The sequence below is a fragment of the Myotis yumanensis genome, unplaced genomic scaffold, assembly GCF_028538775.1.
Source record: "Myotis yumanensis isolate MYYU_CA2020_CCGP unplaced genomic scaffold, mMyoYum1.0.hap1 SCAF_5, whole genome shotgun sequence".
NCBI classification, from domain to species: Eukaryota; Metazoa; Chordata; class Mammalia; order Chiroptera; family Vespertilionidae; genus Myotis; species Myotis yumanensis.
The window spans coordinates 23066990-23211168 of NW_027223756.1; the positions used below are offsets into that span (position 1 = coordinate 23066990).

At 37.1% G+C, this 144179-nt stretch overlaps 1 protein-coding gene across 2 annotated transcripts; it reads right to left on the bottom strand.

The window, feature by feature from the left end:
- Positions 1–10076: 10076 nt before the first annotated feature.
- On the bottom strand, positions 10077–80030 carry SPINK5 (serine peptidase inhibitor Kazal type 5). Of its 2 annotated transcripts, XM_070414654.1 has the most exons (34): positions 79918–80029; positions 78682–78707; positions 73982–74109; positions 71369–71441; positions 58279–58406; positions 56476–56539; positions 55390–55517; positions 53869–53935; positions 50869–50996; positions 49370–49457; positions 48012–48139; positions 46694–46769; positions 44637–44764; positions 43303–43381; positions 42841–42968; positions 40280–40328; positions 37690–37817; positions 35751–35838; positions 33241–33368; positions 32537–32600; positions 30155–30282; positions 28638–28737; positions 26905–27032; positions 25940–26012; positions 25113–25240; positions 24603–24681; positions 20838–20965; positions 19967–20039; positions 19191–19271; positions 18959–19086; positions 18054–18153; positions 16069–16199; positions 13544–13631; positions 10077–10377 (listed from the first exon to the last, which is right to left on the bottom strand). In XM_070414654.1, the coding sequence occupies exons 1-34, from the start codon at positions 79970–79972 to the stop codon at positions 10369–10371; spliced, it is 3255 nt and encodes a 1084-aa protein (XP_070270755.1). In that variant the 5' UTR covers positions 79973–80029; the 3' UTR covers positions 10077–10368. The 2 variants fall into 2 exon arrangements, with proteins under 2 accessions (XP_070270755.1, XP_070270756.1); XM_070414655.1 differs by lacking the exon at positions 19191–19271 and having other exon boundaries at positions 79918–80030.
- Between the last annotated feature and the right edge of the window lie 64149 nt (positions 80031–144179).

Genomic DNA, 144179 nt, shown 5'->3' on the forward strand with positions numbered 1-144179 from the left:
AGTTGTACAAAATTATCTAGTCCTTCTCTGCCTCTATATAAAATTACATTCAATTCTGAGCCCTCCACTCTGCCTGGATATGAGGAGGTTTGGTCCCATTCACTATTAGAGTTTATGAGGATTTAACATGGTAAATAAGTGATCAAAAAATGAGAGCAGGCCCTCTGATCTGGACAGTCCTAGTTGTATCCTGCATTCTGGTGGTCTAAACCAGCCATAAATGGTTCCCTTCTCTGAGGTTGCTCCTTGATTCTGTGTCACACATGGGGCAGGGTGACTTTTGAGATTGAGAACTCCTGAATCTAGGGTTTGTGAAACATGTTTTTAGTCACACACTCAGTAGTCTTTTGCCTTTTCAGGATGTGATCAAGCAACAGTCTTGGTCAGTATTAGAACTCAGCCCCTTTCATTTTTCTTGAAAATTTTATACCTTCTGTTTTGTTTACTTTTGAAAGTAGTCAAGTTACAAAGTGTAATTCTTTCCTATAATTTATGCTTTTGTTCAGTTTAACTCAAATATCCTTTAAGTCAATTACATACTTTTTTCTGCTAGTTTTGCAATGCAGAGGAGAGATACAAGAAAGACTAATTAATAGCTTTTAAATACTGCTTGCATTGTTGATGTTATTACTTCTTGTTTGAAATATTGACATTAAAATTACTATCACAGTTTCATTCTTCCTTAGAATCTTATTTTGTGCTTTTAGGTCAGTGCTGATCTGGGGTTAAGCAGCTCCACCAGAAATCCTTTAGTGGGCACTTAAAACTGGACTCATCGCCCTAACCGGTTTGGCTCAGTGGATAGAGCGTCGGCCTGTGGACTGAAAGGTCTCAGGTTCGATTCCGGTCAAGGGCATGTACCTAGGTTGCATGCACATCCCCAGTAGGTGGTGTGCAGGAGGCAGCTGGTTGATGTTTCTCTCTCATCCATGTTTCTAACTCTCTATCCCTCTCCCTTCCTCTCTGTAAAAAAAAAAAAAAAATCAATAAAATATATTAAAAAAAAACTGGACTCATCCAACGGCCTACAGCTCTTCTGAGTGCATAGGAACAGCCTCTGGATGGGGAAGGGTGGGTATTTCCTGCTTGATTCATCAATGTCTGTCCTGTGACCCAAGACCTGGATTTAAGCAAATATCCTTTGTGGACACAACTTGTCAATCATTCATTTTTAGAGACCTTGGCAATAGTTCTGGCAACTTTCTCACTTAACATTTGAAGAGCAAAGTAGATCCAGAGATAAGAACATAATAAACTGTTGACTGTTCATTTCAGCACTGCTCCCAGGACTCCTTTCATATAAGTCAAGGCATTGGAAGTCACTTTTCACTGTTAATCTCACTACTATATGCTAAAATCTCAGCAGTTAAACTATTATCCTGCCACATGTTCCATAGATTTGGAATTGAAATATCCCACAAACAGAAGTGACCATTTCTGTAGATAATGAACAATTTTCTAGGATCATTGACTAAAAAATCCATTTCTTTTGTCCCAAACCATAATCAGTTAGATAATATTATTTGCATGAAGAGCATAGAACTGGGGCCCATAAGGCCAGAGGGACTGATGTAAGGAACATGAGCTTAAAAAAACATATACTTGAATTTGTATTTCTGATTTATACCCACTTTAGGTAAGCTCAGAAAATTACTTTTCCTCTCCTGGCTTCAGTATTCCCCCATATTAAATATGCGTATAAATCATCTCTAATTTTCTTCTAGCTCTGTCAGTCTAGGATTTTATCATCCTAAAAGGTTTTATCAAACTTTTCCTGATTGAGATTGTCTTTATCACTACATACCATATTTTAGCTGATAAAAAAGAAATTAATTAGTAGAAAGCACAATGCTAATTACAACAATATATTTCACAGTATATTTTTATGGTCTCATGCTGCATTTGCATTCCTTTTTAGCTTTAGCATTTGTTCATATTTCTGAAAAATACCTCATGAGCCTAGCCTTCCTGGGGGTGGGAGGGTACATTTTATAAGTTCTATGTTCATGTATCTAGCTTGTTTCCAACTATTGGTGTCAGCAATTTTTATTGATTTTTTAGAGAGAGGAAAGAGAAAGAGAGAGAGAGAGAGAGAGATATGCAAGAGCCAAACATCAATCAGCTGCCTCCTATACACCCTCTACTTGTGATTGAGCTGCAACCTGGACATGTGGCCTGACTGGGAATCGACCCAGCAACTTTTTGGTGCAAGGGACAATACTCAACTATATGAGCCACACAGGCCAGGGCACCAGCAATTTTTAATTTGTACCAGGGAGGGAAGGCAAAAATTCTCTAAATTCTTAGAGAAATAATGGTTCTCCCCTATTCTTGTAGGTTTTATGTCAATAGGCCAGAACTGGGAATATCTGTCCTAAATTTCCTTTTAAAATTAAAAAAATATATATATTTTTTATTGATTTTAGAGAGGAAGGGAAAGGGAGAGATAGCAACATCAATAATAAGAGAGAATCACTGATCAACTGCCTCCTGCATGCCCCACCCTGGGGATCGAGCCTGCGACCCAAGGCATATGCCTCGATGGGGAATCGAACTGTGACCTCCTGGTTCATAGGTTGACAGTCAACCACTGAGCCATGCCCTGACCAGCCTCCTTTTACAATTATTATCTTAGGTTCACTGAAAAACTTTTAATACCATGTTGCTCCATGCCAGGTATTGTACTATGCACCAGGGATATAAACAAGAATATCAAACTGTCTCTTTGCATAAAGGAGTCATAGGTCAGTGAAAGGATCGACTTGTAAATAAGCAATTAAAAAACAGTGACACCTGGTAATATAGGTGTAAGGACAGCATGTTATAGGACCATATCAAAGGAATAACTAATTCACATTCTGAGAAAAAAAAGGTTATAGAAAGTTTCCAAAGACCACCTGCACCTCGCCTGAGGTGAGAACAAACTAGTCTAGAGTTTGGAGAAATGGACCTTGTGAAATAGAAGAAAAAATGGGAGAAGGATCAGTGATGGATAAAGAGGATATGTTAGGAAGAGGAAACATGTAAGAACAAGTTCAAGATAATTACTCAAGGTATAAGAGATAGAAAGCAATGCAAGAGTTAAAGCTAAAGAGGTGAACAGAAGCCTTGTGTGTCAAGAGTTTGGAGTTCATCTTGGGAGCTAGAGAAGCCACTTAAGGGTTTTAAGTATAATATCATCAAATTTGGATTTCAGGTCATTATTCTGCCTAGAGAGGAGAATGCAATGGAAGGGCCAAGACTGAAGCAGGAAGATCATTTTTAAAGCTGTTGTGGTCAATCATGAAAGGGTGATGTTGACTTGGAGCAAGTTTACCAGATTTGGTGATGAACTCTATGGAAGATAAAAGAGAAGTGGGAAGACAATGACTAGATTTCAGGTTAGTCTCATTTTGCTTTGCTCTACTGCAGTGCAGCTGCCTTGTAGGAATTTTCCAAGAGTCTAAATTGGGGAATGAAAGGATCTGTGTTTTGAAGTGGTCATTTGGAGATGAAACAAACAAAAAGAGTTGTAAAAGATGGAGACATTCAAATCTGTTTGGCCACTGAAGAGAAAAAAGGTCTAAAATTCTAAAAGAAGAAAAACCAGCTAAAATGCAAGGAATCTACAGGCTTGGAACATATTTACAAGCACTGTAACAGCGTGGCTTGATGGAAGGCAGATTATCAGAATAACGCAGAAGGACCTCTTTGGTCAAAGAAATTCCAATGAGGATGACAAATAGTTTGATTTATTTACCTGAAACTGATCTTCAATGGACAAAGCTTTTTCTCTGTTCTCTCTTCATGCTTGAAGAATGATTTACAGTCACATATTATTGAGATAGAACTTTAATTTCAATACCGGAAAAGAAAAGGGATCTACCTGTGTGCCAAGATGGTATTAGGAAAAAAAACAGATGTCTTATTATAATTTTTTCTATTTGGAAAACAGATATCACCTGTCATTAGTAAAGGCCACAGGAAGAGTTATTTGAGGACACATTCACTTCATTTACTATGAGCTATGTGTGTATAGGAGACTGGCCTTGGTCAAAGTCACCCAAGAAGGTCAGAAAGAGTATTGAATTGGGGTACAAATGTGAATCTTGCCAATTGTTTTTCTCAGTTTCAAGCTCAAATTAAGTATTTAGAAATGTCAACATTTATTAGCTCCTATTATCATTATCATGGAATGAGAAGTGTGGCTGGTATTTAATAGTATAGAAAGGAGCAAAAGATGACAATTAAGATACAAAAAAGAAGGAAAGAGAGAGAGTGAGATTCCTACTGCTTACTGGTTTACAGCCCACAGGTCAAACTGGGCCCACCACCAATTTTGTAAATACAGTTTTATTGGAATACACCATGCATATTTATTTACATAATGTAAATTCATTTCCTTTTTTAAAAAATCCTCATTGAGGATATTTTTCCATTGATTTTTAGAGAGAGAAAGAGACAGAAATATCCAAACACATTGATTGGTTGCCTTCTGCAAGCAGGGCCAGGGAGGAGCCTGCAACCGAGGTACACGCCCATTATCCACTGAGTCAAACTTGCTAGGGCTTCATTTATTTTTTAAAAAATATATTTTTTTGATTTTTTACAAGGAAGAAGGGAGAGGGAGAGAGAGTTAGAAACATCAATGAGAGAGAAACATCGATCAGCTGCCTCCACCAAGGTAGTTTTAACATATATATTTTTCAATGATTATTTTTTCAATTATTATTTTCTTCTATTTTTTTGTATTTTGTTTTTTTACTTTTCTTCTTATACACTCATTCTCTTTCTATCCCCTCTAAGCTGAATTGTGGCCATTTCCTCATTCATTAAATTCCTTGACCTTACCTTCTGGATATAAGCTTTGCCTTTTTAGATTCAGCTTCTCTCCTTCTTTTCTGGGTGGTTGTTTATATTTTTTGGATTAGTTGTTGGTTTTTTGGAGTTTTCTCCCCATATACATATATTTCCCCCCTTCTTTATTCTTCTTTTTCTTTTCTCTATTAACTTTTTTCCTTTTCTCAATATCACTTTTGCACTCTTTTCTCACCCCTAATTCTCTTTGCTATGGTGGTCACCTTTATTTGGGGTATTCGTGAATACATTTGCATTTTGTGCCCTGTGCTGTGTCTTGTCGAGTTGTATTTTTGTATCTTTAAGTCAACGTGGTAGAGAGTGAGCCACATAACCAGACATCCTGAGAAGAGTGAAAATGGGGAGAGAAAGAAACAGCCCCCATATTAAAGAAAAGGAGGAAGCACTGGGAAAGGAAGTAAATGAAATGGAGGCAAGCAAGTTGTCAGAAAGAATTCAGAGCAATGGTAATAAGGATGCTGAAAAGGATGGAAGACAAATTCAACTACATGTGTAAGAACCAAGAGGAAATGAAGAAGAACCAAAAAGAAATGAAGAATGAAATAGCTGCAATAGGAACACAATAGAAAGCATCAACAGTAGACTAGAAGAAGTTGAGGAACACATCAGTGAGCTAGAAGACAAGGTAGGAAAAAATACCCAAACAGAGCAACAACTGAAAAAAAAAAAAAAAAACTTAAAAAATCAGGAGGAGAGCCTAAAGGAGCTTTGGAACAACACAAAATGAAACAACATCCACATAATAGGGGTGCCAGAAGGAGAGAAAACTGAGCAAGGAATAGAAAACCTGTTTGAAGAAATAATGACAGAAAACTTCCCTGATATTAGGAAGAAAAAACCCACAAGTCCAAGAAACTCACAGAGGCCCAAACAAGATTAACCCAAAAAGACCAATACCAAGACACACTATAATTAAATTGGCAAACACCAACGACAAAGTAAGAATCTTAAAGGATGACAGAGAGAGACAGAAAGTTAACTATAAGGGACTATCAACTGATTTCTCAATAGAAACATATCAGGCCAGACGGGAATGGAATGAAATATACAAAGTCATGCAAAGCAAGGGTCTGAATCCAAGAATACTATACCCAGCAAAGCTATCATTCAAAATTGAAGGTGAAATCAGGAGCTTCACAGACAAAAAAAAAATCTAAAGGAGTTTATTACCACCAAACCAGCAATATAAGAAATGCTAAAGGGACTTCTGTAAAAAGAAGTAATAGAAAGGGAAGAAGGAACACAGGCATAAAGAATAAAAATGGTGACAAACAAGTAACTATCAATAATAACTTTAAATGTAAATGGATTAAATTCCCCAATCAAAAGACATAGGGTAGCTGAATGGAAGAGAAAACATGACTATTAAACAATGTTTGGGCTACCAAAGAAATCAAGGAAGAAATAAAAAGCATTCTGGTAACAAACAAAAATGAAAACATAACAATCCAAAACCTATGGGACACAGTGAAAGCAGCCTGGTGAGGGAAGTTCATAGCTCTACAGGCCCACCTCAAAAAAAGCAAAAAAAAGTGGTAATAAATTATGTAACCTAATAACTCAAAGAATTAGAAAGACAGCAACAAGAAAAGCCCAGAGTAACCAGAAGAAAGGAAATAATAAAAATCAGAGTAGAAATAAACTACATAGAGACCAAAAAACAAAAACAAAACAATACAAAAGGTCAACAAACCAAGAGCTGGCTCTTTGAAATGATAAACAAGATTGATGAACCTCTAGCCAGGCTCACTAAGAAGCAAAGAGAGAGGACCCAAATAAACAAAATCAGAAATGAAAGAGGTGAAGTAACAACTGATCCCACAGAAACACAAAGGATTATGAAAAAATACTTTGAGCAACTCTATTCCAACAAACTGGACAACCTAGATGAAATGGACATATTCTTAGAAAAATACAAGCTCCTAAAACTCAATCAGAAAGAATACAAAAACCTGAATAGGGCAATAACTACTGAAGAAATTGAAGTAGCAATCAAAAATCTTCCAGCAAACAAAATCCCTGGTACAGACGGCTTTACAGGGGAGTTCTACCAAGTATTCAAGTATAGGAGTATAAAATCTATACTCCTCAGACTATTTAAAAAAATTCAAGAGGAAGGCACACTTCCAAGCTCTTTCTATGAAGCCAGTATTACCCTAATTCTAAAACCAGATAAAGACACCACAAAAAAAGAGAATTAAAGGCCAATATCCTTGATGAACATAGACGCTAAAATCCTCAACAAAATTCTTGCAAATCAGATCCAGCATTACATTAGAAAATTCAGACACCATGACCAAGTGGGATTTATTCCGGGGATGCAAGGATGGTACAATATCTGCAAATCAATAAATGTGATACATCACGTAAACAGACTGAGAGACAAAAATCACATAATATTATCAATCAATGCAGAAAAAGCATTTGACAAAATCCAACACCCTTTCTTGATAAAAACTCTCAGCAAAGTGGGAATAGAGGGATCATACCTCAACATAATAAAAGCCTTGTATGACAAACCTACAACCAACATCATAGTCAATGGGCAAAAACTAAATCCATTTCCCCTAAGAACAGTAATAAGACAGGGATGCCCACTTTCACCACTCCTGTTTAATACAGTACTGGAAGTGCTAGCCATAGTGATCAGACAAAAAGAAGAAATAAAAGGCATCCAAGTTGGAAAAGAAGTAAAACTGTCCTTATTCGCAGATGACATGATACAGTATACAGAAAACCCCAAAGACTCCATCAAAAAACTACTAGACTTAATAAATGAATTTGGCAATGTAGCAGGATACAAAATTAACACCCAGAAATCTATGGCCTTTTTAAATACCAATAATGAACTCATAGAAAGAGAAAAAGAAAAGAAAAGGAAAGAAAAAAAAGAAAAGAAGAGAAAAGAAATCATATTTACCATTACACCAAAAAAAGTAAGATACTGAGGAACAAATTTAACTAAGGAGGTAAAAGACCTGTACTCAGAAAACTACAGGACATTAAAAAAAAGAGATAGAGGAGGATATAATCAAATGGAAGAACCTACAATGTTCATGGATTAGTAGACTCAACATCATTAAAATATTCATACTACCTGAAGCAATCTACAGATTCAATGAAATCCCCATTAAAATACCAACAGCATATTTCAAAGATCTAGAACAAACTCTCCAAAAATTCATCTGGAATAAAAAAAGATCCTGAATGGCCACAGTAAGCCTGAGGAAGAAGAACAAAGTTGAAGGATCACAATACCAGATATCAAGCTATATTACAAAGCCACGGTTCTCAAAACTGCCTGGTACTGGCACAAGAACAGACATATAGACCAATGGAACAGAACAGAGAACCCAGAAATCAACCCAAGCCATTATGCTCAATTAATATTTGACAAAGAGGCAAGAGCATACAATATAGTCAACACAGTCTCTTTAATAAATGGTGCTGGGAAATTTGGTCAGATACATGCAAAAAATTAAAACTAGATCACCAACTTACACCATACACAAAAACAAACTCAAAATGGCTAAAGGACTTAAACCTAACATGGGAAACTATAAAAATCCTACAATACCCCATACGCAGCAAAATATCAGACATATGTAGTATCAATGTCTTTACCAATACAGTTCCTAGGGCAATGGAGACTAAGGAGAAAAATAAATAAATGGAACTACAACAAAATGAAAAGCTTCTGCACAGCAAAAGAAACCATCAACAAAACAACAAGAAAGACCACTGCATGGGAGAACATATTTGCCAATGCTATTTCACATAAGGGTTTAATCTCCAAAATTTACAGAGAACTCATGCAACTTAACAAAAGGAAGGTAAACAATCCAATCAAAAAATGGGCAAAGGACCTAAATAGACACTTTTTGAAAGAGGACATACAGAAGGCCCAGAGACATATGAAAACATGATCAAAGTCACTAATCATCTGAGAAATAAAAATCAAAACAACAATGTGATACTATCTCATACCTGTCAGAATGGCTATCATCATGAAATCAACAAATGACAAGTGCTGGCGAGGATGTGGAGAAAAAGGAACCCTTGTGCACTGCTGGTGAGAATGCAGACTGGTGCAACCACTATGGAAAGCAGTATGGAGTTTCCTCAAAAAATTAAAAATGGAAATCCCATTTGACCCAGTAATCCCAATTCTAGAATATATCCCAAGAAACCAGAAACACCAATCAGAAAGGATATGTGCGCCCTTATGTTCATAGCAGCACAATTCACCATAGCTAAGATCTGGAAACAGCCTAAGTGCCCATCAGTAGATGAATGGATTAGAAAACTGTGGTACATCTACAGGATGGAATACTATGCTGCTATAAAAAAGAAGGAACTTTTACCATTTGCAACAGCATGGATGGACCTGGAGAGCATTATGCTAAGCGAAATAAGCCAGTTGGAGAAAGATAAATATCACATGATCTCACTCACATGTGGAATATAATGATCAACATAAACTGATGAACAAAAATAGATTCAGAGACAAATGGCAGGGGAGGGGGGCTTTGAGATCAACCAAAGGACTTGTATGCACGCATATTAGTATAATCAATGGACACAGACAATGGGGTGGAGGGGGCTTGTCCTCGGGTATGGGATGAAGGGGGTTCAGGGGGGTCTATTGGGGAAAAAGGAGACATATGTAATACTTTAAACAATTAAAAAATATATATATTATTAAAATTAATTTTACCCTTTTGGTTTACAGCTATGAGAAAATTTGAAATGATATATGTGACTCATAATTCTATTGGACAGTGCTACTTTAGAGATATACATACATTGGGAACTCTCATTTCCTATCTTCTCCCAGAATATGCAACCAAGGCCCTGATATAGACATTCATTGTCAAGAGGCAACAAGATTAGATGTGAAAAATTACTGGTTTGTGTCATTGACTGAGGCCTATTCACTGAGAGGTAATTATACTATTCACAGAAATAGAGATGTCAGATAGGGGAGCTGGTAAAGGTGAGGTTGATTCACAGTTGGTTGACTTTATATAGCTGCTGGCTGCCTGGGAGCCCATACCTCCCCACCTCTGTTTCCAACTGTGACAACAACTTGAATCAGAAAAAAAGTGAGCAATTTCTATTCACCAATGGGCTTAGCCAGACAAAAGGGTAGAGTTTATTCAACTTCTGTAAAAAACAATTTCCTATTTGTCAGTGGCAAAGAAATCCCGAAAAGGGTGTTCTGCTGGGTTTACTTTTATTGAACAAGTAATTGGACAGACAGCATTGTGATCAGGGGTCTGCAGAGCACAGACTGGGTGGGGATGTCTCTGTGCCCTCTGATCGCAGAATCTAGGAGGAAAGAGATGGAGAAGACTGGAAGTCAGTGAGTCCATTCCCCCAACAGTCTCTATTGTTTTCTACAGTAAATAAGACGAGCTCTGAAGAATTCTTTGTATATACAGATGGTGAAGGTAGGCAATTCAGAATCAAGATATAAATGGTCCCTCATGGCTTTCACCAATCCTCACATCATTTGACCTAGAAGAGAAGATGGGGAGGTTAAATGGAAGAAATTCAGAGATGTTGTAGAAATGAGGATTGTACATTTATAGCTGTACCATAATCAAAGAAATCCATAGATTCCTGCACTCTCAAGGACTCACAATTTAAAATCACTTTCACATTTTATTCAATTGACTCAATGAGCCTTTATTGAGCACCTAGTACAAACTACCTGTTGAGGTGGATGCAGAAATAGTCTACTCTCTATTACATGTGACCCTCATGCAAAGAGATAGGTGCTATTAACATTTTTCACAGAGGAGGAAACTGAGCTTCAGAGAAGTTTAGTGACTTCCTAAAGTCACACATTTGGTCAGAAGTTAAATCCAATTCCTCTAACACTAATGGTTTACTCACTGTTTGTCTTAGGCCATGAGAATCAATTAACCAGCTAATCTTCCTTGTCTGATGCATCCAATATTCATATGCTCTTTAAATCAACATTTAAAACATTAAATCAACACACATTTTTTAAAAAGGGGTCAAGTGCCTCAGGGAATCTTCCATATAACTATACATTACCACCTAGAGCCCTAGTAGCACTATCATTCCAAACTCAAACCTCCATTTAAACTTTCACATTGAAATTAAAATTGTGAGACTTCCTTTGGTTTGAAAATCTCAAGCTATGGTCTTGCTAAATCCTTGAAAATCTTTGTCATTAAATTGAAACGCATTGCTTATTCACCACAGAAAATAGTATTGGTATTTTCCTTAACATAGTAATTTCCTTCCAAAGTAGCTAATTTTTATTTAATTGAGATAATGCCTTCTCCAGATTCCCAGGTGCTTAGAATCTCCTGAACTTAAAGGATGGTGGCAGAACATAAGAAGTAAAGTTAGAATATCTACATTGGACTCAAGACATAATACTGAATAACCCTGATAAATTGCAGGATTTCATGCATGATGATTTTCTATAAAATGGGAAAGATAATGATCTCTGCCCTAATTACAGGGCCATTGTGAATGTAACTCTAAAGGGTTACATTCATGTTAGCAATTACTGTATAATAGAAAGTCCTTATTAGATAGTAAGCAAAAGTATGGGTTCCAGGAACTTCAATCTATTTTTCCAGAAAAGCCTTTTATTCCATTCTTGGGAGTCCAGGTTCTCTTAGATTATCTTCTACCCAGGAACAATGGTCAGGCAATAGGTTCCAACTTCTTGGATATGAATCCAGAGTAGTTATCAGAGCAATGCTGAGCCATGACCCACCCATACCACCTTGGTGATTCCAAAATCACAGCACTGAATCATAGAGGGAACTGAAATCACACCCAGGACACCTTTTGTTCTAATGACTTGATCCATCAGCTAACATCATAAATAATTCCTGTCATTAATAATGCCTGATATATACCTCTGGTGGAAAGAATACACCCAAAAATGAAAGGAAGGAACTCCCTTACAAACCTTTTGTGCTTAGCCTGGCAAGATTCTTCATTATTTGAACAAATACATCTTATCGTATGCTCCTATGGCAATTTCCCCCTAAAGCAGTTTTTGTCAAGTTGTTTAAATGAGAAGGTGTGCCTAAGGTGTAGCCTATAAAATTTATATAAAGATTATTTCTCCCTTCCTGTTCTAGAATATATGTGACCAGGTGTGTTTGTGAGATTGGGGGACAGTATGTCCGTCAATAAAATGAGGGGCAAGTCACTAAGAGTTTATATGTAACAAGAGAGCCAACACAATATGGGGAGTGGAGCAAAAATTAAAACCCTCTCTTTATAGACATGTAAAGACCCAGAGTAGACAGATGACTTTCTCAAGCCCAAATAAGAAATTAAAATGTCCTGATTTCAGCCCATGCTCCACCTATTCTACCTGCCTTCCAGCTGTTAGTATGAAAGCAGAAACAGCTTATAGCTCCTGTTTTTCCAGTTTCCCATATCAAGCATCACTGAGTAGTTCTTTTGAGTATGGTCTCATGTAGTGTTACTTAAGATTCTCAAATGTGGCAGAACAGTTTCCAACTCCATATTGCCAAAGCTGGCTATGGAAGGAAGTAAAATAACAATGTGGATAAAAATAAATAATTATTTATTCATTAAATATTGTTTATTTTAATTAAATTTTTTGTGAATATCAAATATAAATCTATTAAGAGAGAATTCACTAAAGTGATTAAAAATAAGCACGGCGCCAGGGTATGTTTCTCTAAATTCATACTTTGGTCTCTTAGGAATAATAATAATAGTGATAATAACAATAAATGCCATGAATTTGTAGACACTGTGCCAAATGCTTAAAAGTCAGCACTTCTTGAATACTTTTAGTAACTCAGTAAGATTTTTCGTTTCAATCAGTGATTTTAACCTTTTTCATCTCCTGGCACACATAAACTAATTAGTAAAATTCTGCAGCATACTAAAATATATATCTTCTGCTAATCTGACAAAAATTTAGGTATAATTTTGATTCTTTCACACCGGATGGCCATTGTGGTGTTGGCTGTTGTCATTTTTTGATTTGACAATCTAAAGGAAAAGAGGTCAGTGCCCTTGAATACATAGTCAGGTGTTGCATGTTTTAAAAATTCTTCTGCCACAGTAGTTGAAAATTGCTGGTTTAAATATTTATGTGATTTGCAAGAGGTCTCATATATGAAGACCATCAAAAACTGAAATTTGAGTCCATATTTATCTGGTAACAAAAAAAAATTTATCTTATTTGAATATTCTCAGTTCCCCTTCCCCCAAGTTACATATCATCTTGCTAAAGGAAGAGACTCCTCAAATGAAAGCACCAGGGAGAATGTCAAACTCAATAATGTGTGTCAAAACATCCTTATAAGACTTTAAATGAAAAGGTCAACTTTTCATTAGGGAAGATCATTTAATACAATGTAAAATGCAAGGATAGGGGGGTTACAGAGAAATGGTTTAAATCCAGTTCTGTTGCTATCTGACCTCTTTTGGTCTCTGTCTCATTTTTTATTGTAGACCACATAAAAGAAAACCTACTCTGTGAAACTGTTGTTAGGAACATCACTACTAAAAAAATCTATTAAGGATCCCCAGGAAACATTTTTAAATGTTAACTACTACATTATTATTCCCACATATTTCAGCAATTACTTAATTATCTTCATCAACTGGCTCTAAAAACCGCAATCACGGATGCCAATGTACTTACAGATGCTGGCACGCTGAGAGGTGTTGTTTTTGGGGTGCTATTCTCACACGGCCCTTCGCTGCGTATGCGTGTATTAGTTTGGCGTATTCTAAAACAACAGAGTAATTTTCAGAGATGGGGAAAGGAAAACAACAAGGATTAATGTGGGTGATATTTGAGCATCAAACCCAAACTGAAATCAGGGGCAGGTCCTGGGATCTGCATTCAGCTCTTTTCTAGTAGGCATCATCACGTTTAGTCTCTCTCTTCTCACTTAGCTCCAGCTTTTTTTTCCCAACCCCTGGATCTATTCTGTCACATTTCAATCACAATATACTCAGAGTTGTTGAATTTTAGAAATACACTTAGAGATCATTTAGTCCAAAAGCCATTATTTTACAGATGGGGAAATGGGATCCCAGAGAGAAATTAGACTTTATTGAATACTGATAATGTGACTTGGGGATTATAAAATATATTTCATATAAATGTATTTATATAAACATATAAAATAGATAGAGGATGTAGATATATAAATATATTTTATAAAGTATAACAAGACTTAATCATATAGTCGGTATTTTAGAATTAGAAAGACTTAAAGGATATGACTTTTAAGGCCTCTTAAGAAATATTACATATCAAATATCTACTGGTGATGAGAAATTTACTGTCTAACAAGACAGTTCATTTTGTCTTTGGGCATTCTCAGGTTGAAACTGCTTCCCTCTAGATTACTCTAAGACAACAGAAACCAATACTGTTTTGTTTTGCCTGGGATAGCCTAAATTTTCTCTTCATAATATATACTCCCAGTTTCTATTATCTTTAGCTAAACAATCCTTCCTGAAACATGCTTTTATTAATATTTTTATCATTGGGATTTCTCACTATAAAGTTCCTTGAAATAGAAATCCACTTGTTATGGATTTATATAGTTAATAGAATGTTTGAAGAACATTGGCTACATTTACAGTAAGGAGAAATTGAAGAATTTCTGGGCTAAAGATAAGGCATTATATAGTAACAAATTCCTGAATGGTTGTATTCATCCCTTAAACAGAGATTCCTTAATTCTTAAAACTCTGTAAGACCCATGGATGGACTTCAAGAGATCAACATGTCCATAGATGATATGCATAAAAATGGTTAATGTCACATCATTTTCTTTTCTCTTCTGAAAAGTGCTAACTCTCTTCATATTATCAAAGGAATTTTTGACCTCCAATTTTTAAAGGAAGTACTGCCTGGCATATAACAGCAGTGTAGCAGAAAGAAAACTGTATTATCCCCAAAGCAACAAGGTTAAAATCCTGTCTGATCTGCTTCCTAGCTATGTGACTTTAAACAAATTACCTGTACTCTCTGAGCTTCAGATTCACGCTCTGTACAATGAAGCTATCACCACTCCATGAGAGGTAGTGAGGATTCAGAGAGGGGTGAATGTGAAAGTGCCTAGTCTGCAGATGTGAGATCATATAAAGCTTTTATATTCAGATTTTATTCTAAGTATATGAAGTGTAGAGTAGATTTTTCTTTTATGAGTTATCTGACTTAAAAGAACATAAATGTAATTTCAAATATTTCTCTATAATTGAAAAGCAGGATATCGGGCCCATCCTCCTATTCTGGACCTTGCTTATAGTGTCCTGAGAAGGACAGAATACCCATAGATTGTCATGTAAATCTGGAAAAGTGAGGGGGAAAAGTTAACATTTATCACCAGGCTCTCATTTAAAGCTAGTCAAATGGAGGCTGGGAAAAGGTTAGGAATATGGATAGAGGTGAGGGTCAGATAGCAATTGAGCAGAAAAACAATAACAAAGCTACCTCCGATATATGCAGTCTTAAAACAAATCCTTTGTATTTAATTTAAAATAATAATTCTTTGCAATAGCCCTGTAAAGTCAGTTGACTCAAAGAACTGTTTCCGCTTCTCCAATGAAGCAGCTGAACCTCATAATGATGAGCTAATAGGCCCACAGGTGCACAGATAGTTACAAATCTTGAAAGCCAAAGCCGACAGCAGGTCTGCCATTTGCTCCAGTGAGCTTTCTTTTGCATGATAACACTTCCTGCTCCAAGAAGGAGATTTAGGAAGGATAGGAAATCTGTGAATATCAGGTAGTCATAAGGCCCATTAGTGATTATAGGCTGGGCTAACTCTGCACTTGATCTTAGCCAAAAGGCCGAGAAGCGATAAGGGCTAACTTTGTTTAGCAATAATTTTCAACTTTTTCTCTTAGACAAAGGATGGGTGACTCCTGTAAGTATACACGAGCTTATAGAGATTTTCTCTAATTGTTGTAACCCTACCATTTTTTTCCTTTCTCTTTCACTCAGTAAAATATATAACCAATTTCAATAAAGGGATAATATCAATTCTCCTTTATTTTAGATGATGATCACAAAATGTGATTTGAACTGCAATGATTAGTCATCTGGTTGCAGCACACCTCAAATTGCTATCCATTCACTGCCGTGGGAAACACTATAGACAAGAGCTTCTAGACTAGAAGATATGATGGTGAGACTTGTATACTTACAGGTTTTCATGACAGAGCATGCATGGATTGTTGTATGTCTGGCCATCATCACCACAGACAGGCTGTAAATTCTTTGGGCAAAGGTAACCCATCTTGGGCAATACTCTATAGTGTTTGCACATCTCAGAATCCTGAACAAGCAAAACATAAATCAGATTTGCTTTGCTCCATGGCACGCAAGAGGGATGAGCTTGGGAAAGTCCCCTTGATTTCCTCCATCACATTTGAATACATGACTAGTAAAGAAGCTGTCACATACGTCAAACAACTCACATTATTTATTTCGTACCATTATCACATAAATTTAACCTCCCGGATTTGGCTTCTTTAGACTAGGGAGGATAAGTAGCTAAATCAAGACATAAGGAAGAACAAAGCTACAAGAAAGCCAAAACTCTACATGATATTGGGCACAAATAAATGAGACATATCCATAGTAAGGATTCTCGGATGGTAATCATGCAAAAAATAATATTATTTTATCTTAAATGAAGGCACTGGTTATATACAATCTAGGAAGGAAAATACTGATCAGAGGCAAATACTAGTTAATTGCATGGGCTATTGAGTCCCAGCTCTGCCACTAAACTGGAGGAAAGGTTTACCTCACTTCTCTGAGCCTTCGTTTCTCATCTGAACAGCATGAATAATAATAGCTCTTGTCTCATATTGGTGTTTTAGGGGATCAAATCTGATAATGCATTTAAATGCATGCATAACACAGTGTTTGGCACACAATAAGGGCTCAGTATATGATAATTGTTAGTATATCTCCCAAAGTTAAAGATATATCTTTCATGTAGAAGAGGGAACATATTTGTTCTTTGTAGTCTTTTAGAAGTGTGATTTCAATAATAACTTTATTAATTCAAGAAAATAGGACCAAAAGAAAAATCAAACTTAAAAATAGAATTATAGAAGACTTAAATATGACTGTGTCAGTAATTACATTAAATAATAGTAAGAATAAACACTCCAGTTAAAGATTATCATACTGGGAAAACAAAAAGACTCAACTATATAATATTTATAAGAAGTATAAATATATTATATTAAATAAATATTTCTATTTCAACCAATAGGTAAAATTAAAAGGATGGAAAATATATAAACGCAAACATTCATTATACAAAAGCTAGATAGATATCTATATTAGTGTCACATAAGTAGAATTTAGGATAAAAAGTATTAGCAAAGATAAAGAAGATAATTTCTAATGATAAAATAATAGTGTCATTAATAACAATCCCAAATATGCATGTACCTAAAATATAGTTTCAAAATATATATGGTAAAAATTGTCTAAAAGTAGAAATAGGTAACTTTATAAACATAAAAGGAAATATTAATATACTTCTTTCAGTAATTGATAGCATAGCCAAAAAGAAATAAGATATATAGAATATTTGAAAAACAAAATTACCCAGTTTAACTTAAGTGATATTCATAGATATCTATATCCAACAACTACAGACTACACATTCTTTTCAAGTACATATGAAATTATTATCAAATAAACCTTTTACTGGGCTGTTAAACAAGTGTAAATACATTTCAAAGAAATTAAAGTCATAAAATATAAGTTTATGATCACAGTGGGACAATACTGATAATAAATGTGACAGTGATAAGGTCTCTAGGTAATCAGAAAGTAAATAACACGCTTTTATATAACTTATGACTCAAAGTAATCAGACTATAGAAATGCTGTGAAGTGAATGATAATGAAAGTATAGACTAACAAGTCTTAACAGTTCTTGCATTGAGTTAAGGGAAAGTTATAAGTCCTATTTTTCTTGAATTAATAAAGTCATTATTGAAATCACAAGTGACAAAATGGGCAAAAGGACTGGAGGCTGTACTGAATCAGCCCTTCCCGGCCTTTCTATGGAAATGAGATCTACAGGGGGCCAGTGGCAACACCCCCCCCCCACTAATATGCAAATTAAATTAATAAGTAGCTTTCCTGAAAGAGTCATTCTTACCAGAGAAGATTTGGGGGAATCTGGGCTGTTTTCTTCACAGGAAGATCTAGGTTGGGATGGCCTTTCTTGAAGTCTTGCCCTTTCCAAAGCTTCTTTTTGACTAAAAAAGAAAATAAAAAGTTATTTAAAGATATGTCTACAAAAATTAGCTCCTATAACTTCCAGTGGGAAGTTAAGCAATTCTAATAAAATAGGATGAAACCATAGAATATTCTGTTCAAAGCACAGAACATAGAGAGTGACCAGGGTGACATGTTAAGGAAAGTACAGCAGGGCTCTGGGTTAGAGCTCTTATCACGTAATAGATGTGTGACCTTAGACACGTTGCTTAAATTCCTTGAGCTTAGATTTTCTAGAACATAAAAAAAGGTAGTATTGGTAATTCCTTCCTCAAAAAAAAAATTCTACAAAGAGCTAAATGAATACTGATGATGATGATGGTGATAATTGTAATCATTGTTATCATTATCTATCACACACATTGGTCCCCAAATATGGTTGTCCATCATAACTTAGAAACCCTTTCTCAAAAACAAATTCCGTAGCCTTAGAGATTGACTTTATATATTTGGAGGCATAAATATATATTTATATATATATTTCTCTTTTGAGTCTGATCTAATTTGGAACAAAACTCTGAAATAATTTCTTGTAATTATGATCCTGAGAGATGAAAAAAACTTTGACAGCTAGTAAATATAATGGTTAGATCTTACATCTGGATTTCCTGTCTCCAAATCCAAGCATTCTTCCTCCTATATCAGGTGTTGTCAAATTAAGGATCTTGAATCTAAAAACGTAGTTTAAGGACCTCAAGGTTCATGAGCCCATATTTATTTAAACAGCAGTTTCTACAAATACAGCTCCTCCACATGCTGAAGGGCTCAGAGGGTACCCTTACTCACAAGACAGTTCTGCACATGTAGCACTTGTTCTTATACAACTTTCCATCAGCACCACGCACAGGGTCATTCTCCCGAGTGCAAAGGAGCTCGTCATTCCTTAGGTACCCCCGGAAGTTAGCACACTCGTCCTGGAAAATGAGAAAGAAGTGAACGTGGCTGTTTCCCTTTGGTTTGGTGGTTTTCTCACACCGGGTTTGAGGAGGTCCTCTCTTGGCTCTGGGCTCAGACTCACTGCACTTATCCTGGCAATGGAGGCCAAGGAATGCCCAGACTTTCCATTCTCTGTTCCTTTCTGAACCTCTTTGCACTGGTCCTGCAAATGCAAGGAAACATAAAACAATGCTTGATAGACCTTCTGGTCTCTCATGTCCTCTCCTTCCATCCTTCCTTTCCCCTATTTTCCACATGAGGTGTACCCTTGGCCAAAGGACATTCTCATAGGAATTTAATTCTACAAATGGGATTGGTTATCACTGTTAAAGGGCTGAATGGCGATGTCTTCTTCGGAGTCTTGAAAAGCAAACAAGAAAAGGCAGCATCATGCATGCACGCTATTGATTTGTTGATGCTGAGAAAATCATCTGGAGAAAACAGAAAAAAGAAATCAAGGACAAAGGGGGAGGTTTTGCGATTAGATAGTATTACCTGCGCTGTTAAATCAATGTCAGCAAGCCACCTGAAGCCTCCTTTCACATTTAGTGTCAGAGGTAAGCATGCAGGGAAGGAGGAAAAGGATTTCACCCTTTATTTTTCAACCCACATTTCTCCCAAGAGACAAGACTAAAGTAATGACACACTGTAGGAGAATTCTCTACAAAACTGAGAAAAACATGAAACCTCAGAGCCAGAAAAAAAAAAATCTTATTATGCCCAAAGTGACAATATGGGCAAAATCAACTTTCTTTGAGGTAAAACATTAGCATCTTCATTATCCCAACACCGGAGTAGAATTCAAGATCTGAGGATGAAAAGTAAAATAGTTTTCTTCATATTTTTTAAAGAAATAACCTTTTTATCATTTGTAGTTTTGTTGTGTGATTTTTCTTCATCATTCTTTTTTCTGTCACTGGCTTCTCGGTCACTGCAGAATAAAAAAGGATAGGGTAGTTTTTCAAGGATTATTATTGAATTTTTTGAACCAAGTATTTCTCCAGTTCTAAACATTAACAAACCTAAGAGTTTTCTCATGTTTCAAAAATATCTAAAATAGTTTTGTTTGTTTGTTTGTTTTTTACTAATGAGTTCTGCTTATTGGAATTTTCACAATTTATGGCAATGCTTTCAACTTTCCTCAATCCAATTACTATGCTGTCAGAATCACATGATCCTCTTAGGCCATTACTCTTTTCCCCTAGTAGAATCTATTTATGGGTTTCATATAGAGAGTTGCTTCATTTCTCCTTTTTACTTTTCTAATTAAAGCACAACTAAACTCTCCAGTATTAATTGTTCATTATATAGTTTTAGTGCTTAAAGTTTATAAACATGTTTAATATTATCTCCTCAAATGCCTATAAAAACTGCATTGGGAAATTATTGTTCCCTTCACATACAGGAGGAGCTGAGGCTCTGTAAAGTGAATTGGCCTGTCCCACGTTACTTAGCTGATACGCTTCCTCTTTGAAAGCCAATAATTTGGGCACAATCCACTAGCTCTCCCTCCTATCCCACAGGCTCCAGGTATAATTACGCTGCTCAACATCAAAATGAATGTCTTGTGAAAGTGCTCTGCAAACTTATTGTCTTCTTCTCAAGTGAGGAGCTGTTATATTTGTCACATGTGATTCTAAGTGCCTAAAGTTTTAACTTAGGAACTGGTTGGGTTTCTTTGGCTATCAGGCACAACACATCAAACTGATCAATAAACCTCCTCACGTACAAGATGCTCTGACACATTGCACACTTGTTGACGTGCATCTTCCCATTTGGACCTCGGACGGGGTCGTTTTCTCTGGTGCAGATGAGCTTTCCATCTCTTAACATGCTCCGGAATTCATGGCACTGGTCCTGCCAAAAGGAGCAGAGCAAGATGTTAATAGTCTGGTCTGAAGAACTGAAAACAGAATTGGTTGGTAAGGTCTAAACTCAAAACACTTGAGGGAGGAAAATATCTAGAGAAAATGAAATGTTAGAAATGGAACATGTTTTAAAGGCACTTTCTTCAATATATGCGCAGGAAGTTAGGGTCCTCTCCACAACATCCCTCTCAAATAACTGACTTTCCTCAATGGAATTTGCCTTCTAAAGCAGCCCATACCATTTTTATGCAGTTTTCTATTAGGCTGAGCCCAAAACCTGTCTCTCTACAACTGTACCCGTTACTTCACACAGAAAAAATAACCCCAAAATGAACTAAAAGATGCTCTTTGGGCAAAACATACTAAGATATAAACTTTTAGCTTTGTTCCTCAATAACAAAAAATTTAATCAAATCTGCATTATATTCCAGGTACTTTGTTGGGTGCTCTGATGGATTTCCTTTAGTTGTCATAAAAACCCTACACAATAAACGGCATTATTCCCATTTTACAGATGAGAAAAGTAAGGCTTGGAGAGAAAAAGTAACTAAAGTCAATGCTGGATTTGTGATAAAAAATTTGCTCACAACCACACTGTTTTCCTTTTCTCCACTGCTTTTACCTGGCAGAAAATGAAACTCCTATATGTCTGTGAGAAGATGAAACTATTTTGTTCCTAAAAAGAAACCAATGGAACTGGGTCCACAGGATCTTGCCTCTGTTGAAACATCTATAGAAGTTTTGGACATCAATAGAGGTTTTTCTTGAACTTCTGTTAAGCGCAAAGAGCCAAAGTAGATATATGGAAAGATTACCTTACAAATACTGCTAGTAATTTAGATTACAGTTATCTTTCTTTCTTTAAATTGTGATGTCCATAGACAACTCTAGACCTGCCTTTGCTGAGCATTTAAAATTTTTTCTGGAATTCAATATCTGATTAACATATTAAATGCTTCACAGCTATCATTTTTAAAAGCTACTAGAATGATTTCCCTTTCCAAGTGCCCAGCATACCAATACATACATATTTATGATAGCATTCACCTTCTGTATTGCAACCTTTGCTTTATGGGTGCAATGTCTGGATCTTCCATTTATTATCTGTCTGTAGTTACCGTCTCTGAGTTTTTCTGAACTGTAAAACTGGAAAAATACCAGCCACTACATAGATTTGGGGATGGTTTAAACATGATAATGCAAATGCTTTGTAAAGCTTATTTCACTTTGCTTATTCCACAGCTCCCTTTTTGCCACACACACACACACACACACACACACAATATCTGGACATTTTCTATATATACATACAGAGGAAGAATTTTTTGTTTGCCATTCTTAAAATAGATAATAAATAATTGAAAAAAAATTAACCAGGATTACAAGTAGAATAAATGGCCAGTAGATACCATCGAAGTTGTACAATAAAGCCTTTTCGCAAAACCATTCATTTACCAAAATGCATTGCAGATATCCCCAACATATTTTTAAAATGATAACTACTATTAAGTTTCATTTTGTTTAGTCAGTATAGACAATGAAAAGTTGCCTCATTAATGGGAAAACCTTAATGGGGAAATTTCACTCTTCTAATTGGAGCTCATAAATGGGTTAGCAGAGAGTGAGCTGTGTCATATATTATGTAGGTGTTGTAAAGCATTGACATCTTGTGTTAAAGTACAAAACTGAACACAAGATGGCACTGTAATGCCAAGTCAAGAATTTATCATCATGAGCTCCAATGATACATGCTTTCTTATTTGTAACTTGGGTATCTATTTGCTTGGTTATTTTGTTTTTGTTTTAAATCTTCAGAAAAGAAATTCACTTGAAAGCAACAATAGTTTGACAACTGTCACTGGCCCGACAGATTGCCGTACTTGCATCAGAGGTGCTCTTAGGGCATTGATGAGCATGCTATTTCTTTGCACGGACATGACCATGTCTTTCTTGTTTACCATTATTATAGTTACTAGAGGCCTGGTGCACAAAAATTTGTGCACTCGGGCGGGGAAAGAGGGGTTCCCTCAGCCCGGCCTGTGCCCTCTCGCAGTCTGGGACCCCTCGGGAGATAACGACCTGCTGGCTTAGGCCTGCTCCCGGGTGGCAGAGGGCAGGCCCGATCCTTAGGTGCAGCCCCTGGTCGGGCTCAGGGCAGGGCTGATTGGGGAGTTGGGGCACTGCCCCCTGTCATGCACAGAGCAAGGCGGATCAGGAGGTTGCGATGCCATCCTCAGTCACGCTCAGGGTAGGGCTGATTGGGGGGTTGGGGCACCGCCCCCTATCACACTCAAGGCAGGGTCGATGGGGAGGTTGTGGCGCCACCCCCTGTCACGCACAGAGCAGGGCCCATCAGGGGGATTGGGGCTCCGTACCCTGCAGGGCCAATCAGGGGGTTGGGGCGCTGCCCCCTGTCACACACAGAGTAGGGCCCATTAGGGGGGTTGGGGTTCCGTATCCTGTCACGCACAGAGCAGGGCCCATCAGGGGGTTGGGGAGCTCCCCCCTGTCATACACAGAGCAGGGCTGATCAGAGGGTTGAGGAGCTCCCCCCTGTCACTCACAGAGTAGGGCCAATAGGGGAGTTAGGGCACCGCCCCCTGTCACACACACAGCAGGGTGGATCAGGGGGTTAGGGCGCCGCCCTCTATCACCCACAGAGCAGGGCCGATCAGGGGGTTGTGGCGCCGCCACTCTCACACTCAGGGCAGGGCCGATGGGGAGGTTATGGCTCTACCCTGTCACACACAGAGCAGGGCCTGTGGGGAGGGGTTTGGGGCGCCGCACCCTGTCACACACAGAGCCATAGGGTGATCAGCCGGTTTGGGCGCTGCCCCCTGTCACGCTGATCCGATGCCAGGAGGCCTTGTGGCTCTGCTGATCCAGGTGCTGGGAGGCATATTACCCTTTTACTATATAGGATAGAGGCCTGGGGGCCAGCTGGGGTGCCGGCTGGGGTCCCCACTGTAGTGCCTGGCCAGCCTGGATGAGGTGATGATGGCTGTTTGCAGCTGGTCACACACCCTTCAGGGTGGGGGTCCCTACTGGGGTGCCTGGCCAATCTGGGTGAGGAGCTGAGGGCTGCTTTCAGGTTGGCAGTTGACTGAAGCTCCCAACTGCTCCTTTCTTTCTTTTTTTTTTTAATTCTGGGCCAGCTTTAGCTCTGGCTCTAGCTCTGAGGCTTCCGCTGCTGAAAGCAGGTATCTTGTTTGTTTGCGTTCTATAATTGAAACAATGTATAACTCCAGCTCTGAGATCCCGGCCGGCTGAAAGCTGGTTTCTGGGGTTTTGTTTAGCTTCTATATTTGTTACAATGTTTCTTAGAGTTGCAGCTCAGAGGCCGGCAAGTCAGGCAGGGAACGTTGGAGTCTGCAGTCACTGGAGCAAGCAAGCCTCATGTTCGCTTCCAGCTGCCTGGCTGCCGGCCGCCATCTTGGCTGACAGTTAATTTGCATAAGGATATGCTGATTAGCCAATGGGAAGGGTAGCGATTGTACGCTAATTACCATGTTTCTCTTTTATTAGTGTAGATAATGACTACAACAGAGTAAGACATTTCACAAATATTTGTTGGATAAATTAACCATACAAACAACCATCCAGATTTAAGTATTAACATATATTACCTCTTTTTCATTGCTCCTTTCTGACGTGTTTTGCCTGTCATTGTCTTCTTTCTTTTTTCTTTCAGCTGCTTCCCTTTCCCTAGAAGAAAAGAATGGAAAGAAACATTTCAACCAAAGTGAACAACCACCTCATTAATTACTATATCTGTCTTTAAAAATGTGTCATTTTCTCAAATTGATGAGAAATGATCATTATATTTTAAGACTCACAATTAAAGGCCCATTTTTTAACTTAAATTCTTTATTGTTTTAAGTATTTCATAAGTCTCCTTTTCCCTCATTGACCTCTCCCCAGCCACCCCCATCCCCAGCAAATGCTCTCATCCTCTCTCCTCATCTGTCTGTGTCCATTGGTTGTGCTCATATCCATACAAGTCCTTTGGTTGATCTCTTACCCCCTTCCTTCTCACCTCCCCCACCCCCATCTTCCCTCATAGGTAGAACAGTCTGTTTGATGCTTCCATTACTCTGGTTCTATTTCAAAGGCCCATTTAAAAAAAAAATACTCACAGTTTTTCCTTACACATTGCACACTTATTGCCATGTGTCTTGCCATTTGAATCACGGACAGGATCACTTTCTCGGGTGCAGAGAAGTTGTCCATTTTTCATTTGGCCTCTAAATTCATCACAGGGATCCTGAAAAGAAGGGAAGACTACATTAGGAATGACTGTTTTCATACAGTATTTGATTGGGCTTTGAAATCTGAAGATTTGGGTGGCTCTCTCTATGGAGCATGCCCATGTCTTTCCCTTCCCCTCAGGCATGTTTTCCTTGTTTCTCTCTTTCTCCTAAGTTCCAATGGCCTTTCTTTTGCCTCTGGAACTTTTTCCCTGAGCCCATGCAGCTCTGCTGGCTCACTTCTTCCATGGCTCACTTCTCTTACCTCTATGACTTTCTAAATAAACTCTTGCTTGTATTTGGGAGGAGGAGGGGGAGGAGGAAGGGGAGGAGGAGGAGGAGGAGGAAGAGGAGGAGGAGGAGGAGGAGGAGGAGGAGGAGGAGAAGAAGAAGAAGAAGAAGAAGAAGAAGAAGAAGAAGAAGAAGAAGAAGAAGAAGAACTGAAGATTTTGACTCAAAATTTTACTAGGCTATTGAGAGAATTAAATAAACTACTATGTATAAAAGTGCTTTGTAAAGGATAAGACTGAAAGATTTCCATTTGATGTTAAATTTCCACACTGACCAAGTTGCCAGTGATATTTACATTAATGATGGCTTCTGATCTAAGGGCAAGATCTAGGTTGGCAACAATGACACCTTCTTTCCATATTTTTGATAGTCAAATGTTGACTTACAGAAAGACCATTCTTGCCAAAACCAAGTAAATAACTCACCTTTCCTGATGCTGATTCAGTCCCATTTGCTCTATAGCCAGAATGCGTATTTTTTCCATCTGCTTGTTTTTCCCTAGAAAAGAGTCAAGAGTCATCTTGTTAACATGTACCCAGGTTTCAAAGGCCCCTTAGAGTTTATGTATCCTAGATCTCTTCCTGAACAGAGAATGTCTCTGCATGTCCCCATCATGGACAGCCAGCTGGGTTATTAAGAAGCTTCCTTGTCTGGCTGGTATGGCTCAGTAGTTGAGCGTTGACCCATGAACCAAGAGGTCCCCAGTTCGATTCCCAGTTATGGCACATGCCCAACTTGCAGGCTCCATCCATCCCCAGTAGGGGGTGCGCAGGAGGCAGCTGATTGATGTTTCTCTCTCATCGATGTCTTTATCTCTCTATCCCTCTGCCATCCTCTCTCTGTAACATCAATAAAAACATTTTTAAAAAAGCTTCTTCATCACAGGTAGATATTCTAGGTAGATCAACTCAAGTAATTTTAAAGTCTCCTTTATTTATGTCCAAATATATCTCCCTATAATTTCCATCCTTTAGTCTTATTTCACATTTTCAGGACAACACAGAATAAGCCTGCTGACTCATTACATCTTTCTGATATTAACCCTTCAGATATTTAAAGCAAGTTTCAGGTCTCAAAGGCCAGCTTCCTCAGTTATTTAACCTTTTCATAAGTTGTAATTTTTAATTCCCCATTAACTCATCATTCTGCTATCTTGATTTGTAGGTCAACTTATTATAATGTTATTTTTTAAAAGTATGGAGCCCATGATAGAAGATTGAGAAATACCTTAGCATCATGTGTTTTAACCTCTTATCATTTCTTAGGGGAAGCAGGAGAAATGATATTTTGGAATTAGCAAAAAGAATAGTTTTCATGTAGGGAACTAGGCATTCATCCAGGAGGACTATGTGGTTATCTTTCAGACATGCCTGTTAATGGAAGTACTCACAGTATCTCTTTACACATGGAACACTTATTGTTGTATGTTTTGCCACTAGCATCACGTACGGGATCACTCTCCCGGGTACAGCTGAGTTTTCCATTTTTCATATTATCCTTAAACTCAGCACATTGGTCCTGAAAAGAGAAAAGAGGACAGGTCTTCTGGTTTACATGGTCTGTTGTATTGTTATTAAATTTGTTAAATAATCTGAGTAAGAAATGTTCTTGGCAACCTTTTCTTACATGGAATATAAGATCTAGGCTTGCTATCTACAGGAAAAAGTGGGCTGGGACCACCCATATCCTATGATGGTCAGTTGTCATGCCTAATTTTGCTGCTTTTACTGTTCCACACAGGAAAATACAAAGTTGGTGAAATTTAACAGCTTAGATCAAGGGTCAGCAATTACATAACCTATAGAACTAATCTGTCCTGTTGCCTATACATAATGTTTTATGTATAAAATTTGAAATATCCTCATTCATTCTAGATATTATTTATGGCTGTTCTTCCACAACAATGTCAGAGTTGAACATTGCAACGGCAACCACATAACCCACAATGCCCAAAATATTTACTATCTGGACTTTAAAAAAGTTGCTGACCTCTGTTGTAGGAAGGAAAATGAAATGCTGGGAGAAAGCATAAAGTTATGCAAAATGCCAAGGAAGATATACTTGAGCAAATTATGGAGAAGACAGACAAAGCTTCTTTATATTTCTATTACTTGAGAATGAGAACTCAGCCTTCTAAAGGAGCAAAGACAGAAAAACAAAAATGCCAACATTTGTCAAAGGCAAATATTGGGCCTCTGTCAGATCTAGAAGCAAAGAAATGGTCTTGATATCCCAAGGTTGTAAGGAGAGCAATAGGGTGGCTATAATCTTATGAAATTGTGTTCACACACTCAAGGCGAGGGCTTATAGGCAACGCCGTCATGCTGACATTTAAGAATATCTCAGGAAATATGCTAAACACTTGCCTAAATTATTTCATATTATCACTGTAAGAGTACTGCTAAGTCAGGGACACTAGAGTTCAGTGAGATGAAGTAACTGATCGAATGCTTCACAAGTCTTAAGTGAAAGGGGCAGAGTTGTGCCCCAAATCAGTGGTCGGCAAACCACAGCTCTTTGGCCCCTTGAGTGCAATTGAAACTTCGTGGCCAATGTGCAGAAGTCGGTATTTTGTGGAAGAGCCACACTCGAGGGGCCAAAGAGCCGCATGTGGCTCGCGAGCTGCAGTTTGCCGAGCCACAGTTTGCCGACCACTGCCCCAAATTATCTGATCCCAAAACCTATGCTCTTTCACCATATTATGCTGCCTTGGACGAACAGAAAATATACCTCAACAAAGTGACTGCATTCAGGGAAAGCAAGAAAAATAAAAGAAAACGAAGAGCATGTGACACTGATGGGAAACCACGTTTACACCATGTTCTCTCCTGTGATCCATATTGACATGAGGGCTAGTCTGTAGAAAGAGAAGCCAGGAGACTGGGATAAGGCCATCACATTAATTATTCCAGCCAGGTTTAAAGAGGACACAATGAGCCCTGCAGAGACTAAAAATTGCTGAGGTGCTACCCTAAAGTTTTAAGGGGACGACCCACTGTTCTTCCAAGGACATCTTCACACTCAGCACTACACACATTCACTTTGTACCACACAGCCTTTGCCATGGTCCTACTGTCAATGAGGTGAGCTCACCCTGGTTATGAAATTAGAGGAATCTCTCACCTGAGCTTTCCCTCCACCACCACCACCGTTGGAATCATGCTCTGTAGCAATTCTCTGCTTTTCTGCTTCTTTTCTCTTTCTTTCTTCATCTTCTTTCTGGCTGGAAATTAGAAAGTGGGAGACAGGGGATAACAGATTACAGAGTGGAGTGCATGCCTATGCGTTTCTCATCCTTTGGTCAAATTAGATTGGTACAGAATTCACCAGCGCTTACTGAACATCTACTATGTTGCAGGCCTTCTTTGAAAATAAAAAGATGAATTATGCAGAGTCTTCATTGCCATAGAAGGAAACCAATGTTTACAAATCACAAATGAGACCAGGTGAGTACTTAATTAGCATTTCATAAAGGCTCACTGAATCTCCAGGTATTTCTCTCAAACACTTCATATTTAAGAGGTCCAAAAATAACTATCTTCTTTACCAAATGTGTTCTTCCTCCTGGATTCTCTCCCTTCCATGAAGAACAAAACACTGGAGTCACCTCTCGCTGCTCCCTCATGGTCGGCTCAGATAGCTGTTGCCACATGACACTGATTTCACCTTCAGTGTCTCCCATGCTGACCCTGCTCACCTTCTATCCTACTTCCCGTGCTCTAGTGACTTTACACTGGGTCTTTGCAAACCCCTACTACCGCCTGGAGCCTTCTTAATTTTAGTCCCTCCCTTCTGTTATTCTCCTTTATACTGCCGACATAGGAATCTTCTTAAAGGAATCATATTCATCTACTACCTAAAAATTTAGCAGCCTTTCCACTCTATATAGGATAGAATAAAAAATCCTAGATCTGGCATTCAAAGCTGGTGAAGTGGCTAAGTATTAACTAAATGTAAAAACTTGCACTTTACTGTACATATGACAGCTTTCTTGATTTTAGATCTTTACCTATGCTGTTCCCTTCTTTTGCTCTCATTCTTTTCACTCCTGTCCTCATATTATCCAGATTTAAGGTGAAGTTCTATAGCTGAATAAAGCTATTAACTTTCCCTTTCCTGAAGCAGTATAACATACTGTCTACCTCATTTGTCATTTAGCAGTGTATTATGTTAACTAATGCCCATGTCTAATGTCTAATGAACTATATGATTTCTCGAAAGATTCTTTCATTCATCTTTGTATAACCATTATACACATTATACATTGTAGATGTTCCGTAAATGACTGTTGAATAAGAAATAATTTAGCTGTACTTCCAAACATTGTGTAAAGAGCTAATTTTCATTTCCTGAAAATGTGGTATTTTCAAAAGTATAGACAGAGGAGTTAGATTGTTTTTAAATTGGTGTGTTTTCTTCCCAGAGGAAATTAAAAAATAATCCAGAGAAGGGATACAATGATAGCAAAGGACTAACAATTCTATCGAGACAAATGTGATCTATTGATAGGCTCCACCCAGAGAATATAATAACAATCTAATATATTGTCTATTTCTAGAATTGCAATACTTATTATCCCCCCAGCTCTTTGCCTCCCCAGCTCTGCTGACCCACAGCAGGGGCTTCCTTTGTGCACTCACAAGACTGATTTACACATGGCACACTTGTTGCCATGGGTCTTGCCATCTGGACCACGCACGGGATCATTTTCTCGTGTGCAAAAGAGATTTCCATTTTGCAAAAGGCTCCGAAATTCACCGCATGTATCCTAAAAGGAGGAGAAAAGGTAAGAGCTTGGGTATTTTCTTGGAAATTACTTTGTTGGGTTCCTACTAAGTGCTTCCTAAAAAAAAAGAGAAAATGACCTAAGGATTTTTTTTCTGGCAATTGTTTTGCTCAATTCCTACTAAGCACACAGGACTTAAAAGGTGGTATATCTCCCCCCTCCCCCCTTGAGATTTAGCCCCTGAATTCAGACTGAAGTTGCAATCACAAACAAGGAGTAATCTTTTAATAAAGTGGGTCTCTGAGGACTGGTCACATTTCTTACTCTGGGTTTTATTGTCCATCTCTGTTATAATAAAAAATAATACACAAAGCACTGAACACATCATAGAATAAAAAAAAATGGGTTTAGATAGACCTTCAAAGTTTATCTGGTCCAACCACCCATACTATATCTCAATCCCCTTTATATCATGCCTGCCAAGAAGTTACCTAATTTGCACTGGAATACCTGCAGCAATAAGGAGTCCATTACCTTCCATATAGTTGATTCCAAAATTTCTATTAGATTGTTCCAACAAATTAGCCATAGTGCTACTTTTGGGGAATCTTACAAAATAGTAAATCCTATAGGTTCCCTAATCTTAGGTTTGATTCTTCTAAGATGTCATTGCAATTAAGATGAGTATGTTTCGTTAGACCCGTAAACAACGTCCAAGTATTTTACTTCCTCAGAGAAACTGAGAACAATTTTCTTCACATGTTTGGAGAAACTTTCCTTGTCCTTCTCCCTGTGTTCTCTTCCAAGAGCTAAACATGCCAGATACTCAGTCGTTCTGTTTCAATCATCAGTACCATTTCTCATTCTGAACTCCTCCCCTTTCCTAAAGAATCTAATATAATGTTTCAGGTGTGTCTAGACAGGCACTAACGCTTTGACAGCTACACCATACTGTTAATTACAATTCCAGTCTGCCATCGAGAGACCTCAGATGGGGGGTGCCTCTCTGTGCCGCAGTTGCCTCATCTATAAAACGGAAGTGTATTCCACTTGGTTAAAATAATAAAGACCAATATGCATTAAGTATTCCATATATGTCATGGGTTGTTAAGAGAATAACATGAGATAATACACATGACTGACATCTCGGAAGTACTCAGTAAATGTTCGCTCCAGAATTATATGAGGAATTAATAGAGAGTAAGAAATCACTTAAGATCATAGATTAGCACTTAGGATTGACTTTGAGGGGCTTTATTTGTTTGTTTGCATCTTTAAGTTCAAATTGAAACTCAATGAGAACAAAATTGAGTTTTTCTCCCAACTCTGCTTTAAGGTTCGCTGCCAGATTTCCTAACTGGTCATAGTTATGAAAAGAAATGTGGTATGAGAGGACAGTTTGTAAGTAGTAGCTAAGATGAAATAATCTGATTCTGAAGAACTTTCTCTTGCAAATATTGAAAAGTGAATCAGATGAGCATATCATATTATTTTTAAATCCAGACCCACAATTGTGGGAAATAAAATTGTAAACAAAACAATCTTGCAGAATTCCAAGTGTGATGCTTTTGTTTAGAAATTACTTTTAATGTCAATAGTTTTTGATGGGGGCAAAAAAATAAACCCCAAATGGGAAAAAAAATCTAACTGGAATCAGTCCTTTTAAATCAAGAAAATATTATTTGGTAAAGTTGCTTTCCTATTTTCCCCCAAACTGCTGGCACCAGAAATATTTAAGGGTAAAGCAAGAAACAAACCCAGTTTGACAAATGTGGCCATCTAAACCTGCATGGTGTGTTAGAAATAATGCTAGGTCGGTATCAGGGAGTCCGGTTTGAATTCCACTGTTTCCATGTTTCAATTGTAAAAACTGAAATATGAAGACGTGGATTCTGACATCAATATTCCCATTAGGTTTCTAAGCAAGTACTTCTATCTGCTTTAAATCGTCACTTAAAAATATGGGAATAAGTTAAATTAGGAGTTTGCAAGTAAAACTATGGCCTGGGAGCAAATCTGGCCCACCAGTGTTTTTGCAAAGAAAGTTTTATTGGAACACATCCATGCCCATTTGCTTTAGAGCTACAATAGCAACTAGAGTCTCTGTGACAGAGACTGAACAACCACTATATAAAATATCTACTTTCTGGCCCTCTAAGAAAATTCTGTTAACCTCAAGACTAAATGAACCTCGAGTTCTCTCACACAGGCTTCAGTAATTTCATGAATTATTTTTAAAGAGAAACTACAAAACCTCATTCTTTCACTCCAGGTCTGAATACTCCAGGACAGTTACCTTTTTGGTTTCTCTCTTAACTTTTGTTCTGGATTCAGCTTCTTTTTCTTTTGCTTCTTGCTGGCTATAGGAGAGAATGGTGGAAAGAATCATTCCCAGCACCCAGTACATATTTTCCTAAAGGGGAAGTCTCTCCAGATAGAAATATTCCATTCCTTCCATATCATAACCAACTTAGCTTGGGAGTAAAAAGGCAAATGCACACCCCCCGTCTTATTCTTGCTTTTGGTGTTGCTTAAACAATAAAATACGCCACAGTGAGTCAGCAAATATATTTTCATATTTCTTTTAGAAAACAGAGATTTGTCCTTCTCCCCAGAATGCAGCTAGAATACTTCAAAACAGTGACTAGATATTAGCAAGTTTCCAATCGATAGGCCCAATGATTACATCTTTAGGTTATTCATGACAGTATGTATGCAGAGAACAGAAATCCCGTCCTTGTATGCCATTAGCTCGGGGGAGTTTCCCCTTAGCACATGGTCCTCTCTTGATGGCGATTCAAGTGCCTTTCAGAGCACTGAAAACACTACAAAGAAATGTACTAACTCTAGGGCTTTATCATAGGAAATCACTGAACTCAATTCAAAGATAGCCTTCATTTTCTACCTCCTAGAGAAAACCTCCAATATCCTCTCTGTTGCCCGCCCCAGATGAAGATATCTTCTCCAATCAGCAGAAGCAGTGCCTGAAGATCTACTCACAAGAAGGCCTCACACATGGAACAGGTGTTGCCATGGATTTTCCCATCCAGGCCCTCAATGGGGTCATTCTCTCTGGTGCAGGGAAGTCGTCCGTTCCTCACATAGTTACGGTATTCACTGCACAGCTCCTGCCAACAATCAGGTAACTAAGTATTAGAAAGCTTCCTCACATTACCCCTTTGAAAACTATGATGTAATGAACCAAAACATAAATGATAAATGGAAAAGGTGATGCAGAAGATTGATAATAGCCAAGATGCTTTTCAGAGGCCCAGGTCACACATTATTTGGAATATAAGATTGTTGTTCCATATCTTATTAGAAAACCTTCAATTCAATGTAAATATTACTCTCTACTTGGCAGCAGGAGAGATATAAAGAAGAATAATTTACTGTTCCTTTTGTAAGGAAATTTGTGGTAGGCAGGACAATAGCTGCCAACTCCCAAATTTGTATGAGCCCTAATACCCAGGGCTTGTGAATATACCACTTTAGAGCAAAAGGAATTCGCAAATGTGATTAAAGATGGGAAACTGAGATGGGGAGATTATTCTGGAAAATTCTAGTGTGCCCAATGTAATCACAGAGTTCAATCCTTAAAACTGGGAGAATGAGACAGACAAAATAGTGAGAGGGAGATGTGACAGCAAAAATAGAAATGCAATGTTGTTGGCTTTGCAGATGACGAAAGGGGTCCAAGAGCAAAGAGACATGAATGGTCTCTAGATGCTAAAAAAAAGCAAAGAGACAAATTGTTTCCTGGATAATCTAGAAATGAATACACCCTACCAACCCTTTGATTTAGTCCAGTGAGATGTGTGCCAGACTTCTAGCCTAAAGAACTATAAGTCAATAAGTCTGTATTGTTTTTAAGCTACCAAGCTTGTGGTAATTTGTTAGAGCAAAGAATTCTTATTTTATTTTTAATAAATACATAGAAGCACTTATAAGTTAAAATACAACAAATTAGATAATTGATAAATAAAGAAAAATTATTGGCATAAAAGATGATAGAACTATTAAGTATATTATATAAATGGAGAAAATCTTCAGGGATCCCCTATTACTGAGCCATGAAAATTGGTCAGAATTTTGATAAACAGAGGAAAGGGACATTCATGACTGAGTATGAGCAAGACCGTGTAGAAGGTAAAATTCATTGTATATATAATATTGAGGACTTTAGATATGTGAGGGACTGTGCTATTATATATTAATGGATAAGTACCTTGAGATTTCATTAAAAAATAATAAAATAGTGTCCTTTAATGTTATTAATGAGAAAACTAAGACACAAACATGTCAACCATTTGACCACTGGTGTGGAGATGGATGAAGTCAGAATTTGAAACCTGACAGTCTGAGTCCAGAGTCATGTTTTTAACCTCAACTTTATTGAGTCCATAAGAATTGGAGCCTTGAATTAATGCTTGTCAAGAAGCAACAAGGTGATCAGTATGTCTGGACCAGGGTAGCAATGGGTAGAATAGTAGGAAATGAGGTCTGAGAGGTGGCAGAGGTCAGATTGTGTATGGCATTGTAAGCCACTAGAATGACCTTGGTTTTTATTCTGAGTGAGATGAGAAGACACTGGGTGGCTTAACCTGTCTTATATTTTTTAATAATTACTTTGGCTTTAGAGTTGAGAGTAGATTGTAGGATGCAAACGTAAGAGTAGGGAGAAGAAATGAGATCTTCCAAATTAGAAAAGGATAAAGGAAATAAGTAATAAAGATCTGAGGCATAGCCTATGGGAAAATTACAAATTGAAAGAGTATGTAAAATCTAAAGTACATCATGGGCATTACAACTAGAACTTGTGGTCCAATTGCTTGCTCTCAAATTACTAATTATTTACATTCCTGAACTTCTTATCTGAGCCTCTGAATCCTCTTCTATAAAATACAAATAGTAATACATACTTTGAATGATTACTACAAAGATCAGTCATAAAATTGTTAGACCACATTGCATACAGTAGCAATGAAATAATTAATAGCCATCACCACTATCATTATCGTTGTCCTCCTCCTCCTCATCATTTCATTATCATCATCATGGAGATGTTAAGAAGCAAACCCAAGGCTAAATGATACTATGGAGTAATTTCTCCAAAATCTCATAGGGAATTGGGATGAAAACCAAGGTAGTTTTCTTTCTTTAACTAAACACCTTTATATGACAAGGTATAGGGGAAATCTAAAATCTGCCTCTATTGGATTGCATTCAGACAACAAGACAATCTGCATGTACTTCTTCATTGGGATAATATAATTCACATGCTTAGTAGAGAAAAGGGTGGTTGACCTCATCTCAAATGCACAAGCAACTAGATCAAATTTGTTATGAATAAACTGAACCGGAAGAAGGGATCTTCATATACATGAGGATCCAAATACATTTTCTCAGTTTGCAAAGTCACTACAGACAGTAGGATTGGAAGGAGGGAGTGAGGCCTGGCCTAATGAGAATGGAATAGGTGAGCAACTCTGATGAACGGAAATACCTACCTGTACTGCTTCTCTCTTAAATTTCTCAGCTTCACCTTTCTTCTTTTCTTCCTTGTCATTAGTTTTCTTCTCTTCTTCTTCAAGCTCACTGCAGTAATAAAAAATAAAATGCAAGCTAAATACAATTTCTCATTCTCTTTGGTAATGTATTTTCAGAAGGAATGAAGATCTTTCAGACCAAAGGTTAGACTCAGTCTTCAGTACAATTTTATCCAGTCCAAGAGGTGGTAATACTTTGCCCATTTATGCAGATAAATTCAGTAGTTTCCAACACCATTTAAAAATTAAAGCCAGCATGATTTTTTATTAGTATGTGAACTTCAGGTGGTCTTTTTTTCTATTAGTCAGTGACTTCAACCAATATAGCCTCAATTGCCTTGATTTTTTAAAAAATTGTGAAACTTTTCCTGTTTAAATAACTACCACATCAATGATGAAATCAAGGGATGAGACCAAGTCAAATAATGGGTCCATAATCAAAATAAACCATGTTTCACTATAACATAAAAATTATAAGTATTATTTTAATGGCATTTAATAACATTCAAGTTGAAATTCAAGTTTTAGAGCGCAATAATGATTCAAGCCCAAGAAGTTTCAACAACTAATATTTGGAGGTTGATCATGAGCCTGACTGGCATTCTTGCCATTTTCTACTACATGAAGCATAGTAAGGCTGGAAAAAACCCTTAGCCTTTATCTCGTCTAACCTAGTCATCACTTGACTAGCAAATCCAGCAGGTGAGAGAAAAGCCCTAATTTCTGCCCTGCCCTGTTAATCTCTTTTTTAAGGAACTTAAATCTTATACTTAACACTGGACAAAGACATGTGAAAGTTAAGGAGCAACACTGAGTTTGCACCTCTTCCAGGAGATATTATTTAAATATTTTTCTCAAAATTTATTTTAACTTGGAGGCTCCGTAGGAGATTAGGAGCCTAAGAAGGAGAAGAACTAGAGGTGGTAATATGTCATTAGCTTCTCCTGTATTTTTTTATTTTTATTTTTTGTTAATCCTCACCAGAGGATATTTTTCCATTGCTTTTCAGAGAGAGTAGAAAGGAAGGAGAGAGGGGGAGAGGGAGAGAGAGGATGAGAGAGAGAGAGAGAAAAAAAAAAAACATCGACGTGAGAGAGATACATGAATTGGCTGCCTCCCGAACGCTCCCCCACCAGGGCCTAGGGAGAAAACCCACAATCAGGTATGTGCCCTTGACCAGGAATTGAACCTGCAACTCTTGGTGTGCAGGCTGCTGCTCTAACCACCTAGCACACTGGCTAGGATGAGCTTCTCCTATATTGTCCCACACAATGGAGTAGCACAGTGGCCCATTAGGCCCTGGACCTGGCTTACCTCGAAGACATTTTAATAAATAGCTATGACATGGGCCTGCCTCTTAGGGATTTAACTCTCTACACTAAACCACTTCTCAGAATATTTATTTCACCTATGTATAGTAATATCTCTGAAAGAATAAATATGATTCTCTCTAGTCCATTTCTTATTCAGGTTACTTTAAGAGCCTTTATATAATAGACCCACAGACCTTTGTCTAAATGGTTTTCCCTTAACCAATATCTAAATATACTCACAGAATCGTAAAATGTCAGGGGTTGGAGAGAGACCAAAGAGATCATCCCATCCAGATTATCAAAATTCTGCTCTCTCTTTGTTATTAATGTTAATTATCAAATGTTAAGGAAATTTTGGCACTAAATTAAGACTTCCCCCCCATTATTTAATTAGAAGATAGAAGGATTATTGAACAGAGAATAATATTGTCACTATTTGATTCAACTTTACCTAATGTCTTGTCCAAGTGCTTTTAAAATTACCTAGCATAAAGTATATGATCTATACATTTCTGGGAAAAAATGTGAGATTCAGGGATGATTAATGATGAAGAAATTCCATGGGGGAGATAAGGGTAGATACTCACAACACAGTTGCACACATAGCACACTTGTTCCCATGTATTTTGCCATCTGGGCCACGGACAGGGTCATTCTCCCTGGTGCATATGAGCATTCCATTCCTCACTTGGCTCCGAAACTCACTGCAGAGCTCCTGGAAAATGAAGAAAATACTTTCTCAGAGCAGTTTTCTACCCTCCCTGTACCTTCGCCTATTATGAGAAATAGGCAAAGAGTAAGAAGGAAAAATCAGTAAATCTTTTCAAAGCTGATATCACAGACTCAGAATTGTCCTGGCACTAAAGTGGGTCTGTAAACATCCTCATCATTCTCCTGAGCGTGCTTACCATCCAGTTGTAAAAGAAGGCTGACACAATTGATAAAGAAAAATATATATGTTGTGTTGCACATCAGTCTATTAAAGCTATGAAAGATCAAAGGTGAGAAGAATCAATAGGCCTCAAAAGAGAGGAACTGATAATATTGCTGAGCCTTCATGAGAAAGGAAATCTTTCCATTTGTGACAATTTGGATGAAACTTGAGGGCACTATGCTAAGTAAAGTAAGTGAGGCAGAGGACAAATACTGCTTGATCTTCTATGTGGAAACGAAAAAAAGCCGAATTCATAGAAACAGAAAGTAGAATGGTTACCAAGGGATTGGAGGGCGGGGGGCAAATGGGAAGATGTCATTCAAAGGGTACTAACTTCTGGAAACTTCCAGTTATATGTCAAATCAGCTCTGGGGACCTACCATACATGGTGATTACAGTTAACAATACTGCATTATATGCTTGAAAGTTGCTAAGAGTAGATCTTAAACATTCTTATCTCTCTCTCTCTCTCTCTCTCTCTCACACACACACACACACACACACACACACACAAATTCTGTGAAGTGGAGGAGTTAACTAAAACTAAGGTGGTAATCATTTTGAAATCAACACATTGTACACCTTAAACATATACAATGTTATATGTCAATTATATCTCAAGAAAGCTAGGAAAAAATAAAATTAAAATAATGTGCAAAAAAAAAGAATATTGCTGAACCTTTATTTGTCTTTAGAGTCTGAGAAAAAAAGAGAAAAATATGCTCAATTAAAAAATAAAGAAATATCTGAAATAAAGATATGGAAGAGAGAACAAGTATGACATCTGGAAAAGGTGACACCTTTCAGGGAGTTACTTGTTAAAGTGGGGCATGTGGACTTAAAACCGGAGAACAACAACAGGAGTGGAGAGAAAAAGGAATGTGTTAAAATCATTTGAAAAATCTAAAACAACTTAGCAACTCATCAGATATTATGGATAAAACAAATTTTCAATTCTAAATTACCAACAAAAAATGGTTTCAGCTAACAGAAAGTTATTGAGAAAGTGAGTCAGTTTAAACGTAAACTTTTAAACTGTGTCAACTTTCCCCAAATAAATTATTAGACTTATACTCTGCAGCTATTGCTAGGAGATAGAATACATAAAGGTAAATATTGTATAGAACTCTAATATGAGAGTAATCCAGCATCTACATATAGAAAGATTTTGTTCTGCTATTTGTAAAATTATCTTCTATATAATAAAAGCCTAAGCGATCGTTACGGTGGAACGACCAGGATGACTGGTCACTATGATGTGCACTGACCACCAGGGGCAAATGCTCAATGCAGGAGCTGCCCCCTGATGGTCAGTGTGCTCCCACAGGGGGAGCAGCCACTAAGCCAGAAGCTGGGCTCACAGCTGTTGAGCACAATGCTGGTGGTGGGAGCCTCTCCCACCTCCACAGCAGCTCTAAGGAGCAGCGAGCCAAGCAGTAAGGAGCCTGCAGCTAAGGAACAGCAAGCTGAGTGGTAAGGAGCAAGCAGGTGGGTGGTAAGGAGCGAGGGATCCCAGATTTTGAGAGTGATGTCTGACTGCCAGCTTAGGCCTGATCCCCTGGCCTAAGCTGGCAGTTGGACATCCCCCGAGGGGTCCTGGACTGGGAGAGGGCAGGCTGGGCTGAGGACGCCGCCTTCCCCCACCTGCATGAATGTCATGCAATGGGCCTCTAGTAAAATTATAAAAGCACGTAGAAAAAGTACAGTAGATTAAAATAACTAGAAAGTCAAAGTCAAAAATGTATGTACTAATCATTAACTAGGAGTGAAAATAGTAGTATTTCTTCCATATTTGGGAAGTGACAAAGAACAAACATGATAAATATCTGTGCAAAGTTTTGTAAATTGGACTAATATGAATGTTATAGTCTTGTACTTTGTATTATAAATAACAGAGATTTGAATTACATAAATTGAAATTAGTAAATTAAAAAGATTGATATTAATAATATGTACCTGAAAACAGAAAATGAAGAAAAGCCGAATATGGAGAATATCCCGTACAAAGTTAATAACACTCCAATTTTCATGAAATGAAACTAAAAATTTGAATTATCATGCAATAAAATTGGTCCTCTGCAAACTCCTAATCAAGATCATTTTCCCTCAGGTTAAAGGTTCTTTTTGTTCATTTCAGGCATGAAGATTGAACAGGAAAACATTTCTGCTGATGAGATAGCTAGAATGCTATTACAGAGAAAAACAGTGCCAAGGCATAGCACTAGCATTCCTGAGAAAATTACCTTTGCAGCTTCTCTTTTAGCCTTTGCTCTTGCTCTTTCTTCTTGTTGACTATAAGTAACAGGAAGAGGAGTATGGGGGGAAAGAGAAGAAATGAATCTTAGTACAGTTGAATAGATTCTTCACATTTACCAGTTGACCATTCATTGCTTTGACTATTCTCAAGTAACACCAAAGATCCAATCATAGTTGTTTGTAATTTTATTGAAATAGATTAGAATGACTCACCTCTCCTCAAGAGAATGGGATGCAAGAGAAAGTCCCTTACTGAATAAATCTGTTTAGCTTCCCAGCAAATACACTGCAATAAGAATTTATTTGCTGATTCTTTTGCATCTACAACCACTCTTTATAAATTGGTAATATTTGGATTTTGAGAAGCAATATAGCATGGCAGTTAGGAGGAAAAACTCAAGCCAGATTGCATAAGAAGCACAAAAAATTCTTAATCTCTTTGTGGCTTCCTCATCTTTAAATGGGGAGGATAAAGGAGAGACAGGAAAGGTAGTAAGAATACTTTTTTCATTAGACTGTTGTGAGCCTGAAATGAGTTGATACATTAAAGCAATTAGAGTAAGTATCTGGTCCATAACAAAATGATTGACAAAAGTGGTATAAGTGATTGGTATTCTCATCATTGTAATCATTATTAACAGTGACTTCTCCAAAAACTGGCATATGATGTAAGTGAAGTGAGAGTGACAGTTCTTAATCATTTTGGATAACTAACAGGTTGCAAGCTGAGTTCAGTGAATGGATCTATGGCATAATTGAATCTACAACATAAGCAATTTAATCATATTATATAGACAGATAAATATAAAATAACTTTTGAAAATGTTTTACTATGTTCTAATCAACGTAAGACCTGCCCATTAATCAAATTAAAAGTTTTATAATTTAATGTTTTTAATATATTTTATTGATTTTTTACAGAGAGGAAGGGAGAGGGATAGAGAGTTAGAAACATCGATGAGAAACATCGATCAGCTGCCTCCTTCCTGCACACCTCCACTGGGGATGTGCCCGCAACCCAGGTACATGCCCCCAACCAGAATCGAACCTCGGACCCTTCAGTCTGCAGGCCGACGCTCTATCCACTGAGGCAAACCGGTTAGGGCAAATTAAAACTTTTTAAAAGTTGAAGAGTGTTTTAATATGATTTTGAAGTGTGCAAAAAAAAAAAAAGGCTATCGAGGGAAGAATGATTCTCAAGAAAGTCAATACCCTTTACTAACATATCCATAAAATATGAGGTGAAAAAACTTTGTTTCTTTTGGATATGAAATTTGAGAGTGATGGGAGAATATTATTTATATAGCTCCAATATTGTGAGGTTTCTCATACTTATTTAAAAGGAAAACTGATCTAAACTTTATCATGAGTCTGAGTTGACTAAAAAATTCAAGAAGCATTTTCTTCCCATATAGAGAAATTATTAGGAAGTACCAGAGTTGACCAGTAGATGGCAGAATGACTTCCTGTCTCTGGGAGATTAATGTAGAGGTAAAGAACAAAAGACTGACACATGCCAACATACAGCTAAATACAACCACCACAGGTTGATCATGTTGATTTTTCTATCATTCACAACCTCTCTGAGCCTTTAATTTTCCATCTAAAACTTATAATAATACAGAACTTATTTCATGTTTGTTGATAAGATTAAATGAGATTAGGTAGCAAAGCTCTTGGCAAGAACATGACGATTATATGCATTCAATGAATGCTGATGACAATGAATACATGGTCACTATCTTGACTTCCATCTAACAGATGTTTAGTGCTTCCATGGTCCAAATACTATGGGATCAATCTTCTGGGTTCTGTTCTTTTCTACCAGAAAAGATTGCATGACTAAATCCTAAATCCAGAGATTCTGGCAGATAGAAGATAAATTTGAGTATCCCTTTGGACAAAGAGCAAAAGACTTACAGAATCATAGGCTTGTTTCGGGGGACACAGCATGTCATTTACTGTACAGTTATATCTTAGTCCCCTTTAAACGGGCATCCAACTCCTACACAAGAAAGTCACCATTCCCGAAGCAGCCTCTCCTTCTCTAACGGTTAAAAAGTTCATCTTCATGTTGCACTCAGACCTGTCCCCCATAGCTCTCATCCATTTTAATTCTATTCCTTGAGGTCACACAAAATGAGTAGACAGGTAGTAAATTAAAATAAAATTTTCTAAATTTTGCTGTGTACCATAATGATATTTTACATGTAATCTCCTCCATTTCCTATTTCAGCTGGTAATCCTGCACAAAACTAAAAGCAATGAGTAAGATTATCTTAGAGTGTTTTCTTTACTGAATGAAAGATTCTGAGTTCTGAAATATCCTAAAAGAAATTATTCTGTTTCTTTTTACATCACAATAATTACCTGAAAGCTCTCTACTTGCTATTTTGGGGTTGTGCTTTTTTTTTTTTTTTAGCTTATTTAAATGTGACACCCAAAATTGAATGCTACACTGAAGAGGAAAATGTATTTTTTGCAATGGTTTGACAATTTCTCTTAGTTCTATCTCCCCACTCCTTCAGAAGCTCTGAGCTCTACTCACAAGAAGACCTCACACATGGAACAGGTGTTGCCATGCATTTTCCCATCTGGGCCCTGGATGGGGTCATTCTCTCTGGTGCAAGGCAGTTTGCCACTCCTCACATACTTGCGGTATTCACTGCACAATTCCTGTGAAATCGAGGAGGCAAGTTTGAGGTATTGAACACAGGTTGGATCATATTGCAAGAATAACTGGTGATTGGACTTTTTCTTAAGTGGGGATCAGCAATTGGCTTATTTTAGAATAGTTCTTAATTTTGAAGACATGAATATTTTCAAGTGATGAAATAATGGATCCTCAACTGAAAAATAGTCACATATGTGTCTATGCACACATGTAAACAAACACACAAACAGAAACTGTCCGCATGTTTCCTACAGTCTCAGGGAACTTATGGGTTCACTGAATGCCATCTATGGATCCCAGGTCCACATGCCTCTGACTTGGAGAAGGTCCCCTCACCTCAAAGGAAGTTGTCTCAGATTGTCTTTTATTTCTTGATTCAGTTTCCTTCTTTTTCTTTTCTTCTTCTTCTGCTTGGCTAAAAGAGAGTGATTAAGAAAGAAAGAAATAAGTCATAAAATCTCCAGGTTGAAGTTGATCTCAAATATCATTTAATTGCTATAGTTAATAGTAATTTAATTCTGTGCCTAACCTTGCACTCATATTAATGAAATCCTCACAAGTGCATGTAACGGAAGTACTATTTTAAGCTAAATTTACAGATGAGAAAACTGACAGGACATAGAACTAATAAATTCAGACTAAGGATGTCAAACCTAGTCAGAGGTGGTTTTCTAAACTTCCAGTACTCACAACTGTATCTCTGGTTATTATCTAGCTTTGCTCTAATCTGCCCATCAATTTTCTACCTATCTCATCCTTGAAATCCCATGCTAGGTCATTTCATCCTTGAAGTCCTCAGCTTTAGAAAGAGCCTCCTGGCATTGAGCCGAACCTGTCTCCCACAGGTTCCACTCACTGGCCCCACTTTCACGCATGGAGACAACCTAGAACTAGTCCTGTTTGCACATTTAAAGACAAAAACTACTTGGACATTTCCAGACTGCGACTCTCCCTTGGCTAAGTGTGCTAAGCCTTCATAATTGTCAAAGGCCATGGTTTTCATGCATTTCTCCATTTCCTCTAAATATGTTTTTGTCTTCCTGTTGAAGTGGCTCTCTCATAATTGAACATAGTAATGAAGCAGAAAGTTAATCTGAACTCAGTGCTTACATTTTCTAGAATCCCTTTCATAATAATAATTATCTAGTGGAACAGAGAAACGTTAAACAAATAGTCACATGGATAAATTTACAACTACTGACTGTGATTACTATGAGGGAGAAATTTAGGGGGTAGGAGCATAGAGTAGGTTTCAACAAAGCTCTTTAAGCTGACAAGATACATGAGAGGAGTCAACTCCACCAGATCCCAGTCATTCCTTATTCTAAGTCATTCCTCCAGGTTCTGTGTATGGACTGAGGCACTGCTTTGCATATTGGTTTGTTTGCTTGGGGATCAGTGGTGTGATTTCAGATAACTTCATACTCCACTCTGCACAGGTCAGGTCCTTGGTCTACATCTTTTCTCACTTCCGTGGGAGCTTAACCAATCAGTGATCGAGATATGGGAATTATTCTTACATAATTATGACATGGTGCAAAAAATGTGGCACAATGCCATTGATAAAGAAACAAACCCAATTTAAAAAATAAAATATCAAAGCTAAAAAAATAAGGAAACTGAAGAAAGGACAAAACCTTCCCACATTTTCCAGCTACAGCTCTACTCACAAGAAGACCTCACACATAGAGCAGGTGTTGCCATGCATTTTCCCATCTGGGCCCTGGATGGGGTCGTTCTCTCTGGTGCAAGGCAGTTTGCCATTCCTCACATACTTGCGGTATTCACTGCACAACTCCTGTCAAAACAGAGAAATAAGTGGGACATATGTTTCATATCTATTCAAAGCAGTAGATAAAAACATCTGCATTGGCAGAAACTAATGTAAGGTTTCTTTGAGCCCAGGATTTTAGCTGTTTCTCTCTCAAATGTAAAGTTCAATTAAACAAATAATACTCATCAGTTGCTAAGAGATGGGAGCAAATAAGACATACAAAGGATGTCACAATATAATAAAAGAAATAAACAAGTTAACTCCACTATAACCTGAACAGAATAAAATAAGTGTGAACATAGAGGTACAATAAAATCTGAGAACTCAAGAAGTTGGGACCATGAAATCTGATTGTAGAAAGCAGGGGAGATGTCAGGGAACAAGAATAATTTGATTAAGACCATGAAGAGTAAATAGGATTTACTCCTTTTTTAATGCATTAGAGAATATGCATACTGGATTGTTAAGATAAGCTGAGAAATACGAGTAGAAAACTACATGGCATATATGGCATATAAAATAACATCAACTTCTGATTACAGGTAAAGTTTCCTCAAAAAATTAAAAATGGAGCTGCCATTTGGCCCCATGATCCCACTTCTAGGAATATATCCTAAGAAGCCTGCAACACCAATCAGAAAGAACATTTGCATCCTTATGTTCATAGCAGTGCTATTTACAACAGCTAAGATCTGGAAACAGCCCAAGTGCCCACCGGTTGAGTGGATAAAAAAAAGCCATGGTACATTTACACAACAGAATACTATGCAGCTGTAAAAAAGAGAGATTTCTTACCCTTTGAGACAGCATGGAGGGATCTAGAGAGTATTATGCTAAGTGAAATAAGTCAGAGAAAGACAAGTATCACATGATCTCACTCCTATGTGGAATCTAATGAACAAAATAAGCTGACAAACAAAATAGATCCAGAGACATGGAAGCATGCAACAGACTGAGGATCCTCAGAGCGAAGGGGAGGAGGAAGAGATCAACCGAAGAGCTATAGGCATATAGGCATAACCCATAGACACAGACAACACTGGGGTGAAGGCCTGGAGAGTGGATGGGTGTGGGGAGGAATGAGTCAATGGAAAAAAAAGGAAGCCAAATAAGCAGACAAGGAGATTGAGATGTATCCTTGATCAAATATATAACAAGCTATTTGTGGATTTAAGCAGAGCAGTATTGTGACCCGAATAATATTTTGAAACGTTACTCTGGCTGTGTGTGGGAGGACAGCTGGAAAAGGGATAAAACAAAACCTAGATGAAAGATTAGGAGACTTTCATCAAAACAATAGGTGATAATAACTTACATAAGGCTATGGGAACAGATATTGTGACATTTCAGAGGTAAAAATCATGCTTTTTTTAAAAAAAATGTTTTTATTGATTTGAGAGAGAGAGAGAGAGAGATAGAAACATCGATAAGAGAGAAACAACATCATTCCGCTGCCTTCTGCATGCCCCACTGGGGATTGAATAGCAACTGGGACATGGGTCCTGACTAGGAATCGAGCTGGGGACCTCTTGGTGCATGGTTGATGCTCAACCACTGAGAAACACTGGCCACGCTAAAAATTATGCTTTTTTTGATGTGTGGGATTAAGGTATTTTTATCCTATCTCAGATGTGAAATTTCAAAAATTCTTATGTAGAAAATATGCATGTAGAGTTTCTGAAAGGTGGTAAGCAAAAGTCAGCACAGTCTGTAATTGGTGAAACTATAACTCAGTTTTTCAGGCTTTGGATAAGTTATTTTTATTGTACATGGTTAGTCTCAGAAGCAGCAAGAATTGATCAAGTTCCCACAGCATTCTTGTCAATGTCATCCCCAGATTGAAGGGTTAAGATTTTCTGGGGTTTTTATAGGGCAACATTCCAACCTTTAGGCTCTTTGAAGTATGTTCCAATTATCATGCTAAGTAGGACTTATTGCATGTATTCAACTCACTGCAAATGAAGGTGCTTTTCCAGGTTCTCTCTTATTCCTTGCTTCCGCCTTTTTCTTTTCTTGTGCTTCTGCTTGGCTGAATGAGAGAAAATGAGAGGAGCCATAGGACCAAATATACAGGTAATAATTTCTCGATATTCCTGCATTGCTAAACTGTCCTCCCTCCTTAGGAAGAAGCGATTTTGTCCTTTTATCACTACATACCAATGAGAAGCAACAAATCAGCCTCCAGTATGGCAAGATACCATAACTTCTTCATAGTTTCTGCTTAACTTTGAGAGAAAGAGTGTAATTGTGCATCTGGAAAACTTGCTTTCTCTAAATTACCTTTCTTGCCTGTGGTCAGAAAAGAAACAACATTAATGTCCATAAAGGAGATTATCAAAACTAGTACTGTGGTGACATTACACCTGGAGGCTGAAGGTGGCCGTAACAAAGCGTATCAACTGGTCCCCTCGTTTCATGACAGGAGGTTGAGGCAGAGAGAGTTTTGGCTACACTTTCAGGGTATGACTACAACTAGTCAAGGTCTTTCCCCTTAAGTCTATGAACTATCTACCTCATCATGCACACTAACTTTATTAATTCATCTCAAATGTATTGCTTACTCATAGCTATGTTATCTAAAGACAAAATGTATGGTGGGTAGAAAAAGGCCACATGTACCATGGTAAACCAAATGAGCCTAAATTTGCTTTGAACAATAGAATTGCATGATACGTATAGTTAACTGATGTTATTTCAACCATGCATGATTAGCAATCAAGCAAAAGGCCATAGATTCTAAATGTGAATCAATTACTTGAACTAAGTTCAATCACATCAATTAAGAGTAGCTCCAAATTTTGAAAGTAAGCTATCAATTGTAACTTAGTGAAAAATGTTATATAAAGCATCATGTATTGTAATTTTATAAGGTTCATGGTTGTTTCATGGGCAACTTTAACTCTAGTAATCAATTTCTACATTACTAACTTTGGGCCCTTATGCCTCTGGAAGTTGAGATGCCTATAAACTTGTATAAACTGTTCAAATATGAAATTTAAACAGTAGGAAAAATTTGGTATTTGTACAAGTTCATGCTTATCAGAATGTTCCAGTGCTAAGAGAATGAGTGACAAATGAGGGCAAAACAGATACCTTGGAATAAATAGCTCTAGGTACTTACTCCCATCGTGGTTACTAACATTTTCAGTGTAACTTACTCAACTCACTTTCCTATTTCAAGCCACAGATTCCTCATATGTGAAACAAGTTGATTTTTTAGTTTAGCTGTAAGGTCCCTTTACTTCTTGACAATCTAAAGCTCTATACTCACTAGAAGGCTTGACACATGGAACACAAGTTGCCATGCATTTTCCCATCTGGACCACGGACAGGGTCATTTTCTCTGGTACAGAAAAGTATTCCATTCTTCACATGACCCTTATATTCGCTGCAGAGTTTCTGAATAATGAAAATGAGATAGTTGAGATTCAGTTTCATGCTTATAAATTTTAGATTCTCTTTTTTTTTAATTTAATTCTTTATTGTTTAATGTATTACATAAATCTCCTTTTTCCCCCATTGACCTCTCCTCAGCTACCCTAACCCCCAGCACATATCCCTACACCCCTTCACCCACTGGTCTGTGTCCATTGGTTATGCTCATATGCATGCATATAAGTCCTTTGGTTGATCTCTTACTTCCTCACCCCCCACCTTCCCTCATAGGTTGGATTCTCTTTATAAAAAAATATTTAAAAAGAGGAATTAAGAATAAAAATAAAACTTTTAGGATTTAGGCTCATCCTCAAATTTTTAAGTTAAGGGGATATAAATATAAATGTGGCTCAGCTCTTCTATCATTCAAGTGAAAAAGATAAGGAATTACAATATAAAAAGCTAAGAGATGGCACAAGTCAGAATTAAGTGCACACAAGCACAAAGGAAAGAATAATTCGTGGAAGTTCAGAGAAGAGCTTTTATCTGATTTGTATCATTAGGATAATTTCCAGGAACACAATGTGGCAAAAAGTCCTTCAAGAGGAAGAATTATATGTAAAGACATAGAGGCATAAAAGGACATGTTATTTCAAGCTAATCCTTTGTTGTCATGAGCATAGTGGCTAAAGAAATAGTGGGCAAAGAGAGAAAGGTTTGGGAACTGGTCAAAAAGGAGACCTTGAAGATAAGTCAAAACCAGACCCCTAAATTTTGAAAGGAATTTGGACTTTATTCTTAGGAAATGGGAAAACGATAAATATTTATAGCAGAGAAGAATACAATCAAACCTTTGTTTTAGAAAGACTATCCAGTGAGATATGTGGAGGACTTGAGTGACTAGAGACTGAAGTAAGGAAAACTATAGAAAAAAAGAAAGGAAGAAAGGAAAGGAAGGGAAAAATTGGAGTCAGGTAATGCTTTGATATATACCTTCATTTAGGAATAGGGAACCATTTTACTAATATGACTTGATTAATTTCCTCCAAATAAAGCTTAAAAATTGTAATATTATAGTTATTATTTTATTCTTATAATTCATATAAAATAATAACTATAAATTAGTTTCCAGAATACCTATTAGTAGTGAAGAAAAAATGAACCAATATTGAAAATGTATTCCAGAGTAAAATGCACATACATACATATACATACCATAAAAGTTCTAACTAGATTGATCAAACTAATCCTCACCTCGATTTCTCTTTTAACTTTAACTTTTTCTTCAGCCTTTCTCAGGTTTTCATCTGCTTTATGTTTTTCTTCTGAAAAACGCCGTTTTCTGCAGAAAGAAACAAAAGCAAATAAATGATTATAATGCTTTAAATCTTCATTTTATAAAACTGTCATTTAGGCACAAGAGGAAAAACAGCTAGATATTCCTGAGTTCTTGTACAAACACTTTCCGATCACCTTAAAGTCCCTTATCAAACTGAAATCTCCACTATTTCCCCAAAGAATCCCTCTCTTTCATTTTGCCTTCATGTATGCCATTTCCTTTCATTGTAATTATCTTTTTAAAAAAAAAATCATCTTCCTTTCTTCTAAATCTCCCTAGCTTAAATTCTCCCTTCTTTAAGAAGATATCTTAAACCTCAAAGTGAAAATGAGTCCTACATCTGTCATCGTATTTTCATACCTGAATATTCTCCTCTTATGGTACATTTTCATTTGGTTGTACCGTGTGTGTGTTTGTGTGTGTGTGTGTGTGTGTGCGCGCACGCATATCCATGGCTTTCTTATGCTACTTAGCCTTAAGCTTCATTCATATAGTCATTCAACATTTAGTAACTATTTTTTGGCAAGCATTAGCCTGGGCATATAGCATAGTAGTACACAAAACAAACACATACCCTGTCTTTTGGAATTTATAGCCTAGTAGAGAAGACTGACAGTCAATAAGCAGTCATAGAAAAAATTTTCGTTACCAACTGCCATGATTGTTATGAAATAAAATCAATAAGAATTATAAGAATTGAATCTCAATTAGAGATTTTAGGAGGTCTTATCCAAGGAAAGATAACGTTAAAATGCAATCCATGGAAGAAAAGACATTAACTGGTCAAGACTGAGACAAGCTGGCATAGGGGAGCACAGAGAAAGAACATAGAGAGTTCAAGGATCTAAAGAAAGTGTGATGATCACAATGAGAAAGTTACTGAAGGAAACAAAGTCTTGGTACCTGCTTTTACCCTCATTTTGTATTAAGACTATCTCATAGAAGGCTTACAAAATTCATGAGAAGAAATGTTAAGAAGTATTTTGTTATCCAGCCTTCTCACCGGGTAATAAAATCCATTCGTAATCAGAAATACACAACATCTTTAGGATCTACTTAGTAGGTGGTATTATGATTTGTAGAGAACATAAAACTGCTCGAAAAATCTGAACACAAATCTTCACCTCAACACTGTTCACATACATGTTATTGATTTTTTACAGAGAGGGAGGGAGAGGGATAGCAAGTTAGAAACATCGATCAGCTGCCTCCTGCACACCCCCTACTGGGGATATGCCCACAACCAAGGTACATGCCCTTGACCGGAATCGAACCTGGGACCCTTCAGTCCGCAGGCCGATGCTCTATCCACTGAGCCAAATCGGTTAGAGCTCAACACTGTTCTTACGCATCATTCCAATCAACTGCCACTTCACCTTCTGAATCACTCCAAAGAAACCACATCTGTACTCACAAAATGTCAGCACACAGGGCACATTTGTTGCCATGCATCCTGCCATCGGGGCCACGGACTGGGTCACTCTCCCGGGTACAATAAAGCCTTCCATTCTTCACTTGGTCTTCAAATTCTTTGCAAAAATCCTTTAAAAAGACAAGCAATTACATTGAACACGTTTCTACATTTTGATACAGAAAATTTATACCAAAACTTCATAGTCAAAGAATGTCAGATCTTAACGGTGTTGGTAAACACATATTACATATTAATGAGAATTAATAAAAATAGTAATTACATTGTGAAATTACTCAGTGCCTGTATTTGCTATGTGGTATATTTATTAACAGGTAAAAGAGCCTTAGAAAGGATAAGGTTGAGAAAGTCTTTCCTAAAACTAGATAGTTCTTGTTAACTTCCAAATCTATGAAAAAATATAATAGAAAATAAAAGATCTTTCATGGCGTTCCAACAAAATGCAGCAGCCAAAACAAAATAAAATAAAATAAAAATTGACAGTGAGAATATAGAAGCTATGAGGCGAGATACTTAATATGGATCAAGTCAAGAATAATCCAAACTAGTTGTCAAGGAAAAAAAATAAGATGGTATCCAACAGCATTTGGCTTACGTTAGTTTGTTTTCTCCATGGAATCGTGCATCGTTTTTATCTACTCTGCTCCTTTATAGATGTTTGTTTATAATATGATAGGTGGACACCTTAGAGAGAGTGAGTCTAATTTTCATTCACTCCCCTTCTTAGAGAGATAGAATATCAAGATGAATATTTATTTACAAAACCTTAAAAAGATTGTGACTTCCCTGCAAAATTTGAAAGGTTTGTACTGATTTCTTGATGCTTTGGTTCAGTATTCTCTGGTTTTTCTTTGTGTTTTGAAAACTACTATTTGATGTGGGGTAAGTTTATACACACACACATTACTCTAGACTTGGGAATCTCTATATCAATAAACATATTTTGTGATGACATATATTACTACAATATAACCTACAAAAAGGCTTCCCTTTAGCCTTCTCTTCAACTGTGCGACTTTCATTTTTCCATTTCAGCCAAGAAAACATGAACATAAAGTGTGGTTTGAGTCAGAGACCTGGGCAGCTGGACTGTGCTTCAGACCCATTGGGAGACCATCATAAAATCTTACTACCTTCGAGACCCAAATCCCACCACCTACACAATGAAGGCTTTGGAACAGATGTTCTTTAGAACCTTTTAAAAAATTTGAATTCTCTCTTTTTAAAAAAAATACATATTACTTAGGACACTTTAAAAGGGAATCCTAATTACCTCCTAATAAGAAGATATTTGTTTTTGGAGGAGCAATGGGTTTGCTCCAAACTTCCTGGTTGTAACAATCTAGGAATACAGACACAGAAGTCACCTGGTAATCATAACATGGCAATAAAATCAATGCTCAATGATTCCCGTAAGAGAAACAATGATAATTTCAATTTATAAGTTGTGATTCACCCAAGGAGATTCTGTAGAAATACTTTTGTGAGCAACCCACTGACAGTTTAATTATGGGGCAGATATTGAGCCATCACTATAAACCTGTCCTATTCAACATAATCTTGTCCAATGACCCTACCAAAACAATGACCCCAGCCACAGAGAGGATGAGGGATAAATAGCCAAGATGTGATGAAAGACAAGGGAAAAGAACTCTCTGTGTTTACGAAGTAGTAAAATGCTGACTATCACATGGTGACCCAAGGTTTCAGACTGAAGTTTAACAACCACCACTGAAGAACTGCTTTTCAAATTTCAGTGAGTATTGAACAAATTGTTGACAACTCTGAATGCTTCGTGCTTCTTAACTGAAACACTGAATACCCTATGAAAGTTGAGATTTTTGCTACATTGAATAGCAATATGAAGTGAAAGGTCAGGCCTTGACTACCATAAACTGGATCTGTGTTTCCCTTGGGAAAACATGTGCCCTATAATCCACAAGAATTTTATACTTGTATTAGCACATAAAGGTGCAAGACTTAGAATCCCAAACCAACAGGAAGGCAGAATTGAGATCATTTAATCAACCTCTTTATTCTGCTGCCAAGAAAAATCGAGGCCCAGAGAGAAGAGATGACTGGCCCAGTTTCACACACAAGAGCATGACAGAGCTCAGTCTAAAACTTAGGTGCTCTGACTCCTCAACAAAAGGCTAGCATCAATAATTTTAATTATTTAGCAAAGTAACTGCTATCACTTTTATGAAAGTAGGTTTACTAGCCTTTGTGATTTAAGAAATCAGGCTGCATTACCTACAATGCCTATTCTATCAACAAAATGAATATCATTTTCATGCTAGATGGAAAATTAAATCATCTAATAATTCTTAAAAACTTAATTGTGGGTATATTTTTAAAACCACAAGCTCAATATTTGTTTGAAATTTTAATGTAACAGAAGCAAGGCCTTTGTAAATGGGATTATACATAAAATATACTAGTGGATATATTTTGTTCAAAAGACTATAATTATTGTTATAATTTTTTAACTTAGAACCTCATTTTTAATTTGTAATAAAACTTTACAATTTGGTTTCCCCCCCAAAAATCAACAAACTGTAAGAAGCTGTTAATAAAGGTCTTAAATAACAAAAAAATTATTTTTAAAGTTATTCCTGTCTAATTTATATGGTTATTTTTTTATAATTTATTCAAAGCAAGATTAATTTACACGAAAGCCAGAGAGAATTCTGATGAGAATTAAGTGGAATTTAATTTGCCTAAACTTTCTGACTTACATTCTTTTTTTTTTAAGCAAAGAGGAAATTGCATATTTTGAGCTTTGGGTGAGAAATGCTGTTTTAAAAATGAATTTAATTATTAATGTACTAGGAATTGTGAATTTGGGGAATTGTGAAATTAAGGGAAAGAATAATGTTATAATGAAGGACAATAACATTATTAAATGACATCAAACGTTTAAGCATATGTTTATTAAGATTTATAGCCACAAGGACCCAATTGTGTTGGTGAGTAATTTACCTTTTCAGCACTTCGTGGAATTCTGGTTTCATCGTGTCGCTTTCTATTTTCTTCAGCTTCTTTTAAGCTGTGAAGAAAGAAAACAATTGGTCAGTTTATACCTCGATCCTATTTTCAGTGTCCAGTTCTGTGTTAAGCACTTTTATATCTTTTGCCCTAACCTGTTAAACTGATCCACTTACATTAGACAAGCTTTTCTCTCTCTTGAATGTCTGAGCCTGAAAATTACTAAAGATAAGGAAGGGTGTGAAACTGACTCACTCACAGTCAATTAGAAGCTTTGTTCTGTGTAACTCCATGGGTGTGACTCCTTGGTTGACAAACATATTGTCAGAAGAATTCCCTTTAACAGGCAGAACCAAGAGCATTAAAACAATGCTGTGACAAGGTGAAACCAGACTGAGTATTGGAAATATTGTCACCCACACCCTATGTATAGCTTTTTATACCTTGTAAAGTATTCTGTTTGCCTTTATGTAAAAGCACTATTGTTAATAAAAGCTACATGAAACTGAGCTTCTAAGTCCTTTCATATCATCTATTATCTAATTACAGTCTCTTCCTACATTATTATCTTAGTTCTACAGAGAAAGAAATTAAGAGTTATGGAGGTCAAATTCTCCTTTTTGGCTAGTGCATAAAGAGAAAATGAAAGCTGAAGAATTAGTACAGGTTTGAACACTAAATGCACATGTCTCCTAGTTCTAAACAAGTGAAAATTTGGCTGATTTCCAGTCTAGAAACCAGTTATAATCACTATATTGTAAACCTGTTAAGACATGCCCTTGAATTCTACAACAGCGCACTTTAATTTTCAAAAGCAGGTGTGAAGTTTATTAATCTGTAAATCTTTCTCTGACCAGCTTTTAGAGATCCCAGAGATATATACAGAGCACTATAAGGTTTGCTGGCATATGGATTAGAGTCTGTATCTTGTTGAACATCCAAAATATTAAAGACTCATTGGATCATATTCATACCTGGGTCTCAGGGCTCAGAATCATGTCAGGCACCCTGGGAAAGATTAACCTAACAGTTCTTCCCTTTCATAAATTCCATCTTTTATACTAACAATAAATTCGGCCACATGACATTGTTATCATTGTTATTATTTTAAATTAGACTTTCATTGTAGTAAGTCTCTAATACCTGCCCCAAAAAAGCAGTGCTTGTCAAATGACTGAACTAGGTTATTCCATATGAAAGTGCTTTTTAATTTTCAAAACATTATGCCTTATAAGACATTGTGCAATTTCAAGTCATTATATGGAACAAATTAAGTCTTGAATTTGATAACTAACTAACATAACCACCTTATCCACTCCTTTTAAGAAACTTGAGCAAATGATATGAATTAAAAAGAGAAAGGCCACTCTGGGAGCAAGGGCCATTTTGCCTAATGAAGACAAAAGATTGCATGATGAGGATTTGATCTCTCTGTGGAGTGGTGCTTAGGACAGCCACCAAGGGCATCCTCATCAAGCCCACCTGCTTGGCCTGCTTGGGGACGGTGATACTCACAACAGCTCAGCACACATCGCACACTTATTGCCATGCGTCCTTCCATCAGGGCCACGAACTGGATCATTTTCCCTCGTGCATCCAAGTCTTCCATCCCTCACATAAGGCCGAAAGGCACTACAAACATCCTAGAACAGGAGAAGAAATGTGACATTTGCCACCTTGATTGTAATCCTTACAATGCTGCTTTCAGAAATTTTATAGAACTCAGTGCCTCTCTGTCCAATGCAAATTAGCCACCAAGAGCAGTCTCAGAGGTAGCTCCGTATAATTCACGTGGTGAAGTATGGAACTCATTTACTTATTAATTCACTTATTAATAAACATGGATAACCTACTGTGTACTAGGACTAAGGTAGAACACAGTCCTTGCCCTCAGCTTGCTCACAATCTACTGGGTCACACAGACAAAGAGAGATTTAAAATACATGCTAAAAGTCTTGATGGAGGTAATTGCCGGTGCCTATAGCGCACCAAAACTTGACTTAGAAAAGTCATTCAGTGAGAACAAGTCAACTGTGATATAGTGAGATGTTCACTTCCTTCCCATAACATCAAAGGCTCACAGAATTTTAGCATAAAAAGAAGCTAGTTAACCCAAATCTCATTTTTAGATATGGAGACAGTGGAACAGGATGGTTAAGGGGTTTGCCCAAGGTCTCCTGACAGCAAGTGACAATGCCGGGCTTTCAATTTAGGTGAGTGACAGGAGTGTAGTGACCTTTGATTTTCAAAACATTATGCCTTATACACAGGTAGTTCACTTTTCATGAATTTTCCGTCCTCCCTCCCTACCTCCCTACCTCCCTTCTTCTGTCCCTCCCTCCTTCCTTCCCTCCCTCTCTTCCTGCTGTCTTTCCATAGAAAGCTGAAATAGAGCTGAAAGGTCTAACTACTAAAGTAACCTGGTCTAGTTTCAGAAACTATCAATTGCTTTTCGTCAAACAAGCAGTACCCCAGTTCAAGCACAGCAAGAATTACTTCTTTCCAACCACCCCACCAACGAAGGAGGAGCAAAGAGCCTTCTTTCTCTTCGAAGTCAGCGCCCCGGCCCCACTGTTCCCACCCTCTGACATTTGTGCTCACCTGCTCTGGATTACTGCTTTCACACTCCCCTTCGTTTTTTATGCCGACTTGGGACCTGGTTTTACTGGAATTGAAAGTTCGGGGACATAGCAGTTTAGTATCACAGAACTTCTCATCATTCGAGTGTTAACTTATCTTCATTGTTTTATGATTCTTTGCTCTTGAAAACAGGCGTCACATTGCATTATTTTCTTTATTTACTCTAAGGAGAGCCTAGGTTTATAACTTGGAGTCAAAGAAATGAAATCACATCGACAGGAAGATAAGATGCACACCTGTAAATGTTATTTCCAGATTTCTTTTGCTATGTCCAGAGGGGACCTTATCAGAATTGTGGGAAAAAGTAAAGCTTGTAATTAGATATTAGATGCCCCCCCAAGGAACTTTGTTGTTCTTGGTTTTAATAAACAAATTCAAGTTTACAGTATCTAGCATCCCATTATACCATCCTTTGTTTTTCATGGAAAGTTCATAAAGTCTTAATAATTAACCTTATTCCATCTAATAGAGCTTTAAAGCATATCTGAAAACATAGAACCATAAATGTAGGACACACTTCCTACTTTCTATAAAGATAAGGCAGCTTGCCACTAAAGCATTTATATAACAATAAAAATACAATACAAACAAGAAAAGTAAGAACTTAGTAAAGTGATAAGAAACGTGTTATATCAAAAAATATCAGCTGAAGGGAACAAAAATATTAAATTCCAACGTGATTCCAGAGTCTTCTAGTAAACCGAGCTAAGAAATGCAATGAGCAGTATGACTCTCACTGCACAGTACATGAAGCATACCAGAAACGATGGGAGAGAAACTTACACCTGAACCAGAGACTTAAAGAATCTACCACAGGATTCCCCATGTAAGTCAGAGTAGAAACTAAATGTGCAGTGTGCTCACAGCAGTGTTACAAAACACATATTAATGAAAACCAGTATGCTCTTCCCATGTCTGTTTTTGCTTTCTGTTTCTTTATGTTGTCCTTTGGTAAGAGTTGAGGATCTAATTTTAGAGTGTATTTCTGAAAATGCAGTCATGTGAGGGACTGGAGTGATTTAATCCAGTGGTGCCTTGGTTAAGATACCTATTACAAGGAGGGATAAGCTTGCAGGACCTTGAAGACTAAATCTCTTTCATAGCCTTTACCACTCTTCTCAGACATCGTTTGTCATATTTACAAAAACTGTAGAGCAGACAATTAAAGATTGAGGTCACAAGCCAGAACCTGCAAAGCAAGTATGCTATCTTGTTAGCTGAATACAATCGATAACCAAACCTAGTATTGAGGGTGGAGAAGGAACAAATGGGACAAAATATAGGACAGCGAGATGCTCTATTGATGTGGTGAAGGTTAAAGAGATTGAAAGAAGTTCAACATTAAGAGCCCCAATTACCTACTCTAATACTATAGATTACTGAGAACTTAATATGAGTTGATGATTAAATAATTCCCTGTAGAACAGAATACAATCAGAAATAGATAAATAGAAAATAGATAAATGTGTGTAGTACATTGCATGTATGTATAGATATATGCTTATATATATATATATACATATAATATATATCTGCTTCATAGAGGTGGTGAGAACCATTTGATAAATAGCACACAAAAGTGCTTTGTAAAATATAAAGTGATATAAATATTTTTCTTTAAGGGTAGTAAAAGAAGTGGTTCTAATAATTTATGGATGACTAACTCCTACAAAATGAATCATTAAAGACCATAAGAAAAAATGTGTCATGTAATTATACAGAGAAAATGCTGTAGGGAGAAAGCCTGCTTCAGAGAATACTCACATGTTCTCAGCACACAGGGCACATCTGTTGCTGTAAGTTTTCCCATCTGTGCCACACACAGCTGCATTATCAAAGGTACAGATAAAATCCCCATCTCTTTCTCCTTTCCTGAAATCATCGCAATTCAACTGTAAGAGATGTAGTTAAAGAACATTAAGAGAGAAAATATTCCTTAGGTACTTACTGTTTTTTTGTGTTTTTTTTTAATATATTTTTATTGATTTCAGAGAGGAAGGGAGAGGGAGAGAGATAGAAACATCAATGATAAGAGAGAATCACTGATCAGCTGCCTCCTGCACACCCCCACAGGGGATTGAGCCCTCAACCCAGGCATGTGCCCTTGACTGGAATCGAACCTGCAACTCATCAGTCTGCAGGTCTAAACTCTATCCACTAAGCCAAACCGGCTAAGCGCAGTGGTCGGCAAACTGCGGCTTGCGAGCCACATGCGGCTCTTTGGCCCCTTGAGTGTGGCTCTTCCACAAAACACCAGCTCTTCCACAAAATACCGACTTCTGCGCATGGGCCACGAAGTTTCAATCGCACTGTACGTGCGCGCCCGTACGAGGTATTTTGTGGAAGAGCCACACTCAAGGGGCCAAAGAGCCACATGTGGCTCGCGAGGCGCGGTTTGCTGACCACGGGTAGGGCATAGGTCTGTTTTAAGCCCACAACAATATAATTCACTGGAGAAGAAACACATATTAAGGAAACCACACTGAGATAATAAAATCGGGGATAATAAAACATGGTTCAAGAACAGAGATATAATTAGATTTGAGAAGAAATTCAGTATAATTTTAGCTCCTTGCTGTCTGTGTAAGATACCAAATCACCTCCCTGAAACTTAGGACTGTTTGTCTCTAAAATCCTGCTTGCCTTCTTTACAGATTGGTATTGTAGATCATACATTTTCAAGCTCACTGTAAACTATAAGCTGCAATAAAGTTTCTGTTATTACCAGTTATGGTAATGATCACAAGCCAGATTTTTAGGTTCATAGTTCTAACTCTGCCATTTACTAGCTATGTGATATGGAAAAGTTACTTAACCTTTCTGTGCTTTAGTATCCTCTTTTGAAAAATGCATATAGACTGCTCTCAGGATTATAAAGAGATTTAAATATATTAATACATGTGCAGCATTTAAAACTGTGCCCAGTACATCATAACCACTTATTGTTGTTGTTCTTGCCCCTGTTGTTTTCTCTATTGACAATCAAACCAATAAAATTAAACATCTTTTAGAGATAATTGGAGAAATCCTAAAATCATGACTCTCATAATATGATATATACTCAGGGACAAACTTGAACAATGAGAAAAACAACTGCACTACGTAATAACTAAAGACTAGTGTTTAACTCTCAGATCAGCCACCCACCTACTTCACCTCTTTGAACTTCACTTTCCTCATCTGAAAAATGGAAATTCACACCCTATTCACATTATAGATTCATGTTGAAGATAAAATGAATACTTATGAAACATTTGGCAACTCACTATTGTGACATAAGCTAACTAAAAAATATATAGAGTTAACTTGAATTTACTTTCTTTCTAAAATCTAAGAATAAAACCGGAGATTTTTTCTTTATGATGTCACATTGCAAAAAAAAAATTTTTGATGTCAAGATTGTCATAATAAAATATTTAATTATATATATGAAACATTTAAAATATAGACCTGAACCTAGTGTGTCATACAATATAAAAAACAAAGGTAGGACGAATACAAATATATAATGAATTTGTAAAACAGAAGATTACATTGAGAAACAAAGAAGACAACAAAGAGGGAAAAATTAAAATAGAAAAGAAAAGCTATAGGACATACCCTACTATTCATGCATATGTTTAGGAAGAGGTAAAAAAATAGAGTGAAAACAGGATAATTAATGGCCATATGTGTTATTTTCATCCATTCAGTTTCTTATTTTTACTTAAAAGACATTACACACTCACTAGGCTCTAGGCATTCCATAGACTGTCACATTCCCACAGGGAAAAAAAAGAAAGAAAAGAAAAATAAACAACAACAATAAAAAGAAATACATACTCTAAGAAACTTACATTCTAGTGGGAAGAGATAGGCAATAAATACAAAGAATTTTAAATTATAGAAAGTGCTATGAAAAATATACTGAACAATATGATAGCACCTAGAAGAGTGGCTATTTTAAATAGTGTCAAGAAAGATCTCTCAGCAATGGTAATAGTTGAGGTGATATGAGATTAATGAGAAGGAGCCGGCCTTTGAAGATCTGAGGGAAGAACATTCTAGGCATAGAGAACTCCTATTGCAAAGGATTTGTGATAAGAACTAGATTGTTCTCTTCACTGGGCAAAAAGATGAGGAGTATGGATGGAGTATAAGAAAACAACAGGGGCCTTGCCAGTGTGGTCCAATGGTTGAGCTTTGACCTATGAACCAGGAGGTCACAGTTAGATTCCTGGTCACGGCACATGCCCGGGTTGCGGCTTGATCTCCAGTAGGGAGTGTGCAGAAGGCAGCCGATCAATGATTCTTTCTCATCATTGATGTTTCTATCTCTCTACCCGTCTCCCTTTCTCTCTGAAATCAATAAGAACATATTTAAAACAACAACAACAACAACAGGGAGCTGCTAATTTTCTCTGAATAATCATTTTGTTGAAACTATAGAAGCCTCAGCAATGTGAATCAAAGTTATTAATTTCCACAATCACTGCTATCCCTCTTCAACAGAAAAATCAACCACAGCATACTAGGTCACAGGTGTCAGCAGAGTGATGACAGGACAGGTCAAAGCCCAGCTGGGAGGTGATGAGAACAGGTGCAAGCATTTACTACTCCACCTCCTCCTCCTCCAAACCCCAAGGGCTGGTGGAGCACAACCTACAGAGAACACCTCTTCTTAATGCTGACAATTGCTGAGATCTTACAGGCGGATTCCTGACCTGGTGAGGTGGCAGTGAACCAGAGTGTGCAACACTGGCTCCAGAACCTTCAGCTGTGGGCCTTCCCTTTTCCTGTCCTTACACTCACTGGAGAGAAAGCCACTAAAGCTTGGCCTTCAATATTATCTAACTCACTTTAGCAGGAAAAAACACACAACTAAAGCCACCAAGGAATATTACAGTAAAAATATCTGTATATTTGAGGAGTAAAACAACATAAAAGATATGGTAATATGAACAATATTCAGTATCAACTGAAGCAGAACTATTGGAATGCATAGAAAAATAATTTACTGAGAACATAACTATGCTTCAGAGAGATGAGGGAAGATACTGCAATATAAAGCAAGAAAAAAAAGAAGTTATAAAGGAAGAAAAAAGTGGAAGCTTTAGGTATGAAAAAATATTTAAATGGTAATAAATAAACCAATATAAAGAATAAAAATAGGATAGGTACAAATACATAATGAATTTATGAACCAGAAGATCAGATTAGAAAACTCACATAGAAGACAAAAAAAAACCAAAACAAAATACAACAACTAATTTAAAATAGAAAAAATCTAAAAAAACCATAAAGAATAAATTTAGAAATCTTCAAGAAGAGTTCAACATATACAGAAAGAATATTTGAAGAAACAGGGGACATTGCTAGAATTCGTGAAAAGTGAAAGAAGAAAAGTAGCCATAGCAACTCAAATCTATAATCTGGGCAATAACAAAACTGTGGAAGTTTAGGGGATTTTAACAAAATGAACTGAGAGCAGACTAACATATTAGGGGAGAAGAGATATTAACAATAAACACAGACATTAGCAATTGTGATAAATTATAATTACAGATATTTGATTTAGGATAGTCATGAGAACAACAAAAAGATATGTTACATTTAAGTCATCATCAAAGAAAAGATGAAGGGAGAAACTACTTCAAAAATAATTTGTAAAAAAAGTCTAGTAACTAAAAATATGAAAAATTGTGAAAACCAACTCCTAGTAAAACAAGTAACAAAAAGTGTAAATTGACTAACCCCACAAATTAAAATATAATTTTTGTTTAGATTTTAAGTATAGGAACAGAGTTATTGATCACAAGAGAAAAATTAAAAAGGCACTCAAAAATTACAATAGGATAAAAAAGATATATATATAAGGTAAAAATGAATGAGAGCAGAGCAGCAATATTAATACTTAAGATACAGAATTGAGTCCAAAATGCATCTTAAGGAAAAAAAAAAGGACATTATATAAAGTAATAGGAAGAAGGGGAAAGGTAAAATAATCATTAGCTTAAATCACAGGTTCTAAATATGTCAACAACCAACAGATTATGATAGATAAATCAGCAACTGGAGTAAGAGATTTTGGCACACACTTCTCAAAAACTAATATATTGGGGATTAACAAAAAAGCTGATATGATAGATTTCTAGTATGACTTATAAAACAGAAAGAAAGAGATGAAAATATATGCAATGTTTATTGGGAAAAAGATATAAATATTGGATATACATACAATGAAAGTATATTATTCACTAATTTTAAAAGTAATATTTAATTTTAAGTAAATTTATGGAGTTATACAACCATCACTATAACCTAATTTTATAATATTTCCATCATTCCAAGGTTTCCCCTGTATCTATTTATAGTTAATCCTAACTCCCAGCTCCAGCCTTAGGCAGCCACTGAACTTTCTGACTCTATAAATTTACCTTTTCTGTATATTTCATATAAATGGACTCATAAATATATATTTGATTCTGGCTTCTTAAATTTTGCATAATATTTTTTAGGTTCATCCATATTTTAACAGCATCAGTGGTACATTTCTTTTTAATTGCTGTGTAATATTTCATTGTAAAAATGTAGCTCTATTTGTTTATCCATTCACTAGTGGACATTTAAGTATTTAGATTGTTTTCAGTTTTGGATTATTTAAAACAATGCTGCTATGAATATTCACATGCCTGACTTTGTGTGGGCACGTGCTTTCACTTCATTGGTGTAGATTTCTAGTACTGAATTTGCTAGTTCATATTTAACATAACATCATAATAAACACAGTAAATATTAGCATAACATCATAAAATAACATATGATATTAAACATAAATTCATGTTTAATTCTTTTAAAATTGCCAAACTGTGTTTCAGTGTTGCTGCACCCTTGTATACTCCTCTCAGCAGTCTGGAAGTGTCCCAGATTCTCCACAATCTTAACAATATTCTGTATTTTCTATCTTTATGATTAGAGCCACTCTAGAGGTAGTGTAACTATCTCACTGTGATCTTAATGTGCATTTCCCTAAGTAATAACAATGTAGAATATATTTTTATGTGCTTACTAAACATTAATATACCTTTAGTGTAATGTTTATTTTTAGTTGAGTTGTTCATCTTTTTATAATTGAGTTGTAAGAAGTCCTTATATACTGTGGATAGAAGTCTTTTACAATACATGATTTGTGAACATTTTCCCCCAGCCTATTACGTGCTTTGCAATTGTTTCAGTGATCTCATTTCAAACACAAAAGTTCCTAATTTTGATAAATTCCAAATTATTAATTTTATATTCATGAATCATGCTTTTGGTTTCAAATCTAAAACCACTCATTCAAATACCTGATTTTTTGTTATGTTTTACTATAAAAACTTTATAGCTATAGCTCTTATACTTGGGACCATAATCCATTTTGAGTTAATTTTTTGTATGATATAAGGTAAGAATCTAAGTTTATTTTTATGGTTATAGCTATTCAATTTTTTAAGCATTGTTAACTGATCGTAAATGTACGATATCTCAATTCTATTCCATTGATCTTTATGTCTGTCATTATACCAAATAACACACTGTTGTGATCACAATTACTTTCAGTAAGTTTTGAAGTCAGTTACCGTTAAGTGTCCCAACGTTTCTATATAAATACTAGATTCAACTTGTGAATTTCTACCCCCCAAAAAGAACAAAAAATGACTGCCAGAATCTTCATAGGAAATATGTTGCATTTGGAGACTAATTTTGGGAGAATTACCATGGACTACCTCACCATTTACTTAGCTCTTTCATTTCAATGTTTTGTAGTTTCTAATGTACAAGTCTTGCATTTGCAAATTTATTTCTACATATTCTATTATTTTGTGCTATTATGATTGAAATTAATAATTTACATTTTGGATTGTTTATTGCTAGTATATAGAAATACACTAGAGTTTTAATCTTATATACTGAAACCTTGCCAAACTTTTATTAGTTTTAGTAATTTTTCTTTTTGTGGATCATTAGGGTTGTCTATATACAATGTGATATCCCTATAATTAAAGACAGTTGCTTCCTTTTCAATCATGATGTCTCAAATTAATTAAGAAATTTGGCCTTATATTGGCTAGATCCTCCAGTTCAAGTTGAATAGAAGTAGTGTGTCAAATAGAAATGGTGAGAGCAAACATCTTTGCTTTCTTCTCAGTCTTACGATCAAAGTACTCACTTTCTAACCATTAAGTATAATGTAAGCTGTAGGTTTTTCATAGATGCCCTTTATCAGCTGAGATGGTTTGTCTATTGTTAGTTTTCTTGTGTAAATTTTTATCTTGAATGAGTGTTGGACTTTGTTAAGTGCTTTTTATTCATCTATTAAAATAAACATGTAATTTGTCCTTCATTCTATCGATATGGTGTATCAAATTTTCTGTTGTCAAACCAAACTTGCATTCCTAAAAAATTCCTACTTGGTCATGGTTTTCTTCTTTTATGTTCACTAAATATATTATTTACATATTTTAAATATATTATTGAATGTAAAGATCATTTAAATATATTCTTGAATATAAAGATCGTTTAAATATATTGTTTAAAATATTTCCATCTCTGCTTACGAGGGATATTTGTCAGTTTTCCCTGTACTTGCGATGTCTTCCTTTGGATTTTGTATTGGAATAACACTGGCTTCATTTAGAGTGAGCTGGTAAGGTAACCTACTCCTCTATTTCCTGAATGAGTCTGTAAAGATTGGTATTATTTCTTCTTTCAATATCTGATGAAAACCACAAATGTAGTCATCTAGATCTGGTATTTTCTTATGGATTTAATTATCTTACTTGCTATAGGTCTATTTTGATCTTTTATTTCTTCTTGGGTTCATTTTTAATAATTTCTTTCTTTGGAGAAATTTGTCCATTTCATCTCAGCTGTCCACTTTTATGGCATAAATGTGTTCATAATATTCCATTATAATCCTCGTGATTTCTCTAAGATACATATTTACACTGCATATTTCATTCCTTATTTTGGAAATTTTTGTTTATTCTTTCTTTCTTAAGTCAATTTACCTAAAGGTTTGTCAGCTTGTTAATCTTTTCAAAGAACCAACTTTTAGACTTGATTTATTATTATTTTTTTATTCCTTATGTTTTGTACTTCATTAATTCCTGCTCTAATCTTTATGTCCCTTCTGTTTGCTTGGGGTTTCATTTGCTCTTTTCCCCTCTATCTTTCTATATGTGGAAGCTCAGATTATTAAAATGTTACCGTTTTCCATGGATATGGAATCCATGATACAGAGGACTAAGTAAGGGACTTGAGCATCTGTGGATTTTGGTATCTGTGAAATCCCCCATGGATACAGAGGTATGACTGTATACTACACTTTAGCTAAAACCTGTTAACTCTTGAATTACTGTGTTTTTTGTTATATTCAGTTCAAATTATGTTGGTTTTTTTAAAAACAAACAAACAAAACACAACACACTGATTTGAGAGAAAGGGAGAGAGAGAGAGAGAGAGAGAGAGAGAGAGAGAGAGAGAGAGAGAGAGAAAGAGAGAGAGAGAGAATCATCCATGATGAGAGAGAATTATCAATTGGCTGTCTCTTGCACACCTTCTACTGGGGATTGAACCTACCACCCAGATATGTAGAATGGGGAATTGAACTGTGACCTCCTGGTTCATAGGCTGATGCTCAACCACTGAGCAGCACTGGTTGGGCTCAAGTTATGTTTTAATTCCTGTCATGTTGTTTCTTTGATCCTTCAGTTATTTGGAAATTTCCATAATTTATTTTTCTTGGGGGTTTTGTATTTAATTCTGTTGTGATCAGACATCAAACTGTATAATTTTAATTACTTTTAATTTATTGAGATATGTTTTATATCCTATTATATCATCTATCTGGAAGAATGTTCCACTGTTACTTGAAAAAAAATGTACCTTCTGCAATCACTGGGGAAGCATTCTCTATTTTTCAGTTTAGGTTCAATTAACTGATAGTGTTCAAGTATTCTTTATCTTTGATGATGTTCTGTCTAGTTGTTTATCAGTTTATGAGAGTAGAGTATTAAAGTTTCTAAACATTATTGTTGAATTACCTATTTTTTTTCTTTTAATCCTATTTGGGGCTTATTGATATTTCTGAATGTAAAGATCGTCTTCTCATCAAATTTGACACCATTGAGGTCATTACTTCTTCAAATAAATTTTTTATTTTTCTGTCTGGTCTATTTCTGATATTTCTATTGTATTCCTATCTGTATTGTCAGGCTTGTTGTTATCTCAAGGACTCCATGACTGTTCATTTCCATCAATTTTTTTCTCTGTACTTCCACTGTTAATTTTGATTGATCTTTCTACATGTCAATTATGATATCTAAAAGCTGCTTTTGAAGTCTCTACTGAATATTTCATTTGAGTTACTTTTTAGCTCTAGAATTTCCAGTTCTATCTATGTATCTGTATACTACTTTAGCAGAAACCCATAAGTCTTAAATTGTTATTAGAACTATTGTTCTAACCCAAATATATATTTTTTCACTGAAAATCTCGATTTGTTTATTAATTTTTATTATACCTTTTAAAGAAATTTTAAAATTTGGATTTATTTAGCATTTAAACACTTTAAGTAGCTGCTTCAAGTCTGTTGAATCTAACACCTGGAGACACTCAGTTTCCATTCACTTTTCTTTTCTCCTGAAAAAGTGGGTCATACATCCCCATTACTTTTCATAGCTCATACTTTTGGTTGAAAACTAGACATTTTGGATAATATATTGCAATGATTCAGAATTAAGATTTTACTGTAAAATATTCCTGTTTTGTTTTTGTTTGTATCTTTGGGCCAAATCTCTGATTTCTTCCTGTTCCATAATATGCTGCTGTTGATGTGTCTGCTAAAAAATATTCTTAGTTTATTCTTAAGCATGGATTTCTAGGATTTTCCCCCCCTGTATCTGTATGACTTGTGGCAGAACAATGATTAGACACAGTTTGTGCTCAAATTCCTCAAGCCAGTGAGGCTTCTACCCTGTGCAGATGGACCTAGTGTGCACTGGGGAGGGCATTCAAAGATCAGGCCATTCTTGCATCTACTGCAGCATTTGTTTTACACTGGGTTTTTTCGTGTGTGTGTTTTCTAAAGGCTTGTGCACAGCCTTATAGTCAACCAGAACCATGTGAATCGCTCTGCTGCCAATGTGTGAGAACTCAGCCAGAAATATATTTGCCCCAACCATGCTACAACCTCGGGCCACCCCCTTACTCTTGGTGAAGGTCATGACTTATACCGAAAACATCTCTGAGTATGATTGTAGCCTCCTACCCAAAATTAGGTAAGCTACTTTCAACAACAGCAGTGCTGACCCCCACATCCTACCCTGCTTTGGTAGATCCTCCGCAACAAGGAAGCAACAGAGGTAAGATGTAGTCCTTAAACAAGAGCACTGCAGACTCCCACTGTTCTAATCCAAAGGTTAGCAGTTTTCAAAGCATAAACGCTTGTCAGATGGACACAGGCTGTTGCTCTTCAGTTTCCAGAGTGGTAATAATGATTGTTTTGTTCAATTTATTTAGATTTATAGTTGCCTTTTGGAGAAAAGATTTGCTGACCTCTTTATTCAGCCATAACCTGAAATGTGACCACTCAGGGTAATTGTCTGTTGATTCTAAAACCACATTAGAATAATTAAAAAGAGAAAAGTATAGGCTCATTTTACTTGTAAAAATAATTTCAAATTTCTAAATAAAATATTAACTTTCTAAATTCAATATTATATTTAAAATACATTATGATTAAGTATGATTTACCCTAAGAAAGAATAATAGTTTAATCATTAGCAAATTTATTAAGAAATTTAATTCATTAGACTGAAAGAAAAAGTCAGAAAATTATTTCAATAGTTGAAGAGACTGAATTTGATAATGACCAAAACATATTCATAAGATTAAGAAAAGAAGGGAACTTCCTAAATGTGCCACAATTTATGGAAAAGGCACCTATAGTCAATATTATACTTAATGGAGAAACTTTAGATGTATTCCTTTAAAATAGGGGAGAGAGGGTAGTTTGATGTTCATTATTATCACTACTGTTTAATAACTGAACTCTTAGATCCTAGCCAATAATATAAGGAAAGAAAAAGAAATAAATGAGTGGTAAGATTGAAAGGGAAGTTATAAAATGTCTATTATCTGATATTATATGCAGATAATGTAAGCAACTACTAAGAAATAATAGAATTAATAAATAAGTTATAAGAATTAACAGAAGTTATCATAAAGTTGTTCAATATAAGATCAATCTATAGAAATCAATAGAATTTGTTTATACCAACAATAACCAGATAGAAATACCATAAACAACAAAATACCAATCAAAATGACAATACATTTACAAATTTTCTAGGTATTAGCAAAAATTATAAAAATACCTGCAGAGAATACTTTTAAATCTTATAAAATACACAGAAAGTATAGAAATTAAGGAGAAAGTATTGTGTGCTTTTGATTGGAGCAAGATAATATTCTAAGAAGTGAATTTTACTCCAGCTAACTTATACATTCTTTGTATCCTAATCACATTGGTTCCTATACTCAATTGGGGGCTTTCATAAATTCAGTAATATTTTTATTTCTAATAATTATATGGAAAAAAACCTATGCATAGGTAAATCACATTTGAAAAAAGTGAACTAAGACAGAAAACTTGCCCTATTAGTCATTAAAGCAATAAACTAATCTGAGCAGAATTAAGAACTCAAAAAACACAAATACACACATATGAGCTTAATATCCGATAAACTTGCCAACCTAAATCAATGAGAAACACTGAATCAATCAATCAATCAATCAATCAATTAAAAACAAGTCTCGCATGGACTGAATACATTAGAAATTATGAAGAATTTGACTAGGATGATAGAAACAAAAATGGTGAAATGGAATCAAATTTGGATAAAATATTTTAGGGACTGCCAACAAGACTTATTTATGGATTGGACATTAGAGTTGGGAGGTGAAAGAACGGCAGCCTAGTGAAGAAGAAATTGATGGTGCAAGAGAGAGAGAATGTCTGTAGGAGGAAAATGCTTGAACAGGTAGAGTACCTTATTCTGAGAGTGAGTATCAAGGCTGATTTTTGATGGGAGGAATCTAATCAGAAAAAGTGGGTAGATTTTTCTCTTTTACAGTGGAGAGAGAAATAACAAAAACAAACACAGTGTAATTGCATGAATCCATTCAAACACTGAAAATAAAATCTAGACAGATGGCCAAACATTAATTGTCTTAATTTATAAGTAAGTAGTTTCCTAGAGAGCAAAACATGTAATCTTAAGAACTTTACTAGAGGTAAAAATTCTAACTCAGGCATAAAACATTAACATTCTTGAAATTCTGTAATTTTATTTCTCAATAATTCTATTTGATGAAAATTCAGTAAATGTCTACAAATGAAACATCTGACTTGTAATATTTGTTAAATAGTAGGTTTGTTAAGATTGGGATGTGTATGTGTCATTTTTTGTCATTGCTTGTATTTTGCATTTTTAAACACCACTGATGTACCAGTTTTTCAATAAAGGAAAAAGAGGAGGAGAAGGAAGAGAATAAATCTTACAGAATGAGTCACTCTCTAAATGTGACAAAGGTAGATTTGATTGTTACGAGTAAGATGTTCTGACCCCCAGTGATTTTTTAGAGTAGAGAAGCAGGTCCTTTTTGCTCAGAAAAAGGATTTCAAATAGACTGAGTGGTGATTGTGTTATTGTTTTAAAAGTGAGACTGGCTGAGCCCAGCAAAGAATTTGACTAGACTTTCTGCGGAGGCTGAGGTTCTCAGACATTCCTAAGTAACACTGACAAGGAAGATGGTAGCTTAGTTAGAGAAGGGATGTTAAAGTAATTTGGGTGTGTCTGCCATGACTGATCATTTCCATGACTTGTTACACACAAAAGGAAGAAGAGGAAGAAGATATTGGAGAAGAAGCTAAATAGAAGACCTGGAGTGGTGTGAGTAGTTGTCGGGATACCTGGCAATAAGCCCCGCTTGTCAATAATTTATTGTGAGACATTTCTAGGTTAGAAATTTTCTTCAATCTGGACCTAGAATTTCTATTCTTTTGTATGAATAAAATATTTTGTATACATTAAAAAATATAAAGTGAAATGGTTGTATTTGTGCAGCTTCTTTCATTTTATATCATTTTTTATTTTTTAAAAAGTTTTGTTTTGTTTTTTACCTCTGAACACTTTCTTTTCTCAAACAAATATTGGCCTACATCCCAATCTGGAAATTAGATAAAGACAAACAACTCAAGTTAAATTAGAACTCTTCAGGTATTGGAAAAGATAGGCAATAGGAAGTAAAAGAAGAAAAGTAAAAGGAAATAAAATGAATCAAATGCCTGCTAGCACATGTTAAACACTGTAGCTGGCTTTTTAAACTTGGTTTCTCATTTGGTCCCACATTCCATTTCAAAGATGAAATAAATGAGACTGAGAAAGACATAAATGGTCCAAGTGACAACGACAATAAATAAGAGCTCTGAGATTTGAATTGAGTTGTACAGTCCCATGAAGGCTCTTGTTGGAGCTAATACAGAACAGGAGGAATGAGAAGGGACGATGGAAGGCAGGCGTCACACTGACTTACTCCTCCTTTCAGTATCTGTCAGGTACCCAAAATGTTTGCAGAGTTGGGTCATGGGTTGGGCCTACGGACTAGCTGTAACAGATATTTAGCCCACCCATGGACTAAACCATGTTCCCTCCTTTCTCAGTTGGCTTCACAACAGGTATGCTAGTAAGTAGGAAATAAATAATTCTACATAGAGTAAAACATAATCTTGAAAGCTAATATGGTAAATTGACTCCAAATAGTCTCTTACCTTTGCTGGGGCAGTGGCTCCAGTGGCTCTTGCTAAATGTGTGGCCCTTTTCTGGGTTTTGGCTTCTTTTTCCCTGGAAGAGAGCAAGAAATAGCATAGCTTAGACATACCTGCCCAACTTTTAAGGATAACAGCATACATGGTGAACTTAATTCTGACTGTTCTCCTCAACCCAGTCTGGCAGGACCAGAAATGAGCAGAGGTACCATAAATCTCTTCTCAGTACTGAAAAGTATCTCAAACGTGGTTCTATTGGCGGCAAGAATCTATGCGTATAACTGCACAGCAGATTATCCCCCCCTTAAATACTTCCAACATCCAGGTGGTTACCAACTTTAAAGACGTCTGTACCATTGTTGGAATGCTCTCTTTGAAAGACCGTATTATTGACTGAGTACTATTCCACTGTGTAACTGTACCACAGCTTTTTTTTAAAAAAAAATATTTTATTGATTTTTTTTTTTTACAGAGAGGAAGAGAGAGGGGGAGAGAGAAAGAGTTAGAAACATCGATGAGAGAGAAACATCGATCAGCTGCCTCCTGCACGCTCCCTACTGGGGATGTGCCTGCAACCAAGGTACATGCCCTTGACTGGAATCGAACCTGAGACCCTTCAGTCTGCAGGCTGACGCTCTATCCTCTGAGCAAAACTGGCCAGGGCAAGTACCACAGCTTTTTTATCCACTCATCTACTGATGGGGACTTGGGATGCTTCCAAATCTTGACTATTGTTAATACCGCTGCAGTGGACATAAGGGTGCATATATTCTTTTAAATTAGTAGGAAATCCTACTTTTTGCAACAGTGTGGATGGACCTGGAGAGTATTATGCTAAGTGAAATAAGCTGGTTGAAGAAAGACAAATACCAGATGATTTCACTTACATGAGGAATCTAATGAACAAAGTAAGCTAACAAATAGAAACAGACTCATAGGTGTTAGAGGGGAAGGGTAGGGGAGAACTGGGTAAAAAAAGGTAAATGGATTGAGGAAAAAAAACCTTATAGACAGACAACAGTGTGGTCATTACCAGAGGAAAATGGAGGTGGGGGGAGGTAGAAGAGTTATGGTAAAGGGGGGATAAATGGTGATGGAAGGAGATTTGACTTAGGGTGGTGAATATAAAATACAATATACACAGGATGTATTATAAAAGTGTATACCTTAAACTTATATAATTTTATTAACCAATATCACCCCAATAAATTCAATTTTTAAAAAAGGAAAACAAAAGAAAAAGAAAGACCATATTCTTAATGTGTAAAATTCTGCCTTCCTGTTTTGGACCCAGTTCCAACCTCTGAGGACCCATAGGACAACTTTAGAAATTTGAAGATAGTGTTTATGCCTCATACAGTCTCCTTCTTTCCAGGTTAAAAAAAAAAATTTATTCCAACTCATTTATATAGGTAATAAATATAATAATGGAGTGAGTGGCTTCAAAGTGATAAACTGCCTTATGTGTCTTAAGGCATTTTATATTTGTTTTAAATTAGTTTTCAGTAAACTTATTATTTCATAGTATCGGTCTACTATCAAAACACCCAATGAAACAAGAAGGAAACTTTATGGTGAATAATAGACCTGCTGGCTTACATTCAGCTTCCAAGAGAATAAGAAAGGATTCTTCAACCTTCCCTGGGCCTCACCCCACTCTCCATCTTGCCCTGCCTTCCCTCATCTTCCCACAGTCTCTTCTTTAGACTTCATTATGTGAAGTGACCAGAACTTCATTATGTCAATATTATTGACTATGTCAAATTAAATCCCTTGACACATACCAGGCTGGCATTTAAAAAGCTAATTATCTTAAACAGGTAAGCTTAGTTATTGGCTTGATACCAGTGTTGAAGTTTGGATGTTGGTCAGAAATTGAGAATGACCTCCCTGTTCAAAAACAAATGAGGACACTTTGTTTTGAGGTTTTGCAATTGATAGCTCAAGCCATCTTCTACTTCTGAGGTGTCACTGGAGAGAAGGAAGTCAAGTTAAGAAGCATTGCATAGATGTTGGTTAACTTCCTGGATACTAATTCTTTCTGAATTACAGGTAATTGCAAGATATAATTAACTTTTTAATCCATCTCATTTTAGTATAATCCCAAATGTCTGAAAACACCGGCAGTTCACAGAGGCAGGGTGTATCCTGCTTAAATTCTTCTCCTGGTTGGCTGCCACAAGAAAAGTTTGACATCATTCCCAAGGGGCTTTTCTCCGTCCCTAAGGTACAACAGGATCAGGTCTTAACAGGCCCACGGAATCTGACTTTCTTTCTTAAAATAATTTTTCAGAGCCAGGAAACTCAAATTGGAATTACATCCTCAAAAGATTATTAAATTTTACATAAGGTATTCATGCTGGGCCCTCTGGGTGTTTTGGAATACCATATGTTTGATGATTCAACCTTTCCAGGTGGGTGGCATTTACCCAACTTTATCTGATGAGAGATGCCAGAGTGATCTACAAACTATTTTTATTTAACCATTTAGATTTAGAAAGACATATTTGCCAAAAAATAAAAAGAATATGCCCTGACCGGTTTGGAAAAAGAATACATTTACTAGTTCAGAGATCAGCCGGTAACTCAAACACCAGGAAGAGAAACTTTACTCACAGTATCATTTTGCATGTGGCGCATTTGTTGAGGAACATTATTCCATCAGGGCTCTGAAGAAGTTTTTTATCCTGGGAACAGAACAGCTTCCCATTTTTCATCAATACCCGAAATTCACTGCATGCATCCTAAGGGAAAGGTGAAAAAAGTTGTGTTTACTGAAACCTTATCAAAGCAAGACCTTCTAAAAAAAACTTCCTTGAATGATATTACTTAATAACCACTACCCCTTTTATATAGAAGACATTCATTCAGTTGTTATAAATAGTACAAACAAAAACAGTGACTCTGTATATTGTATAATGTCTATTGGAGATGCAAATTCACCTAATAAGCATTCATCTAAAACAACTAGTGGAATGGAAAGAACAAGAAACTGGGAATCAAAAACTTTATATTTCATGGTTCTCATTTATAAGTCCAATAGCCTTAGCAAATTAACTTCTCAAAGGCTTACTTACCCTATCAATAAAAATCGGGGATTATAAATATATACATTTCACAGGTCTTCTGAGGATGAAACATAACATGTAAAAAGCCCTCAAAGAATGCCTGATGCTTATAGATATTTAATAGGTCGAATTTCGTTCCCTCCTCTCCCTCCTCCTTTATTATTATTGCTTTGTTTTTGTTGCTGTTGTCATTATTATTGGAAAATATGCTGATGGCACATATAAAACATCTAGCATACAGTGGGTCATCATGTGCTGTAAGAAGGACTTTGAAAAGTTGCTGGAGGACTGGGACAGTGTGTGAACTGGACACTGTGAAGAGCCTCTGCCGTGTCAGCAAAGGATGTATCCAAGACACCAACTCCCGGAAGTGTTAACAGTTGTTCAATTAAAAAGTGGAAAACAAGTTAAAAGTTGAATGAAAGGACTCCTTGGTCATATATGTTTGGAAAACATATTTATAGACTAGCTCCTCTTCTGAAATGAAATTAACCTCAGATCCAACGAACTGACCTACTAGTAAAAGCTAACAAAGTTAGCTTCCAGTTAGCTTCCCCTGCAGTTTCCAGGCCCTTCACTATCACATCCTTGGGGAGGCCTAGTTCTATATTTATTAGTTAGTTAGTTAGTTAGTTAGTTAATTAGTTAGTTTATTTATATTTTTTGTATATTCTCTGGAACTACTATTTTACTATTCTGTGTGATATCCTTCAAGACATGGAGTGCTATGTTTTGGTTTTGGCTTTCTTTTTGTTAAATGCAGACGGAAGCACTGTACCAACGTTAGGGAGGAGAGGGGAAATCATTCTGAATAATATTTTACCAGGTACTGCAAATGTACCATTAATTTTAAGCTCCTAAAAAGACTGAGTGACATACAGTTCTCCAATAAAATACATTGAATTAAGAAATGCATGAAAAGAAAGAACCCTCACTTTTAAAGATCTGTCTACTGTCCTTATTTCCACCTATTCTATTATTTAAAATGCTTTCTATTCCCTATTAGTTTTGCAAATCCACTGGCTCTTTAGAGCAAGTCTTTAAAAATCTAAGTTTTTCCTTTGCAAAATAAATAAAATCTTGCTTTGAGATGCTTGCATCAGGAAAAAAATTAAATCGAGTCTTTGCTCCAACTCCAACAATACAACCTCTTCCAAAGGATTAATTATGGAATTCTTTTCAGCTTCCTATATCTTTACAATAATTATTCAATCAATCAATAAACACTTATGAAATTACTTTGCCAGGTCCCATAGATATAACAGTATATAGAGAAATCCTTCTTTACATGTTGGTTACCACCTAGTGGGTAATGATGTATTTAACCTAGCCTCTTAAACAGAGAGGCAGTTGAAAAATGATTAATAGTGAAAAAAATGGTAACTAAATAATGTAAGAGACAAGCCCTGTGAAATTTTGCAAAGGACAACCTACTGAAATATCTCTAAACTTATGGTCCCCACCCAGTGATCTTATCTGAGTGGCACAGTAATAATTTCTGACAACAGACTGACATGTGGGCCTCTGAGGTCTGTGTCTGGTCTTTAATTTTATAGTATCTTATGCCAGCACTGCAAGTTACTGCTTAGCATGCCAGATATAAATGATTCCATAAAATCTAAGTAGAAACTTTGTCATAGAATCAGAGAAGACCCTGGTGTCTTTGTAATAGAAATACATCCCTTATAGTCTTGGCCGGCTAGCTTAGAGCATCGCCCCAATACACCAAGGTTTGAGTTTGATTCCCCATCAGGGCACATACAAAAAGCAACCAATGAAAGCATAAATAAGTGGAACAGCTAATAAATGCTTCGCTCTCTCTTCCAAAAAGATCAATCAATCAATAATAATAATAAAAGAAATACATTCCTTGTGAGGTAGGTCTTAAAGTATTTAAGACAAGATTCATGATAACACTGGAATAAAGCTTTAAGTAGTTTTTAGCAATCAATTGAATAAGAACATTGTCAATCAGGATATTCCTGAATCAGACTTCTCTAATGTCAAAATTAGATGAGCCCCTAATTCCTACAAAGACCCACTCTTTTTTTCTTTTTCTCTTTCAAATGAACAACTCAGGCCTAGAAAATAGGTTAAAAAACTTGTTCATAATGTTTAACTAGTTAAGATGAGATTCAACACTCTCTTTATGAAACAGAAAAAGGCTGTAAAAATTGAAAGCAGTGGTTGGGTTTTTCTTTGGGGAAAATATAATATATTCCCAATCACCATAATAAAGGGGGTTTTGAAAAAGGAGCCAATCCAGACCAAAAAGGCATGGGGAGGTGGGGAGGTGAAATCCCAGCAACTGTTTACTTGCAGTCTCACTTGCAGGCTTTTGGCTCGCTTTGTTTGGTTATTGTTGCTCTTGTTTGTGTTTTCCCCAAAGCCCAGGAAAACTGGAGCCCTCGAGGGCCAAGCTCTTTCTGTTTCTGTCAGTGGCTGCTTTACAGCCCATTGTCTTCCATTGTCCCTCCCCAGGCATCATAATAAAATGTCCCAGGGAGTTGGCATCATTCCTTGTCTGTGTTAGAGCACTAACAAGGTTGCTTTGGCTTTATAATGACCCTCTGTGATGACAAATATAAGCACATGGTAGAGATCCTTGCAGTTACTACAGGACTTTTCCATGCTGCTCTGGCTCATGTTTATAACTTTCAACAAGTTACGGACTGAGCTTGAAAAATAAAATTCCCAGCACCGCAAGAAAGACTAAATCAATAGTTTTCATTTCTGACAAAATATCCAAGGACTGTGGTCAGAAACATTTCCAGAGAAATAATTACTTCTTGGTGTTTTCCTTGCTTATTCCAACATGAGAGGTGGCTAACTTTAGGTTTTTGATGTTTTAGTGAAATAGAGTTTAAAGCCATAAAAAAGTATCAGTGCAGGATTGGATATATCCACTGGAAACCGCCGCCCATTGTCAGAAACTCTAAGAACAACTTATGGCTGCCTGAAAATGAAGTTTGCACAATACCCTTCTTTTTACCACTATGAAACATCCCAATGAGCAAGCTTTTTAATTTCCCCAAATACAGCCTTTTCCTTTTCTACTCTACCATACCACTATTTAAACTATAGAGGTTTCTCCACTTCTCCTTAATCGGCAAACAGATGAAATAATAGAGATTATGATGAAATTCTCTAGAACATCCTAGGAAAAAATTTCTTTTAAAAAATTGTTATAATAAAACATAGCAAGAGAGTATTTTACCATGGTCCTAATAGTTTCATTGTAGAAAGGGGTTGTTTTACTGTTTTAGTACCTTAATCTTTATGACTTTTGGGAGATGTAGCAAATATTTGCTATATACATAGCACTGTTTTAAGTGCTGAATTAATGGCATAGTTGTGTGTGTGTGTGTGTGTGTGTGTGTGCATGTAACTGGCCCTTTTAAATTTTTTTCCAGATATATAAAATGATTAACTTCTATAGAAAACAATTCTTTTAGCTCTCAAACAAAAAGCCTCTAAAAAAGAGGTAGTAAAGAGGGCCTTTGTCATGGCTGGTCTGCTTTAAATGGAAAAAACATCTTCATGACCTTCCCCACCACCTGTAGACCCCTGTTCTATTGTTAGCTTCAGGGAGAACTTACCTGACTATCCCAAGAAGAACTAATACCACCTCCATCCCCAGAAATTCATTTCTTCCATCCTCCTGTATTTTTCTCCTAAGACTAATCTTTATTAATGTACTATATGTTTTTATTAATTTACTAATTGATTTGTCTGTTTTCCTCCACTGAGATGTAAGCTCCATGACAGAATGGTTCTTGTGTTTCTCCTTTACTTTGTAATATCTCCAGCATCTCAAACAAGGTCTGATTCATAATACATGCTCAATAAATATTTATTGAATGAAGTATGTACACTGACATTATATAAGATATAGCCAACCCCCTTTTAACATAATAATCACAAGAAAACTAATTTCTGCTTCCTGTGTGTGTTTTAGCTGTTAAACAGAACAATACTAATTCACTGGTGTGTTTGTGGAATTTTAAAGCACTCCTATAGCATGGTAGATCCCCTCTTGCTCACACCCATTATCATTAATACAGTGATATGTGTGTGTCTGAGATTCATGCCTTAATTCATTTAGACCTGTTTCTGTGTTTTTAGCAAAAGCTAGTAGCCTCTATCAGTATAACGTGTCTGCATTATTAACATCAAGGTGTTGGCCAGGAAACATTTTTCTTTAGAGATCTTGGAATGAATTCAATGAACAGAAAAAGCAGGACTGACCTGATTTTCATTCATACTGGCAGCATCTGGAACACAACAACACACAAAAAACAAAGTTAAAGGGATCTAAAATATTTAATAAGTAAAAGAAAAAATTAGCTCAGTGCAGTTCCTTATTCACTTTACTGGAAATATGTTAAAAAACCACAAATTATTTTTGAACACATTGAAATGAAATGAGGGAATGGCCCCAGGAGATCAGTGTATACACTCAGAAAGGTCCAATTACTTTAGAAAATAATATTTATATGTTTCCTGACCCCCTCAAAATATCTAATTTCTAAAATCCTTTCATTAGCAGAGTATTTCAGACCTCTTTTAAAATTATAACCTAAATATCAATTATATCATAACAATTACAATTTGAAAGTATAATGTAGCAGAAAGTTTAGATCATATATACACATAAAATTAAATTTTCTGAATTCAGGTTACATTGCATCCTTATGACAGCTACAAAAATTAGAGATATGATAAAAATTAAGTTTAATTAAAATCACAGACTATATTATACTCCGTCAATATGAGACAACTTTTTGCACCAACACATTTATCCTAGAAAAGTGGGCATCATTTGTGCATAATGTTTAAAACTCCATCTAGGGTTTCTTTTTAAAACATGTCAATGCTTCACAGCAAGATAGCTCTAAGCAATTCGTGTTCCCTCCAAGTTCAAGTAGCAAATGCAGAAACCTACCTCTGAGCTCCCACAAAAGTCCTTTCCCCTTTATAAGAAGTGCCTTTAATCCATTTAGCACAAATAAAATATGCTAGAGGGTACTACTGCTTTAAAATAAGAATAGATGATTGAATTTAAATTGTTAATATTTTTATAAATATGCTATTAAATATATATACCTATATATAAAACATACATCGAAGTTTTAAATATCTATTATATACATAGTTCCTATAAGTATGAATTGATATGCTTGCTAAGAGGGTCATATAAAGAAGAATCCACTAGCTTTTTAGTACTAATGTAGAATTGCTGGAATGATTTCTCATGGGTAAAATTCAGATTATCTCAAACTCCTTGCCATTTCTAAAGATAACAACATCGTTATAAAACCACATATATAATTCTTTAAAGCTCTGCATCTGGCAAGATATTTTAGGATTACATACATTTATGTAATCTTGAATACTAAGTATGGGCAGGGGGAGGGAGACCAGTCTCTCCCCAGGGCTTTGTGGTTTGTGGCAAGAGGCTTAGATTACATGCAAATTGCTTACCTTGTATGAGGCAAAGAGCTAGGCTCAGAAGTACTGGCACCGTGGTTATCTTCATGATGAAGATGATGTAAGCTGGTTATAAGTCTGCTCCGTGCATTGCTCACCAGCTTGTGCTCGAGGACTGAACCCATGGCGATGCAGCTTACTTTATATATACCTGATGACACACACCCACCCACAACAGTCAACGTTACAAAACCAGTTGTTCAAGGTCGTGCTAGACTTAAGATACCACATCAATTTAGCTTCTTCCATCCTTTAGGATCCTGTCAAGGGGGCAGATTTGAACAGATAATGTCTGCTTCCAAAGTAGTTCTAGAAGAAGACAGATTGGTTGCACTACCAGTCACGTAAACACTGAAAGATTTCACCACCTCTGGAGAAAGCTGCTTTATAGTAAGAGAAGCAAGGATTCTTGTTGCTTCCAACCACAGATGTCTCCATTCACTGTCACATACTCGTATATAAGTTAGAGTTGAATGATCCTAAAAGATAACCCTGAAAAGTTCTAGCATTGAATACATGGGGAAACAGAAACTCAGAGGAGGAAAAATGACTTTGCCAAGGACATGCAGTTTAGGTCGAAGAGGGCAGAGGTGGGACTTGAAAGACCACAAACACCCTGGCCCGCTGGCTCGGTTAGTTGGTGCATCATACCTGGGTTGGGGGTCAATCCCTGGTCAAGGAGCATATGGGAGGCAACGGATTGATGTTTCTCTTCCTCTCTCCCCTTTGTTCTCCACTTCCCTTCCCCTCTCTCTAAAATAAATAAAAACATATCCTCAGGTGAGAATTTAAAAGAAAAGAAAGTAAAAGAAAGAAGAACACAAGTTCAGTATTTTCTCAGCTCCATACACTGCTTCACCATCACAGACAGTAAAGGCAGAAACTTTGTGGAATCAAAGCTGGCACATAACTACTTCTTAAAATCCTCAATCTGAAGGATTAATTTATGTTCTAATGTTTAATTTTAGAGTTAATCACACATCATTTTCAGGAACATTAGTTAAACCTGGAGTTTAACTTTCCACACAGCCCATTACTCCCCAGGTTCCAAAGGTTGGGTTCCAGTGCTCCACATGGTCCCACACCTATTGAAGGGAGTTTTTAACTTTATTGGATCAAAACCCTTTTAAAGATTGTTTCAGAAAAGCTAATCTAAAGCTAGTGGACTTTGGAATCACGTCAATATTCTGAATAACATCAAAGCCAAAGTATTTCCCTTTTCTATGAAATAATTCATTTCCTGTGAAAATATAATCATTAGTTTCCAGGTCAGCACTATTAGCTTTGCTTATTTGCAATTGCTTAGTAAAATTAGTGACCTAAAAAGCAAGTTCAAATTGCGTTACTGTTACAGGAAAGAAAATTGATGCGATTTCCAATCGGTGTGCAGCCAAGAATTTTTAAAACATGCAATACATGACTATTTAGTCAGGGGCACTGACCTCTTTTCCCTTAAATTGTAAAATAATAAAATGACAACAGCCAATATAATGATAGCTGTCCAGTGAGAATGAATCAAAATTATACTTAGTTGTTAGTCAGACAGGCAAATATATAGTATTTTTTGGTATGCCGCAAAATTTCAGTAATTAGTTTATGTGTGCCATGAGATGAAAAAGGTTAAAAATTGCTGACCTAATAGAAAGCTAATGGAACAGGGAGTCAGGAAATTTGTTTCTATCCCTGCTTTGCAACAACATAGAAAAATGGAAATGTAACTTACTTTGGCATATGATAGATCTGGGTCCAACTCTTGACTAGTTACGTTGCCTTGGGCAAGTTGCTTATTTTTTTTCTCAGCCTCAATTTTTTAATATGTAAAATGGGGATAATAAAACTACATTGTAAAGCTGTTGTAAGAGGTAGAGGTAATTCATGTGTATGTGTGAGTTTATAATGCTTAGAATAAGTACATGTGATAAGCTATGTAGTTAAAGATAGCTGGTCTTGCATTTTATGTCATTATAATGATATGTTTGTACTAGGTAATTTCTGAGATTCTAAGAAAAGTCAACATCTCTTGAACATGGACCTTTAACAACAGATTAAGGTTTACGTATCATAGAATAACATCCCCAGCACATCATGATATGAATTTAAAAGTCAACATGTAAGTTCTTTTTCATTTTGCTATGTTCTAAACCACGCTACCAAAACTAAATCAAAGCATTAGTCATTTAAAACCTGCAAAAGTCATTTTTAGATTTTAAGCATCATTGATTCCCTATCACCAGTTATAAAAGTCTCTTCTAAATATTGGCATACTAATGCTAACTTTTCATCTTTCATCTTCTGTGTCTGACTATATGAAATGTGTCCCAACCACTCACACTTATTATCAGTGGTAAGAAAGTATAATGCCTTACAAAATAATTGGTGACTGTGTAATATGCTCTGATGAACCCCAAATCAAACCCAAATGGATATTCCCAGGAGTGGAGGTGGTACTAGGGTGGAACAAAAGAACCAAAATATGATTGCATGTCTAAAGAATCTCTGCTATGAGGAAAGGTTGAAGGAGTTGGTTTCCTTCTTACGGGGAAAGAGCTTCTCACTGACACCCAGAACCTTGTGAAATGATGAATAAGAGGAACTGATAACTTCTTCCAGCAGGAGAAGGTAGTCAAGAGACGATTCAGCGAGCACTCCCAGCATTGGACGTACGTATCAGCTGGCACATGGCATCAGGGCTTTTCCTCCATTTCATTTCAGGGATGTTGTAAATCCAGATGTGATTCATACTCTGTTAGTTACTCCTTATTTCGGGAAAGCCAAGACATTTAAATTCAAATGAATGGGACTGAGGCTTTTGAGAATGAGGGTTTGGGTTACCAGTATAATTTTATATTAGGTTATCAGAGTACTTTTTCTTAAATTCTAAATTCCATATTTTCTTTTCAGCTCTTTTCATTATTCATCAAACATGTAAAATCCTATTTCATCTCATTAAAAAGAAATAGAGCTGTAATAAAAAAATATAGATTTTATGATTCAACATCTGTATTGAGTGACCTAGAATCTGTATTCACATCAAGGATATTGATACAGAAGGAGCAGATGAGAAAAGTATGAAGCAAACAAGATTTTGCAGACCAATAATCTTATTGAAGACAAAGGTTATTTCCAAAAATTCAAAGTTACCAGATCATTGCTCAAATCTTCTCTTTTCCTATATAGAGATATCCTTGCTAATCATGATAGTTTAATATATAATTATAATCCCTTACCATCAAACCACCTTCCACACCTTTCCAAACTATCTGCTTCATTAGTTCTCTTGATTTGGTTACACAACGCTGTATGGTAGCAGAGTAGGTGTTATTATCCATTCCTTACTGGCCCAAAATGATACGATTAACAAAACCCCAAGTAGGAACTAGGTTGGATGGTAATCCCAGCTTGTCACTTTCTCACCTTTTATACCCTATGTGGTTATCTCAAAGCCTTTCTGGCAATTCAAAGAGAACCCAGACATGATGGAGCTTTAAATTACATACAGCATTCTATTGCTAATGTAGCTCTTTCCTAAAATCCTCTGCTCTCACACATTCTCACACACACACACACACACACACACACACACACACACATATACATTCATAATGATTTGGTGGGGAAAGGTATGTTGTGACCATGGCTGAAAAGTATGTGTCCCAGCAGACCTTAGAAGATGAAGCAATTTCTTTTATAGTTTCTTAATTTTTAATTGTCTTTCCTATCAGTCTTGTGTTTTCCCTATTAACATGTCTCTCCTATATTCTCCTTTATGAAAGACACTAATTGGAAAACAGCCTTTACACACTTTATTACCTTGAAATCTTCAACAGCTAACTTTACTCCCTCTGAGAATTTCCTTCTGTTTGTCTAGAAAGGCTAAGAAATTATAGAGATAATCATCTCATTTTATCTAAGAACAGATGGGATGGGCACCGTTTGATCACTGAGTATACAGACCCTGCTATTTATAGATATAATTGTTCCTTTTATTAGATTAGGATTAAGAAAACACAGAAGTTTTAATGTCTAATTTTTAACTATATTAAGTTTTGTGTATTGGATTAGAGGCCCGGTGCACGAAAATTCGTGCACTGGAGGGGTGGGATTCCTCAGCCCGCCCTGCCCCCTCTTACAGTCTGGGAGCCCTCAGGGGATGTCCTACTGGCAGCTTAGGCCTGCTCTGTGGGAGGCAACTGGGCCAATCAGGGGAAGGCTCTGCCTCCCATCACCCCGCTACTGCTGGCCGCTGCGGCTGCCTGCCCTTGGCCCTCGCAGCCACCGTAGCTTTGTCCGGAAGAACATTCAGCTGTCCAGTTAATTAGCATATTATGCTTTTATTATTATAGATTATATTTGGTTCTTAAATATAATGTCCAGCTTCTCCCTAAAGTTCATGCCACTTGAACCCCTGCTCTATGGCACCATCACCTGAAAATTTAGTACATTATAAAGTTTCCTAGGATTAATCTTGACTATAGAAAACAGAGGTTTACAAAGCTACAGTCTTTTTTAAAAAATCACAATTTCATTCTTAGCTAGTATACTGAATTTTGACAAAAAAGTACTGTATATTTTATATGTAAAATATTTATGTATATATACAATAAGCAAGACCAACATTGTTAGATTTATAAGCAAAATTAGAAAAAAAGTAATCCATATATCTTTATAAAACTTTTGCATAGAAATATGAAATGTGTTAGCAGTTATTATACACTTACTAAGTGACAGGTACAACAATAAACCTAAAGGCTATCATTCCATTTATTTTTTTACAGGTAAATAAATTGAAGGTGGTAGTCTATAAATTTCCCAAGGTTATACAGCCTGTAAGCAGTGGTCTATGCAAATGAGAACAGTCAATGCAAATGAAGGCAGTCAAACCCGAGAGCCTAAACTCTTAAGTACCATACACTGTAGTGACCACACTACATCTTTAACTAACTTATCTCAGATACTCACTGTTGGGACTGAATTGTGTCCCTCCAAAATTCATACTTGAACCCTCATCCCAGTACCTCAGAATGCGACTATATTTGGAGATAGGGCCTTTAAAGAAGTGATTGAGTTAAGGTGAGGCCATTAGAGTGGGCCCTAACCAAAACTATCTGGTGTCCTTATCAGAGGAGGCAGTTTGGACACACAGAGAGACACCAGGAATGCTGTGCATAGCCACATAGTTTGCAAGTGATCAAGCTAAGACTTGGTCTGAAGATAATGTTTTTAGTAAATCAAGTAACAAATTGAATAGCACTAATCATTGGGTCATGCCACGATCTTGATTCATGAGGCAGATAAAAGGAATAAGAGAATGAGTAATACATATGAAATCGGAGAATTCTCAGGTATGGAACCAAATGACTAAAATGTGATTTAAAAAGTTAAAAATGGAAATCCAAAGGCAGGGGTTTTGGTATATCCAATCAATTCCATAATACTCCCCACATGAATACGACAAATATTTCCTGAATCCCTACATTTGCCTGGGACTGTGTGAGAGCCCAGTGTTAACTTGTAAAAAAAAAAAAAAAGGAGATATGTCTCCAACATCAATATCTAAGAGACTACAGTCTACTGGAGGAGGTAAAAAATAATCATACAAATCATTATTCAACTGAATCTCTGAACATGTTCTTTAAAAGATGTCCATCATACGCGGCAGATGTGGCTCTGTGGTTGAGCGTGACCTATGAACCAGGAGGCCATGGTTTGATTTCCGGTCAGGGCACATGTCCAGGTTGCAGGCTCGATCCTCAGTGTGGGGGGTGCAAGAGGCAGCCAATCAATGATTCTCTCTCATCATTGATGTTTCTTTCTCTCTCCCTCTCCCCTCCTCTCTGAAATCAATAAAAAATATATATTTAAAAAATGTCTATCATGTTAAGATAGCACATAATACAGATATTTGGCTTCTAGATGGAGAGGCCCTGATGAAATTAGGCTAAATTCTAAAAATAAAAGAGACAGGATTAAAAAGATATAAAGCTTCATCTATCTGAAAAATTCAGCTAATGAGACTAAATTTATCCGAAAGTAATTATGAAAACCAAATTTTTCCTCTGATAATTTCTTTTATCTGATATTTTTAGTTTCCACTATATCACTAGCTAGTTATCTAACACTATCTGGGGGCAGAGGGCAGGAGTTGAATTTAAAATTGAATATAGACATTATTTTACATTTAGTGGGGTTTTGTTTATTTTGAATGACAATGCCCATGTGATATTAATGGTAGTACAACATTTAGATTCATATCAATTTGTAGGAGTAATGCTGATTTTTATCAATTGAAAGCTTGAAAACATTGCTGAAAGGAGAGAAAAAAATAAGTAAAAAAGACTGTTTTGCTCTAAATAATCTAGGCATGTAGTAGGGAAGGTAATACTTCTATCAGAAAATAAGTAATTCAATAGAATATACAACATAAAGAGTCATAAATGTACAGATGGAGTGTCCAGGAAGATATATTATTTCTATCTGGGAGATAGGCAATGACTTTTTTGGAAGATGTGGCCATTGAATTGGGCCTCGAGGGTTAAGGATATTTGAACACGTGGGGATGAGAATGAGACTGATTTTTCCAGCATAAGCAAAGTCCCAGGGGCAAAATAATGTAGGATCTCCATGACAGAATATGTAGTACTTTTTGACTGCATGGATAGAAAAAGGAAAGAGTAGAAAATAGTTTTAGACAAGTAGAAGTGTTAGATGGCTAAAATGAACAATAGGATTTTGTAATCTGTAAACAAATCAAATGCTGGCAAGTATATACTAGTAGAGAAACCAGACCTCTCATATGTTGCTGGTGGATGTAAAATGGTGCCAGCCACTCTGGAAAATAGATTGGCAATTGCTTAACAAACTAAATATATGCTTAGTATACTACCCAGTATTGCACTTTGGGCATTAACTCAAGAAAAATGAAAATTTAGAACCACACAAAAACCTGTACACAATTGTTCAGAGTAGTTTTATTTGTAATAGCCAGAAATTGAAAACAACCAGAATGTCCCTCAATGGGTGACTGGTTAAACAAATGTTAGTACACTGCACCACGGGCTCCTATTTAGCAATAAAGAGGAATGAATTATGTCTATACACAACAACTTGGATGGCTCTCAAGACTGAGTAAAAAAGCCCATCTCCAAAATTCATATACTTTAATTTATATAACATTTTAAAAATTATAAAATTATAGACAAGGAAAACAATTTAGTGGTTGCCAGAAGTTAAGGATGGCTGTTGGGCACAGGTTAGATGTGACTATACAGGGTAGCATGAGAAAGATCTTTGTATATGCGATGTGGTGGCAGTTACACAAATACATGCATACAGTAAAATAACATTGAACTATACACATGCCTTTAGTCAAGGTAGAGTTCCTATTTTTGATATAATTATGTAAGATTTACCTATTGGGGAAAACTGGTTAAAGACTTCTTATACTATCTTTACAAATTTCTGTCAATCTGTAATTATTTCCCCCAAAAGAGTTTGTAAAAATATAGACTACAAAATCCTACATGCTTTCTATAAAGTTAAATATACACTTACCATATGACCTAGAAATCTCACTCCTAGGTATTCACCCAAGAGAAATGAAAACATGTCCATAGAAAACCTATGAAAGGATATTTATTGCAACTTTATTCATAATCACTAAAATCCAGAAACTATCCACATGTATATCAATTGGGGAACAGATAAACTATTGTACATCTGTACAACAGATTTCTACTCAAGAATAAAAAGAAATTAACCATTATACCTGTTACAACAGGAATGAACATCAAGAGCATCATTCTAAGTGAAAGAAGCCAGACATAAAATATGCTATTTAGGATTCCATTTATACGACATTTTTAAATTATAGGGGCATAAATCAGATCAAGTTGCCAGGCTGGGAATCAAGGAAGAAGGTGCAGATGGAAATACAGGGTGGGGAAAAAATAGGTTTACAACGTTCTTATGGAAAATAATACAATAATTAATAATAGCTCTGGCCAGTTTGGCTCAGTAGATAGAGCGTCAGCCTGCAGACTGAAGGGTCCTGGGTTCAATCCCGGTCAAGGGCACATGATCAGGCTGCAGGCTCCATCTCCAGTTGGGGGCGTGCAGGAGGCAGCCAATCAACAATTCTCTCCCATCATTGATGTTTCTATCTCTCCCTCTCCTTTCCTCTCTGAAATCAATAAAAATATTTTAAAAATAATTAATAAATAATAGTACAAGAGTAAATTCTGTGTTTCCCTTACTCTAAATTATAAACCTACTTTTGCCCCACCCTATATTTTGGGGTGATGGCCATAATCCATATCTTGATGGTGCTGGTAGTTTCATATGACTTTAGAAAAAAATTCCTATTCAATAACATACTATTTTTTTACAACATTATATATTTATGCATTAAGGGAGATAGACACAGAGTGACTAAAAATAATTCTATTTGTTATCTCTGTCTAGTGGAATTATTTGTGATATTTTACATTTCTCTCACTATTTTTCTCATCTATTAAGTGTTTTGCACTAAGTAGGTATTATCTTTAAAAACAAAAATGTGATTTTAAAAAGTTAGTTTAATATTTTTAGGGCTAGATAGGATATTGAAAGTCAGACAACTCTCCTCTTTAGTTTACAGATGAAGGTATGAGGACTCAGACTGACTTATTTTTCTAATTATTTAAATGTTAAAATAAGTTACACACACCCTCAGTACCCCCATCCTCTGAGCTGTATGATCTAACTGCAAATGTCATAATATATTTGATGTGATGAGGGCCATTTTCATCCTTCAAAAACTCCCAATTCACAGTGCCAAAGTAGTGTTTCAGGATTTTCCCAGACCACCTCCTGCAGATGGATCCACACAGTGTTCAGACAGAGAAGACCAGTTCTCCAACTGGCACCAAAGGAGACCAGTGATTTTATTTTTGGAAATGTGTGACTTGCTGGCATTTGACCTCAGGCAAATCATGATAAGAGTATAATCCACTTGATAGGATTATTGAGCAGATTGAGACAATTGTGTAAAAAAGCTGAAGCAACTATTATTATTGGTAACAATTTAAGTCATACATAGTGAAGTCTACTTGAGAGCTAGAAGGATGATGTAATTTAGAAGTTACCTGTTGGATTTTGAAGCAAGGCTACCTGGGTTCAAAAACCAGCTTATTTGCCTTGTAAAAAGGGGCAATTTACCTAAACACTCGAACTCACTTTCTTCACAACTAAGCTGAGAATTACAATAGCGATTATCATGAGAATGACATGGAGTAACTCATGTAAAGCCTTTAGATGGTATCTGGTACATGGAGCGTGTTCAGCTGTTATTAGAAATGTTTTCGTTGTTAGCCTGTTGACTACATTGAATTAAAGATTACAAGGGGAAATCTACTTCTGGGCCTTTTAAAGTATTCAACATTTTGTGGAAAGTGTCAGCAACCAGTGTCTAATCTTAGGGGCACAAACTAATAGCCTCCAGGGTAGAGGAGTAATTGCCTCATCCGTGCCGCTTCCTTGTGTGTGTGTGTGTGTGTGTGTGTGTGTGTTTTAAATATATTTTTAATGATTTCAGAGAGGAAGGGAGGGGGGGGAGAGAGAGAGAGAGAGAGAGAGAGAGAGAGAGAGAGAGAGAGAGAAACATCAATGATGAGAGAGAATCATTGATTAGCTGCCTCCTGCACACCCCACACCAGGGATTGAGATACAACCAGGGCATGTGCCCTGACCAGGAATTGAACTGTGACATCCTGGCTCAACCACTGAGCTATGCCAGCCAGGCCATTCCCCTTCCTTTGCACAGCTTACTGGACTCCAGGTGGGAGGCCTTTGCAAGGAATTGGGTCACTCTCAATGAACAACAGACACACATGTCTGGATGGAGTGGCAGGTTATTTGAGCCATGAAAAAGTGACACCTTTTCAAATAGGTCAGAAAATCAAAAGCTGACTCTAAGCTCTTAAATTTTCAAATATTTCCCATTTTTAAAAGAGAGGAAATGTCTTATATCCACCCATAAGTGGGAGTGGGGGAATGCCTTTTCTTACTGTCATCATCCCCTTTTATGTCTCTAGTTCATTAGCAAATTCATGAATATAATGATATTTGATGTGGAATTAGGAAGTCTGTGTGTTAATTCCAGTCCTCACTTTTAGTTGAAACAAGATTGTGAATGCAGATTAAATTTCTAAATTACTCATGAGGTGAGGCATACTGAAAAATGCACAATGGGGACAAAATAAAGGTAGGCCGACTAAACTGTACTAATTGAGTATATAAACCAATGTCATAAAAATATTGCCTTCACAGAGAGGGTTTTTAAGGCAGTGATACTACTCTATATGATACTACAAATGGTGGACACATGTCATTGTACATTTGTCTAGACCCATAGAATGTATAACACCAATAGTGAACCCTGATGTAAACTATGAACTCTGAGAGATAATGATGTGTTAATGTAGGTTCATCAGTTATAATCAACTAGAGGCCCGGTGCACAAAAATTCGTGCACTCGAGGGGGTCCCTCAGCCTGGCCTGCACCCTCTAGCAGTCTGGGAGACCTCAGGGGATGTCCAACTGACAGTCTGGCCTCCCTCTTCAGGAGGTGACTGGTGGGCCAATCAGGGGACAGCGTTGGCGGCAAGCGGCCGGCCCCACCCCTCACCACTCCACTAGTGGCCTCCCACTGTGGGAGGTGACTGGGTAGGTTGATCAGGGGAATGTGCCGGCTGGCAAGTGGTCAACCCCACCCCCTATCTCCCCTTTGCTGCTGCTGGTCGCCACTGCCCCCCCTGCCATTGTTCCCTCCCTCTGGCCACTGGCACGCTCCTTAGCTGACCTGGTCTGCCTGCTTGCCGCCCCCATCCCCTGCTGACCAGTCCTTCTGCTGTTTGGTCGATTTGCATATTACGCTTTTATTATATAGGATGTACCACTGTGGTGGGGGAGATTTATAATATGGGGGAAGCCATACATGTTTGGGGGTGGGGCTTATGAAAATCTCTGTACCTTCTCATCAGTTTTGCTGTGAATTAAAACTAATCTAAAAAATAAAGTCCATTAAATATATATATTTTTAAATATTGTCTTCAAAGGCAGCATTACTTGGAGCATAGCAGCACTCAATATGTAGTGAACTAATTGATGGCTCTTTTGATCAGAACATTCTACCATTAAGTCACTTAGAAAACAACTGTGGAAAACAGTGTCCGAGTGATTTTATTCATGTTTATTTAAAACTCTGAGACTATTTTCTCATTTATAAAATACAAAAATATTGCCATCTACATATCAATTTTGTTGTGAAGATATAATTAGGCAATATAAGTGAAAGTACTTCAGGAGCTATAAGGTGCTAAGCAAAAGCCGGTCACTGATCTTGGTCCAGATTGGTATTGTGTGCCTAAACTACCTCTTTATCAGGTATATTCACTTACAAGGTTAGCTCATTACATCTCAAAATCCCACCCCACACACACACACACACACACACACACGCACCGAGAAAAATTGGGGTGGAGGTGCGAAAAGAGAGAGGGAGGAGGGAAGAGCTGACGCTTTTTCTTCTTTTGTCCCTAAATTAATGTGTGGAATTTTTCATTAAAGTTAGCTAAAAAATACAACTTGTTGTCATCTAGGCGTGGTTGCATTGTAAGATGCCACTGCTCTGAGGGTGGCTGGCTATGGCACCAGGCCAAATCCGCTGTGGGTGTGGAGACAGCCAGCAAAATAAAGTATCACTCCACCCTGTTGTCCTGTCACCTAATTAACTGGTGTGCTCTGAAAACAACTCCTGGGAGTTAGTCTACTCTCATCTTAGACTTGTGATGCAATGAAAAATGGCAGCCTACTTATGGCGGAAATGCAGACTAGTCTCTGATTTCTGGGAAGAGAGGCGAGTAGAGAGAACTGGGCTCTGTGATTCCCATGGAAGTTCACCCTTGATTCCTGGCCCATTTAAGCTACATTTCTGAGTTCAGCAAAGTGTCTGCATAAACCAAACTGCTTAGCCTCAGGTCTCCTCTCCAGAGGGGGGAAATGATTAACGTCTTAAGGCAAAATAGATGCCTTTGCTGGAGCAGTATTTTCCTTCCATTTCTCATGGAATTAAGCAGTGAGGGCCGATATAGGGATAAGCCTTCTTTGGAAAAGTGGGGGAAAACCAGCAACCACAAGGGGAAATCAGGTCAGGTAAGACCTTGACAAGAAAACACACTCAACATTCTTGAGGTGTATAGTCTTTGAGAGTTCAATACCCAAAGAACTAGGTGTATACTTATGAAAAGTAATAAATTATCATATTCCTTGAACTGAAATGACCATTTGTATATTCCAGTATGTTCAAATATCTCCATTTTATCAATAAGGCCTGACAACAGGAAGCCATAGACTTGAAACTGAATAAGCAATTTTACTGGAAATGAGCCAAACTTTATGAATAGTATTTTGAAAACAGTAAAATAAGAAAATTTAAAAGTTTAAAAAGAATGCTGCAAGCTGTTGTTTTAAAGTATACCTGTATATCTATCTGTACTTATTTCTATCTACCCATTCTGTGGTGATAACAGTTGCTATGATAAATGCAATAACAGATTGGGAGTGCTAAAAATAGTGTTGCCATGTGCTAGTTTTCCTTATCCGTGATGTTTTACCATGCTGCTAATACTGGGTATAAGAGAAGCATCGGAAGTAGACATCTAGACACAGGCAATACAATTGGATACTATTTACAAGTCCTCTGGCCTTGAACAAACTGCATTGTCATCTCAGAACAGAGATTACTATGTATGCCATAGAGTAAATAGACCAATGACTTCTAATTTCAAATGACAATAATAATTTTGTCTTCCAGGATGCCTGACATGTTTATGAGAAATTGCCTCACTGATTTCTTTGAGGAAAAAGCTCTAGGTTGTTTTCTGAGCATGGAGAGGCCTGGCCACTAATTTGACAAAAGTGGACATAGAGTCCAAGGACAGTCAATTCATAGGCTAGGGATACTTTCCACAAAGACTTCTGCATAACTGTGCCCAGGGATATTACTTTATCTAGAGAGAGTGGGAGAGAGAGGGAAAGACAGAGCGAAACATCGATGTAAAAGAAACACATTAATTGGTTGCCTCCTGCATGAGCTCTGACCAGGGCCCAGGCCAAGGAGGAGCCTGCAACCAAGGTACATGCCCTTGACCGGAATCAAACCCAGGACCCTTTGGTCTGCAGGCCAATACTCTATCCACTGAGCCAAACTGACTAGGGCCAAGGGACATTATTTTAGCTAAATAACGCCCCCTGCTAGAATTTGAGTAGTGTAATATGGAATCAGCATACTGACAAATGAAAAGAGAAATAAGACACACAATAATTTCACTCTTGATTACCAACAGAAATGCATATATATGTTACTAAAATACATGTCCTAGAATGTCTACAGGAACATTATGCCTAATGTCCAAAACAAGTAACTGCCCGAATGTCCATTAGCTGTAGAATGCATTTGGCATATTCATACAATGGAATGCTATATAGCAATGAAATTAAACAATCTACAAATATAAGCACAAATTTAGATGTCATAAATATGACATTGAATAAAAGGTGAAAACATAAAAGTGAATTACAGTATAATTTCATTTATATAAAATTCATCAAGAGGCAAAAGTACTCTATGATATTATGATAAAAAGAGTGGTCACCCTTGATAAAGGAAGTTATTGGAAGAGAGTGTGAAGAAATACTGTTTAATCAGGTATGTTTAGTTTGGGGAGTCTAATTAAAATCCTGTTACATGCACGTTATGTATTTTTGATACAACAATAAAACCTTTTAAAAATCAACATTTAGTGATGATAAATAGATTCTAACTTTGGAAGTGGGAAGAGTGACTTGTTAAAAGGGGTAGTAGAATAACTGTTATGTGGATAACTGAATCAAAAATTTAATTTTTCTGCTCAGCCAGTGTGGCTCAGTGGTTGAGCATCAACCTATGAACCAGGAGGTCACAGTTTAATTCTTGGTTGGGGGACATTCCTGGGCTGCGGGCTCAATCCCTAGAGTGGGGTGTGCATGAAGAAGCTGATCAATGAATCTCTCTCATCACTGATGTTCTCTCTCTCTCTCTCTCTCTCTCTCTCTCTTCCTCTTGGATATTAATATAAATTATTTTTTAAATTTAATTTTTCTTTCAGAGCATAATAATTCTGTTTTAATTTAAAATATAAAAATAAGAAAAATAAAATGTGGAGATATAGAAAACATTGTTAGCAAGTTACACTTATAATCAAATTAAAAATAAAATTAAATAGGTAATAAGGGGTACGACCTATTACTGTAGTTTACATGAATGAAACACAACGTTCCAACTATTAAACTTCAGAGTTTCTAACTGTCACCCTTACTAGTTCAGTAATTTCTGCTACAAAATTCTTGATGGGCTTTATCAGTTCTAGGGGTTTAGAGGTAATATGGCTATAGGATTATCATAAGAAACTCAATCATCCAAATTTCTAATTGACTCTAAGCTCAACATGAAATCACTAGTGTCTACCCCCAAAAGTCCATGTGACCTGGGGACTATTCATAGTAGCACAGCATTGGAACAAAAGAGGTGATAGCTGCACTGTGCTCCAACCCATTGAACAGAACACATCTAAAGTATATGCTTGATTCCTGTCCAGTTAGCTCAGTTGTTAGAGTGTTGTCCTGATGCCCCAAGGTTTCAGGTTCAATCTCTGGTCTGGGCACATACAAGAAGCAAATGAATGGATAAATAAGTGAAACAAAAAATTGATGTTGTTCTCTCTCCTCTCTTGAAAATCCATCAATCAAAAATATTTAAGAAATGGGGGGGGGGGGGACATCTGTAATACTTTCAACAATAAAGATAATTTTTTTAAAAATAAAATCAATCACCCTCGCCTGTTTGGCTCAGTGGCCTGCAGACCAAAGGGTCCCGGGTTCGATTCTGGTCAAGGGCAAGTACCTTGGTTGCAAGTTATTCCCCAGCCAGGACCCTGGTAGGGACTCATGCAGGAGGCAACCAGGTGATGTGTTTCTCTCACACTGATGTTTCTCTGTGTCTTTTCCTCTCTCTTGCACTCTCCCTAAAAATCAATGAAAAAAATCTCAGGTGAGGATTAACAATAAATAAATAAATAAATAAATAATAAATAAATAAAATTACCCCATCAATAAAAATGATAATAAAATAATAAAATATTGTGCTCAATTGTAGATTCCATGCTTTAGAGATATGATTAATGCAATTTAGTTTAAATGCCAGTTTCTTTAAGAAGCTGATATTTAGAGGAGAGTTATTTCCACAAAAAAACCTTGAAAAATATGTCCTGTAAAATAATAGAAAAAAAGTTACATTGTACCAGAGTACAGAAAGTACTAAAAGGTTGTCTAGGGAAAGTGGGTCCTCATTCCTTTAGTGTGTGTAGCTACAGAAGGTGAACTGGGATCCATGGATAAAAATTAGCTCATTATAAGGAAAAACAAATAATCCAAGATGAAACAGCCTGCCTCAAGAGGTAATATACTGCCCACCTCTACAAGGATATTAAGGATGGGATAATAGCAATAAATGGAAAGTTGCAATTGAGGATGCCTGAAATATTTTTCTTCCAACTCAAATAATCCATATGCCTTTAAAGGATGACACTCTTGCGGATGAGATCTGACTTCAGCAGACCTAGGTTCTCATGCTTGTCATGTTTACTTACTAGGAGAAACAACCTCGGACAAGCCATTTGTCTTCTCTTATCAGTCAGCAAATTGAAAATAATTCCAGCTTTCTCACGTTGGAGTCAAGAGAAAAATGTGCTTATGGAAGCATTTTGAAAACTACCATAGATTTGTTATTGCTCTCATTACTGGAGAAATTTTACTTGTAGCAAGAAGACAGAAAATAGATGGCAGAAGATATATTTAGAGCTATTAAAAATATCTGAATGGGAAAGAAACAACTGGGACTCTTGGATGGAATGTGGCTGGGAATTTCCTGAGACATTAGCTGAAGGAGGGAAGAACTTAACAAACTTGGTAGAAGGGAAGCTCAATTGAGATATCACCAAAGAACAGAGAAGGTTCTTGGGAATCTGAGGACGCCTGCACCTGTTGGCACTATACCTGGCAGATGCATAGCCAACTTGGCCATCTGTAATAAAAGAATCAGTTAAACAATGGGGCCAGCACATTAATGAGCATAAAGGTAAAGGGAATAATTTTAAATAAAGTGACATCAGTAAGCCAGTATTATAGAGAATGAGTTATTCAATATGGTCAAGATGTCTGAATGATTGAGAATTTACCCTTTGTATGTTATATGGTCTGGGATTAAATATTCTAAACACACACATTTTGCCTTCTTGAATAAAAACATAACCCACATATTTTAATCTATCTTTGACAACTGTTTAAAACAGTTATAGTCTCTGGGTTTTATGAAGGTATGTGGGGTTGTTTGTCCTACACTGTTTTACCCCTATTTATGTGTTCTTTGAATGCTCCTAAAAGTTTTCTTTGTGGAATTCTCTACCTTAGCAACCTACACAACATAGCCACACCCTAGCCCTCATCATTACATAGAAATCCTCCAGTTCTAAGATGCAAAACCTAAAGTCCCCTTTTTGATCAATCACCTTCTTTCTATATCCCTTCCCTCCTTCCTCTTGCTAAATATTCCTTTTTAGCTTGGTTCTCTCTTTATTCCAACCCAAATTCAATGCTGGAATATCAGATACGATCTCATCTTTAGTACCACATAACCTTGAGCTTCTACTACTTCTCTTTGCAAAATTCCAAACCTAATTGATAAAGGTCAGCTATTTTCATGTGGGGGCATAACTTATATTTAAGAAACTAGGCTCCAGATTCAGGCACATATATTTTAAATTCAAGTTCTTCTACCTACTGTTTCTATGACCTGGGGCCATTTAAATTCCTTGTGCCTCAGTTCTGTACGTATGGCAGATTTACTGAGAATGACCCCAGCAGATTGTCTTGACAAAAATCAGATGCAAATGATTGTTTATTAAATGAAAATTAATATTATCCTCTTTAATCCTTTTACTGAAAAGGTCATTAATTTCACTTACAATTCTTTCTTTCCTCTTCAAAACATGTCTACAACTTCAGCTGACCTATCCTTTTCCCATTTTGCCTCATGAGAAAGATGACTACAGTTCTCCAAGGCTAATCTCCCACCCCTTCTATCTATTCCATTACTCCCACATTTTCAATGCATTGCCTTATCAAATTTCCTTATAGCATTCTCACCACAACAGGATGTTTTCCCCTTAACCTACAAACATGTTTTATCTTTCTCTTGTAACTTACTCCTCCGATGTATCCCTGCCTCTCATCTTGCCAAGCTCCTTTAAAGGGCAGTGTCTACAGAGGATGGGGGGTAGAGGAGGGTAAAGGGGTAATAAATGGTGATGGAAGGAGACTTGACTTTGGGTGGTGAATATACAATGCAATACAGTGGGGCCTTGACTTACGAGTGTCCCGACTAACGAGTTTTTCGAGATACGAGTCGTCACTCGGCCGATTTTTTGCTTTGAGTTGCGAGCCAGCTTCAAATACCCCACCGCTAGTTAGCGCAGCGAACATCACAGTGAACGCCACAACATCAGCCCAGCATCACGTGTCTCACTCATTCACTGTTGATTTAACATATGAGTAATTTGAGTTACGAGCTCCGTCACGAAACAAATTAAACTCGTAAGTCAAGGCCCCACTGTATACAGATCATGTATTATAGAATTGTATAATTGAAACCTATATAATTTTATTAACTAACATCACCCCAATAAATTTAATAAAAATTAAAAACAAAGGGTAGTGTCTACTTAAAGCTTCTACTTCTTTGCCTCCCATTCATTCATTTACCTTTCAAAAAATCTAAGTTAGTTTCCTGCCCACAATTTTACAGAAAATTATTAAGCTTTATCTATTTAACATTTTTTCTTTAATTTCTCATCAAAATTTGACATGATTACTACACTTTTCTCTGAACTCTCTCTGCTTTTCATTTCTTTGGTACTATTCTCTTCAAATATGCTTCTATCACACGGAATACTTTTTCTCTCTATGTCCTGTACTTGTTTTCCTTTCTTTCATGGTTCACCTCTTAAATTTGATGTGTTATAATTTAATTTCTGACCCATTAAGTTTTAGCTATATGAGGATAACTCTAAATATTTATCTCCCATCTCAATCTTCCTCTTGACCCAAACTTCTAACCCTCTATCAGTCATTATTACTCATATATCCAAAAACAAACTCAGTACTTTGTCCTCACACCCACATCTCCTTTGCTTTTGTTTCCTATAATTAGAGCTTCCCACCCCCAGCAAGAAACCTACACATCATTTTTAACATCCTTTCATCCAGCCATATCTAATCAGTCACAACATGTTATCAATTCTATTAATAAAATCCTACATCAATGCCTGTATTATCTTCATTAGAAATGATTGCAAGCTTGAGTACTTGCTTTTATTCATTCAAGATATAATTCTTGATTTTCCTCACCCAAACCTAATCCTTACCTGCAGTCTGTTTTATTACAGTAAATTACACCACCATTCCCTCAATTGATGATGCCAAAAACCTGGGAATTTTTTCCACTTGTTTCAACTGTCACATGTAATCCATCATCTATTCTTAAAGATAAACCTTCTGATCATCACAAACCAATATGACATTCTCCCCACCTCTACTATCATCCTTGAGTCAGGCCACCAAGGTCTCTCACCTAAATTTTGAAATCATAAGTAGTTGTCCTACTATCACTCTTCACCCATAACCTCCTTTCAATTTATTCTTTATACACAGCCAAACTGCCTTCATTAAAAAAACATAATCATCACCATCACCATCGCCATCATCATCATCATCATCATCATTATCATCATCATCATCATCACATAGAATACATGCATATACCAACCACTGTTTAAGTGCTTTATACATATTAATTTCATCTTTATGATAACTCTGAGATCCAAGGCTCAGAGGTAATGTAGATTGTTTAAAGCCAAAGATCTAAATAAAATTTGGTCATGTGTCTTCTTAGCAACCATCCAACGAATGTGTGTTATATTTATAATTAAACACAAATTATTTACTTTGGCCAATGTCCTGTATGATCTCAAATTCGCCTAGCTCTTCATCTCCCTAATGTGCTGTTCTTACTGTTCATTTGGCTCTGGTTGCATTATGTTTCTCTCTGTTTCTGAGATATCACAATCTCTTTTCTAACTCAGGGTTTTTATTCCTGTTGGTTTCTTGCCTGTAAAGCTCTTCTTCTACCTGATTCTTCCCATAACTTATTTCTTATCTTAACCTGCATGTCTCAAATTAAATGTCACTCTTTTCCCTGAAAAATTAATCTAAAGTGAAGGACCTCATTATTTTCTATCAAAGCACCATTTGAATTTCCGTCATGGCATTTATCTTATCTGGAGCTATTTTGTTAATTTATTGTTTACATGTCTATTGCTTCCCTTCCAATACATTATAAGTTCTATAAGACCAGGGACCATGTTTTTCTGTTCAACATTGTAGCTTCATACTTGATACAGTTCCTAAGACAAAATACATGCTCAGTAATAATTGTTTTATCGTTTATTTGATAATTCACATTTTTAATATCTACATTAGGTCCACCTATGTTCTGCATGAGGTAATAAAAAAATAACCAGTGTGATTTGTGAGAATGTACAGACTTATACAGAAGCAGACAATTAATAACTACAAAACTAAGAAGGCAATTATGGGCAGAGAATAATTCAGTCTTCCTAGAGAAGACAAGGAAGGCTTCGTGGAAAAGCAAACTTCTGAATTATATCAGAGGTTCTTAAATGGTGGTTTTTGCCCCTCAGGTGCCATTTGGCAATGTCTGTAGACATTTTTGATCGTCAAAACTGGCGAAGAGAAGGATTGCTATTGGCATCAAGTGGGTAGAGACCAGGGATCATCATTCAATGCACACAACAGAAACTCCCAAACAAAGGATTATGCCCCTGACAACTGCAATTGTGCCAAGTTGAGAAACCCTGAAATAGATCTTAAAAGATTCATGAGGATTTCCCATCATCTAAATGACCACAATAGCTTCCTGTCTTCCTGAAAGCACTCATTCTCAACCCAGTTGCCATTAGCTTTCTAAAATATAAATCTGTTTACATCATGTCTACTTCATAATTGTTTTTTATAGTAATATAGTATCTAAATGACAGGATCTTCACAATAGTCTTGTGAAGAAGATGTTATTGTCCCCATTTTACTGAAAAGGAAACGAAGATTTAGGGAAGGTAAGCAACCTACAGGGTCTCACAGTGATGGCTTCCGTTTGCCTCTAGAATAAAATCCAAATGCAAACTTACTGCAGAGTCTGATTACAACCGTCCTTTCCAGCTTATTTCCCATGGTTTACTCATAACCAATTCCATTCCTAAAGCCCGTTGGGAAATGACTACTAGCAGAAGGAAGGTATGTGACCACCAAACCAAGAAGGTAACTGGAGGCAACTCCATAGAATATAAAAGGATTTATTGAAGGGTAGTTACTACAGGGTAGATACTCTTGCACCTCTGTACAAGGATGGAGTCTGAGCAGAAGGTGATTCCAACGGTCTGCGCAGATAATCTCCATTACTAGACTGTTGTTACTGTAAATGTCTTACAATATAGCTAAACTACTAACAATTGACAAGACAAAGGGACAAAAGAAAGCCATAGGAGCCATACTTCCTAATGGACTTATGACAAATAATTGCTTACTATTGAGACCAGCACCTAGTTTGATATTTATCTTTGTTGCTATGCCATTCTGGTGTTTACTGACAGGTATCCTAGTTCCTAACGTTGTGCAAGATTACAGAACACAGCTCTTCATTAGGTGAGACTTTACTGGCTGAGACCAATTAGGTTAGGTAGAGCTAAATCTTGAACAGAAAGAAAGTGGGAGGGATACAATGATGGAGTCACTTTTGTTCATATCCACATCTATAAAAAAACACTATCCATCAAAGTTGAAATACATAGACTTCATGAGCAAGCACTGCAAATCCTAAATTTATACCTCAGAGATACTCTAGCACCTCTGTACCAGAAAACGTGATAAGAATATTCAAATGTATTTTTTAAATGGAAAAATAAAAGAAGAGAAAAAATAAATCTATACAAATACCCATTAGTAAGAAATTTAAATAGAGATTGTGGTTTACTCACACAATGGAATCGTAGGAATATCACAATAAAAATGTGATATATGTAGAAATACACATATCAACATGGACAAAATCTTACGAGTGGGTAAAACCTTAGGAAATAATGCACTTAGTAGTATCTTTGTGGATATGTCCCCTGGAGCAAAGGAAACAAAAGCAAAAATAAACAAATGGAACGTTATCAAATTTAAAAGCTTCTGTATGGAGAAGGAAACCATCAAAATATGAAAAGACAACCAATTGAATGAGAGAATATATTCATAAATGATATATCCAATCAGGGGTTGATACGCAAAATACATAAGAAACACATACAACTCAATAACAAAAAGTTAAACAATACAATAAAAAAAATGGAAACTTCCCCAAAGAAGATATACAGATGGCCAATAAACAAATAAACAAAAAAAACAACAAAAACAAACAAACAAACAAACAAAAAGCTCAACATCAATAATAATCAGGGGAATACAAATCAAATTCATAATGAGATTCAACCTCACATCAATCAGAATGTCTATTATCAAAAAAATAAAAAAAACAAGTGGATGTGCTGAAAAAGGAACCCTTACAATAGTATATTCCATTGGTGGGACAGCAAATTGGTACAATTTTGCATTATGGAAATTTACAGTATGAAAATTCTTCAAAAATCTAAAAATAGATCTACCATGCCACCCAGCAATCCCATTTTCTTTATAAAAAAATGAAGAAAACACTAATTTGAAAAGATATTTACATCCCTATATACACTGCAGTATTATTTATAATAGCTCATATTTGGAAACAACTAGGTGTCCACCAATAGATGAGTGGATATAGAAAACATAATATATGTATATTATATATAATATATATATATATTAATATTACTTATCCATAAAAAAGAATGAACTCTTGCCATTTGCAGCAACACAGATAGATTTAGAGGGTATTATAAGTGAAGTAAGTCACACAGAGAAGGACAAATACCGTATGGTTTCTCTTATGTGTGGACCCTAACAAAAACCAAAACAAATGAACAAATAAAACAAAACAAAAAGAGACTCATAGAGACAGAAATCAAGCTGATGGTTGCCTGAGGGAAGGGGAATGGGTGAATGGGTGAAAAGGTAAAAGGGAATATAGTCAGTAATATTGTGACAAATTTGCACAGTGATATATGATTACTAGAATTAGTGGGGTGATCACATTGTATGGTATATAAATGTTAAATCACTATATTGTACACCTGAAACAAATATAATATTGTATACCAACTATACATAATTTTAAAAAATAATACAAGTGGTAGAAATATAAAATCATGTACAATAACACTATATGCAGTTCCAAACACACAAAAATCTAAACAAATTATTTAGATGACCATTTGTAAGGAACAAACATATTTTAAAAAGAGGAAAGAAATTGCCCTAGCCAGTTTGGCTCAGTGGATAGAGCATTGGCCTGTGGACCTAAAGGTCCTGATTGGATTGCAGTCAAGGGGAACAAAGGCACGTACCTTGGTTGCAGGCTCCTCCGCAGCCCAGGCCCTGGTCGGGGCTCGTGCACGAGGCAACCAATTAATGTTTCTCTCACATCAATATTTCTCTTTGTCTTTCACTCTCTCTAAAAATCAATGGGAAAATATCCTTGAGTGAGGATTACAACAAAACAAAAGAAAAAAACTAACAAAAAATGAGGAAAGGAATTACAAACACCAAATTCAAGCTAGTGGTTATCTCTGAAGGGAAGAGAAGGCCATAAATTTAAGAGCTTTAATATATTTGGTAACATGCTACTTCTTAAGATGAATGGTGGGTACTTGAGTCTTCATTATATATTCGTTTTTCTATACAAGCTTGGTCTCTGTATATATTTTTAGTATTACTATTACCATAATTAATACTAGACATATTGTGGTGATCACATCATAAAATATATAAATATCAAATTACTATGCTGTACCCTTGAAACTAATATAATATAGTATGCTAACTATACTGCACTACAAAATAAATTTAAAAATATATAGTAAATGCTTAAATTTATACCACCTATTATATCATTTTATATAGTAATTATTTTTTGTTTGTTTGTTCATATTTTAGTTCTTGCCATTCCTTTTGCTTGAAATGACCTTCCTTTTCCACCTCGTAGAATCTTACTCTTTCTAAAAGAACTGTGTAATTTCAGAGCAGGGAAACTAAATTCAGGCTGGGTAACCAAGGAAGGCCACAAAGTGGATGTGACATTTTGCTGGAAGCGGGTCCACCCTTGCTGCTTGACACAGTTGCTGCAGGGAAGAAACATCTGCACAGCTTATGTTTGAAGGGACGTGGCGTATATGGCATATGTTTGCTCCCCCTCTTAGTGCTATGTGTTTTAACCAGGACCACCTCCCCGAGAAAGGTTGTTTCCCCAGGTGGGGATTTTTCCCTGGAGTTAGGGATTAACAGGACTAAGGAAGGGAATAAATCAGTAAAATCCCTTAACTAAGTGCCAGGTGGGTAGTTAATCATCTTAACTACGAACAATCATGCTTAAGCTACATAATCTTTACTTAGGATAATCTCCTTCAGTTACTTCCTTGTAGCTTAACAAGAACAGTAGAGTAGTGACCTTGGAATGGAGATAACAAACGCCCTAACCTTTGGAATAGAATGGATAGGATTAAAATCAAATGGTATAAATACAGATGTAACAGGAGAATAAAGAAGGAACCTGGCTAGAACCTGGCTAGAGAACCTGGCTAGGCTGCTGATCAACTGAATGCTGTCTCCATGTCATTCCTTCTTTGCCAACTCCGTCCACACCTTTGGGAACCCCTGGACCTGCTGGGGTTGGACCCCAACAACATTTGAACTAGGCTTTAAGTTCTGAGGAGTAGAAACAGAATCAAAAAAGGGACATTCTGAGTACAGGACACAGCTTGAATTAAAACATGGACAATTCAAGTTTAAGGGTCCCAGTGTTGCTGAAGAAAGGAATACCTGCAAAAGGGGATGGATTGAGAATTTAGATAAATAATGAGACCTTTCAAATATCCTAAGAAAGCCACTGAAAATTTAACTATTCAAACACACACACACACACACACACACACACTCACACACACACACACACTTCTGGGAAAGAACCATGAAAGCAGAATAAAGGATAGATTGTGGTAAAAATATAAGGATCCTAAAATGGGAGCTATCTGTAATACTATATATATTCTGGGCTAAGAAAGTAGCTTGACCAAACTAATTAGTCCCCTTTTTATATCTCTCTGGTCTTTGATATTAAATTATTAAATGTGGGTTAGTTACCAAAGCCCAAAGCTACACATTAACTTGGGAAAAACATGCTCATTTACTAATAACATGAGAAAAGTATGGGGATTTTTAAAGGTGTTATGTCTAAACTTCTAAAAATTAAGCACCTTATATTGAGAAATTTACCATAATATTCTTCCATTAGCTGAAGAGATTCTCTGAAATGAAATTAGTCACACTGAAAAACTGCAATAACTCAGGTCTCTAGGATGCCAACTTGGCAATTAAGTTATATTGCTGAACACCTTCACTTGCTAGAAAGAACAAGTTCAGCTTCTCAGATGCTTAAACAACTTTTTCTAGATGTTATTACTTGTTTCCATAGCTGGCCTCAGAGTTGGAGGGCTCAAAAACATTCAAAGCTGGAAAGGATATTAGAAATGATCAAGTTTAGCTGTGGGGAAGCATGAGATTTGGTTGGAAAGTTGTAAGGAGGACATTCTAAGAAAAGGGAAGTATGCAGAAGGCCGCCTGTCCTGTTTATCGGAATCCCGACTTAGGGAAGTACCGAAGGAGGTGCTTCTTATTATTTCTTGACCTTTCCAAACAGGTCTGTGCATGGGCAGACTACCGGGTGTTTACTGGAATCCTTATGCTTAATTTTTTGAGTGTCCTTGTTTAGAAGACATTACAAACACATGTGTCCTCCCAAAACTACTTACCTTACTGATTGTATCTAAAAGATAAACTTTATCTCAAACTACTGGTACAATAAAAGCCTACGGAAGCAGGCAATCGATGCTGTCCAGTTCCTTTAGCCAGGCAGCCCCTTAGCCTTCTTTCACAGCAGTTGTATAGGAGTAATCCATTCATCCATCGCTCAGGGTCTGCTGGTCAGACCCAGCATTTAACTTCTTCATTTTACTGATGAGGAGACTGAAGCCTAGAGAGTGGAAGTGATACCTATCCACAGGACAAGTTACCTCACTCATTCATTATGGTAAATATTGAACTCTGACTTGTACTAAGTACTGGTTTGGAAACTAAGACAGGAATATATTTCAGGTGTCCAGACTCCCAGCTTTGGGCTCATGTACTACAACATGGGCAGCCAAGCACTTACTAGCAAAGTAATTTACTAGGAATGCATTTCAGTTCCTATTGCTGTAACTGAGGTCCAGGGTCTACCAGTTTTGGAATCCTGTGCCCTAACTAGCTAGACCTACTAAATCAGAACTCTTATGAAAAGCTTATAAGAACTGTATTTTAATAAGTTCCCTGGATAGTTCTCACTAATATGAAATTTGAAAAGCACAGTCCTATGTGAATGGAAAGAAAAAAGTAAGGATTTATACTTTTAACTGAATTTAGAAAAGCAAATAGCAAATACCAGTTAACATATGCCCAGAAGCAGAAAAGAAATAGATTCTCTAGTGTAGATTTATATCTCACTAGATATGATGATTAACCATTTATCTAGACTTCATCATTTAGAAGCACTTTCACATATAATAACTCATTTGATCAAAACAGGACACTGAAATATATCAGCACAATTATCTTCTCCTTTTTCCTATCAGGAGAATATAGCCTCACAAGGTTAAGTGACTTGTATGAGGTCACACAGCTAAGAGGCAAGGTCAAAATTCCTTTTCACTGCATCACAACTTCCTCATCTGTCACATAAAGGAATTGTACTGGTGAAATTTAAAATTGTCTTTATGATGTGAGAAAAAATGGGACATGTGCTTGTCAGTGCCTATCTATATGGCTTAATTCATTTCAGAGTCAAAATCAATATTTTCTTTAAGAAAGAAGAGAAGATAAGGTCACACATCTCTTACCAGACTGAGACACTGAAACTACCTTAGAGAAGAGTATCATATCCAATCTTTGGTGCCTCGGGAACTTACTCCCATGACTACTATCTACCTACCTATGTAAATCCTTTTCCCAGCAGATGTTTCCTTGCAGGTGTGTGTATGACATCACAGGTCCACTTCAAACACTGCCAATTGTCCTCTTTCTCCTGGGAAGAAACTTGTCCGCATTCCTTCTGCTAACCTAATGCTGTCTTACATAAGTTTAGCACTTTGTAGTTTTTAACAGGTCTTCAAAGACTTTTCATCAGCTCGCTTTTAGTTGCTATGTTCTTCTAGTAGCTGTCAAGGCTTCTGGGCATCTCATTTAGACCCATCCCAGGCTAATGCTCCAGGACTCTTCATGAGGCCAGCGCAGCTAACTTGGCTTCTTTGTGGCCCCTGGTCTTATTACCTCAATAAAGTCCCAGCCCTTTAAAGCTTGGAGATTTACATTGCTTTCTCCTTATCTTTCCACAATTCAAGAACATTAGGTGAAGTCCAACAACTTGCTGATATAGTTCTCTGATGCTGTCACTTGATGGGTGCCCAAGTAATGTCCTCTCAACTTCCTGCCGTAATGTTAACCCTCCTCCATGAGAAGACACTCCCCCAAATTTAATACTAAACTCCCCTAATGCTAGCAGTTTAATAACAGCAATACAGTTTACTACGTCCAGGAGATTGCTAAGGGATTTATATGTATTACCTCATAATAGTACTGTAGGAAAAAATATTATTACTATATTTTCATTTCACAGATAAGTGAACTGAGGTTCAGGGAGAATACGTATTTCAATTTACACAGCTAACAAGAGAATTTTAATCAGATCCGTTAAACTTTGAAAGCCATGCTCTTAACTAGTCAGCCAGAGAGTCTACCTTAACCACCACCTGCCTTTCACCATGCCCTTCTAATCAATAATGAACTGTATTGATTGGCCTTAAATTCCTAACTGCACCATCTACAGATGAGTGTCTGCCCACCACTGTCCCATCCAGTGGGTGGATGGAGTTCCACAGGTTCCAGCCTCTCCCAGTCATTAAATCCCACTGAACATAAGCAGGCTATTCTTGGAATTATATGACATCATCTATTTGATCCTCCCAAAAGCTCTGTGAAATTGACACTGCCTAGATCATACGCCCCACTGCCTAGAGGGTGGCTAAGGCACAGATAATTACCTTGAATATTCTGGGTTTATTATCCCTAGCAAGTGGCAAAACCATGACCAGACACAGGTTTCCTGACTCAAACACCAAATCACTGTACATTAAGTTCCTCTCAAAACATTTAAGGGGTAAGGAATATGGAAAACAATACACACAAAGTCCAATCCATCACAACATTGCAATACATAGCAATCCAGCTCTGTGTAATTTCTTGAGGCTAAAATGTTATCACCTCTTCATCCTAACTCACCACCTCTATTAACTCTTATGCTAGAACAATAATTCATTCAGTGCATGAAGCAATCACATTCAATGATCCAGAACCAATGACCCAGTATATTTGAATGAAATTATACAATCAATGGAGAGGAACAAGGAATGAAGTAACAGTGAAGTAAGAAATCCATGGGTCGAACTGGATAGGAATCAGAAAATATTTTGTTAATGGGATTGAAATGTGGTAAAATACATTTTCCTCTAGTTTGGGCTGAGCCATGTCAACATCTGTTATTTCCCCCAGAGAAATAGGAACAATCAACATCATTGAAAAGGACTCAATAAATAATGAAGGCTTCTGTCCACTTCTGCCATTTTTTATTTAAAAAAAATTATAAGGGGACAAGAAAGCTCCAGAAGCATCCAGAAGCCACTCATTCTTTGTGCTTGCTTAGAAACACAATCACCTCCATTCAGCTCCTCAGAACTCCCTTGAGTAGGCAGGACCTCAAGGGTCATCTCTTACAACTACCTCATGTTACAGATGACACAACTCATGCACAGAAAGAATAACTGACTTGCCCAACGTCACACAGTGAGTCACTGTCAAAGCTAGGGCATCAGCACCCAGTGTGGGGTTCCCTCCTCTCAGGAGTTATGTAACTGAAGCTTTTCTTGATATTATTTTATTCTATTAGCCTGGCATGAAACCTGATCATGTATGAGCTAGAAGAAATGAAAGCAAGATACTAGGATGACTGTTGTGTCTTTTAGTATTATGAATATGTTTCGGGGGGTGAGAGGAGATAGTGAAAAATTGATACAGCTCTTTGGTTACCATAACTATATTTCTATTGTCTTTATAATATAAAATGATGAACTAATCTACTAGCTGATCAAATGCAGGATTAGTCCTTAAACTAAAGGTGAATTAGATTAAATCACTTAAGATCCTTGGAAACATTTGCAACTCTGTGATCCTGGATCGAGTGTGGAATGAACCTTGTACTCTGAGTTCAGAAATATCTGTTGAAATTCCAACTCAAACCCTGACAACCTTTCTGAATTACAGTTTCTTTATTCACATGAAAAGACTAATCATCCTTACCTGAGCCTTAGGTTTATAAGAAAAATATGAGATCATATATTTAGCAATAATTTATATTCTATCCTGTTAGCATTAATATTAGCATATTATTACAAAAATCACAGGTACTGCATGGTATGTATATATGTACATGGATATACATATATATGGATGCATGCATGTATGTGTATATTCATATATTTCTGTTTTTCTCTCCATGCCCAATTTGATTCAACTATAGCCTGTTATCTAGGGTGTACCGTACCTGCCCTAATTTTACTTCCTATGAACAGTCATCTCCTTCCCCTTCCTCCTGCACGCATATGCCAAGGTTTACACACCCGACATTCCTGCATCGCATCTCCCAAGCCTATTGGCGGTTAAGGCTTAGGATTCTGTTTTTCAGTGTTCTGTTTTGTGATTTGTGTTTCAGGTTAACTTTAAAAATAGGTTTTCTTTTGTTTGTTTATTTTTCCCAGACCTGCCAGGATTGTCTGTAGGAAAATATGTGTGCATCTTTTCCTTATAGGATTCAAATACCAATCCTAGATACAAAACCTGTGAATTAGAAGTCTTTGAACTGATGATGGGATCATTTTAATGATTCTATAATTTATAGATGAGGCAGGAAAAATCAGCTATAATCCTCTGGATATGTACAATGTTGAGCCTGGGCTAGGAGTTCGGATTTGATGAAGTGACATTTTCATGCTGAAGTATTAGCACTGAAAGTCAATGGAAACACTGGCAAACTTTGAAAAGGGGAAAGTTCCTCAAATGATTACCTGGAAAACGGTGGCAAAGAACCAATCTGGAGATGGGTGGGAGTTAGGGAGCATACCGAATGAGTAAATTACTAGCTTTAGCAACAAAATCACCTTCTCCACATGGAGTGTGCTTTTTAAAAAAATTAATGAAGCCCTTTGATTTGCTGAATCTCATTTCATCCTCACAACAGTGCTAGGGAGATGAGTCAATTATGTATTTTTCTCATTTTACAAACAGGTATCTAAGGTTACCTGGATAGGGACTGGAGAAGTCTAGGTTGCTAGTTAAGAACTTTTTCTTAAACATAAATTTTACTTCCCAGGACTGAATATCAGTTGTTTCATTACTCTTTGATGTTCTCAGAGAACCGTATTTTAAAATCACCAAATCATTTCAGGATTCCACAGTCAGAAGTTATATCTTCATTTACACAGTCTCACAACAATAACCACTGTCCCTGTGGACTCCTTAGCAGCTGGTCAAACCTGAGGTCCTTCTCCCTCGAGCCCTCTTTCTGGGAACCACTATATTTACAGTTTGCAAAGTGATCTATTTAAAAGGAGCCTGTCTCAATGACAAGGACTTACTCGGAAAGGGAGTCATTATTTTCACAACAGGAAGTCCAGAGGTGGAGCAGTCTTCAAGGCTGTGACTCACTGGCACAGGTTGCATCATCCTCAAGCAGGGCCACAGCATTTCCTGGCGTTGAGCCAGAGGAGGAAAGGATCATCTTCAGGCATCCTCGAAGGAGAGAGAAACCTATCCCAGAAGCCCATGACCGACATCCCATTAGCTATCACTAGTTCAGGTTGTTCCTGAGCTAATCACTGACAAGGGGAATAGTGTTGGCCTCACATCAATCAGACTCAGTGGGTCAGGTCAGCTTCTCCAGAGGCACTGGGCTCTCAGAGGAGATGGACAGAGAACAAAATCAGCCTTCAGTTGGGAGGAGAGGAGAATACTGAGTAGTGAAACAATATCCTCACTAGAGGCCAACACATGGGCATATCTGCAGTGTGTGAAGAGGACCCACATTAAAGAACTCTCCAGTGGAAGTCCTACGATTAGAAGATAGGATCTTCTTTACAAATTTACTTGGAATTGAAGCCAATACCTGACATTTTAGACTGACAATATAGTGATTATGTTTCCATGGTTTTTAACTTGAATGACAGAAAATGATCATTGGTAAAGGATGTAAGAATTTTATAATAAATCTAAAATAATAATAGCTTATTATTTTCAGCAATTATTCACCAAGTTCACTGATCAATTTAACAGTCAGTGCGCAAGTGCTACATGCTGGGTAGTGTTCTAGACATGAATATCCAACAAAAATTCATCAATGTATGTGCTAGGGGGGTGGAAACAGATGTGCAAATTACTATAATGTCCCATTTTTCTTCCTATCATATGCAAAGTAGAATGGGAGGACTGTCTAACACATTAGGTCAAGGCTGAGAAATGGCAATGTACATATATGATGAGAAATAATGAATAAATATAATAAATGCATGCATACTTTCATCTTAGCAGCAGTAGAATGGAGAATCTTCATTGTTGACCTGTTATGTAAAAGTGACTTCTACACCCTAAGTATTATGGACATTATATTCCAGTTGAAAAGTGGAACTGCGTAGACATGGATAGACAGATAGCATGGCTAGTTTCCCAAGTGAAGCTCTGACAACACCAGTGGGGCTGACAGCTAGCTAACTACAAGCTATACTTACTGAAGACATGGCAGAGACCTCTCTGTAAAGAATAATCTGATTATGTAAAATGGAATCAAAGCTTAGATAGCATAATAATAATAATTATTATTATTATTATAACCCCTTGTATTAACTACAAAGACACTTTACAAATACAATCTTATTTAATCCTCAGAAAGCACCTGAGATAGGTATTGTATTATTATTATTATTACAATTTTACAGATGAGGAAACTGAAACTCAGGAGAGTATGCAATTTGCCCCAGATATATAACTAACGACAGAGGAAAGAACTGAGTCCAGATTCTTTTTGTCTCCAAAGCCTGTACTTTTAATGATTCAACTAGTGTTTTCAAAATGTGGTCCATGCTCTATCAACATCAAATCATCTGAGATATTTGTTAAAAATGCAAACTCTTTAAGCTCTACCCAGACCCACCAAGTCAGGATCTCTGAGATGGATCCAAGATTGTGCATTTTGCCTGGCTGGTGTGGCTCAGTGGTTGAGTGTCGGCCCATGTATCAGGAGGTCACAGTTCAATTCCTGGTGAGGGCACATGCTAGTGAGTGACAGAGGCAAGACCCAGTGGAATATTCCTGTGTTACTCCATTACATGTGATGAATGCTTATGTCTTCCTTCTAGTCTTTGCTTCCTCAACACAGTGCTAGTGTTACTATAGCTGCTGTGTGTTCTCTAGGGCAGTAAACTTAGCGTAGGCCCTAGTGCAGGGCCAGGCAGTATTTCTCAGTTTGGGAACTCCTGATAGCTTATAAGACGATTCAGTTGGTTTTAGGTAACATTGAATCACAAATGAAAAAATAATTCCCTTATCAATTTTTAAAATCTTTTTACTTCAAAGAAAAACTCTCAGGATGGTATTAATATACCCTTAGTACCTCCATTTTTAAGAAATTGAGAGTGGGCAGGTTTGTTTTGTTATTGTATTTTTATTCCCATGAACACCTTCTCTTTATGGCAAATGATGTAAGTTTTCCAAATATGATAGTGATATGAATTTTCCTTTTACAATATTAAGTGAAAATATTAAGTGAATAATAGTATAGATGGTATGATTAAAATTCACAAACCTGCTATCAGAATGATTAAAGTATGGGAAACTGATAAAATGGTTCACACCACAGACTTTGAAGTCAAACACTCTTGAATTTCCAACACCAACTTCTAGATGTATAAGATTTGAGGTAGCTCATATATGTTGCAGTGATGCACTTTTACCATTTGCAAAATGGATATGTTAGTAGTGCCTACCCCTGGCTTGTTGTGAGGATTAATAAAAGAGTCGTGGGCAAGCTCTTTCCATAATGCTTGTCAACAAGTGCTAACTGCCATTTTATATACATTGGCAGCACCAACGATACCTTGGCTGAGGAATGTTGATATATTTTATCTTCTAAGGTCACAGATGATAAAATCTAGGGAATATTAAAAAAATCATTTTATGTTATGAACTTACAAGACAAAAACCATAGGCATTCACACAATGTTACCATCTCTACACCCCAAAACCTGAAACTTAAATTTCCTCTAAAAGTATTTTTAACCTTTATGGTTTTAACCTTATGATTTGTGGTCTTTGATCATTTTTAAAAATATTATTAAATGCTTTCAGTAATCTCATACTAAAATTTAGTATACAGGCAATAATATAAGTAGTATAAGCAGTACTCTGATGTTGTCACCAATATAAATCACAGATATTTTCACATCATATTACTTGAAATATTTATATTCTTTACTACTTAGAAATTATGGTTGTTATTAGCATATTAAAGAAGCAAATGAATTACCAGATCACCAATTTGTAATATTTTGATAACTGCATTTCAATATAATTGCTTTCCTTATAATCCTATTCATTTTATGTTATGCACTTACAAGCATCTGAGACAAAAACCACAGGCATTCCCACACCTCAACAGGTGTCCATAGCACACACAAAAGGTGTAAGAACCCTGCTCTATGGCCTTGTAGGAAATAGCCCTGGAGTCTGTTTGCATACCTCTGGGAGATTTCCCATATCCAGAGATAATCCTTACATTTCAGAGTCCAGGTGGGTTTTTAAAACCCAAACAAAATATTCAACTTTGCAGAAACAAACCACTGTGTTACTCCAAGTTTCCAAAAATTATAAACTAACTCTGATACATGCCTTGCAAAAGTATCTGTGTTACCAGCCAAGGAAAATATTGACATAGGTGGCAGAATTTCCAAGATTTAAATCACCCAGTAAATAAAGGTAGCAGAATTTCACACTCTACTCTGTCTACAGGCCACTTTCTTATTCACTGAATCAGAAGTAATGCCTCACTTGTCCCACTGAAAAAAGCATCGACTTTTAATCATTTTAATTAATCCATCCTCTCTGCACAAAACAAATAGCTAATTAATAAATCAAAATTTCATTTGTTTTATTTTTTCAGCAAATGTTTTTGTCTCTTCAGAATTAGGAGGCAGTTATCGAATCCATGACATAAAGGAACAGAGAAGTCAGATGTGCAGGTCTAAGACATTCTTGCTCCCAATACCATGCATTCTCTACATGCAGAGCAGAGAATTATGGGAGTGGTAGGAAGACAGAGGAAGAGAAAGGGATGGGACAGGGGAGAGTAAAGGAAGGCTGATTTACTAATTTTGTATCTAACAAAATGTTTCCATATAATTTCAGAATTAAGGTTTGAGCTCAGAAAAACTGGTTAAAAGGTTGTCTGTCCTCCATCCACCCATTCTCCTACAGAGCTGGAAGTATATCCTTCCTAATGGAAGGATAAAACCATGACACTTTCAGATTTAATATCTTTCAGAGCTTTTGGGATAAAGTTTGGACTTAGAGGTCCATCTTGATCTGGCTACTGCTTACTTTAGATGTGCTAGGGCTGGTTCCTACTGACCTTTTAGAGTCAAGTATTAAATATCCAGGAGTTTTTGCCTGGCTTTCTGGCTCAATGGTTGAGTGTCAACCTATGAACCAAGTCACACTTCAATTCCCAGTCAGGGCACATGCCCGGGCTGTGGGCTCGATCCCCAGTGTGGGACGTGTAGGAGGCAGCCAATCAATGATTCTCCCTCATCATTGATGTTTCTATTTCTCCCTCCCTCTCCTTTTCTTTCTGAAATCAATAAAAAATTTTAAAAACAAATTTTAAAAAATAAATAAGTATGCAGGAGTTTTACAAGGAAGTCGACAAACTGTTGGTAGCTTGAATTAGGCCATGGTGGGAATATTCACACCACAGAAATTGGCAGATGTTACAAAGAAAGGCTTTTTCTTTTTTTAAGAACAGATTTATCAACACATCACTGCTCCATACCACACATTATTTAATCACACCCTCTCTCTTCTTTTCAGCTATACTGAATTACTTTATTTTCTCCAGTAAGTTATGCTATTCCTTTGCCTAGAACACTATTTTCCTTCTCCTCTATCCCTGGCTCTATTCCTATGAATCTTTCAGTTTTTATATTACTTTCTTACAGACATTCATTGCACTCTAACCCTCACTTCTGAAAGTCTGGGTGAGATGTCCCACCTATGACCTCCCAAGGACACCATGTTTTACATTCCTGAGATGATACTGTCATTGCCCTATATTGGCCAGACTATGTTACTTAACTACAAGTGACTCAGCTGCAGAAGCTCCTCTTAATTCTTTATTTTAATCTCATGTGTCTGATATCTAGAAAAGGCTTAATGTTCAATAAATGAGTGAGATGAGGCGTTAGAATTAAGAAGGATTCAGGGGACAAAATCCTTGAAAAATAGGACTTCTAACTTACCTACATGTGGGGGTAGAACACCAGAAATTGGGAAAATCATTATCAACCCAGAAAAAAAAACTTATGAAAAAAAAAAAAGACAAAACCAGTGTCTTAAGAGAGTTGTCAGTGCCTTTATGGTTTTAGCCCAAGGATGACAAATACTTGTCCAAATGACATCATGACCCATTACCAAGGGCATGAGAAGCTTCCCAATCTGATCCCTCTGCCCTTTTCTACTGAGCCCATGTGGCTCCTTCATGCCAGGGACATTGTCATCAATCAAAGATGACATTTAAATTGAAACTCATTTGACAACTCAAAGGAGGTCATGAGACACTATGATTACTACCTTCCTCCCAGAAGCCTTTCTGCCCTACTTTCAAGTGTCTCACCAACTTGCTCCCTTTTAGCAGTCAGGTTTGAAACTAAGACAAGTGAAGAGGAGCAGGAAGAGGAAGTGAGGAAGCTGTGTGGGAGGGGAAATTTAAAAAGAGGAGGTTAGGGAGAGCCATCTGTAGTCTGTTCTCACATTCCACCTCCTCCCCTTTCCTTTGAGTTTCTTCTTTCTCCTTGCTAATTCTCTCGGTGATTATTCTCCCATTTGCACATCTCATTCCCAGCTTCTGATTCTTTGTCTAGCCCTGCCTGTTCACTCCAAGGCAGCTTCTCGTTTCTTCTCCATTCCCTTGTCTGACCTCTCCATCTCCCTTTCTTCTCTGACTTCCTCTTTATTTCTCAACTTCTCTTTTTCTCTTACATTTCTTCCTGCCTTTTAACAGGTTCCATGATGTCCCTCTCTCTTAATTTTCTTTTTATTTCTTCTGTCTCATTTTTATCCCTCTTTCAACTAGTTTCCAGAAGAATTACTTTTATCTTAATCACTATTTTGTTCTTTCCCTGGCCATACTTTTACTTATCTTTCAAGTTTCACCTTCTATCCCACTTCCTACCTGACATCCACCTCCTAACTTTCAACTTCCAAAACGACAGAAAAGAATTTCTATAGAATACATTTTTTCCTAATAGACCTTTCAATTAAATGTTGAAATATTTAATCTAAAGGCAATAGATTTAAAAATCATATCACATACATAGTAATGTAAACTTGCAAATTATCTTCCAGCTGGCTTTTTACATCTTGCATATCTTCTAAAGGAGAAACTTCATCAAATGTAATTATCTTTAAATTAAAACCTAAAAGAAATGCAAAAAGTATTCTTGTCATTTCTTGAGAGTTTAATAGGTACACATTGCCCAATGCATTACTCAAGTTCCAAAGCCTTTGCTTTTCCTATCTAACCCTACACTTACAGATTCCTAAAGATATTTGATGGGAAACATTGCTTTCAAATGAGCACAGACTAATTAGAGCATTTACATATTTACTGCCCTTTGAATGCATACCGGATGTCTGTAGGTCTCAGATGCAAAAATCATGCATGACCTCCTAGAGGCCTGAGAGTGGCTTCCTTAATGAATGTCTATGCCTCATCTCTCATTAGCTTAGAAATATAAAAATGTAATGGTGTTTCCTAAAAAGTGGAACACAAAGATGCTGATTTCCAGTGCAAGTTAAGTGTCACCACGAGGAAGAGGCAGCCATAGTCAAGGTGCTCTATAGAGGGTGGGGAAGCTTCATTAACCTTGTTTTCAGCAGAGAGGCATGTGTTTCCTTTGAGTCTGTCATTCCAGAGGCTGACCAAATGTGAAAACAAGCTTAGAGCTAACAAAACAAAAATTCAGCAAATCTCTTAAGGAAAAGTTGACATCCTACAGAGAACTCCATTCCCATCAAAAACGAACTGCCAGCTATAAAAGATTAATAGGGAACATTAAGTTCAAATCCACTTATTTACAAGGAGAAAGTTTAGTTATAATTAAGAATATGTGCTTTAGAGATAAACAGACCTGGGTTTAAACTGTCAGTCTGAAACTCACTAACTGTGCTCTAAGCTAATAACAGCACTTGCTTGTTGGGCTGCTATGAGCATTAAATAGCTGCAGTCTATAAAGTTATAGCAATATAAGAAAGGGTTAATCAATATTAAATATGAGTTCCAGACAAGGAAAGGGAATTCCCTGAAGTTATATCCTTGGCTGAGAGCAGGGTTAAGACCAGACTACCAGTACCAGCAAATTGATTTTGATGCCAATGGTCTTTTAAATTCACTGAGATCATAAAACTATGGTTCATGGGTCAAATCTGCCTGCTGTCTAGTTCTATAAATAAAGTTTTATTGGAAATAGCTACACTCATTCTTTTAAATATTGCCTACAGTTACTTTGGTGCCAAGATGACAGAATTGAGTAGCTCCAATCTGCAGAGCCAAAAATATTTATTAAAATTCCTTTACAAAAGGGTTTGCTGATGTGACTAGGACTAGACTTCAAGTCTAGATCTCTTAGGAAGATTGGAGTGAGTTCACTGCAATCCTTCCTCTGCTCTTGGAAGTGTTAATCAAAAAGGTAAAGATTTCCTGGTGAATCTGACCTTCCCAGGTCTTAGTTTGGTGGCGTAAAACAAAAACAAAACTGCTCTCATTGAAGGGAGGTAATCTGTTTCCTGTAATGAATATACTTGGGATTCAGAAGGGTGTTCAGAGTAAAAATCTTTATTCACCCTAGCCTTCCAGTTTCACTTAAGTCTCAAATATCTTTCCCCCTTCTTGCTTTCCACCAACTTGAGAATCTCTGAATGCATATAACATTGCTGGCAGCCCCCTTCTCCCATGCTGCTATGTGTTTTCATCAGGGTCAAGGAATGCTGGTGCTAAATCTGTCCTTAGCCTCTTCTTTGCACAGATGAAATAACTGATGTCCTGATAGTATCTGGCCATGGGTTCCATGCACAATGCTTTTTGCATTAAAATGAAACTGTGCCCCATCCCCCATGATTTGCTTTATGTTGTTCAACTGTTTAGAGTTTCTGTGGTGGCAAATAAAGAACTGTATCCTTTATTAAATTATTTTTTAAACTGCTTTGCTGGGAGGAAGAAAATCAGTGCTGCCCAGCCAGGAAAGATAACTAACCACCTCATCCCAGTTCCTTAAAATATCAAAGTTATAGGTGTACTTTCATACACAATTACTATCTAAGTACTCCTCTGAGATTGCCTTTTTGCCAAGAGATGAGAAGAGGTCTTAATGCACTGACAGGGAAAAGAGACCTCAGGAAACTGAGAAAAGCGAGAGAAAGGTAAGCCATGTAACCATAAGTAGCAAAGTCTAAAGAGCTACTTGGAAAGGGTATAAAAATATATATTTGGAAGAAATTGTGAATTCATCTAGTAAAAAAATATAATCTATAAAGGGGGTACATTATTTATTAAGGATGTCTTTTGTTGAGGTTTTAAGCTCCAGCCCCTCAACCACTGCCACCCCTGTCATTGACAAAAGGCACTGTCATATTCTGCAGGCTGATTTCTTCATCTTTGATTCCCCAGTCTGTAGATAAACACAATCAACATATTCACATCTAATATCCTTGTGGCTATAAATGTCATAGTGATGGGGTAATTGTTGACCATCCTTGTAGGAGATCATTGGGGGAGATGGATAGTGAGAAGTGAGGGGGGAAAGTGTGCCTTTGGTACTATTAGCTTTGTGGTTTTCCTGGTCAAATACTACAAGTGCTGAGATTATTTTTGGTCACCAGACTTTTATTTGCAGCACTATGTGGTCTGCTACAGAAACCACAGAGTAATAGATTTTCCCACCAGTTTAAAAATGCCAACGCCAGTAAAATCTCACAGGCTGCCTTTTAAGCAATCAAATTAGTTTGTAAATCTTGTTGTTCGATATATAAAGCATTTTAAATTAACCAAATTTTAAAATCCACTTTAAAATAGCCTCTGAAAATTATTTGATATCTTTTTAAAACTTAGTCAATTAAATACCATAAAGCTTTGAAAACTACATTTATAAACTTAACTTCCTTTTCAAATTGGTTGATTTAACAAATGAGTTTTAATTGGTCGATTTAACAAATGAGTACTTTTTAAGTACTAATGATTTTTAAATAAATTTAGTAAAACTGACAAACTTACCTATCTTATATATTGCAATACTGATGTTAGGGGCAGAAATAGAATATTGGGGGCTAGCTATGGTTATGAGAAATATTAATCATGCTCTGTTAACCATGATTGCCTTGTGTTGGAAGAAAGGACATTCTAACCTGGTTGGCAGTTGTATGCCCCCAGGACCTGGGAGCCAACCTTGGACCTGGGAGTCAACTTTGGAATGTGGTCCATTCTCATTCAAGAACGCCTATTATCATGGAAAGATTAACAACCTTGTTGCCTAAACAATGAAGTCCCACTCTAGCCCACACTGCCTACTTACCCATGCCTATAATTCCTACTTCCCCATGTAATCTTTGTCCTACTCTATATAAGCAGCTGGCTTATGGGGGGCTGCAGAGCAGATTTTTGTGGATGACCTGCTGCTCTCCCATATTGCTGACAGTACTGGAATAAATGCACATACTATATGATTCAACCCTGTCTTTGCTTAATTGGCTCAAGTAGTGATAGGAAGCACGAACCAATTGATTGTCTGGTTACACTGAGACTACATAACAAGATCTCAACCTGAAGACATAAGTGTACATCAATTACTTGAATAACCATTTCAAATTTATTTAAAATTGTTATTTTATTGTGGCAGAATGCACAAGAGATCGATCAGTCAGCACTCTGAAGGAAAGTTTATTGCATTACTGATGTTAGGGGCAGAGTTTAACCTTTATTTCGCAGATCTGCTAGTCCAGGGGAATTCCGGACCCAAAGCCTGAACTGAACTCTCGGGGAGGCTCTGATCTATATATCTCCTCTTGTGAGGGCCCCTGAGGGTCCCCACAGCTCCGCCCAAGTCAGTCTTGGCTGCACCTTGGAGGCATGCTCCCCAGTGCTGCCCAAGTCAGCTGTGGCGGGGCCCTGGGGTTAGGCTCTGCAGCTCCACCCAAGTGAGCCAGAGTGGGGAAGTGAGACTACAGTTTTAACCAGACACTGAACTAGGTTGCAAGTCCCCCCACCCCATTTTCCTTTTCATTCTCAATTAACTAAAGTTCCCTGTTTATTATAAACATATAAAATTACATATATGCATAGCCCCCTTCTTTCTTTGAAATATAATTGACATACCTTAAACATTAAAAAATATATAAATTCATAACTTTGGACATATATTTACATATGTGAAACTGTTATGGAATTGGTGTGAAAGAAGACAGGGAGGTTCAGGAAAGCCTTTATTCAAAGCAGCGCTGCTGGTTCAGGGGACTCAAAGATCTAGATCCTGAACAACTTAGACAATGAGATTTTCTGAGTTTCTTTGTTTCCTAACTACCAAGCTTCTGTGGTGGACTTTCACAGCGCTCCCCTCGAGTCAGTTTGATGGTTAATTTAGATTGTATCTAATGTCCATCCTGGATGGCCCCAGTGACTTCCTTCAAGTTAAGCTGTTACATCCTTGGTTTATGGCCCTTGTATATTGGAAGTATTTAGGTAAATAGGTCTTACAAGACCAGATAATTAAGGAAGGGGCAGTGACTTCATTATAGGCGATCAGGAATGTGCATTAGGGATACTGATTAAGTAGGTACAGAGTCTGGCTGCTAGTCTCCTACATTCTTTCACAAATGGAGTTAATTATCGGCTAGCAAGAGTGTGCAGTAGAAGGCAGGTTACTGGAACAAATTCAGATTGCTAGTCCCCCCAAAATGTCTTATGCTCCCCATCAAAACCATCACCACAATCAACATAATGAACATGTCCCTCACTTCCAAAGTTTTCCATGCCTCTTTTGTAAAGAATCCTCAAAAGTCAATAATAAGAACGGAATTTCAAGCCAAAATGAAAAATGGGCAAATGATTTTGTTAACGTAAAAACATTAAAACCTGTAAAGAATTTTTCTGAGTTTATTTGAGCCAAACTGTAGATAATTACCAGAAAGCAGAATCTCAATGTGAGGAGGAAACTGGTCTTGCAAGGCGTGTCAGGCCATAAAAACTGTGAACAATGCACTGCTGCGGGAGGGGGGGGGGGGGTTGTCGCTGGCCCCAGAACAGATCATCGGATATGGCCTGGGGACCCCCAATACCTGGGGGCCTTCCTGTAAGCCCACGAAAGGGGGCGGAACCATATCTGCAAGACAAAGACCCCAGAAGGTTATAAAAAGTGAAGCCCTCTGCATGTTACTTCACTCTGATTTGGAAATTATTCCCGGAGTCCATTAGTGTTAATAAACAGGGTCCCTCCCTTTCTCTAGGAAGCGTGCTTGGTATTTCTTTGGTCTTCTGTAATAAATGTGTTGGGATAATGCTACTGAGAATGGTGGTTTTTTACCTTGCTTTATACATTACAACTAAAGGAGGAGACGTAAGTGGATTTCACCATGAAATTCATTGGTGATAGATTAAGGAAGCGGGAGAAAGCAAAGTGGGGAAACCTCTGGGATTGGATAAAAAGTAAAATGATAGACACATACTTCTTTTACTTAGGTGGTACAGGATAGTTACCAGTCAACAACTAACATAACAATAACAATGAAGGAATTTGTGGTCTCCATCTCAGAGCCCAGGTGCTTTGATTGTGCCCTGAGGGGTCCAGAAAAGGGAAGTTACAAGTTACCCAAACGCATCATGAGTTTGTTATCTTAGATGCAAAAAGACAATAGGTTCAGTAAAGATCGAAGTTTATCTTCGCCAAGGAAGATACTGGCCTAGGACAGTGATGGCGAACCTTTTGAGCTCGGAGTGTCAGCATTTTGAAAAACCCTAACTTAACTCTGGTGCCATGTCACATATAGAAATTTTTTGATATTTGCAACCATAGTAAAACAAAGACTTATATTCTTGATATTTATTTTATATATTTAAATGCCATTTAACAAAGAAAAATTAACCAAAAAAATGAGTTCACGTGTCACCTCTGACAGGTGTGTCATAGGTTTGCCATCACTGGCCTAGGATATGACTACCACTATAAATGCTTTTTAATTAAAGGTTTTTAATTTCAGACCATCCTTTGTGGTTACCTTAGGTGTCTTGAGTTTGCAAGGCTGCCACACAGGCCTTCCCAGAGTCAGTCAAGTTAGCATGTGGCCCTTTTTCATTCACAATTTGAACAAATATTTGACCCCAAAACAAACAAATAACACACAAGCACATGAGAAGATGCTTGCCATCATTTGTAATTAGGGAAATGAAAAGTACAACCACAATTAGATATGATTATACACCTAATGGAAAGGCTATAATGAAAAAGACTTACCATACTGATGTTGAAGATTTGAAAAAACTCTCATTCAAGGTTGGTGGCACTGCAGAATGGAACAACCACTCTGAAAAATAATTTAGCAGTTTCTTTAAATAGTTAAGCATATACCTACTATTCGACCCAGCCATTTTGCTCCTAGATATAAACCCAGGAGAAATGAAAGCATATAGGCATATCTCACTTATTGTACTTCATACATACTGAATTTTTACAAATTAAAGGTAAGAGCCTCCACCAGCAAAAAGATTATGATTTGCTGAATGCTCAGATGGTGGTTAGTATTTTTTAGCAATAAAGTATTTTTTAGTTATGGGATGTACATTGTTTAGTAAAATAATGCTATTGCACACTCAAAAGACTACAATGTAGTACAAGCACAACTTTTATATGTACTGGGAAACCTCCAAAATCTGTGATTCACTTTATCGTGATATTTGCTTTACTGTGGTGATGTGGAACTGAACCTGCAATACCTCTGAGGTATGTCTGTATTGTTATATAAAGACTTGTATTGGAATGCTCAAAGCAGTTTTATTGGAATAGTCAAATAATGATCTATTCAAATGTCCATCAACAGGTGAATGGGTAAAGACAAGTGTTATAGTCATACAATGGAATACTTAACTCAGTAATAAAAATAAATGAACTGATCATACATGCTACAACATGGGTAAATCTCAAAATAACCACACCAAGAGAAAGAAACTGGACAAAAGATTACATACTGCATGATCTTATGTAAAACTCAAGAAAATGCAAACTACTATACACAGGAATACCTCAGAGATATTGGGGGTTAGTCACTTAGTATGTTGCAGAATTTACCAGGCGACCAGAAAGTACACAAGTACTGGAGATTAAGGAAAAAATTCTTTATTTAAGGCAGCGCTGTTGGCTCAGGGAATTCGAAGATTCAAAGCCTGAACTCCTTCTACAATGATATTACTCCTTATATATATATTTCTAAATTCTTTTGTTTCCTTACTTCCGGGCTTTTGTGGCAGGCTTTCACAGACCTCCTGAGTCAGATACTTAGATTGTATATAAATGCCTGGCCTGGGTGGCACCAGCGACCGCCCCACTCTGGCCAAGCTGCCAAATTCCTGGTCCGTGGTCCCTGCAAACTGGGAGCACCCAGGAAAACAGACTATTGCCTAAGGAAGGGGCAGTGACTTAATTATAGGATAACTAGAGGCCCAATGCATGAAGATTCATGCAAGAATGGGCCTTCCTTCCCCTGGCTGCCGACACCAACTTTGCTCTGGCTGGAGCTGCCTTTCTGCCTTCCCAAGCTGCCCAGAGACCTGGAGCGGCTGGGGCAGTGCAGAATGCCTGCGTCCCGCCCTGCCCCCAGCCTTTTGGTGCCTGCCTATGCAAATCAACCCACCATCTTTCCTGGGTTAATTTGCACACTCACTCCTGATTGGCTGGTGGGCGTCGCGAAGGTATGGTCAATTTGCATCTTTCTCTTTTATTAGTGTAGATAAGAATGTGCACTAGGACACTGCTCACTGGCACAGATTCAGATTGCTAGCCTCCCCCACCCCCCACCACCAGGTTGCCCCCTATATTCCTCCTCAAGCAGTCATCTTGTTTATCAGATTGACTGATGAAGTATCATGAGTTATTTTACTTAATCATGGCCCCACAGCCATTCACATAACATTTGTTACAGTATATTGTTATAATAGTTCTATGTTATTATTACTTATTATTGATAATCTCTTACTGTGACTAATTTATAAATTAAACTTTATCAGAGGTATCTATTATAATAAAAGCATGCTAATTAGACTGGACAGCCGAACAATCTTCCAGACTAAGCTGCCGCAGCGAGGGCCAAGGCAGAGGTGGTTAGGGGAGATCAGGCAGGCAGGCAGAGTGGTTAGGGGCAAACAGGCAGGCAGATGAGTGGTTAGGGGCAATCAGGCAGGCAGGCAGAATGGTTAGGGCAATCAGGCAGGCAGATGACCAGTTAGGAGCGATCAGGAAAGCAGGCAGAGTGATTAGGGGTGATGAGGCAGGCAGGCAAGTGGTTAGGGGCGATGAGGCAGGCAGGCAGGCAGGCAGAGTGGTTAGGGGTGATGAGGCAGGCAGGTAAGCAATTAAGAACCAGCAGTCCCAGATTGCGAGAGGGATGTCCAACTACCAGTTTAGACCCGATCCTGCTGCCAGGCTGAGGGAAAGCGCGCCCCCCCCCCCCCCGCCCCCTGCCCATGCACGAATTTTGTGGACCGAGCCTCTAGTATATGTATAAGAAAAAAACATAGTATATATAGTTTGGTACTATCTGTAGTTTCAGGCATCCACTAGGGGTCTTGAATCCTATCCCCTGCAGGCAGATAAAGAGGGACTACTGGGTGTATGTGTGTGTGTGTGTGTGTGTAAAATTTATATGTATAGGTGTGTATATATAATTCATAGATTTCATAGATTAAAATAACACATCTGATTTTTTAAATTAAAGTTTTCATTGCAGTGGACCAATTCTAACTCCATTCTCACTCTCCAGGGTGAAATCCACCTTCTTCTCTGGCAGAGAAACTGTCTTTTTCACTTCTCAGCACAGCATAAGGGATAATGCTCCAAATATACGACTATAAGCAGAGAGACAGAAGAATTTGTGCACGGGTAAGGAGAGGTTGACAAATTGAAGAAACAAATACTTAATTATGGCTGAGCGTAGGGTGTGAAAAGAGGAGTGATATAAGATTTGTAATAGCAAGATTATACATATTTCTGGAAAATCCTGTTGGGTAGGAGTTCCACTTAATTAGTATTTACTTTTCCTTCACTTCACTTTGTAATTATCTGCATATTCTTAAAAGTTTCACCTTCATCTTGTTGGGGGTCTTTTTTTTTTCTCCCCCCCTCTACCCCCCCTTGTTGGGGGTCTTAAAATAGTTCACAGTAATCCTCATTTTTCTGTCATTGTGAGTACTACAAAGAGAAGATGGCCTTCTGAATTTGTTTGGATATTCACTTTGTTTTGTTTCCCATTGTGTTTTGTTTCATTGTTCAACAACTAAAATTCGTGCTTATTGAACTAAAGATCCAGGACCTTCAGGGTTGGTGTTTCCTAATGAAAAACCATGCCTCCTTTTCATGTTGTCCACCAGCTTAATGCATCTATCATATCACATTCTTCCTTTTCGTTCACGTTGAATACACTGAAATTTAAAGAAGCCTTGATGAATCAAACTTTGGATTCTGTTTGGAATCCATCACCTGCTCCTCATTGCCATCAATACCACCTTAATTCACATTCTCATTCTTCTCAAAACCCAAGCCTATTTCAATCATTGCTATACTGATTTCTGTGCTCCCAGTCTCTTTCCTCCTTCTCATCCCACACAGGGGCATCAAGGTTATCTATCTGGCATGCAAATATTATTGTTTCCTTATTCTTCCAGTGAGTAATAGGGAACTACAGAGGTCTTTAAGTAAGAGAAAGTTCATAATCACTAGTGTTGCATAAATGTCCCTTCAGATCTAGCCCAGCAGACCTTACCAGTCTCCTCTCCAGCAACTGCCCCTTACTACAACCACCTACACTCTCACACACTAGACATTTTCTTTCCTTAACCATGATAAATTCTTAGAGATCACTTGTCTTTGTCTGTGCTATCACCCATGATTGGAATAACACCCTTCCCTCTGTCCCCTTGACAATTTCTACTTAACTACTCAAATGTCTTCCTTGACTTCCTGAAATAGAGACATCTCTCCCCTCATGCCCATGAAACTGCGTGTTTATAGTCATATGTGAGTTTATATAGCGGTCTTCTCTACTAGAATTAGCTTCTCAAAGCCTTCACCATGTCCTTTGCATCTTGATATGCCCAATATATATGATATTCAATATCATATTACACAGATATTACACAGTGCTTTGCCCAGTGGCTATCAAAGAATGGATACAAGGTAAATATCCAATGAATGTTTGTAGGATGAAAAAGTGGGGTCCATGGCATTAATCAATGAAAAAAAGTATTTGAATCATAAAGATCTTTACTTACCATGGTAGGCAGTATTGGGTGAATTTTATAGGTAAAGGGGTGGGATTTAAAGTATTTAAGAAGTTTAAGCAGAAAAAATACTTGATTTTATTTTCCTTAGAATATTAATTTGACAATTTTTCCAAATATGTGTTAAAGGGGAAGACTGGGGCTAGAGACCGAGCTGAAAAGAAAAAGAGCAGACCATTTTCAGTTTAGTCAAGTAACCACAGAAATGGAAGGAATGGAGACAATGTTATTTAGAATGTAAACTTCATAGGATTTATTGACTAGTTGGATGTAGAGAGTGGATGGTGAAAGGTAGAAAGAATTAAGTCCCAGAGTTCTGGCATGAAGGAATGAGTAGATGAAGTTCCATGAACCACCCTAGGGATATAAATGGGAGGGCATGTTTTAGGGGTAAAAATCATTATTAAAACTGAATACACTAAATGAGAGATTTCTGAGGTAAGTCCAGTTACTAAGTTCAAAACACCAAAATATTATAGGTGCTATACTGAGAATATGAATAAGAAAGTTTTTTTGTTTAAAATAAATTAAGCATATGGCTAAAAGCATGACACATTTAACTACTAATACCCTATAACAAATGCTATTCTAATAGGACAAAGTACAATAGAAACAAAGGGAAGCAGCAATGAAATCAATTAGAATCTGATGAGAACTTCATAATGTAGGTTAAGTTAGAGCTGGATTTTGAAGAGTAAATTTATTCTTATACAGAGGAGATCTAGTCCTGTCCTCAGGGGGCTTGCTGTTACTTTGAGTTTAAGATAGGGAATTAGCCTGGCTGGCGTGGCTCAGTGGTTGAGTGTCAACCTATGAAACAGAATATCATAGTTTGATTCCTGGTCAGGTCACGTGCCTGGGGTTGATCCCCAGTTGGGGACACGCAAGAGGCAGCCGGTCAATGATTCTCATCACTGATGTTTCTCTCTCTCTGTTCCTCCCTGAAATCAATAAAAATATATTTAAAAAGAAAAGATAGATAATTAAGCAGATCCTAATCTGAATTACAATATAATTTCATGAGCTTTATAATAGAGAATTTCAGTGCTAGTTTGGACAGGAGACAGTTTTTTAAAAAAGATTAACCAGAGCAATCGCCACACTATTGTCTATGTCCATGAGTGCTTTCTTTTTTTTTTTTTATCAATCCCTGCACTTTCCATACTAAGCCCTGCCCCCCAACAGCTGTCAACCTGCTCTCTATTTAGTTCATTTTGTTCTTTAGATTCCATATATGAGTGAAATCATGCGGTACATGTCGTTCTCTGACTGGTTTGCTTCACTTAGCATAATATTCTTCAGGTCCATCCATGCTGTCACAAATGGTAAGATTTCCTTCTTTTTTATGTCTGAGTAGTATTCCACTATGTAAATGTACCACTTTTTTTTTAAGCCATTTATTTACTGATAGACACTGGGCTGCTTCCAATTCTTTGCTATTGTAAACACTGCTGCAAAGAACACAGTGGTTCCTATGATCATCAGATCTTATTTTACTAGAAAATTTTAACTAACTACAGACTTCAAATATGCCATCATTTCCCATTTGGAGAGAAATTTCGGTACCCTAAAGGGATCAACCTGCAGAGGGTACTGAAATTTCTCTCCAATTGGGAAATGATGGTACATTTGGAGTCTGTAGCTCAAATTTTCTATTAAAACAAGGTGCGACTGATCATTCATGAGGCAATCTACTCAAGTGAGGAAAAAGAATACAAGGACCACAGGGATCAGTGCCTCGTCTGCCCTCTGTCTCACTTCCTCCGCGGTGCTGGCCACCACCAAGGGGCAAGCTAGTGGGCTTTCTGCATGTGCAGCCTTAAATCTGTACGTCCTTGTCATACAGGTGCTCCTTCAGGCTTGCACTGCCCAGACTCTGGGCCAGCCATGGTCCTGGTCATGAGGTTGAGTGGTCAGGGGAGTCCTCTGCGTCTCCAGCTTAGGCCTCCTCCCTAGAGTGTAATATAAAGGGAGTCTGAGGTTTCCACTCCAATTCTGCCATGGGTTAGTTCCTTGTGAAACTTAGGGCAGTGGTTTCTGCCTTTGAATTTTAGTTAACTTTTTTATAGAATTAAAAAATTAGACCACAGACCTCTCAATCTCTTCTATTGAACACCAATGATTTGAGAGGTTAAGAGCAGAGGTATTGTAATAAAAATAATCTGGATTCATATATCACCTCTGCCACTCACCTTGCTTAGCACATCTTTAAAATGGGATAACAACAGCACCTACTCACAGAGTTATTGTGCTGGTTAAATGACACACTGCATACACAGCTCTTAACTGTGGCCGGTATATAGTAATTGCTCAATAAATTTTATAATGACCTTTCCTCCAGGAGCTTGCCCCCCAAATGTCAATTCATGTGGGTTAGCCCTGTTTTCTGAAGCCCCCCACAAACCCTGACTGTAGTTCTATACATTGTATGTGGCCAGAACTGCCTACACATATCATAGCCCTCTTGTATCCTACATTTGAGTCTCTCCTAAATTATATGTCCTGCTCCTCACAGGTGTATCAAGTCTCAAAATCCCAGCTCTTCCTGCTCTATCCTGTTCCACTGGGATTATTAGCCTTGGTTCTGATATAAGTCTGTGATGGATCCATCAACTGTGCTCTTGGTAAAGACTCTGACCACAAATTTGCATCATCTGGCCTGACAAAAAGCTTTGTTCACAAACATTCTGGCAGCCAAGTGGAATTGTCTACTTTGAACTGAAAGACTGGGATTTCATTTCAAGTTCCCTGAACCACGCATTCCCAGTCAGTCTTTTGCCTTTCAACTCTATGCTCACTACCCACCCACTGCTCTCTGATGTTGTGCCATCTGCTTTACCTCACAGCGTTCTCTGTGCCATGGGAACCTTCCAATCAGATCCTGTGAGTGTTCTCAACAGGGCTGGCCCCATTATCCACTAAATCCCTGCATTTCTATTGCAAAATCCTTTCCAAAAGCTGCTTCCCTCTGAGGAGTTAGATTATTGGCATGTATCACCTCTGCGTTGGTACAGTAATAAGTAACTTTAAATTCCTGACACATTCCTTGTCAGTCTTCACAATTAAATCTCTCACCCCTTGTCACAAATTGTTCTAGCCTGCTTATTCCAGAGAACACTGACAATAATAATTATTCTTATGCTTAAAATTTGGAGGTAATATATATTGAGCACTTACTATTTTTTCTATATGCCAAGGTCTGTGTTAAGCACATGTCCTGCATTTTTATTGAATCTCAAAGAACAAAAGAGGATAGCTAACACTTTATACGAATTTTAAGGATAAAGAAATAAAACTGAGGGCTAGTGAGCTAAAGTAACTTGCCCAGCATAACATGGCTAGTGAATACCAGGATTCAAATGCTGTTCTATTTACCTTTAAAACCCATGAAGCAAAAGGAAAAAAAAAACACATACATACACATGAGAGTGGAAGTGAGAGGTCTGAGAGGTCTCTGAAGTACAGAATCCCTTCCTGCTTGAGGGAAGAAGGAGGGACTGTGCACCTGTGGTATTTGAGTTTAGCTTTGAAGGATGGAGAGAAATCAAAGGACTTCAAGAGAAAGAACAGGAACAGCATGGAGACAGGAAGCCAAAGGCCTACAGAGTGAACATCTTTTCTTGGCTTGAGCTCACACATAAATAAGTCATGAAAAAAATCACTTTTGAAAGATACACTGAGACCAGAATGTGGAATACCTTTGATCTTTGGCTAAGGATGCGCTTCTCAGTAAGGTTTCAAGCAAATAAATAAATAAAAATCATGCATTATCATATTTATGTTTTAGGAGTAGTCTTCAGTTAATGAACAAATGATATAGTTTGAAGAGGAAAGACTACAGGCAGGGAGACCACAGCTAAATTACTTCAACCAAGTAGGTAAGAATTATGAGGATCTAAAGTGGGAGGGGAAATGACAGAAGGAAAGAAGAGGAGCGAACAAAGGTGAAAGGTGCTTGCTTTCAACGTTGTATTAATGTAAGAGGTTTTGTGTTTAAAAACTTCAGAAGCTTCTTGGAAAGACAAAATATATACAAAACACAAGAAAAGGATTTTAACATTTGGAAATAAAGGGCACAAGAATACAGAAGAATATGTCAGCTAAGGTTGAAATTTCTGGTGAAGATTTTTAATGGAAGAGGCTGTTTGACTCAGCCAAGGGACATTGGCAATGTCTGGATACCTATTTGGTTGTCACAGCTGCTCAATCCTAGTGGCACCTGGTGGGTAGAGGCCAGAGAAACTGATCAACGTCCCACAATGCACAGGACCACTTCCCCCACCCTCCTCCAACAAAGACTTTCCCACCCCAAAACTTTCACAGAGCTGCAATTGAGCAACCTGCTTTAAAGGGTTGCTAGGAACTTGATAGACACTGGGAATTTATTTGATCTCTCTGACCCTGCTTTCTCATTTGTAAAATGGAGCAATAAGGATAATAGTATCTCCTTCATGGAGTTTGTGATAAGATTAGATAAGATGCTGGTTAAGTGTTTGTCATATGGTAAATGCTCAGTAAATCTCTATGAATATTATATTTATTTATTTTTTTTGCAAAGATGGGCAATAATTGAATTCATACTGGGAAATTTCAGCTCATGTGAAGTCCCCATCTCTGTACCATCAAGTCTCAAATATGTAACCCAGCTCTGACCTCTGTACCAGACTCCCCTCCTACCACATGATAAAATCCCTGCCATTTTCATTTGATTATCTCACCATTTTTCCAAACCCAACCTGTACAAAATAATCCATAATCCCCCGGCTAACTCACCTCCATTGTTTCTGGCAAAGGCACATTCCTTCAGTCACTGAGTAAAAAATGACAGTGAGTGTCATTCAGGAAAACTGTCTTCATGATCCCCATCTGCAGCACTGGCAGTTCTAGTCCTTGGCTCCAACAACCCAACTGTGAAGTTGAGGATGTTATCTGGGATGATCTAATAGGCTCCTTTCAGAACGAATACCTGTCTTCCCCACCCACACCCACCCCGTCATATAATGCCAAAAAATCATCAAATCTTTCCTGGAAATGCCACTCACTTTTGCCCACTTTTCCCCAACCCAGTGGTAGCACACTGAAGCAAGTGCTCAGTAGCTTTTAAAAAAAATATTGCAACAGATACCTAACTGGTCTCCTTGTCTCCACTCTTTCTCTTCCACTCTACTCTGTATGCCTCATGCATCCTCTTTATATGTCTCTTATATGCCCCACCTGCTCATCATTCTTCAATGGCTCCCCACTGCATGTCTCATTCCTAACACTCTTCCCCTTGGTACACAAGGCTCTATGATCAAACCCAGTCCCCCTTCCCAGTGCCTCTCCCATGGCTCTCCTCCATATACTGCTTTCTAATCCAGACTTCCATATCTCATCAACACTCTAGCATGACATATTCATTCCTTGCATGTCCCTTACATTGTTATGCCCTCTGAGATGCTTTTATGTATATCCAATCATCCCACTTATTCTTTATTAGAGAAATATTAAACAAGGGCCTACTTAGGCATAGTAAACATGTAGAACATTATGATGCGCCAAAAAAACAACAAAAAAACAAAACCCTAAAAAAACATGGTCTCTGTCCTTACAGAGCTTACAGTGTAGAGGGAGAAATGGACATTTTTCAAGTAGTCACATAAGCAAATTTAAAATCGTAGCTACAACTAAGTGGCATGTAGTGCTAATGTGAGATTTGGCCTAATGATGGGGATGGGGTGGGGGATTCCAGCAGAAATTAGTAGAGCTGATATTTGCTTATCAAGCTAACCAGGCCAGGAGGTATAGGAAGCCCATTTGGAGCAAGCACAACAGGCTCTAAATGCAAACGTGGCTTTCCTCTTAAGTATGGATATAACAAAAACAAAAAAAAAAGAAGCTCACAGTTTCATGGGGTTTGTTTAGTTTATGTGGAAACTTTGTATGCGCTATTTCATTTGATCCTGATGAGTACTGTGGAGTCATTTATAAGAGGCCCTTTTATAGATGAGTATATTAGAGTTCAGAGATATTAACTAGCTTGTTGCAAGGGACAAAATTTGGAGCAAAACTATGGTCTCTGATCACTGGTGCAGGACTTTTTCTCCCCAACTACAGTCACTGCCCCTGCAGTTTGCAAAGTCCATTCACCTCTGCTCAGCAAGAAGCCCTAGTGTGGCCTTTTCCCTGAAGCCTTCTCAGTCCCCTCAGAGCCACAATAAAAAAATAACTAGGGCAAAGCAAATGGTATCTTACAAACCAGGAAAATTTCTGTAATATACATGACAGCAAAGAGTCACCATAAAAAAGAGTTCATAAAATTGGTAAGAAGAACAATAAGAATCCAGTGAAGGAATAAAATCCATGAAAAAGAAATATAAGGGACTAAACAAATACAAAATAAAACGTCAAACGTCACAAGGAAGTAATCAAAGTAATCAAAAAAGTGCAAATAAAATGGGCGTTACTTTTGTCCATTAAACTAGTTTTTAAAAATATATATATTTTTATTGATTTCAGAAATGAAGGGGGAGGGACAGAGAGATGGAAACATCAATGATGAGAGTGTATCATTGATTGGCTGCCTCCTGCGTTTCCCCCACTGGGGATCAAGCCTGTAACCCAGGCATGTGCCCTGACAGGTTCATAGGTCAACGTTCAACCACTAAGCCACACCAGCCTGGCTAACTAGTATTTTTTTAATATACAAATTAAAAAGCTGTCAAACTTGCCACAGAAAAAAAATGGCATTAAATGTACATTGTGGTAGGAACATAATAAAAATAGCAGTTATATAGAATGTGCCATTCTAAATACTTTACATCTATTGTTCTAAGTACTTTCCATATATCAACTCTATGATTTAAGTACTATTGTTATTACTATATTAGTTTAAGAAACTTTTCCAATCATTAATTAAAGTAACACAACCATCTGACAATTAGATTCTACACCACACAAAAAAAACTTAAAGTACCAGTATTTGACCTAGTATAATAACTTATTGGAAAGATTTATGGACAAATGTACTCAAAAGAGTGTTAGCATTCAGACTGTTCCTGATTTTTTTTTCACTGTTATAAAGTGAGTAGTAAAATTAAAGAGGGAAAACTTGGAAATGGTAAAAATAAATTGTAAAATAACTATAGTCTATCTGAAGGACAAAACATTATTCACTCTCCAAAATACTATGGGTATTATATTTTTTACTGACATAAGAAAACATTCTGGAATATCACTTAGAATGCTAAGGGAGAAAATAATACAAAATCACATATAGTATAATGAGTCCAACTTTGTTTTTAAAACACCTACTCAGTAAGTATTTGAATGCAGCTGTAGAGAAGGCCATGCTATCTTTGGCTTGGTGAAAAGAAATACATAATCTATATATAAGGATATGATAAATCTGAAGGAGTAGCTAAAAAGTTCATAATTTGATAACAGAGGGATGATCTTTTAAAATGAGAATAGTGATTTACACAATAAGATATTACTGTCTTCATAAAATAGTTTAGAGTTTACAAATTGGAGGAACCTCAATTCTGTTGCCTTTCACCTAAATCTCATTAAAATGAATCACATCCATGAGACTCTTTCAGTATTACAGGGACAAAACTAAATCTAAGCTACTTGGCTAAGACCCTGCTCTTCAGGTTTGTCCAGTCTCCTTGACCCACTGGGGTGAGGTCCAGCTGACCCTCTGAACCCAGGAAGTCAGATTTAGGTGTCCTGTGGACTCCTCCGAGTGTAAGAGTTTAGTAAAAAGAGCTTCACCCTCTGGTCCACCAAAGAAAAACCATCTCCCAACTCTGAGAACCTTCCTATCCATCCTGAACCTATTTGGTTCCCTGAGATTCCAAAGCACTTCTCTTCTCTTATTCAAAGCCTGAATATAACCCCTGTTCCCTGGAATGAGCCTCCGTGGGGTTGCAGACTGGATTGTGTTAATGAAATACTAATAGAGCCTGGTGGAGTTCAGACCCTAATCCCAGAACAAACAAGATCCAAGCTCACAGAATATGGAGAATGAGTACTAAACCTCTGCTCCCCATGCCTTGGGGAGATACATGCCATGATGTATCTTGGTCCAGTTCCCTTTTCTATGTATCTCCACTTTCCCATCTGAAAAAAATGGATATAATTATACACTTACCTCATTAGGAATATGCCATTAAAAGTTTTAGCTCATAGCTGCCAATAAATGTTAGCTACTGTTAGGTAAATGACAAGGTTATGATGATCACCAGGAGGAGCTAGCCAAGCTCCAGTCAGTCAGAGCCAGGCAGAAGTTTCACCAGACTGTGAACTCCTGGCTGTTTGTTTTAACCCATTATTTCATCTTCAGTACCTAGAGCAGTGATGGCGAACCTATGATATGCGTGTCAGAGGTGGCACGCGAACTCATTTTTTTTGGTTGATTTTTCTGTTAAATGGCATTTAAATATATAAAATAAATATCAAAAAGATAAGTCTCTGTTTTACTATGGTTGCAAATATCAAAAAATTTCTCTATGTGACACGGCACCAGAGTTAAGTTAGGGTTTTTCAAAATGCTGACACGCCGAGCTCAGAAGGTTCGCCATCACTGCCCTAGAGTGTAGTGAACAGCACATAGTTGACACTTGACAAATACAGATCAGTAAGTGGATAAATGGATCTGACAAATACCTTCCAGCTGCCCAGATCTTAGGCATCCTTGGGGAGCAGTGATCTCCCACATACCTGGGTAAAGAACGTGAGATTTCTGGGAGGGGCATCCCGGTTGCCACCTCCAGGACCAGCACGTAGGTGCACTTTTCCACAAGTGGCTGCCCCTTTTCCTAGATCTCCATATAACACCAGGCAAAACTAAGGTTTCCGGTTTGGGCACTGTTAGAGCTGGAAGTCTGGCTGCACATCCTGCCAGACTCTTTTTGGGCAGAGGAGCAATTAAATCGATTGCTGAGCCATCGAAAAGTCCTGTGGCTTCTCCGTGTAAGGTGAAGCTCATTAAACTCTATGAAGCAATAGCTACAGATTCAAGCAATCAAAATCTTAGGTTTGTACAATGGAGTGCAAGGAAGGGATTGTACATGGGTGGAGAAGGCTGCTTCCAAAACTGCCTTCGCAGGCCACCCCCTCCTTTCCTGGTTCTCATCTCTTCCATCTACCTCTTAAATAAGAAATTCAGGAGAAATGGTCTCATTGTGCCTGGACTGGAAATCTCAAAACCTGGCTTTCTACTCTGCTTCCCAGAAGACAAGCGATGCCACCCTTTAGCATCCCTAGATGCCTAATTTGCCATATTATTTGTTTGTACCATGAAAATAGGTTTTTATGGGTGCAGGTATCCTTTTAAAAGCAATCTGGGCCATTGGTTTGCATTTGGTAGCCTCTAGGCAATTAAAAATTCAAATGCCTAGGCCCCAAATCCAGCTATCCCAATTCAGTGGGGCTTAGATAGGACCCGGGTTTCTCTTTCCTCCCCCCAACCCCTTTTTTAAAAGAAATGTCCCCGATTATTCTGATGCTCAGTCAAGGCTGAATGTCACAATAACCTTCCAATTTCTCATCTCCTAACATTTGAATCTTCTCCATAATATTTATAACAAATAATCAGTAAACCCATGTTTGAGAACTACTAGTAATGGGAAGCCTGACTTCTAGAATAAAGCCATCATTTTAGAGAGTTAAATAACATAATTCTGTCCTTTTATTCTAGTTTTAATCATCTGGGACCTTGAAAAATTAACAGTCCCTCCAATCCCTCTTTTACATTCCAAGTTTCTTTTTTGTGTGTATCCTCATCAGAGGATGTTTTTAATTGATTTTAGAGAGAAGGGAGAGGGGAGGAGGAAGGGGGGAGGGGGGGAGGGGGAAAGGAGAAGGGAAGTGGGGAAGGAGAGGGAGAGGGAGAGGGAGAGGGAGAGGGAGAGGGAGAGGGAGAAGGAGAGGGAGAGGGAGAGGGAGAGGGAGAGGGAGAGGGAGAGGGAGAGGGAGAGGGAGAGGGAGAAGGAGAGGGAGAGGGAGAGGGAGAGGGAGAGGGAGAGGGAGAGGGAGAGGGAGAGGGAGAGGGAGAGTAACCTGGCTAGGGCCAACCCAAGTTTCTTTATGTAAGATGGCTCTTTGTAGGAGGATTAAAGAATTGTTTATAATGCAGTCTTTCCCAAATTATGTTTCAGAGAACAGTGCTGTTAGGATGTATTCCATGAAAGGGTGGTCTGTTGTCAAATAAGTTTTTTGCTTATCAAACATAGCTACATTCAGTGCTCACATGTACACATTTGACAAGCAGAGGCAAGAAGGTGAACTCTCACATGGCACTGGGAGGAATTTCCACAGTGGATAATAGGACTGACGTTATAACTACTAGTAAACTATCATCTCTGGTCCCTTTAGTATGAATATTTTTATTAAAACCATCTAGTCATTCCTTCTTGCTCACAATGACCAGTCACATTTGAAACCTCATAGAAAAGCAAGGAAAAGTGAGCACTCTGTATGCAATCCATTCCCAGTCATCAAGGGTCAACCCTAGGTCACACCTAGTCAGGAGGGTTTGTCAATTAATTAGTCATCACCTTGAGGAAAGGGCTGAGCCTGTCTACTCCCAATATAATTCACTTAGTTCTCATCAATAGCAATTGAAGATTTCACCCTTCACTTAATAAAAAGCTCAGCAGATTTCAGGTGAAAGAAAAGCAGAATCAAGGAGGTCCACACCTACCCTTTCCCAGATGCTTGGGAATCTGACCTAATTTTGTTTCAAACATTGCAGAAACCTCTTGACAGCCTTACAGAAATTGTTTAAAAATGTACTCATGATATGCAACCTGCTTCATGAACTGCTTCCATTCTCCTGTAAATTATTCTAGCCCTATAGTGACCACGCATATTTTACATTATAATCACAGTGCTCCTATAATTTTGTGTACTGAATTCCACTTATGCTGTCCACATCCCTCATACTCTTATGGTATTCAGATTTACCAGACAACATATGTCCAGGGAATTCACCCTAAGTGCCTTGAAGGTTAAATTAAGTAACTTCAAATGCTTATTATAATACAGTATTAAAATAAACATTTTTGTACAGAAGGATTTTTCCTTGTCTTCATTTTTTAGTGGGATATTTATGAGCGGGATTATTGACCTAAAAAGCATAAATAATTTAAGGCAAATTAACCTTTTATAATGCAATAAATAAATATAAAGAAATCTAACAAGGTACATAAAAAGATAACAAAAGTCATTATAAAAATTGTTAAGTAAATATAAATGATCTAAATTTCCCTAATCAAGGGCAAGGAGTCTCCAAATATATCTAAAAAGAAATTTACCAACATTGGCTTTAAACACATTTCTAAAACAAAATTACAAATTAATTTGTTATTTAATTAATTTAAAAGACTGGGGGGAGGGGGGGAGGAGTAATGCTGAAACAAAAGAGGAACAAGGTTGCCAATATCAACCTCAAGGAATAAGAAAAAGAAATTAAACAAAACATATTAAGCAAGTTTCATAGGTTTATTTTATAATAATTAAAGTTATAATAATATAAAATATATAAACATTATGAAGAAAGAAATATGTAAAGCAAAACATGTGTGCATATTTAAAGAACGATTAGAATAGTTTTAAATTAATGAAACGAGGAATCTATTGCAAATGAAATAGAAATCTGTGACAAAAACATACTGTTAAAAATATTTAAAGTTTAAATCCTACATACTAGAATTTATGGAATCTAATCAAAGAATTAGAACAAAAATAAAAGATCACATCACAAGAAAATAATAAAAGAAAATCAATTATATTAAAACTGTTATATCTAACTTAGAAATTATAAGCACATTTAAATTGGTCAAGCCCAGTACCTTAAATATCTATAATAATAAAAGCATAATATACAAATCAGCCAAACCACCGAACAGCAGAACAACCAGGGAGGCTCAGGCCACCCTCTGCACGGCCATCGATTGTGGAACCCTGGCTGGGTGGGCGGGGCCTCCCTCTGCGGAGTCATTGATCATGGGGCTCCACAGAGAGAGGCCCAGGCTATCCAGCTGGTAGCACTGCGGCAGGTGGGCGGGGCCTCCCTCTGTTGGGCAATCGATCTGGGGATCCCACAATCAATCGCCCCACAGAGGGAGGCCCAGGCCACCGGCCAGCAATGCTGTGATTGGTGTGCGGGGCTGGCTAGTGATCAGCCCGCAGAGGGAGGCCCAGGCCAGCCAAGTGATCGCACCCCACACCTGTTGCCCACAGAGGAAGGTCACCTGTAGCAGGGGATTGGGGGGGACGGGGGCAGCACCACACAGATGGCAAGCACTGGCAGCGGTGGTGGTGGGGCCAGCTGCTGGCAGCCAGGGGAAGGAAAGCCCTGATAGGCCCTGATCACCAGTCAAGCCTAGGGACCCTACATGAGGGGTCCTGGATTGTGAGAGGGCACAGACCAGGCTGAGGGACAGCCCCCATCCCCGTATGAATTTCGTGCACCGGGCCTCTAGTAACTAATAACATAGACTGAAATTATGGAATCGAATCAAGTAAAAAGCAGGAACATAAATTTTATAATATTGAAGGGAGGATACATTAGAAAAGTGGTCACTTAAAAGAATATGACTTTTTGAAATAGTGCCATTAACATGAATGACTTTATATTTTAACAAATCCAGAATATCAAAAATATAATGCAAGATGAACAAACTTGAAAGTAATAATAATAAAGGAATGTAGGTTAAGGTGATTCTCTTTTCTTTTTTATATTTTATGATAGAGGTAGTTTCATATTTAGAGATCTTCCTAAATTAAGGAAAGGACCTTTGTATATTAAGCCTTTTACATGGCTTATATTTTTCTCAAAACTTAGTTATGTACATGTCCTTTTTTGTGTGCTACAATTTTCATTATCCCCATGTATATACGTACTTGGCACCAATGGAATAAATAAAGACACTCCTGCATCCTCAATGTGAGACTAGTAGGCTCCTAGCGTCACACTGAGAACATAGCAGTGTCCTCACTTCTTCCATGAAGTGTATTCTGGTAGTGGATTATGTAGACTTTTGTAAGGTCAAATATACTTTATGCAATCTCTAATAAACAGCTCCCTGTATTATTCCTTTGTGGGGGAAAGCCTACCTTAGCATTATAGACACTGGAGGACAGGTCAGGTAATGACTTTATTTTTGCTTTTCATTTATTTACAAACATCCCTAGAGAGTAATACCATCAGGGGCTTAAACTTAGGTATAAGGCAGACCCAATTTGCTGAACTTCTCTGAGCTTAATTCCTCATCTGTAAAATAGGACTAAAAATACCTTGCTTGCTTTGAGACTTAAGATAAATAAGACTTCACCTGGAATAAACTAAAAATTTGTTTTTCTTTTTCCTCTTCAGACTTTTTTAGAGGGGTTATTCTGATGCTGCAACTTCTCCACATGCTTGCTCACTCTCCCTCATCCTCTCTGTCTCTCTATCTCACCCTCTCTCTCAATTCACTCCTCATCAAGAATAACACAGGGATGCTTACCTAGTGGCTGATGAGGGGAACAATCTAGGATGTGGCTTACAAGGAACAGGTTCACAAAATGAGTTAAGTGCCCTGGGTCTGGACTCCCTGTGCTTGACCCCTGGAACTTTTTCTAACAATTCTGTGAAGCTTGACAGGTTCTCTAATTCCTCTCTGCCTCAGATATAAAATACAAAAAAAAAAAAAAAAAAATAGCAGCTCCATTATTGAGATGCTATGAGTATTCCATGAGTTGACTTATATAAGCACTCAGATGGGAGGGTGACACATAGCTCACATTCAGTAAGTGCTAGCTATTATTACAACAAAAGTAGTCTGTAAATGTATGTTGAATAAAACTGTTCATGGCTGAGTGTAATTTACATATTCTAGGCTTCACTTGGATATGACAATATAATAAGGTCACACTACCTTTTTATAACCAAATTGTGGTAAGATTAAAATCAACTCCCCTTCATAAGTCCCTCAAGTATTTTTGGGGCTTTCCCCATTACTGCTATTTATGTAGTTAAGAAATAGAACTTCTAGTCCCTCTGCCTTCAATTCTCTATCATGCTACCATTCCATAGTCTCTATTGCCCATGACGCTTGGAAATTATTATTTTGTTGGATACAGCTGATGTCCAGAGGAGATCATCATCGTTATTCTCTTCTGGCATCAGCTGATGTGGTAATTTTCCCCAAACTGTGTTGCTTTTGCTACTCAGAACATCCATGGCTAGGATTTTTGGCTAGAATTTACAGAAGTTTTTTAGATAAGGGAAGAAAGGTGAAATACTGAGAATGACAAAAAGGTCCTTTGCATGGACATTTCCTCTTAACTTGGGGGTCATATGTTATCCCCTCAAAGAGACCTTCCCAAATCAACCCCTAACACAGTGGTTCTCAACCTTCCCAATGCCGCGACCCTTTAATACAGTTCCTCCTGTTGTGGTGACCCCCAACCATAAAATTATTTTTGTTGCTACTTCATAACTGTAATTTTGCTACTGTTGTGAATCGTAATGTAAATATCTGATATGCAGGATGTATTTTCATTGTTGATGTCATCACGCCAGGTACTCGTATGAGGGCATATCTGTATGTGGGCGGACCCGCCTGGAGACAGATAGAGGAGCGGTGTCTCGGTTCCTAAGACCATCGAAAATTTGTGTTTTCCAATGGTCTTAGGCGACCCCTGTGAAAGGATCGTTCGACCCCCAAAGGGGTCGCGACCCACAGGTTGAGAACCGCTGTATCTTCCTGTTATAGCTTTCTTCTCCTCCTTCTCCCTTTTATTGTTTACCAGGACCTGAAGTTACCTTCTGTATTTGTTTACTTGTTTATTTATTTCCTCATTTGAGAAAGGGAGCTCTTGTTTATTCCTAAGTCCTTAGAGCCTAGAATAGGGCATGTCTCACTGTATGAAAACAATGCATATTTGTCATAAGAAAGGATGAGTAAATGAATGAAGGAAACCAGACCAGCCTTAAGGATGTAGAGAATTTTTGCGCATTTTTTAGATATCAAATTGCTTTCTTCAGGCATGGTCCTCTATGACCCACAGGACAAGATCAACTAAATCATTGAAGTATCTGTCTTCCCTGCTTGATTGTCAGGGCAAGAATTGTGTCTTATTTCCTCTCACAACATGTCCCCAACTTCTAGACAAGTACATGCCCTGTAGTTGGTGCTTAGTAAACTTTTCTATTAAAGTATTTAAAACAGTATTCAAATTGATGAAATAATATGCAATTAAGAAGAAGCCTTCTTATTTAATAGAAAAGACAAAATTGAAACCTTGTGAAGAAATCATGCTAATACATAGCTGACCTGCTCAACATTCTTACAAATTATTTTTTCTTGACTCTTCACATCTCTCACTGATGAGTCATTCTGTTCCCACCATTACTAAATATTACAAATTCTTTCACTGTAATTATAGGAAACTTACAGAACACCAACTCAGCAATAAATGAACCATTTAACCCATCATGTACTAATGCTTTCCATTAAAAAATCCAATGACTAAGGAAATGGTTTCCCGATGTGTACTTTCACATTATTCCATAAAGGGCCAAAGTGTCATAGTCAGCGCTTGAATTGTTCCATTTGGTGTCCTGAGGAGAAAGCAACATTCAGAGTGACGTGTCTTGGGAGTCAACCCGCCTAAGGTTTCTTGGTGTTCAGGAATGTGAGGATGATAGCAAATTTCCATCGCTGAAGTGGTAACACAGCCACTCAGCTATTTTGATGTTGAGAGTTTCCACCCTAGTTTTCACATAGGTTCACACAATATCAAAAAACGCCACCTAATTAAATTTTTTAAAAAATCACAATCTAAAAGATATTAAGTGTATAAATGATATTATATCATTTAATTTTATGGCAAATGATATTATATTATTTAATTTTATGGCAAAATCTCTCTCTGTGTAGAAGCACAGTTTGTTTCTGCTTGGGAAAAAAATGTTTGGTGCCACAGTTCCCTCATTTGTAAAGTGGCCATAATAGCTATGGAGTTGAAAGAATTGCCTTACGTTTAAGGGAGACAGTGATACTGATCACAATAATTATAGCTCCTATTTATTTTTACTAGGTGCCAAAGATTGTGTTAAATATTTTCTCTGTATACACTAAATAAGCTTTACAAAAACCTATAATATTGATGAATTTCCAAATAAATAAATAAGGAACCAAGGCACAAGTGATTAAATAATCTGCCAGTGAGAACCACCATAGTGTAAAATTCCAGTTGGCACCATTGATGTTGTCATCTATGTACTGTAGCCCCTGGAAACATGCTGCAAAATAGCCCCGAGTGCCAGAGCCAAGATGGAAATCAAGCTCTTAATCATAATGCTCTACCCTTTGGTTAGCCATGAAATACAGTACAGATGCAAAACGATTACCTGGTATCTGTATAAACAATCAAAATATTAAAATAATGAATTTTATTTTGAATGCCCTGGTTAGGAGAATTTTAATTAGATGCATTTAAAAGAGAAAAGTGATTATTAAATTTACCAGAAACACTAATTCAAAAGAAAGACCATTTAATCAGGCTTGCAAGAATCACTAGTTTGACCCAAATAGGGCAGAAGAGAGTAGACCACTGGCTGAGGTTAAATTAGCATGGTGGTACCATTGTCTTACTTGTTAACCTCATATAAAAAGCTGTAATTATGCTCTAGCTGGTTTGGCTCAGTGGAGAGAGCGTCAGCCTGCGGACTAAGAGGTCCCTGGTTTGATTCTGGGAGAAATAGGTGGTGGGTGGGGAAAGATTAACCAAATAATTTGTATGCACATATTCATAACCCATGGACACAGATAATAGTGCAGTGAAGACCTGGGGCGGGAAGGAAGGGTGGCTGGTGCAGGCTAGAAGGCAACAATGGGAGAAAAGGGGGAACATCTGTAATATTTTCAACCATAAAGATAAAAAAGAAGAAAACAAGATATTAACTTTAGGGAATAAAATTAAACAAGTTTTGAAAGGAGAAATTTCTTGGTTCTCAGCTATTGAAAGTAACAAAAAATATTATCATTTTGCCAAACATTTTTCATATTTTAACTTAATGAGAAAGGTGCAATTTTTATTTCCATTTCATATTTTACAGAGAATTTAAGTAACCTACCCAACTACCCATAGTTAGTGGTAGAACAGGAATTTGAACCCAGCCTTGCCGGATGTTAATCACTAAGGACAGCCCCACCAACGGTCCTAACTATGTCTATGTGTCATTTCTCCGTTCCTTGCTCAATGGGGTCACTACCATTGCCTTCTTTGCTGGTCTTGCTTAATTCCCTGCATGATTTTAGAAGAGGCTATAGAAAAATGTTTTACTCCTAGTTTTTCTCATTCATAATTACTAGAAACCATAAGCTTCTTTCATTTCTAGAAGAAGCTAGAGAGAAAGCTATAGAGTATCAAATCCTGGTTCTGATTATGGAACTTCCTCCACAAACTAGGGAGGGGCAGACTCCAGAAATGATGTTTCTTCCTCACACAGGTGACCATACCTGACTGCCTGTTCAGGGACTGTTACTCAGGCAAAATTCTCTACCCATCTACACACACACACACACACACACACACACACGAAGTGGACTTTACTAGCCTATATAATAAAAGAGAAACATGCAAATTAACCATCCCTCTGCTATGCTCAAGCCACACCCACCAGCCATGCCCACCAGCCAATCAGAAGCAAGTATGCAAATTAACCCAACTAAGATGGCGGTGGCCACAGAGCTGGAGCGAGCAGGAGGCTGGGGTTGCCCCCGGCAATGGGGGAAGCCAAGCTTCTCGCCTGCCCTGGCTGGCCCTCGGCTCTGCTCAAGGCTACAAAGTTTCAATTATAGAAGATAAATAAATCCCAGACAAAAAAAGG

Bases quoted from the DNA above. Each gene is read 5' to 3' on its own strand.
- SPINK5 (XM_070414654.1), bottom strand. From the start codon at position 79,972: ATGAAGATAACCACGGTGCCAGTACTTCTGAGCCTAGCTCTTTGCCTC. The intron at 53,936-55,389 runs GTGAGTATCACC...CTTTCTTCACAG, and splicing joins GCGATGTGTGCTGAGCTGTT to CTTAAAAGAAGCTGAAGAAA. The intron at 48,140-49,369 runs GTGAGGATTAGT...TTCATTATTCAG, and splicing joins AAGTTAAAAGAGAAATCGAG to AAACTCTGCAGCGAATATAA.